Source organism: Caloenas nicobarica, chromosome Z, assembly GCF_036013445.1.
Source record: "Caloenas nicobarica isolate bCalNic1 chromosome Z, bCalNic1.hap1, whole genome shotgun sequence".
NCBI classification, from domain to species: Eukaryota; Metazoa; Chordata; class Aves; order Columbiformes; family Columbidae; genus Caloenas; species Caloenas nicobarica.
Window position 1 is genome coordinate 68,479,687 of NC_088284.1, and position 122,738 is coordinate 68,602,424.

At 42.8% G+C, this 122,738-nt stretch overlaps 1 protein-coding gene across 1 annotated transcript; it reads left to right on the forward strand.

Moving 5' to 3' along the window:
- The first annotated feature begins 10,887 nt into the window (after positions 1-10,887).
- On the forward strand, positions 10,888-112,069 carry DGKQ (diacylglycerol kinase theta). The gene is made up of 23 exons (XM_065657292.1): positions 10,888-11,144; positions 37,083-37,162; positions 49,483-49,582; positions 54,974-55,059; positions 55,776-55,901; positions 57,293-57,446; positions 61,444-61,512; positions 72,536-72,636; positions 74,157-74,380; positions 75,213-75,303; positions 79,065-79,119; positions 79,718-79,779; positions 80,036-80,186; positions 81,031-81,069; positions 82,708-82,823; positions 90,096-90,247; positions 91,648-91,796; positions 92,369-92,550; positions 93,999-94,099; positions 99,543-99,689; positions 101,276-101,387; positions 104,294-104,446; positions 105,598-112,069. The coding sequence occupies exons 1-23, from the start codon at positions 10,940-10,942 to the stop codon at positions 105,694-105,696; spliced, it is 2,754 nt and encodes a 917-aa protein (XP_065513364.1). The 5' UTR covers positions 10,888-10,939; the 3' UTR covers positions 105,697-112,069.
- The last annotated feature ends 10,669 nt before the right edge of the window (positions 112,070-122,738 follow it).

Here is a 122,738-nt window from a genome sequence, read left to right on the forward strand (position 1 = left end):
TGAGTCCCAACAAATCCCAAGGGCCTGCAATGGCACTGTCTGGGGATTGAAGTATTTTTGGAGTCCGACTTATAGAAATACCCAAGCTGAACTGATTTTCTCATCAGCTGAGCAGGGCTCATGGAAGGGGAAGAGGCCGACATGGAGCATGGGAGTCCACCACAGCCAGAGCTATTGCCAGGGACAGCATCCTGGGCCAATGCAGTGGTTTGTAAGGAAACTCCTGGGCTGAAAGCCAGGGGTTAGTTTTGGTGTTCTCTGAGGGAAAGCCAGGCTGGACTTCAGTGCTTAGACTTTCTTGGTGCCAGTGATCTGTGGTGGGATGCTGTTGGGTTCATGGCTTTTCTGTCCTGTAACCAGCCTTGCACTGACTGGCACCTGGGGCTGGGCAGACGAGCTCTTGGCTTCTCTCCCAGGGATTGCTTCCAGGTTCATCGTGACTTTGGTGCTAGGGGTGCTGGTGCCTGTCCCTGTGCTGTGATGCACAGGTGCAGGACCCCTGTTAGCATAGCTGTGGACTGCATTTTGATGTTTGGTCTCATTTCCTTTGGCCCTTAGGGAATTTAAAGACATGTCCCACTGCCAGGGTAAGTGCCACTGCCACTTTGCCTTCCCTGCTTGACCCTCCAGGGTGTCACGCTGCTGCCGGAGACACTGGCTGCACTGCACAACTTGAAAGTCTCTATTATATATCCACATCCACCTGCTGGTCCTGTCCAGGTCTGTCACAGAGCATGCAAGCAGGTTTTAAATTGTTTTACTTGCAGCATAGATTGGAAAATTAAAACTCTTCCCTAAATCTTGAGCTGAGTTACACATTGTAAAGTTTTGTCTGCATAACCAGGTGTTACAGCAGGTCAGCAGCCCTACTGGGAGAAAGCATTAGCACTGGAGCTGGATCTAGGTTGCCCCCACACTGAACTCCAGAGACCCCTCCTATCCTGCATTATTGAATGAAATAAACACCTACAAAATCAGTTCTTGTATCTTTCCATTAATCAGCCCAGGACTGTGCTAAGCAGAGCCCATTTTCGTTACAGACTTACTCTATTATAGAGTAGAAGAAATGTAATGGTAACCAGAGGGAGCAAACAGGGACTTTGCATGTAACAGGCCAGTTTTTTGTTGTTCACAGGCAGAGACAGGCTTCTGCTCCTGCATGTGTTCCCCCTATTATGGAGCACACTGAGTCAGTGGCTCCTGGTCAGGGGGTGTTTGCTCGTGTTCAGCTGGACCAGAGGACAGCAGCTATCAGGCTGGTGATGGGGTCTGGCCTTTAGCACAGCAGTAGCATAGGAGGGGACACCGAGGTGGCATGGAAATACTTTAGGAGATGGTGAGGGACAGGTGGAGACAGGATGACAGCATGTCCCTCAGCACCAGCCCAAATGCAGTTCCACGGGGAGGATGGGGGCCCTCTGGGTGTGGGGTAATAAGGAGTGCCTGGTGCCTCTCCCCAGGTCCCAGGGGTGTCACGGTTGAGACGGACAAACGACATAGACCAAGTTCTTCCAGGATGAAAGTAGTAGATGCCATTTATTGCCACAAGTGCCTTTTTATACAGTTTTACCAATTCAAGTGTCTCTTCACTATCGGTTACAAGTTACAGCAGTAACATCTCATTGGCTAATTTTGCTATAATCAATGTTACTCTTCTACTCCCTTCTCTCTACGTGTGCATCCCTTGTCTCTCACGGGTACACCTTAATATCTCCGGATACTCCTTTACTCCCATCTTTCTCACGGGTAGGCCTTAATATCTTCAAGGCTGATCTCTGTTCCCATGCTCTCCATCAGGGAACCCACGGACCCACCGTAGTCCCCCACACAGGGGTGACACCGGCTTCACCTGCGTAGGTCAAGGTCTGGCTGAGGTGCAGGGCTGCCTGGTGCGGAGGCGATGGGAGAAGGCCAGCACACCATGTTGCATCAGGGAGGATAAGCAGAAGACACTTGTGCAAAGGCAAGAGCAGTAGCCCTGCGCTGCTGTGACGTGGGTACCCACTCTGACTGAGAGAACATCACTTTGGATCAGGCATCACCCACAAGCAGTCCTGACCGACATCAGCCCTTGAGAATTGTGCTAGGCCATTATCTGCTCAGGAACCAAGGAGCCCAGGCCACATCTCCCCAGGAGCTAATGGTACCAGCCTGAGCTGGGACTAGGCAAAACTACAACCGCTATGGGTGCACTCCTGCACGTACATCAAGGCGGGTTTGACTATGAGGCAATGGTGCTGCAGACATCTGTAGCCCCCCGAGCCCACCAAGCTCTCCTGTGCAGCAGCAGCCTGCATGGTGGTGACCTCCCTTTGAGCAGAGACCCTCTCCGGGTGACTCCTTGAGGCTGAGACACCCCTTATCTGGCATCTGGTATCTATAATGAGGTAAGGGACATTTTACATTAAGTCTGAGAGTATATCGTATGCTAGTGACATTTATCTATCCAGCTGTAGCTTAATTATTAGAAGCGTAGTAAGTGGTAGAGTGTTCTTTGGCAGGAAGTTATTTGTACTAAAATGTAAAAGCTGGAAATAAGATATTAAAAGTTAAATATCAGTGTATTTGGAGGACAAATGGCTTGCCTATCATATCGTCATATTTCCTAGCTGACTGGACATAAAGCTTAAACCTCTAGACCTTGCTATGTTGTTACACAGATTTTTTTTCCTTTCGGCTCTGATATGGCTTATTATTTACATGTCTCAGGTTTGATACCAGAACCAGAGAAGCTCCTGAGATAGCACGAAGTGTAAATGCTAAAATGTGGTGTGAGTTGTGCAGTTATATCTGCCTGTGATATGTGTAACTCCTTTTTTATTAAACAATTACTAGTGCTGACTATAACGATTTTATACAAATGAAGCTGTATTAATTGATGTTCTCTCTGTAGGTTTTTTCCCACAGGATATGGATGTACTTAAACTGAAGCACTTTCTTCTGGTCCAAGTCTCTGTACCCATGTGTGGAGTGGTGTTTTTTATATAAAAAAATTAATATGCAATATGTGATTTATTTCCTGGAGTTCAAGAGGATAGACATTTTAATTTCCCTCTTGTTTTTGTTTTTCTTTTTTTAAGCTTGTGTAGTCTAATGTGTTCTTTATTACAAACTTTATCTGAAAAGGCATAATTTCTTAAACTGGCTATATAAAGAATCAAATCAAATATTGAAAGACAATATCAGCTATATTACCACATAACGTGAAACTGACCCAGAACTTCGTGTTGGTGTTCCATATCTGAGCTTTTGCCTCTCTTACTCAGGGGCAGTTGTTGGTGCTTTTAACCAACAAGTCTGCACTTGCTTGATTTCCAATGTGATCAGCACAATTGTTTTAAAGATTCCCACCCCTGAACTACACTGTAGAGATAGTATACAGCAAAAAGAAAACTAATTAAATCCTAGCTACTTACTATTATCTTTTTTTGTAGTGTAGGTATAAGAAGTTGCATTTCTCTTTTGCTTTCCACTGCAAGCCACAGAGTGCACAAATGTGGGCCAATATTTTCCTTGTCTCTTCAGTTGTGAGATTTTTGCAATAAAAGTGGTATCCCATTTAAATCAACACCAGGATTTTTTTTTTGTTCAGACATCACCAACTTAAACTATGGAGAGATGAAAAAGCTACAAATCTGAATCTTCTCTTGCCCAGAAAGCTGATACTTTATCAGCCATTCCTACCAGATTATCCTTCAGTTTCCAAATCCTGATAAGCCTGTTTAAACCAAACCAAACCCCCACAGCTTGCCCTTCCTACTGGCTTCCGACAGTAAGACACATTAAAAGCCCTGCCTGTGTTTTAAATTCTTCATTCTTAGAAACCATTGTTTATTTAAAATTTTCCTTTTCTAGCTCCACCTATACTTCATGCCATGGCTCTCTTTCAGTGCCTAGTGGTACAGAAAGAAATTCAGAAACTAGAAGTCAACAATACAGAAGATCCAGCTAAGCTCAGAAAGGCTTTTGCTCACAACTCAGCTGTGAGGTGGAACACCATTAGATTTCACGTCTCAGCAAAATGTAAAGAAAACTTTATATGGAAACAGAAATGTACCAAGCTGATCTGGTGTTTGGGAAGCTAATGGCTCCCACTCCTGTTCTGTGAGCGGCAGAAGGTGTTTGGAGCTCTCCAAGAACCCAGGAAATTGGAAGGCCAGGAGAGTACATTTTTTCAAGAAGCTCCTCCTGCCTGTTTTAGGCTGCCACATTTGGTCCCACTGCTTCAGTAAGAGCCTCAATCAAAAGAAGGACTGCCAGTCTTGACTCTCTTCACTGTCAAACCTGCCTCACAGGATCATAGAGCCCAGAGGAGACCAGCAAGCCTCTGTGGGGTCACCTACCCACCCACCACTCAAAGCTGGTTACTCAAGGCCATGTCCAGTTGGGGTCTGAGTATCTCCAAGGATGGAGAGTCCACAGCCTCTCTGGACAGCCTGTTCCAGTGTTTGACTACAGTTAGAGTAAAAAAGAAAAAGAAAAAGAAGAAGAAGAAGAAGAAGAAAAAGAAGAAGAAGAAGAAGAAGAAAAAGAAGAAGAAGAAGAAAAAGAAAAAGAAAAAGAAAAAGAAGAAGAAAAAGAAAAAGAAAAAGAAAAAGAAAAAGAAGAAAAAGAAAAAGAAAAAGAAAAAGAAAAAGAAAAAGAAAAAGAAGAAGAAGAAGAAAAAGAAAAAGAAAAAGAAAAAGAAAAAGAAGAAGAAGAAGAAAAAGAAAAAGAAGAAGAAGAAGAAAAACAAAAAGAAGAAGAAAAAGAAAAAGAAGAAGAAAAAGAAAAAGAAAAAATTTATATGTAAATGGAATTTTCTCTATTTCAGTTCATGCTCATTGCTTCTCATCTTTTCACTGGGCACCACTGAGAAAACCATGGCCACATCTGCTTTCCACCTTCTACTCCCATATTAATACACTTTTCTAAAATCCTCCCTGGGTCTGGATATGACCTGATTATTGTCATTTTTTTGCAGCTTGCTTGCAAACAAATTGCTTCCCGAAAGAGTTGAGTAACTTGATTGCATCATACTGAGTGTCAAGAAAGCACTGATATGATTTACTCTATTACTTAAATGATAAAAATATGATGTGATATTGAGAACACATAAAATTCATCTGATCCTGTACATAAACTGAGGGTAGTGTACCAGAACTTGCACTTCTCAGTTGTATCAAAGGCTTTCTATCTGTCACAGTATGTTCTCTCCCTAGATACAGAGAGTACAAGAAGGTTACAAAAGGTTCAGAAGATACAAGGTGTAAAGCTTGCTCAATTTACAGAATACACCTCTACCAAACCAGGAAACTTGTAAAAATGAGGATTTTCTTATATTGCCTGCCCTAGAATTGTATTATTCACATTTAATGAGGTTATAGCATAACAAGTACTGCAAAATGTTTCTCTTGGTATAAAACTGAGAAACTGATTTTTTCAGAGGCATTACATTTTGACCCTTTTCTACTAATCCTGTCAAAGCATAGAAAATGTATGCTTTTAGAATTTTGCCTGTTGTCATCTCTGTGGCATTTCTGTATTAAAAAAAAATAGAAAAGAGACGTGTATCTCAGAAGTGGTAGTTTGTTCCATTTTTCAATTATTAGTCTGTATAGCAACAATTCCTGCATGAACAAAACCTCCCTATTTACTGCAGCTTGGAGATTTACACAAATCTTTTGGAACATTCCAGAGACACAATACATATCTTATCATTTTACATATACATATATATAGTATATATAAAGACTGGAGGAGCCACTGAGCAATATTTAACAAAGGCAATTCTTTGATCTCTGTCAGCTCTAGATTTTATGATTGAAGCATAAAGGTAGAAATTAGTTCTTCACTTATTCATGGGTATCTGTAGCCTATGCTAGAGTACATGGGAATATTGGTTCTGAATCAAAGGACTCCTGGAATTCCACAAAATCTTCTAAACTGGAAATGCTCCAGGATATTTATCCATGAAAATATAGGATTTTTTAGCATTTATCAGGATGTTCAAGGCCAGGTTGGATGGGGCTCTGAGCAATCTGATCTAGTTGAAGATGTCCCTGCTCATTGCAGGGAGGATGGACTAGACGACCTTTGAAGGTCCCTTCCAACCCAGGCTATTTCATGATTCTATGTTTTTTCCCCATAATGTACTTTGACTGTTGATGACATTGGATTATCTGAAACAAGTTCCAAAGCAGACCTGAATACAAAGTTGACTATTCACTACAGTTTCTGGAGGATGATCCCCCTCACATAGGCTGACCCAGGTAACCTAGCACAGCTTTACTGCAGTTATGCTGTCAGCCAAGAGCAGACTGCTGCTTAAAATGCATGATAATTCTGTCCCAGCAGAGCTGTCAGAGGCAAACATTGCCAGGCTTGACATAAATCTGTTCCAGCTTCACATCACTAGGACTGTGACTACGACTGTGACTCTGACCAGTAGCAGCCCTTTTGCGTGCTTTGCTGTGATCCAGCCACCTCAAACTGTTTCTTTAGTCTGGCTGGTTTTCTGGTTTGACACTTCTGAAATAGATAGCTGCTTTCATCCTTTTATTCTTTTTAGCTGCACAGCTTCCTGCTATTGTTGGAACGCAGACAGTTATGCTAGTTGCAGGTAACTCCATTCTCTTTGGCTCTCACAAACTGCTGTTTCTTCTTCAGAAAGACTTAACTATTCTTTTTTTGTTCCTAAAGATCAGCATATGCCCTCCTTATAAAGAACACCTTGATAGCTTAAAAAAAAGAAAAAAAAAAGAAAAAAATTTAAAAAAGATAAAAGATAAAAGGGTAAAAAGAAAAGAAAAAAAAGCTGGAATTGCTTCCAGCTATCTTACCATTTTTTCTGGTTTTGGTTGAGTATCCTGAGGGCAGACATAAGGCAGTAGAAACCTTGTAGTTAAGATGACCACGTCCGAGGCAGGAACTGATATCAAATCCCTCTTGTGAGCTATCACATATATGAATGTGACAGCTCTGGTAATAATTCTTTACCTCACTCTTTTCCACTGTATAGGGCTGCATCCCTGCTATACACGTGAAATATGAAGGATGGCTCATCTGCAGCTGCTGCCACATTCCGTGGCTGCTGGCAGCACAGGTGGCGGCAGACTCGGCTGAAGACAATCATCAGATGGTTTAGGTTGTTTTGACTGGTTAGACTGGTCGTTCAGAAATAAAGAAGGTACGGTAAAGACAAGAAGTATAGGTCACACATGTCTATGTGTTACAGCATATAAATACGTATCTGGGGAGTCACATACTTAAAAATAGCCAAAATCTCACATGTTCATTTACACCTTAGCAATAAAAACGACCATTCCACATCTAACTTCTAGTAAGGAAACCCTGTGACTACCCTGCACTTGCAGATAATACAGTAATGTATCTGAATTAATTGAATGCATTTTCACATTTCTGTAAAAGGATGTATTGATTACTTCCTCAGGCTTGAAATGGGGCCAAATTCTGGTACACTTGTAAGGCAGTTCAGTATATTTCCCCAATCATAGGAAATATTTGTTCACATGAGCTTCAGCTTTCCAACTCTTGGGTCTCTGTCTCATGAGAGGGGAAAGACTATTAGATCCATACAAAAGAAAGGCAGTTCAAGAGGACAGTCTATGTGGAAAAGAAAGGCAGGACAGGCCAATGGAACAGGTGAGGCAAGATGCTTTGTAGGTATAAAAGTTATTGAGTAAAAGCAAGAGAAAAAGTCTCTATAGCTAGGTGACAGTATGACATGGGCTAAGCAGATGGGGAAGGGGCTTCCTCTCATGGACAAGAAGGAATGTCACAAACAACAAATCTGGCAAACAGAACTGAACTCCATCTAAAAAAACACTGGCAATTCTAATCTAATTGCAACTTTTGTCATGATATAGTCAAACTCAGCTTGTTTGAAAGCACTGTGATAGACTATGTGGGAGCTGAGGCAAGCAGACAGCATGGCAAACAGGCTGCTTCTGTTGGTCTCCGTTTCCCTTTCTCTCTGTTTAACAGGAATTTAAATGTACCTATAGTCTCTCTGAATTCAGGTGTCATCTTGAATGTCTGCACTCTCAGCTGGTGCACACAGAGATAAAACTCAAGGAACTATGTCAGCTCATACCAGCTGACGACATAGCCAGATCTCTAAGAGATTTGTGTGTGTATGTGTATTAAGGTCCATTCACATTTGAAATGACTGAACGTAATATCTTAAATCATAGGATCATGGGATAATTCAGGTTGGAAGTGACCTCAGGAGGTCACTGAGTCTAATTTTCCTTCTCAAAGCCATGTCACCCATGAGGGTCAGATCAGGTTGGCCATGGCTTATCCAGTCATGCCTTAAAAACTTACAAGGATGGAGATGGCATAAGCTCTTCAGGTAACCTGCTCCTTTGCTTGGCTGCCTTTAGAGTGAAAAGGTTTCTCCCGACACCAATCCTGAACAGCTTGTTTGAAGTTCTGCCCTTTGTCTCTTGTCAAGGCAGCAGGCACCACTTGCTGCACCTTCTTGAAAACCTCTGTGTCAGTACTGGGGGGACGCTATGAGGTCCCCCTGAAGGTACCTTTTCTTCAGGCTTCTTCACCATCCCTCAGCCTCTCCTTGCAGGGTAAGTGCTCCAGAGCTTGACCAACCCGGTGGCCCTCCACTACACTTGCTCCAGTTTGTCAATGTGTATTGAGTACTGGAAGCCACAACTGGATGCAATACTCTAATGAGTGCTGAGGAGACAGGGATAATCCGCTCTCAGCCTAGTGGCTGTGCTCCTGTACAGCCCAGGATGCTGTTGGCCCCAGTTGTTGCCTGGGTGCACAGCTGGCTCCCATTAGCTCCTTGTCAACCATGACGCCCAGGACCTTTTCCACAGTGCTGCCGCCCTGCCTATCTGCTCATTTCTCCTGCCAGTCCAGGTCCCTCTGGGTGGCACTGTAATGACTGTTCCCCCCAGCTTGGTGTCATGTGCTAACCTGATGATACTGCTCTCCATCACCTTCTCCATGTTGTTGAAAAAAGCGCTAAATGCAACAGGTCCCAGGAGAGACCCCTGAGGTTCTCCTCCCATGACTGGCCTTCAGGCAGAGTTCAAGTTTGACCCATTAACTGCTACCTGCTAAGCGCAACTATCCAACCAGTTTTTTACCCATCTAGTTGTCCACTTGATCTGGACCATAATATTCCAGCTTGAATACAAGACTGTTGTGGGAGACCATGTCATTAACCTTGCTGAAGTCAAGTTCCACTGGTCTGCCCTCTTATACAGATCTACCCATTTTGTCATGGAAGGCAATTAGTTTGGTCAGGCATCACTGGCCCTTGTAAAATCCATATTGGCTGTTCGTAGTCATCATCTTCTCCTCCATGTGCCCAGAAATGCGTTCCAAGAGGCCTTGCCTATGATCTTCATAGAGACCAAAGCAAGGCTGAGTTTGTGGAGGACGGGACCTGTCATCAAGGGCTTTGGCTCATTCACTGTATTCAGCGGGCACACATCTTCACGGGAGAGTTTCAGGCTGCTTCCCTCTTCCCCACCTTCTTGTATATTCGGGACTCCATAAAGCTCTATAGCGTCTTAGGTATGTGTTCTAAATCATGTTTGTAGGAGCAATTAGAAATACTTCAAAGCTTTTGTATCTACCTGCTTACTCTTTCTCCAACCATATAAAGACATGCCATGCTTTGTTTAGTCTCTAAATGATTTTTATTGTTTCTCTTTGAACTAGTCGAATCCTTCTTGCTTGTGATAATAGATGTGTTCATATTAACAGCACAGAAGGGAGATGTCAAGTAAGACTAGTAGAAATTAGAAGATGCTAAGACATTTTAGAAGGACTTCAGTGTTGGTCTACAGGACAACAGGATAATTTATTAAACCCTTCACCAAAATACAAACAAATCAGAGTCAAGGATGAAAGCCTATACCACCATTTTATTGTCTCTCATGGCTTAATGAAGGTACCTGGATGTTGTTTCAAACACCTCGGGTGCAGATTCTTATTTAACATGAAGGACCCAATCAGACAAGTGGAGATGTGGACAATATACATCTATATGCAGAAAATTGTAAGACACAGCCTCCTTTCTTCTCCCAGTCTACTCCAGCCACCGCACTTTGCCTAATGCAATAATGGTTGAAAAAACAGGCATTTCAGATGCAGAGGGGGAGACTAGCAACATGGATACATCCCAGTGTGTAAATGTTTTCAAAACTAGTCACAAGAAGGCGAAGTGAACACAAAGGACAAAAAATACGTTATAGAGGAGAGAAATTGCTAGGCAGATCCCTAAATCTTTTCCCATAAAGGCAGAGATGTTGAGAATAGAAGGCAAAATCTAGAGTGAACCACCTTTTTCTCCCAGTGCATCATCAGAAAACTTCTTGAGATGGAGCTTTGTGCGCTCCGAACTCGCATGAGGCTAGGGTAGCGGAACCACCCGCTTCAGGGTCACGGTAAGAAACCAGAAGTCTTTTCAGGCTTCACAGCTTTAAGCTGCACACTGAACCGCTGCCAGCGCCTGATGAGACCTTCTCACAGACCGGCCTTTCCTCCCGGCCCCAACCTTTCTTCTTGGCGGCTTCATCACGGCCGCGATGCGGCGGAGGGCCGCTGGAGCACGCCCGCCCCTCGGCTGCGCGTTCACCCCGGTGATGCTCACAGCCGCACGGCCGCAGGGCAGCCCGCTTCCCAACACCCTTCCCGCTGCGCCTCCGGCGCCCGCTCGGCAGCCGGCGGGAGCGGGGCCGCCCAGCGCAAGCCGAGACCCCGCCAGCACCGCCCGCAACGGGGCAGCCGGCGGGGCGGCCCCTCAGCCGGCAGGGGGCAGCGCGGCGCCGCCCCGCGAGGCCCCGCCCGGGCGGCCCCGCCCCCGCCCGCCCCGCGCCGCCGCCGCCGCCGCCGCCGCCACCGCCGCCTCGGGCGGAAGCGAGGGCGAGCGGCGGCCGGGGCTGCGCCGCGGGGAGCGGGCATGGCGGACGCGGCGCGCTCGCTGCGTGGCGGCAGCCCGGCCTCCAGCCCGGTGCTGGGCGGGCGGGGCCGCACCGCGCTGGCGGCGGCGGCCGGGGGGAGCAGCCCGCCGGGCCACAGCTTCCGCAGGGTGACCCTCACCAAGCCCACCTTCTGCCACTACTGCACCGACTTCATCTGGGGGCTGGCCGGCTACCAGTGCGAGGGTAAGGGGGCGGCAGGGACGGACGGACGGACGGAGGGGGCGGGCAGCCGGCCGGGCGCCCAGCGGGCTGGGGCGGGTGCGGGTCGTGCGGGACCTGCTGGGGGCGGCCGCCGCGTCCTGGGCGGGATGGGCGGCGGGCGGGGAAGAGCGGCTGAAAATTGTGCAAATAAAAATAACAACATTCCATTAATAAAAATTCCGGTAGTAGAAATCATCGTAGAATTACAGAATCGCCTCGGTTGGAAGAGTCTCTCAAGATCATCGAGTCCCGCCGTAACCGAGCTCTAGCACCATGTCCCTAAGAACCTCATCTGCATGTCTCTTAAACTCCTACGTCCTACTAAAAAAAAATCTAACAGTAGTAAAATAAAAATTCTAGTGATAATAATACATTCTAAAAATAAAACTGTAAAAGTACGGTACTAAAAATTCTATTAATAACAGATTTTAATAATTATAACAACAGTATGACTAAATATTCTACTATTAATAACAAATTCTAATAAATTCTAACCATAATAATAATTCTAACTATAATAATTCTAATAATAAATGATAGTAAATTACAATAAGAATTATGATTCTGGTAACAGTAATGGGATTTCTAACAAGAATAGTAAAAAATCGGAGGTGTGGCACTGCCTGCTCCTGACACAGGTGTTTGCTGTGATCCATGGCTGCCCATCCCAGGATGGATCTCTGTGAGCACTGCCTACCCCGGCTGGTCAGTCGCCTGCAGTGGAGCCGTCCCATGGATGCCATGATTTGCCAAAATGCCCGCTGTAGCGGAGAAGCCCACAACCCGTGTGGAGTTTGAACCTTTAAACCTGGTCTGATGCCGGGGTGGGGAGAAGGAATTGCTGGATCTCCTTGCTGACCCTGTGGCAGTGGAGGTTCCTGGAGGCGACAAAATTGTGGCTTGTTCTGATGCAGCGAAACCGAATGAAGTCGTGGGGAAAGAGCAGTTCTCGATGTCCCACTTCAGAAATAGCTCCCCAAAAAGGCCAGAACAACACCTCAATGTCATCTTGAGCATGTGCAGCCCACCTGGCTTGGGTTGCATCTCCAAGTCACGTCTGGAGGAGCTGGGCTGTACAAGAGCCTCATTGTTCGGGTGGTATCAGACAAGGCTGTGGGTGCAGTGCTTCAAGTAGCTCCTGCCTTTTGTCATCTCTGTGGGTGAAGAGGGTGTGTGATTAAGTTGGGTGAAAGTCATGTTCCTGTGTGGTTCAAAAAAAGACTTGCAAGAATGATTTTATATTTGCTTAAAACTTTGCTGAGTGTTGTGTCCGTTGTTCTGTCTGCGTAGGCAGTGACTTTCTGCTACAGCAAAAAAAAAAAACTCGAGTGAAAATTCCTTAAGTTGTGAAAATGCACAAAGCTAGTCTTTTATAGTCTTTTATTAGATCACCGCCTTGAAAGTCACAGAAGTGGACATTCAGGTGCGAGTTTTGTTACTTGAAGAGCTGAGTGGCTTTGATATGTTAACAGATAAGAAAATGCGAGAGGCCAGGATGTCTCACTTTTTTTTTTTTTTTCCATTCACATACTATGTACATAAACATAGTGCATAGCTGTAACTTGAATTTAGGGTCTTTTCCTAGCTTGAAAACTGCGCTGGCAGTTTGTGGTCTGGAATTGTTTTTCCCCTTTGGCTTTTTAGGCTGAGTTTTGGGTAAGGATCGTTAGCATCACTGTCTAACGACCGTGTGTGCTAATGAGCCACTTGCAAGCTATCCTGTTAAGATACCTCTCTTAAACCTCTGAAACCTCCATCCCAAACAAGTAGTGTGTGTGAGGGGTAATGAGAGAGAGAAAAATGCTCTTCATTAGCTGTAACGTTCCCTGCTCAGAGTGGGGGGAAAACCATGTAATGTCACCTGGCACCTCAGTGTTTCCTTTGGGTGAAGAACTGACTTTTTTTGTTCCTTAGTCTGTTTTCAACCAGCTATATTCAGTGTTGTGTTTGTCTTTTCCAACAACTTACTGCTAAACAACAAATTTCAAAAATACCTGATAGGTCGTTTGCTGATGGTGGCTGCTTTTGATAGCCATGCATACACCCTTGTACCTTGTTGCATAGCTTGGCAGCTCATTCTTTCCGAGTTACTTAGTATAATAAATGCTGATATGATTTCTTGAATGAACTTTTAAGTAAATTCCGTTTAATACCTAGCTGCTTGTCACATGTGCTTTAACTAATGGAGTTTGATCATTGTTCTTTAGAAAGTAATAAAAGGGTGATCTCTAGGAGTGCCAGGCTGGTTAAAAATTAAAAAAAAAACCCAAACCCCAAACCACCCAGCTTTTAGTGAAAAAAGTGTGTGCAGTAGACAGGAAGAACTTGGTAGCTAATCCTTTGTCTTCAAAGTCTTCAGAGACTAGGATTGCATGTGTAATTGCAGCTGACCTGCTGTTGTCTTTGTTGGGATTTATTTTGATAAACCACCTACAGGTTTCGAAGTCAAGCCATTGAGTGTCCCTTTTCTAGGTGAATTTGCAATGATTTCTGTTGCAAATCTGTGGGTTCAAGGTGTTCAGTCTCCTGATGCTGTTTGTGTTGATGTTCCCTGAAGCTGGTCTTGATCAAAACAGAAAGGTTCTAAACTTTGCAGGGAACCGAGCACGCCGATGACAAGACTCCATCAGTTCATGAAAGGAGGAAAGGAAAGAAACAACTTTCTGCCTGTCGTTATTTAAGTAGCCTAAATGACCTGGATTTGAGTTTTAATTGTGATTGCGCTTTTGACCTTTGGATAATGGTGTCTTGTGTATGCGAATGATCAGGTCTGTGGAGTTTTACAGTAAACTTATCAACTACTCAGCAGACTGACACATGCCCACGTGGCTTACCTGGCTGTGTAGCAAAACCACAAGAAAGTATAATGAATTCTTATACATTTCTGGCAGTGCAGGCCAACATAAGTGGTCCTTCCATTTTCTTCACACGGACTCTGAAAAATGCATAGAAGAGATGCTCCGATGCTCTCTGTACAAGGCACAAAGTGCCCTGGATCTAATCCCTCTGTTTGGAAGTCGGATACTGCTTCCCTCTCCGGTTCAGGGCTACTACTGCTGTTTCTGGCACTTTGTCCAGGACAGGGGGTTCTCCTGGGGACAATTGCAGCTCTTTTGCTACATTTGCAAGGTATTTTTGTGAGTGCAATTTTTCAGGGAAGGCAGTAGTCTTTCTATGTGGATTAGTTGGGTCTGAAGATGCCACCTTATGAAGCTTTTGTGCACGTAATCTCAATCAGTCAGGCTTGCAGCTGCGGTTTATTTTTTCTTTCTCCCCCCGCTCCCCCTCACTGCCCCGCAAATTTGTTTTCCATAAACCCTTTGTAAATGACTCTTTATTTTTCTTAACACTTTACTCTTTGTAGCTCTCACTTCCTTTGATAAGTGTGTGTGTGAAAGCATAAGTGATGTTTAGATTGTAACGTGAACAAAGACTCTCTTGTATTGCTCTTGCTTTGCAAAGCTTGGTCATTTTAGTTTTGAGTGGGTTTAAATTTCCTCAGGCTTGGCAAGGAAGAGTCAGTGTAAGTGTCTGGATTTCTGTGCATGTGTATGCGCACCTTAAAAATGAGAAATATTAAATATTTGAAGTCTGTGTAAGAAATAAAGTTGAGTTCTTATTAGTAGTGCACGGAGGAACCAATTTCATACACTAAAAAATAGCAGATATTTTAATTTGAAGTTTGAGATTTATTTTAGCTACCAATAAATACATTTCTTTTCACAGTGCCTTTTTTTTTAAAGTCTTTTATGAAAAATGTAGGAAGAATTGTGAATCTGTACATTTTGGGAGCTACAAAGATTTCCAGTGCTATAACTCTTTCTAATGTGAACTTGGTTTGGTTTATTTTAGCCAAAGGTAAAATGTGGGGAATTTAAGTAGTGAGCAAGTTGATTAGCAATTTTAACACAATTGTTTAGCTATTTTTAGGTGGTTTATATTTATTTATTTATTTATTTATCTTTCATTATAGCACTTACTAAAAGCTACTGTCAGGGGACTTTTTGACATGTTCTATTTCTATTTCTACTAGGGAAATGTCATTTGAACAGGTAGGGTACTTGTTTTGACATGAGGGCACTAAGTCAAATAATACTTTGGGAAATATCATCCTTCTTTTCTGGTGTGGTGGTTTTGTGTTCTGTGTTTTTGGTAGGGTTTTGTGGGGAGGGGGGAGGGTGGTTGTTGTGTGTGTTTGTTGTTTGGTTTGGTTTGGGGTTTTGGGGCTTTTTTTAAGGCTTTGTATTCTAAGGAGAACCTCCAAACTTATTCCAAGACACAGACATCCTTGTCTCTTCTAATTTGGTTTAGATATTGGCTGACAACACTGCAGCTTTTCCAGAATAAAATGTACGTGGTGAACTGGAGTGATGTTTATGCCATAAATCTCCGATTTAAAGAAGACAGCCATGAAGCTGCTGTGATTCATACAGGCGTGTCCCAGACACAGGCAAGCTGTGTTGTGCCCTGTTGGTACAGGAGACCCTGGAGATGTTCAGACAGCATCTCTGATGGGAATGCACATTCTGGACATGTTTTGAATGGGGTCCACTCCATTTAGACTCTTCTAAGTAATTGGATCGAGATAGGGAAGGTGTGTTTTAGTTTAAAGTTGGGAGTTTGACCAACAGGGAGTTTGTAGGGATTTGAAAATGGTATCAGGGAATAAAGCAATAATGAACGATCCCCTTGAACTCTCATCCTCTCTGGTGAGTTTGGTTGTTGGCACAGGCAGCTGGAACTTCCTTGACCCTGCTGGTTCTCTTCAGCTCGGTGTTGAAGGAAGGGGATGATGTATCAGATTCCCCAGAAAGTCTTCATGCTTGCCATTCAGAAATAAAAAAAATTCTTCCTTCTTCTGACGAGCTTGTCTTGCTTTTGCTGCATTTTGAACTAAAAAATAAAAGCTGCAAAAAGGTAAAACCGCAGTGAAATCTTGCTTGTATCCCATGATCAGTTTGTGTTTTCTAGACTCGCTCACTTTATTCTTTAGTGGCTTCCTTGTCAGAGGCGAGGCCTTTCCATGCAACAATAAGATGTTTGATGTTGAGATGCGATGTGCGTTTGTGGTTGAGGTGTTGTTGAGTGGATGTCACTTAGATTTAAAACTTAGATTGAGCTATGTGTCTCTGAATCTATCTTGGTAACAAACACAAAGACTGTCAAAAAAGAAAAAAAGAAAAAAAAAAACCAACCCAGAAACAAATAAAGCCCCACTCCCCAGAAGAAAACCTGACATAGAAGCTTAGCTCAGTTCTGGCCAAGCTGAAGCATGTTGGGAGAAATGTTTGGAGGATTGACTGACACACTGAAAGATGCACCTTACTAACTGGTCTGGATTTGGAGGATAATTCATTTTGTACTGGAGAATTTATGCTTTTCCTTGTCTCCCTCTGACAGTGCTTCAGAGGATAATGTCATTGTCACCATCAGTGATGCAGAGGAAAGGACAGGGACCGTTGCGAGGATGCACACAGCTTTTGTAGCTGGAAGCTATATTTTGTGTTGATAGTGTTATCCCAGATTTCAGTCCAGAAACTCAATTATGTAGGAAATAACTTACTACAGAAAGTACTAAAGCCAGTAATCCAATACCAGGCTTTGCACAGCACTTTCGTATCTCATCTGTGTTACCACCTCAGCCTGACTTGGTGATAAATAACAAAAGCAACAAAGAAGGTGTGCATCAATCCATCATGGTCTGGAGCGGCTGCAGCTGGCTCTCTGCAGGTTTCCTTTCCAGATGATCTTTCATCTCATATTGCTTAGACTTAGTATAGTCACATGTTACTCAGCCATCTTCTAGTCTAATACCTTCGATTCTTCCCATCTCACAGTGAAATTTTTCTGTCTTCCTCTGGTAAGTTTCCTGTGGATCGTAGTTCTTGCAGTGCTTTGCTAAGGGTTTGAAAAGCCTTTTATTCTTCCTTTTATTCTTTCTCATGGTTGTGTAGGAGATAAATGGCTGACTGGTTATTTCTTTCTGAGAAACAAAGGACATTGAACTCTAAGGCTTTCACCGTAAACCACTTTCTAAGCACTGTACTGAGACATTTAACAATGTTTTCTTTAAAACTGCGCTTGCCTGTTCCTATTTTCTGTGATGTTTGCATACAGTAGCTGTGTGTTTCCCCTTGGTTCAGGTTTGACTTCTTTTTGGGAACAAGTACATTTTGGTAACACCTCGCCATTCTCTAGGGGTGGTCTGCATTCTGTCTTCATAGATGTAGAAGTTTGTGTTAAAATAGTATATAGCACATCTTACTCAGAAATGCATCTCTCTGTGGATGATTACTCTGTCCTCCTTCAGTCTTAGTCATCACCAGTTTTTTTTAGTAGTGATGTTACTTTTATTTCAATAAAATACCTGATACCTTTAGACAGTATCACAGGGTTTTCCATGTGAAAGAAAAAAAAAATTAGCCCATCACTTTGCATGGACAATTGCTTTATAACAAGGGACGTGTCATGTACAATGGGCATTTATTACCCAAGTGTAGATTGTGATCTCAAGGTGGGCTCTCCTGCTTATAGCACCATGGAGGGTTACATGCAAGGTTTTTAGTTTTCATTCGCCTCTTGGCAGTTGATAACGGATGTTTCTGTTGATTCCCCCCCCTCCCGTCTTGTTCAGAATTCCAAGTCCAGGGATAAGGAATTTTGCTGCATTGTTTCCAGTGGGTTCTCTTTGGGAAGGGTCCGTGTTGCTTGTCTGATTTCTCCTCTTTGATGGCATGCTCTTTATAACTCATCTGTAATGTTGTTTTTCTGCTTACTATCCCATAGAAACCTGGTTTCCATGTTGATTTTGGAGCTCTCTTCTCAGGTGGCAGCTTTGAATTATCTTTGAATCAGGCTGTCCCTGGATGACCTTTGCTTTTTGGTTATGTCGCTGGTTTCTTCCAGAGTTGTTTGTAACACTGCATTAATCAGCTCATCTGTCTTCTTTCTGGGCTACTTGTTGCTCATTAGGACCATCCTGAGCTGGCTCAGAAAAATCCCCTCGGTGGAATTGCTTTTGCAATACCTATTGAAATCAGGTGACTGAGTTACGTTCATCTATTTAATTTGACTCAGCTCCAATGGGGAAAGAACTGGATGTATGTATAGCATATGGGCCTTTCTAAATGGTAAAATAATGTGTGCTGATCACCTCCTGTTCATTTTTTTTCCCTAGCCTTTTTGTTTAATAGCACCTTTCAGTTTTGAGAGAAGGCTGTCAGGAAACACTTCCAAGCAGAGAGCAAAAACTAACATTTGTGTATCACAATGTGATAAAGAACTAAGTGGAAGCGTGCTTCTTTTTTTCTAAATGTGCCAGCACAGTATTCTTCCTTTTAAACCATATTATTGCCTACTTTTGTCTCACTTGTGGAAGCTTGTTATTCAATAGAGTACAGTCAACCTCTAATTTCACTTCCTCTTTTTATTTAAATATTTTATTCGCTTGGCTCTGGAAGAATGTGGGTGTGTGCACATGTGTATATATATTACTTAGTGGATTTGGTGGTTTAGTGGATGAGGGAAAGGCTGTGGATATTGTGTACTTAGACTTCGGTAAAGCCTTTGACACTGTATCCCATGGCATTCTCCTGGAGAAGCTGGCAGCTCATGGCCTGGATGGGTGTGCTCTGCGAGGGATAAAGAACTGGCTGGATGGCCGGGCCCAAGGAGTTGTGGTGAACGGAGCCAAATCCAGTTGGTGGCCAGTCATGAATGGTGTTCCCCAGGGCTCAGTGTTGGGGCCAGTTCTGGTTAATCTCTTTATTAATGATCTGGATGAGGGGATTGAGTGCACCCTTAGTAAGTTTGCAGATGACACAAGTTGGGTGGGAGTGTTGATCTGCTGGAGGGTAGGAAGGCCATACAGAGGGATCTGGACCGGCTGGGTCATTGGGCTGAGGCCAGTTGTATGAGGTTCAACAAGGCCAAGTTTGGGGTCCTGCACTTGGGTCACAACAACCCCAGGCAGCGCCACAGGCTCAGGGAAGAGTGGCTGGAAACTGCCTGGAGGAAAAGGATCTGGGGGTGCTGGTTGACAGCAGCTGAACATGAGCCAGCAGTGTGCCCAGGTGGCCAAAAAGGCCAACAGCAGCCTGGCTTGTATCAGGAACACTGTGGTCAGCAGGACTAGAGAAATGATCATCCCCCTGTACCTGGCACTGCTGAGGCCCCACCTTGAGTCCTGTGTTCAGTTTTGGGCCCCTCACTACAAGAAAGACATTGAGGTGCTGGAGAGAGTTCAGAGAAGGGCAATGAAGCTGGTGAGGGGCCTGGAGCACAAGTCTGATGAGGAGCGGCTGAGGGAGCTGGGGCTGTTTGGCCTGGAGAAAAGGAGGCTGAGGGGAGACCTTGTCGCTGTCTGCAGCTACCTGAAAGGAGCTTGTAGCGTGGAGGGGGTTGGTCTCTTCTTCCAACTGGCAAGTGATGAGTTGAGAGGAAATGGCCTCAAGTTGTGCCAAGGGAGGTTTAGATTGGATATTAGGAAAAATTTGTTCACAAAAAGGGCTGTCAAGTATTGGAATGGGCTGCCCAGGGAGGTGATGGAGTCACCATCCTTGCAGGTGTTTAAAAGGCATTTAGATGAGGTTCTTAGGGACATGGTTTAGTGCCAGAGTTGGGTTATCGTTGGACTTGATGATGTCGAGAGTCTCTTGCAACCAAAATTATTCTATGATTCTATATTCATACATATATATTCGCATATATATATGTGAAGAACACATGCATTTGTATTTTTATATAAGTTTGTTGCTTTTTCTCTGCTTTAAATTGAAGATACGTTATTTATTTGGAAGTATATGTAGGATTATGACTGTAATATGCTGATATTGCTCACCTGCTTGGCTTCTTTTTAAATACCACTTGTATGATACAAGTTCCATGCCACTTGCCATGTAAACATAATATTGTTTTAGATCTAAAGCAACTAGAGGTGAGAATAAAAACTACGGTGTTTGACCACAATTTAATGTGTCCACAGAGGTTTTACATACAGAAGACTGCTAGAGACATTCCAAATACTTTCTAAATAGGTGTGTTTGGGCGAAATTGAATAATTCGAACTTCCGGTGTTAAAATAGGAGCAGTGACTTGTTCTGCAATGTAATATTAGATTACAGTGGCTAGGAAACAGGACTTCCAGTTTTAATGCAAGAATATGCAGCAAAAAAAATCTCTGTTCCTCATTTCATTTCTTTCTCTTCAGCAGAATGTGTCACATTTTAATGTTTTGGTTTCTTATGATGTAATTCAGGAAATGAGTCTGCCCTTTTTCTGCAGTACTTTCCCTACAGCGTGTGGAGATAAGAACTGGTACACCTTGTTAGCCAGTGAGCGTAGGAGCGCTCCATAACCAGTTCTATTAGTGTTTCAGACAAAAATACTTTGGCAGAGCTGAAATCATTGCGTGGTTGGGAGCTTCAAAAGAAGGCAGAAGAATACAAGGAAATTACTAAGATTCCTCTGAGCATGAAGAGGGCATGAGGGAAGGATCTGAGCATAAAGTGGAAAGGCTAGTCCTGTTTGAGACTGTGGATGCTCTCTTTCAGAATCAAAAATGCCTCTTGGGGGTTGAAAGATTTTCTTCAGGATATAGTTAGGATGCCAGAATGCGTGTAAATCATTGCACATACAAATTTTCATGGGAAACTCATCAGGACTACCAGTCCTGAAATGTACGTGTTATAGAAAGGAGCCCTTGGACTTGAAACAAAGTTATGGGCTCAGTAGCATGACCTAAGAAAAACTGCTTTTTCATGTTAAACCTCTTCTTGAAATAGTATTGATACAGGGGATTGGAAAAGCTAATTTCAGACTTCTTGGATATTCACAAATATTTAGAGTGTTTGAAAGTCTCAAGACACTTCTTCCAGTTGATGCACAAATTTCGGGTGGCCATGGATGCCGTTGGGTGTGCTGGTGGCATGGTACCTCGCTGGGACGGTCGTGCCTGGCAGGTGTACACGTGAGCTGCGTGCAGTGTGTCTGCCCTTGCTGCCGGGCAGTTGTCATGGGTGGTCATGGCTGCTCTTCCAGAAGCGATCACAACCCCTTTATCCCAGAAAGGGTTGCAACTCGAGGAAAACGGCACTTGCAGTTTATGTTTGATGCTCCAACTCTCTGTCTGGATGCTGGGGAGACTTAACTCTGTAAATAGAAGCTGCTGACTGAGAAATGGAGCATGTGACCCAAAATGAGGAGGTGTGAAAGCAGAGACATAACCTTAAAACCAAAAATAAGTGAAAAGATTTCTGTTTTGGTTTCTGTGCCATTGACTTATTTGCCCGTAGTTCCTCTTGTGAAGAGGAGAAGTTAACTGCTGCCACATGTTCCCAACAGCACCTGAGACTATCAGGCCTCCACAGCTGAATCTTTTTTCAGAAATAGACCGAAGCAGGAGGTAAAAATACCATAATGTTAAAACTATGCTTCATAACAGCCAAGTATCATCATGTCCATCCTGGTTTTGACCTCTTTTATTCTGTTCCTCTTCTCTTTGCCCCAGAAGAGCTCCTGTCTGGCAAGTGCTTTGGGATTTCTTAGAAGCTATTGTATTTTTCATTCGACCACTTTTTCTTCAGGAACAGCAAATAGATTATTTAAAAATTAGATCCTCCTCCCCTTCTTTTTCCCAAGTCTGGAAAGATAATGGAGATGGATTATACTTATTCAGTACTTTTGCTCAATATAACATTTTTTCTAGGTATGGTCTAATGGGAAGCCTTCAGAGCCTTTCAGCATGCGTTGGTAATTCGTGTGTATAAATTAATATCTGATTATCTTACATAGTATATTAAGAGCAAGTGCTACAAGAATTTGCCTTGCTAGTCAGGTTGATTAAATAAAACACACTAAACAAGAACAAACCAAAATAAACAAAACCTTGAGATCATTTGGTCTGTGTTTAGGAAAAATGTATAGTTTCTCAGGAGTAGATTTTGAATTTTACTGTTTTGTTAACGGAGCTGTTGTATCTTGGAAGTTCTGGTGTACTCATAAGTGGTGTATATAACTTGACACCACAAGCTTCTGTTCTCTAGATGTAAAAGCTCATCTTTTATGAATTATGTATAATCTTATGTGACGGAGACTGTTCCTTAAATTCAAGATGGTTGTAGTCCTGATTCTCATAACTGACTAAAGCCTAAGTGGTAGAATTGAAATTCTCACTCATTCTTAACAGGTATCTTTTTTAAATGCTTGAAATTCATAATAAAATTAAGAATTAGCACCTTCAGTTTGCTAGCTTTTCTGGAAATAGTGCCTTGCGAGTGATTTATTTTCCTCTGATTCATCACTGTATGAATCATTTGCCTTTAGTTTCCTGACTCTGTCAATATTCTCGTAGCAACCACGTTGAGGAAAATACTGAATATACTTGCGTAGCTAGCACAGGGCCCTGTTTCTTTGCTTTTTTGCCTTTCCCGCCCCCCCCCCCCTCTCTTTTCAGCTCTCTTTTTCACTCAAATCCTATAGTTAGTTGCCTGTCTGTGGTGCAGCTTGGAAATGAAGCCCTATAGGAATGAGAGATAGAGGTTGCCATAACAACTGGGATGTTTTCATTGTTTTTTTTTTTCCTTTGCTCATTTTGTGGTGGTAGGAAGCGTTGAGATGCCCTTGATAATGCCGAGATTACCCCAGTTAAAAGAGGAGGAACACTTATCTTGGGGTTATATATATCAATAATTTGGCCTACATTTTAATTGCACTCATCATTTCTTTTAGAATTACAACTGCGCTTTGGAGGTAGGTGGGTCCAATTGTGGCTAAGATTAGCAGTTGTTTTTATTCTAGTCTCTTCAGGATTTTTCATTCTGTCTCTGTGTTCTCTGTTAAGTTTTTAAGAGGCAAGGTGGAAGGAAGCACACTTCCTAGGGCCTGCAACCCTCCTGCTTACATCACTGAGCAGAGGAGACTCGTTTTACATAAAATACTGCCTGTCTCTACTTCCTTGGTCCATTCAAAGGCTTATGTATGTTTTAGAGGGAATTCTTGGGTTTTTCTCCCCTAGAGCACTGAGCAAACTCATTGAAGCTCTCGGTGTGCAGGATGCATTTGCAGTGTACCTTGTTGTGTCCTGGTGATACGCCCATAGGAGCAGGATTACATTATTCTGCTGTGAATGCCGTAGTGTTGAGAATGTCTCTAAATCTTTGAGTACTGTGAGGAATTCCAGGCAAATGTGTCAGCCTCACGGTTTTCTGCCAAAATGCCGACATGGCTTATGGAGTCCTGCTGTGCATTAAATTCTGCTATGATCTGCCCTGTTTGTTTAAGTGTAACTCAAGTTCTTCTTTTTCAAAGCTAAAGATTTTCAGCTTTTGTTTCCCTTTTAGAAGTGGGGAGGCATTTTGGCTTGAATATGTCTAAAATTGAAGAAGTGTTAACCGGACTGATTTTTGTAGGAGACATCTGTGTTGTCCACCTGGGTTTTCAGAAACTAGTTATTGAAGTGTGACATTGACATTGTGGTGCGTGAGGTTATGTGTCCTATATGGGGCAACCAGTGGTAGTGATGCAGGAGGACACGTATGTGAGGGCTGGAAACCTGCAGCATTATGTCAGTTCCCTGAGTGTGATGAAGTTTTAGTTATAAGGATGCTTGCAGTAAATGTCAAGTTGTTTTGGTGGATTTTCCCTAAATTTGAGGGTTGGGTCAGACTGCCTTGTGGTTTTTGTTGTGTTATTCTGTTCTGAATACTGTAAGCTATAGCTCTTTGTTTTGACCAGTAGCTGTGAGTCAGCTGGAGAGTGCTGATAAACAATTGACAAAGTTTCTCTTTGTAAAGGATCCCCCTGAAAGCAGCGAGCTGGAGAAGCTGTTGCAGACAACAGCTGTGGGGAGTTAAGTACCATGTCTTTGGGTTTCGTGACACTGGTGTGCATCTCCTGCAGTAGGTGGTTCTGTGGTACAGCTGGGTCTTCCTTGTCACTCTCCTGTTCTTAAACATTACATGTTTCTCTCACCCTGCTGTTCCATTTCACTTACAGATGCTGCAGACCTGTACCTCTCTGCTCTAGCTGCTGTTTTTTATCTGTGGTTCAGTTGATGGCATGGCAATGTGCAGCAGAAGGCAAAAGAGGCTCGGACTTAAGGCAGAGCCAGAGGAAAAGACTGATGTTTAAATGGTCTTCAAGAGTCTTGTCTGTAGTGGTATCTGGTACTTTATTATCTTCTTACCATTGTGGCATTTTGCTGAAATTTTGAGTTGGGTGTCATTGGTAGACCTGTCTTCTCCCTTCAGGGGTGTTAGGAGCTGTAGCCTTTCATTGCAGGCACAGTGCGAGTGATCAGAAGTTTTTGTCAGGCTTCATGCTGGTTTGACCCTTTCTAGCTGTGTAAAGGCTGCAGTCTGGAAGATGTGGCAAAAAGCCATGACTATTACATGGGCTGGCATCTGGTTTGTACGAGCAACCTTCATCCTCTAGCCTGTACAAAAGAGCTACTGGAGTGCTTAATTGTTTGCCCTCAGACAGACAGATTTCTGTGGTTCAGAGACGACTTCTTTTCAGGATCTCTGTCTTCAGCATCACTGAGTACCACTGCTAGCCCCCTAAAATGGGGAGCCTGTGGTTCCTCCTCACTGGAAGGAGAGTCACAGCCATCCCAAAGGTCTGTGGCTACTGCGTGAGTGCAACTTCCCAGTAATGCGTTACCATGCTAGAATCATGCAGTGGAAAGGCAAATTCAGTGGTCAGAGGGCAAAAGCTGTGTCCTCCAGGCTTGCTATGCAACTCCATGTTGTGAGTGGGCTGCTTGTCCTCTGAAGGATCTTTCATAGAATTCAAGTATTCGTTATTCAGGAAGAGACTGCACGATGTCCTCAGACAAATGGTGTGAACTGTGGGGTTGTCATGTCCAAGAGGAGTTGGACTCGATGATCCTTTTTGGGTCCCTTCCAACTCGGGACATTCTATGATTCTATGAAACCAGTACCCATCAGCAGGGCTGCTCTCAATCCCTTCATCCCCCAGCCTGTATTGCTACCAGGGATTACCCTGACCCAGGTGCAGGACCTTGCACTTGGCCTTGTTGAACCTCATGAGGTTTGCATGGGCCCACTTTCTGGGCTTGTCCGTGTCCCTCTGGATGGCATCCTGTCCCTCAGGCATGTCAACTGCACTGCTCAGCTTGGTGTCATCCACAAGCTTGCTGAGGGTGCACTCAATCCCACTTTGTCACTGACAACATTAAACAGTGCTGGTGCCAGTATGGTCTCAGAGCTATTCTTCAGAACATGAATCTTCCTTAGAATTACAAAATATTTTCTTCTTCCAGATGCAAAGCCTGAGAATGCTGCAAATTCAGCAATTGAGAGAAAAGTCTTGACATTTATCCAAACAAATGACTCTGGCAATTCAGAGGTCTCGCATGATTTGCTCCTGAGAAGATGCTGGCTGGAAGGAAGAGATAAGGACCTTCCTGAGCCCAAGTGATGAGGGAGGCACTGGGCTTTTCATCCCTCTTGCATCTGCAAACCAAAACTCATTCCAAGCAGAAAGATAGAAAAGTAGTAACAACTCTGCTCAGCTGATGTCAAATGTTCATGTTATAGTTTAGACAGTGTATTATTTCTGTGCCACATATATAGACTGTCAAAATAATTTATACAAACGTATTTACTACTTTGGGCATGAATCTTAGTATGTCCCAGAAGTAATTGTAATGAAAGTATGTAGGTGACACATTAATCTTTACAGAAAACCGGGCAGCCAGTGACCATAAGAGCTCAGCTAGTCTGTCCTTCTGTGTTCCTGACAATTGTCAGCCAAGCCTGCTGTGAAAAACCGCCCAGGAGAGACAACCCACAGCCTCTCAGCACAGCTGACTCTATGTCCTCCAAAGTCCTTACAGTTAGCAGCCTGGTGCATGATGTCCAGACCTCCCTTATTACAACTCATGTCCAGCATGTCTCGCCCTGTGTACTAAAGCAATGAAGAACTGTTTATTTTCCTTTCTCTTTGCAGCTATTTCTGCAGGTAGATACCTTAGCAAAGCAAGGTGCTGGTTATTTTAGCAGGTAAAAGAGGTTTATTTTGGGCACTTACTTACAGCAGAACAGAAAGGACAGTGAATAACACATAAAGTGGCAAGTCTTGCCTAGTCTTTCAAGGAATGTTCTCACTCCTTCCCTCACCAAAAAAAAAAAAAAAAAGGCAAAAGCGTTCAGCAAGTGAATAAACAGCTCTTTTTTTAAGAGCACTCACAATCATTGCTGGAATATGTGTAAACAAGATATTCTCTTATTACCCCTCTTGTTGAAGAAGGGGATACAAACATTTGTTCAGTCCAGCCATTTCCCCTGGGTTACTCTGAAATGCAGGAGGGCCCCTTGCCTTCTGGTGGATCCCCAAACCAAACCGCTTTAGTCCAAGACCTGGAAGGGTTTCCAGAACTCATGTTTTGTTTGCCAGCATTTGTAAAGATGCTTCCACCTCGGTTCTGCCAGGGCTCGCAGTCATGAAAGAGCAGCACTGGTTTATGAAGAGGCTGGTTATCAGCACTTGGGGAAGGAAGATTGGTACAGAAGAGCTGAACATGGAAGAATTGACTTGCTCAAATTAGTTTAGTAAAAGTACACCCATGCACACAGTGGCAAGGATGCCCAGTGCAGGTGGCGTAGCTGCTGCAGCATATGTAAAAGATGGAAGGAGGAAGGACAACTTCTTATAGATGGACAGAGCAAAACAAACAAGAAATGTACCCAAGCCAGGGAGCAAACCGAAGCTTCAAAGCTGTTATGCAAGAAAACAATAACAGTCTCTACTTTCCAAATAATGAATCAGTGGAACTTAAAGGGCATATCAGCACCAATTCAGCCAAGTCAGTCTAACTCTATCAAAACAAAGTTTTATTTTGGTCAAAACTAAGTAGGTTATTTCCTCCTCTCTTCCTGCCCTTCCGTAGCATGCGCCTGACATGACAAATGCCAAAATACAGGCTTAATCCTACAGTGCCTTTGCCCTTTAGGGGCTTTTTCACACACTTCTGAAGTTGTCCTGTGTCCTGCAAGCAGGCTATTTTGCTCAGCAGGATTGCCTCTGTGTTCACTGCAGAGATCCATTGATAATTAGTAGACAATAGCTTTGAGGAAATGTCCACAGGCTAAGTAGTTGTAGATTGGAGGAAACAACTTTTTTTTAAAAAAAAAAAACCTCAATGTTTTAAAATTATTGTATTGGTGTTACCAGACTGTTTATGCAGACAGGCCCATTCACGCTGATGGAGGAGATGCTATTTTAATGAGTAACTTAAAAGCAACGCTCTCTTTCCACTGGAAATTAGTGAGACTTAACTTTTTCACTGGAGAGTTGTGGGACCTAAGTTTTACATTTGTTACACAGCTTTGAGCTCCTTTTCCGTTGTAGCAGCTTGCCAACACAGACACATTTAGCTTTTTTGTTTAGGACTATGACTACAGGCCAGCCTGAATACTGTGACTATTCTCTGAAAGGAATGCTGGACGCCCTACATGGACCTTGCCAGCTTATTTCCCAATTCAGCAGAAACATGCAAAGACCTGTATGCAATATTGGTGTGCTCTCTCAGACAAAAACACAACCTGGTTTAAGTCTGGAAGCCTGTTGTGCAATGCTTGCTAAATATCACCAGCAAAGCTCTCACTGGAAGCTTGGGACTTCCCAGAACATTTCAAAAAATGGCTAGACAGGAATGGAAAAATCTCTGAAAGGTTTAAGAAGTCAGGCATTAAAACCAGCCTCCTCTCTCACTGCAGTGAGAAACATTCATTCTTTGCTTGTCTTACAGTTAAATGAGACCATGTTGTGGATCCTCTTCCTTTGAAAATGCGGAAGAAATGAGAAACCTGTTATGGTTTTCTAAATATTTACTGAGCATCCTTATAGATGACTTGTGCTTGCCAGGTCCTTTCTCTCTCCAGGACCCTCTGGTCTTGCCAACTAAGTAGCCGTACCTGCCTCTGCTTCAAATGGAGATACCAGCATGTACCCTGTCTGATAAAAATGAAGTTTCACCCCCATATAGTGTGGATTGTGTTGTACTTTGTATTTCCAAAATAGTCTACATGAAAGCAAACTTTATTTATTGGTATAGATATCCAAAAGAAATGTTTTTGTAACATCTGAGCTCTGTAATTTCAAGGCAGCACATTTGAATTCCTATTCATTTGTATTTCAGATGTGCTGTTAGTAAATAACATAGCGGCAAGTCAAGTGGAAACAAGACAAGCTACTGAATAATGAAACAGTCAAATGAGCTCAGTGATATACTTGAACTGTCAATCATGAAAGCACTAATTTGTTTATAGTAAGTTTACTTGAATGGTGGTAGCCTTACAAAGCCCACAGGCTACCCTAAGGAACCCTCGCTCTCTCATTAGTAAGGCTGTAAATATTCTGAAATCTAACAACAGACTGTCTTGTTTCTCCACCTTCCCTGGTACAGGAAGCCCAGTACTGACAAATGAACTAACAGAACTTCACGTGTCAGAAAAGCATTTCCTGAATTCTGCGAAGCAGGTGAAGCTACAGCACCTACAGCTGGAGACATGACAGAGGCACCTGTGCCGTGTGATCAGTTCTACCAGGGCTTCATGCTCCGAGGAGCAAATAACAGCTGCACAAGCAAGCTATACCACAGTAGCAAAAGTAGCCATCTCCATTTGGTCAAGAGGCTTTTCTGGGTCATAACTATAGCCAGCAGAAAACCTTGACACCCTACTAGATGTGCCTGTACAAAGAAGAGGGGTCCACCGTCTCGACATGCTGCAGTCAGTTCTACTTCCATGCCACACAGTGTGGCAAATAAAAATATAGCCAGGCTGAACACAGGCTTCAATGAAACAAATTAGCTGGATGGTTGCATCCAGAGAGTGGTGGTCAACAGCTCAATGTCTGGCTGAAGATGAGTGACAAGTGGTGTCCTTCAAGCGTCCATACCTCTGATTCTGGGGAGAGGAAATACCTCTAATTGCAGAATAGGTTGCAATAATGGCTTTATGTAGCGCAAGCAAATTCAAATAGTTCTTGTTTTGGGTTATTGATGCCTTATATAAGTCGGTGACGTAGGGAACAAAGATTTGTAATAATCGTGTCTGTTCAAAAGAAATGTTTATGTTGCTAGAAGTACTGATGGATATCTTTTCTCATCACTGAACTTTACAGGAAGCCTGGGTATGTTTTTGAGGGTAAAATTTACCCTGAATTTGTTCTTTCATCTTGCCGAAAACAAGATGTATGTTAACTGATTTAATTTATAATCTGGTGTATTGACTTAAAGTAAAAGAATCTTGGCTTCTGTAAACTGTTGTGCTTTAGCAAGCTGAAAGGAGTTGTGCTGATTTACAGCCTGTGAGAGTCTGACCTTAACTCTTCAGAATACCTAGTTAGATGTACTGCACTCTTTAACAGTAATGTTTTCTACTGAAGTTAATGAAAATGAAAATTACTGAAAGTATTGAAAAGGGATTGAAAAATTCGCCCCGCTGGAGTGAATTATCCCTCTGGAGTAAATGGCACAAGCCATTATTCTTCCTGTAGTTCCTGTTTTGTTTGAAACATAGTCACGTTTGCTACGAGGCACAAAGCTTGAGGCTGCGCGGCATGTCCTTTGTGCTGCCCTGAGACTGCTGGTGAGCTTGACGGCTCCGATTTCTCGCCAAGGTGGTCTCTTGCACCAGGCATGTGGCAGTGTAAAAAGTGCCTGTGCTGTCACCTTCCCAAGGAGTCCACCTAACCCCAATGTTTCCCTGGAGAAACAGTCACAGAGTTGTAGTCCTGGTGCTCATCACCCTGGGTTTGCAGCCAGGAGATGAGACGAGCCGTTCTGGGATCCATCCACCAGCAATTCGGGCTCTGGCTGAAGTTACCACAAGGTACGCATCTGCGATCTTATACTTTTGCCACCTTTAAGGAGCCGGACTTTTTGTGTACCTCTTCAAACAATTGCTCCTCTCTTGGGACAATCAAACTTCGGGGCAATTGTGGCCTTTTGCCGTCTTCCCATGGCTCAGTCTGGAAATGTGAAGTGGGAAGCGTTAAGGGGCATGGTCCTGTGTTTTCAGATACGTACCCACCTTTGATGGGCAGAAAGTGTTGCTCTTGCAGTTGCTGGTATATGTACAGATGTAAAAAGAAAAAATTGATTACAGACAAGTTTTATGTGATGTGAAGGTTGTCCTGTGAAAAAGGAGAAGAGAGAATCTTGGGGTGTTGGGCCTTTATGATAAGCGTGTTAAGTTGCCATAAAGCTGGTGATTTGGAGAACATAACTGTGCTGCATTCATCTGGTCCTATTTCTAAATGTGTTTGATTTTTAAAATGAATACTTCAAATTTTTAAGCCTAAATTACACATGAGTATAGGGATGCATTCTAGTTCAAGGTAAGAGAAGTAAAGCTGCATTTTATATGCCTGATGAGGATTTTGTCCGTTTTTCTCCATCTATCGTGTTTCATCTTTCTTTAAAGATAACCTTTTGAAGGTTACGTATATTTGGATAGGTATCATCGGTAACACTTGTAGACACCTGTTGCTGGAGAAAAAAAGCTGCTCAATATTTAATCTGGTAGAAGCTTTTTTCCTGTTGTTTTGTCCTGTACAATTTCCATGCAATCAAGAAAATGTAGACAACAGTCCCCTGGCCACCCAGAGGGTGGTCTAGTGCCAGAGTGTGTTGCTAGCCATAACCACAGCCTTCTCTTTGTCTTGTTTTTTCTGAGCATCTTAGCAGAAGACAGATGTAACTAAGGGTACTCCAGAACTGAAAGTTGGCACTCACGATGTGTGAAATGCTAAAACAGAACCACACTGCCTGCAGGCCTGGGCTTGGGTGGCTGACAAAAGCGATAGAGGGAAGCAACAAACCTAAGCAAGGTTGCAGGTGGATTCGTGGCAGCAATGTCTCGGTAGGGTGTATGGTACTCAACTCTCGTTAACAGCCCACCACCCCCCCTGCAAAGGCTTGGAGTGAGCTGAGAGTTCACGTTGGACATCAGCTGCTGAGGATTGCAGAAGAACCTTTAACTGAATTAATTTTAATCTACTATTTTATTGCTTGAGGTTGATGAATGTAAAGTGATGTATATGAAGGGGGAAAAATACTCTTAAAAGCTGATGAGCCTCGAGTCAGCTTTTACAGATCAGGCAAGAAATAAAGGTAAAGTTGTAATGATGCATCTAGGGACATATGTGCTTCAGTGTGTAATTGTCAAAAAAAGGCAAATTGAATGTTAGATGTTATTAGGAAAGGAATGGGAAGGAATGGCACAAAAGTCACCTCTGTGCCATGATATAAACTCACACTATGCACGTACTGTCTGTAAGTGGTGCCTGAGCTGCTGGGGAGTCAATAGGAGTTCCATGCAGCATTAGACCTTTAAGAAGGCACTTTCTTTTTTTTTAACCTCCCCCTTGTAATTTTTTCATGTAATCTATGTAGATTTATAGGGCTTTTTGTAGAGGATTGTAGAGAATTTTTATTTATGTAGTTCTCCTACATGCATCAGGCCATCCAGTCCAGTAGACTCTCTGAAACAGGGACTTCTTTCAAGTCTTACATTTAACAAGATGCCCCAGAGATTACTGCTTTTCATTTGGTTTTATTTATATTCACATTAATGAGCTGAGTATGTTCTTTAATGCATTGCACTTAAGTTTTCCCAGAAATGACAAATGTATTGTGTACTGATAGCTGGGCAAACAATCTGAGTTACTAGGCTGTTCCTGGCTGAGCCAATGGTTTGTTTCAAAACCAAGAACAAGCCCTTTGGTCAACTAAGTCTTTCAGTGATCTGTAACCTTTGTTGAAAGATTAGAAGAAACTTTGGCAGGCATTTACTGGGAGTTATAATTCGTGCAGGTGAGCAAAATGCGAGTGAGTTACGGTACTCATAGATAACGCCAAATAAAATGAAACTGTTATTTGCCCAGTCATCCAGATGATACTGAGGAGTTGTGGTCTTGTCGCTTCATGTCAGGATATGAAGTTCTCCCAGCACTGACAGGCAGCTGGCCAAAACACCATGTTGTTTCTCAGGAGTTACTGAAGTTCGCTGTGTCTCTGCTCTGCACCAGAGCTTTATTGCAAGGTGTGCACAGAGTGCTCGGCTGCAGGAACTTGCCTTTGTCGTGGCTGCAGGTCTCTCTGAGAGTCCTCAGTGTAACCTGTGGCAATGAGAAGTGGGATGGCTCCTATGTTAGTGCCAGACCATGTCCTGCAAAACCCATGGGTCCTGGCACCCTGCAGGAGGGAATTCTTGGAAGAAGAAGAGTGTGTTAGTGCTGCTTGTAGTACTGGTGCGAGTCAATTGAGGTGTACGAACCAGAGGCAGAGGGGCAGATTGCGACTGGCAGGACAACAAATCCAGACAACACAGTGCAGGAGGAGGAATTGCAGTTTCCTTTGCAGCTGCTTTTGTTAAGCTCAAAACTGGTGCTCAAGGAAATGAGAGAATTGCTTTTGGGTTAAGAATGCGCATGTGAATAGGTCCATAGTGAGCTTTGTGTTAAACTGATCACACTCCAGGAGAGGATCAAACCCGTTTTGGGCTTTGTGTTGACATTCCTTGATCCTCCTTGGAGACCAGTTTGATATCTCTGCTTTTAAAAGTTTTAGTGAATGTCAAATTCGATTTATAAATACAGTTGTTAAAGTCAAAATATAACATGTTAAAATATAAATTTAAAAATAAATTTATGTTTGAAAAACAGCAAAACCGAATTATGGTGAGTATCTCCTCAAAGAGGAGAGAAAAGTAATTTTCAATACCTTCTAGGATTTTGCTCAGGACTGGGTGGTCTTTTCAAAAGTGGGAGAGGATTATGTGTTATATTTGGTATTTTGGAAGTGGTTCTCACACAGCCATTCATTACATGGGACACTGATACCTTGCTAAAGTCTGTACGGGACATAATACACCTTTTTCTTCTTCTCCTCACATTCGGGATCTGCTTTGAATTCTGTCTTAAGGACAGAGAGAAGGCAGCTTATATGGGAAAAGTGTGGCATATTGAAGGGCATAAATAGCCTTTGCTTTGCTATCAAGAGTTTTAGTGATGCCCAGCTTTTATCTCCTGCCTTCCTAGGAAGGGATGGAAAGAGATGTTTTCTGTTCCCTTGCAAGTGTGTGTTGGAGAGTTACTGGCTGTATGTTCACTGGGAGTTACCATACCTACGCATTGCCTTTTTCTTTAGTAAATCACCAAGTCAAACAAAATGTGATAGGGAAAGTGGCCCTGGGAAGTGAAGGCGTATGGGCAGAGACTGCTGTAGAGCCATGTCTCATGTTCAGTGTGGACGGGGAGATGTCCTGTGGTGCCTGATGGCCACCTGACTTCTTGCTGTGCATTGGGAATAATTATTTTTTCATATGAGTGGAGTCATTTGTTGTTGAGTAGAGGAGAGGAGCAAGGGAAAGTTGACAAATGTGGTTGCTGCTGTATGCCTGACGGTATGGTTGGGTGCTAAGAGAGACCACATGAAGTCCCCCAACCTGCAAGTAAACAATTTGGTGGATTCTGTCAATGTCTCTTGAAATCAGGTATACTCAGCTTCCCTTGATGATATATTGCTTCATGAAGCTTAGGCCTGGATATAGCACCTTGTATTCAAAGCCTGGTTTGAAGGTTGTAGGCACCGTTTCCTTCAAATATAGCTCAAGTGTTTGTCTCCCCATCCATGCTGTAAGATACTTTTGGCAGCGCTTAAAATGCTTAGAGGATGCACTGAGCGCTCCAGCCTTTCAGGTTGGACTGAAACCATCAGTTTTGTATACAGTATCTGAAAGCTGCAATTGAAATTGCTTTGTTTTGACTTAGACAATCCATAGATGTGTCTGCTGGTAGTTTGTCACTGAATTTGGATATATGGAGAAATCCTCTTCCTATGAATAGGACAGCCTGTCCTTTTTCCTTTAAATGCTTTTTCCTCAAAATTTTCCATTTAACCTGAATCTTCATGCAGTATCTTCTAGCATGGTTTTCATGGTGAAAGATCACCGCTTAAAAACATCAAACCTCTTCTGCTGTTGGAAGTCTGGGCTTAATTACATCACCTCTCTAGGACTATTGATACCAATTTAGGATTTCCCCCCGAAAATATTGTCCATGCCTCAGTTTGGCTTGCTGCCATTTTTTTTCTTTCTTTCTTTGGGGAATGTGGAAAATAAAAACAAAATCAGAGTTAACTCACCCCCTGATGAATTTTGTGGGACAAAAAGGAAAAAGACAGGTAGCCAAAGCGCATACTTCTTGGTGAATTTGAGGCCTGTGACAAGCAGAGGGAGGGGTGTGTGATGTTTCCTGAAAAATGCGTGGAAGTCTTCCACAGAGAATGTTACTAACTCTATCTGGACACCATTGATCTCCTGCCATTTTTCGCCTGATATTCCTTAATTTGATTCTGTGCAAATGCTTAAATCTTTCCCTTGAAATTTTAGGAAATTCATTATTTTACGTGTTATCTTTTTCTGTATGTACTCAGTCAAACGAGTAAAACCTTTATGCACCTTCCTATTTTACTCCTTGTCTGAAGCCTTCGTTTATCTTTTCATTCTACTACTTGTCTGAAGTTCCTCATTTGAATTCTTCTTTAGTATATTTTTCTGTGCCGTGTGATGTTTCCTCAGCAGAACCATGAGAGACTGTCTTTATGCAGGACCACGTTTTGTTGCTTCTGTCACCACAAAGAGAAAATTGAGTGGTATTGTGTAATAACTTGAGCTGTCTGAATAAATGGAGACTATCTCTCAAGGTCCATGCCCATGGAAGGAGCCTCAATTCTATGAGCTGGTTCAGAGCTGCCTTGTCTGAATTCCCTGAGGTGTCTGTGTTGGGCTTGATTAACTTATGTATTGTGTGTGCACTTAAAATAAGGCTGGTAGCCACTTGGAGATACTGGTCTTGCAGACTTCAGTTGTCTGCTGCTTCTAGCAGATGGTGAAATTTCTGGGAACAGTCTGCAGCGCCTTGCTCTCTTCTTTCATTTCTAGTCTGCCCACTTCTGAACCAGAAAAATGAGGGAAAACAGTGCCATTTCACAGAATTTCATTAGTCACTGATGCTTTCTCCTGAACCACCTATCACTCCTTTATGAAGTTCTTGAAGGCCATCTGTTTGTGTTTGAAGCTTCTTATTGTCACCTTCTGTGGGCTGGAGCCATGGGAACCTAAAACTGTCAGTAGGAATGTTGCGGAGACCTAAGGAGAGAGTAGGTTACATCCATCTACATCCATCTTGTGATAATGTGCATAAGTGTTATAAGAATTCACCAGTTCACTCTGTGGGGTCGTACCTTTTCTCTGGAGCAGAAGATGCATCTTTCCTCTGCCTGGACAATTGCTTTGTTCTCTTTGGTCTCCTCTGTTCATGGGCTGTGTGCTCCTTCCTCCATAGTGACCACCTCTAAATGTGTTGGGTATCTGTGTTTTCAGCTCTGATAATCTGCTTTATCATTCCTTTATTGACTGTTTCCACCCTTTATCTGCCCCATTTATTCAGGAATGCTGTCAAGCCAAAAGATGCACCTAACACTTCATAGCACCCAGCAGAAGGTTTGGATCTGCTCTGTTGCTCCTTTCTTTCATCAGTAATCACTCCGTGTTCAACTGTGGATGACGAATAACACGTTTGTACACAGAAGTGACTTGCAGTGCTGGTTCTTTTTCTGACTTGCAGACTAATGAAAAACAAACATCTGCCTGCTGTTCACATTAAGATGAGCAGCAATGTGAAAGGGGTCATAAAGCAAAGATTACGTTGCGTGGACTGGCAGTAAGCTGGATGGAGAAGTGGACTTGGATTTTAATGCTTGAGTTGGCATGGGAGGAGCAGCGGTGTGAAATCAGAAGTCAATGAACTGGGGACAGGGAAGGAGAGGAAAAATGTCTCCTTCTGATGACACTAGCACATATGATTGGCAACAGCAGTGGGCTGCAGATGGGAAACTTGAAGCTCGTGGGATTTTTTTCGGCTGCGGGTGAAACTTAGGAAGTGGTACAGTGTGCTTCTGAAAAGCAGGGATGTGCAAAAGCCTCCGGTGAACAGCAGCAGCTGCCTCTGGCAAGTGATACTCTGCCCAGGCGCTGGGAGAGGTCTGTGCTTCCACATGGGAGGTCAGGGCCGCAGCATCTGTGTGAGGCTTCACGCTTCAACAGGTACAGAATAGTTCTGAAAGAATGAGGACTCTAATGCCATAGCGGCTTGGCTTATTAGTTCCTAATTAATGCGAGGTGATGGGAACGAAATAAAGAATCCCTTGTTTTCTTTGCACAGCTTAACGTGATGTAAATCCATGGTAAGAAGCTGTGGAAAATATCACCCCCATGAGAAATTATTTTTTCAAACACCGTCTTGCTTGAAAGTACACTTTGTGGAGCTTGGGTGGCATTCTAAACCTGTTGCTTCCACAGTAAAAGAAATAATTAGTTGGTCTTGATTTTCAAAGCTGCATGCAACGGGTGACCTTTAATCCATTTCATCCATTAAGCTCGCTGTGTAACAATACTATATTTTTTCCTATTTATTCCTGTAACATGCACCAGCTTGTAAGAGAATTCACTTTCAAACAAGTCCAACTGCTTTGGCTACATGGAAGAGCTATTTTGGACTTTAGGCTGTCCAAAAGCTCTTGATATTTAAGAGCTCATTTGGGTGCTTATGGAAAGAGAGGGTGGCAGGGCATGACTAGCTTTAGGCCTGTAATGCATTGGGATAAACTCTCCTTCCTTTTCCATTGCTGGCATCTTAGTAACAAAACAAACTGGAGTTCATACACTGCAAGAAGTGTGACAGTTGTGTACGTACTCAAACCTAGGGGATAGCAAATGCGTTTAAAAATATGTGTTCCTAATTGTATTTGACTACATATGATTTTTTGCTTATTTTTCACAAAGTCTATTTGTGAAGACTTGCTCAACGGTTCTTATTTTATTTCCGTAGTTTGCAACTTCATGTCTCATGAAAAGTGCCTCAAGAATGTCAAGATACCATGCTCATGTATTGCTCCCAGCCTTGTAAGGGTGAGTAAGCACACATGACTTTGTCTCTTTCTTGGGGTAATAGCACAAATTTATCACTAATGAACACGGTGTAGTGCAGTGGTGGCTTGTTAGTACCATAATGCTTAAATCGATTGTGTGAGTCATTGCTGAGGCTTTTATAGCTGCTCAAAGGCAAAGTTGCATTTCCTTCAAAAAGTCCCTGCTATGGGTGGCTGTGGATAGTCTGGCTTTGAAGAGCAGTTATTTGCATTCTTTAGATATTACTAGATGTTCTTACTTGCGTGTCACTACCTGGGAATCTCGCAATAATGGGCTGTGGTGACTGATTGATATCAGTGCTCTCTGAAGACCTTACTGTGTGTCATACTAAAGAACTCTGTACACCACCAAACTTTTACAGCAATTAGATCTTACTGGGAAAATGCTAAAGCTTCTCTGCCTAGCAAAAGGACTATGTTTGGCTTCTATCGATTGCTGCATCTTAAGAATTTGCTTGTTTATTGTGTCCAGAGAATAAAGTCATTGTATTAAAAGCATAGAATTTCAAAGCCAAAAAATCAGAGGGCAGGACTTCAGTTGATTATAATAATTCAAATGTATTTATTTTGGTTATTAATAAAGTACTAGCTTTCAGATGCCTTGTGACTTTTTCTCTTACAAGGCTTCATGCTTAAGAGAGAGCTTTTGAAGACTGCAAAAGATTAATCAATTTTAAAGAAGATCATAGGATGCAACTAAGGTATTATAAAGCTAAATTGAGGTGAAAACTAAGTGTATTATCCACCTGGGAAAGGGTGACAGAAAAGGGAAAAAAAGGAAGAAGCAGATGAGAAACTTAATAGGGTAAAACACTACAAATACCTTAAGGAGCCGTATGCAAAAGTCAAATGAGACATGGCTGTAGAATCATCATCATGTGCATTACAGTCCTCGCTGACTAAAAGCGTGTTTATGGGGACATGTTGTGTGGACCTGTGAAGGGGAGCTGATTCCCTTCTATATATCTTTAAAAGCTTTACATGTTCCTTTATGTTGTGGAAACTTATGCAGAGGGTCAGAGAGGAAAGCTTAAAACAGTATGTAACTCAAGTTACAGGAACTGCATAGAGTGGCATTAGCCACTCATTCTTCTTAAATTTGCTTTATCTAGATGATAATGCTGTTGGGCTTGGCTTTGCCACACACTTCCTCTTCCCCACGTACCCTTCATCTTGAGAGGTGAACTTAGGTGGCAGAAAAGTGTCTGATGCATGGAAATTTGTCAATGAAATAGGAAGAAATATTGCTCTAAGTCTTAGAACCCACAGTAAAGGGACATGTAGTTAGAAAGAAATGCTATTATTAACACAGCATCTACTGCGGTTTCGGTACTCTGAGAGTCAGTCATGGGAAAAGGAACGATGAGTCAGATGATACAGGTATCTTTGCAAGGGCCTTTGAGGAGGATGGTATGTATCCAACTGGGACACACTGATTTCATTCAGACTGTCAGAATTGTAAATATTTGTGACTGCTTCTTTGTATGTTTGCTCTAAATTGAAATCATTGTTCAAAATAGTGTTTGTTCCTTTGCTTTTGCATTGTAAAAATCCTGCATTTAAACTTACTAATGTTTCCACTTGCATTAGTTGTGGATGTTAGTTTAGTTTTTTCTTCTTTTGCCAGTTCCCATTCTCTACCTGCCTCAACATGTGAATTTTATCTAATTGTTTATCGTTTACACATTAAATCTAACCTTGCTGTGGAGTAGAATTTATTCTATCTGGGTGTTGTTCTCAGCCCTCAAGGCTGTTTGCAGTTCAGCGTTGCTGTATTTAGCTGCAAAGAGTCTTCTGCATTATCTGTGTTGAGCTATAATGATTATGTTTTGAAAATACTGGATCGTGCTGTTCTTTCTGGACAGTCTTGTCCTGCTTGACATGGTCATCCAAACTGCATTAATTCTGGTCTGCTGTGCAAGTGAAGTCTGCCATATGGGAGACTTCATTTTGCATTCAGGCTCTGTCCAAGTAAATATTGAACTTGGCATTTGCTTAAAAACATAACAGAGCAAGAAATAAATGATAATCGTTTATAGAATGTGTGGAAAGTTTATTTTCTTAATCTCCCCGCTCTCCTTTCAGATTATTTAAATGTATCTCTTTGTGAAAAGGTCTGACGTAGGAGGGAACACTGGTGAGATTTTTTTTCTGATAGTTCCTTGTACTATGTCAATATTCAGTGTGTTACAGAGATTAGATTTTTTTTTTAATCATCTGGAGAAGATGGCAGTTGTTAAACCTCATTGGAGTGTGTCATTTGATACTAAGTCAAACTGTCAGAGAATATTTTTTTTAGCAGATGTTTCATGGAAACTTTTATTCCTGAGAGTAGGGTTTATTTCCCAGGGTCAAGTAAAGGCCCACGGACTCACAAGTGTGCCATAACTGTATCCAGCCTCAGGTCATTCTTGATGAGTTCACTCTTAAGGCTGCCCTAAGCATTTTTGTTTTGCACTGTTGTTAGTCATTGTCACCTGCATTTAGTATTCCAGATTGGATCCAGGTCATGTTTCAAAGCAGGTTGACATGGATCTGTCTCCTGAACAAGTTGATGTTTCAGTGGTTTGCAGGGGCTGTGATTTATTTCGCTGGTGAGGTCATGGCAACTTTTCCAGATTCAAATCGTCTCTCCCCTACATTCACATGAGTATTTGCCTACACAGAATCACAACCCTGGACTTCAGTAGGGCCAACTTTGGCCTTTTCAAGCAGTTGCTAGGGGAAATCCTGTGGGCAAGGGTAAAGGGGCCTAAGATAGTTGGTTAGCATTCAGGGACTGCTTCTTCCAAGCTCAAGATCAGAGCATGCCAACATGTAGGAAGTCAAGGAAGGGAGCCAGGAGACCTGCGTGGTTAAACAGGGAACTGCTGGGCAAGCTCAAGTGGAAGAGGAGAGTTTACAGATCATGGAAGGAGGGGCCGGCCACTTGGGAAGAATATAAGGCTGTTGTTAGAGGATGTAGAGAGGCAGCTAGGAAAGCTAAGGCCTCCTTAGAGTTAAACCTGCCAAGAGGGGTCAAAGACAACAGAAAGAGCTTCTTCAAATACATGGCAGATAAAACTAACACCAGAGGCAATGTAGGCCCACTGATGAATGGGGTGGGTGCCCTGGTGACAGAAGATCCAGAGAAGGCAGAGTTACTGAATGCCTTCTTTGTCTCTGTCTACTCTGCCAGAGGCTGTCCTGAGGAGCCCCGTACCCCTGAGGCCCCAGAAGAAGGCAGGGCAGTGGAGGAGTTTGCCTCAGTTGATGAGGACTGGGTTAGGGACCAGTTAAGCAATCTGGGCATCCAAAAATCCATGGGTCCAGATGGGATGCACCTGCGGGTGCTGAGGGAGCTGGCTGAAGTCATTGCTGGACCGCTCTCCATCATCTTTGCCAAGTCTTGGGAAATGAGAGAGGTGCCTGAGGACTGGAGGAAAGCAAATGTCACTCTGGTATTCAAAAAGGGCCAGAAGGAGGACCCGGGTAACTATAGACCGGTCAGCCTCACCTCCATCCCTGTGAAGGTGATGGAACACCTTATCCTTGGTGCCATCTCATGGCATTTCAAGGATAAGAGGGTCATTAGGGGCAGTCAACATGGCTTCACCAAGGGGAAGTCATGCTTGACCAACCTCATAGCCTTTTATGAGGACATAGCCAGGTGGATAGATGATGGCAAAGCAGTGGATGTGTTCTATCTTGATTTTAGTAAAGCATTTGACACAGTCTCCCACAGCATCCTCACAGCTAAACAGAGGAAGTGTGGACTGGATGATCGGGTAGTGAGGTGGACTGTGAACTGCTGAAGGAAAGAAGCCAGAGAGTCGTGGTCAATGGGACAGAGTCTGGTTGGAGGCCTGTACCTAGAGGAGTGCCTCAAGGGTCGGTACTGGGACCAGCATTATTCAATACATTCTTCAACAACTGGGATGAGGGAATTGAGTGCACTGTCAGCAAGTTTGCTGATGACACCAAACTGGGAGGAGTGGCTGACACGCCAGAAGGCTGTGCTGCCATCCAGCGAGATCTGGACAGGCTGGAGAGTTGGGCAGGGAGAAATTTAATGTAACAAGGGCAAGTGTAGAAGTCTTGCATCTGGGCAGGAACAACCGCAGGTTCCAGTATAAGTTGGGGAACGACCTGTTAGAGAGCAGTGTAGGGGAAAGGGACCTGGGGGTCCTGGTGGACAGCAGGATGACCATGAGCCAGCACTGTGCCCTTGTGGCCAAGAAGGCCAATGGCATCCTGGGGTGTATTAGAAGAGGGGTGGTTAGTAGGTCGAGAGAGGTTCTCCTCCCCCTCTACTCTGCCCTGGTGAGACCTCATCTGGAATATTGTGTCCAGTTCTGGGCCCCTCAGTTCCAGAAGGACAGGGAACTGCTGGAGAGAGTCCAGCGCAGGGCAACAAAGATAAGGGAGATGCTCCACTCCATCATGAGGAAAGGCTGAGGGAGCTGGGTCTCTTTAGCTTGGAGGAGACTGAGGGGTGACCTCATTAATGTTTATAAATATAGAAAGGTTGAGTGTCACAAGGATGGAGCCAGGCTCTTCTCAGTGACAACCAATGATAGGACAAGGGGTAATGGTTGCAAACTGGAACACAGGAGGGTCCGCTTAAATATGAGAAGAAACTTCTTCTCAGTGAGGGTGCCAGAGCACTGGAACAGGCTGCCCAGGGAGGTTGTGGAGTCTCCTTCTCTGGAGACATTCAAAACCCACCTGGACACCTTCCTGTGTAACCTCATCTGGGTGTTCCTGCTCTGGCGGGGGGATTGGACTAGATGATCTTTTGAGGTCCCTTCCAATCCCTCACATTCTGTGATTCTGTGAGATGTAGTTGAAGATGTCCCTGCTCATTGCAGGCTGGACTAAGTGGCCTTTAAAAGCCCCTTCCAACCCAAACCATTCTATGTGTAAAAAGTAAAAACCAAACAAAAAACCAACACCAAACCAAAACAACCAAACAAAATTTTTAAAAAGGCAAAAACCCCTATCCTCAAAACACCCAACACCCAAAAAAACCCAGAATAACAGTAAAAACAAAACCTCTGTGGCTGTGAAATGTGAAGTTTTATTTTCTCTTGTTAGGTTGGAAGTAAAGCTGTATTACAAGTTTTTACCTCTTAGATTTGCCACAAAAATGTGTCTGTGTTTTCTACATAACTGTTATTTCAAAACTAAATGGCAGTGAGAGTATATTAAAAGTGGTTTTAGTGAAGTTAGGTATTTACTGTGCTTGTTTTTCCTTGTTTTGTTGGTGCATTGCTGTAATGGTTTGTAAACATTTCCACTACCAGAAGGGTCAAGAGGCTGCTCATGAAACTTCCTTGTGTGCTTTTGTGCTTTAAGCCAGGTTGTCTAGAATGAAAAAATGCTGGTTTAGGTCATCAGCTTCTCCTGAAGCTTTCTGTGCTAAAAATAAAACTTGGCTTTGTAGCTCAGAGGGTGGGTAGCTGTTGCTGTGACAGTGAATGGAAAGGTTGTGGTGCTTGCAGAGGTCTCTGCTCAGGCAAGCAGATGTTGCCCGTGCCTGCTGACTTGAGTCTCTTCCTCTGGTTGCCAAGATTCAGCCATGTGCAAGTGGTTATTTTGGCCAGTTCCTCATGAACTGTTAAAGGAGAGAGGAAAAAAGGATACCCAGGTTAGCTTAAGTCCATCTAACCCCACTTCTGATTATCTGTTCTGTATTAGACACTTCATACTTTGTATACAGAAAAGCAGCATCTCTTTTTTTTTTCTGCAGCTGAAGGACTTCTATACTGGAACACAACCTCTTTTCTATTTACCTTCTCTCCCTCCCTCTGTTCCCTGCCCACAAAGCAATGGGAAGCTCCAACAAAGTGCGAGACAAAGACCTTCAAGGTCTGGTCATTACTTCACTTGCCTTGGAATAATAAATCCCCCAATCTTATTCAGCCATCAGAAATGTCTGGTGGATTTTTGTGTGGCTGCCTCAGAGAATTAGCTTTTAAGGAATGCTGTTGCAAATGGCTCATAGACATTTTAACAAATGGGAAAGAGCTTGGCAAGCTGGGAAGGAGAATTTGATGTGGTTGGATTGAGTGGGAGTTCTGGAGAGTAGAGGGGAAAAAGTCAGAATCCAAATTTGGAAGATCATTTTTTGGTGGTAGTTGCAGGTGTTGGAGGTTTTATATCAACATGGGTTAAAAAATGCTGCATGAATGCTTGTTGAACTTTTACTGCTTCTCCCAGCAGACTGTCATAGAAGGTGGGATGAAATGCAGTGTTTGTGAATAAGCTGTTTGTCATATTATTGTTATATCTCATCCTCAAATTACTGTATATTTGGCATGCATCAACCAAGGGACTTTTTAAATGCTTAATATTTTTTCCTCTTTTATATTATATATTATAAAATCAAGTTTGGGAAAGTTCTTTCTTCTCTCTCTTCTTCTCCTTTTATTTGTCCATGATGAAGAGGCTTTGCTGGTCTGAGGGCTTTTTCAGAGGGTGTCCTAACAATGATTGAACCTCAAGCTGATCTTTTTAGCAGTCCATGTTGTGATAGTACAAGGGGTAATGGTTTTAGGATAAAAGAAGGTATATTTAGGCTAGACATGAGGAAGAAATGTTTTAGTATAAGGGTGGGGAAACACTGGCCCAGGTTGCCCAGAGAGGTGGTAGATGCCCCATCCCTGGAGACATTCCAGGCCAGGCTGGATGGGGCTCTGAGCAACCTGATCTAGTTGAAGATGTCCCTGCTCACTGCAGGGGGGTTGGACTAGATGACCTTTGAAGGTACCTTTCAACCCACATTATTCTATGATTCTGTGATTTTTACCTGGGCACTTGCTGGATAGCACTGACCACTTTTCACTGAGAAGGTCCATCTCTACTTCTTCAACACTCGACTCATGCCTAAATTGTTTCAGCAAGGCAGTTGCTTGGAGTGTAGCAGCCACATGGCATAAATTAGAAGCCAAATGAGGTATGAAATTGCTTGCTGGTAGTCTTGGCACTGCACTGAAGTTTCCTTCTTTTTCTTCCCAAAGTGACATTCCCTTTAACCCTGAGGTTGAAGGGACGGGCTGGCAGCACCCAGCTCATAAACTCAAGAGAGCTAATTATGCTCTATTGAAACTTGATGCACGCTGCCTGGTAACCTGCGAACTCCCAGGTGAGCCTTGTAGCTGTATCAATGACTCTTCAGGTTCAGAATGTCACTGTGTTTGTTTCTTTAAATTCTTAATCTTCATCTTGATAAAAGGAGGTGGACATTGACTTCCTCTGTGGCAATAAAAGAAAATGACTGTCTTTTGCATATCTTTTTCTCTTTCCAGTACAAAAAGTGCTAGTCCAAGCAACTCTTAATTGCAGTGGAAAGCTCTTAGAAGTTTCATTTCCTAGTAGAAGTATCATATATTCCTGATTTGAAATGGTGTGGAATTCACTGTACAGTTCCCATCACAAAAGGTCCTTGAAAGCTTGTAGATGAGGTCTAATGTCCTGTCACAGAGAACTGTAGGATGGAGAAAAAAATTTCTGGGTATGGTGAGGTTGCATATGTAAGTGTGCCTTATTCCCTTGCGTTAGCCCCAGTTAAAATTTTGATAACTAAGTATTTGATTTTCTCATTTCTCCTGCCCTGTGATATGTTGAGACACCATTTTACTTTATATTCTTATCTGATTTCAGAAAGTCCATATGGAAGGTGTACTTAAAGTTACATTTTAACACGAACTGATTTATCAAGTGCTCAGAGGATTTGGATACAACTGAAAAAGAATTGGCAGCCATTGTCCCTGAAAGGAAAAAGTAGAAATAGAGTGCATTCAAGTGCATGCAGTAAATTAAAGTTGCAGAAATCTTTTGCTGCTAAAGCAGAGAGGTTTCAGGTAAATGAAAGGGATCTTTGTGATTACTGACTAACAAGTAAGTACTTGAAAATATGTCAATACTGGGAAAAGTTGGATCACAAATCTGGTAGCTTCTCGCAGAAGGGGTGTGGTCTACATGCTTAATTAACCTGGACAGGATAATCATGAGATGTGATCACCATATTTACCTCTCTGGAGCAAAGGTTTTGATGTCAGAGTGAACCCTAGGAGCATTAGATAAGGAAATACTTTTATACTGGAAACCTCAGAATCCATAGAAGATGTTCTTGTTTCAGAAGTACCATTTTAATTTGTATCGGCAATGGTTTGGTTTTTGGTTTTATGTTGACAGTCTTCGTGAAAGGTCCCGTGTGACTCCCCTTGTGGGCACTTCATGAAGATGGTTGCTTCCAGGCTGGTTGTACTTATCCTTAAAACACCACAGTGTTTTCGTATTGAAAACTAGTGACCTTAAGTTAAATTCCTTTTGCTCAGCCTTTGGAGGCTATTGTGAGAATGCTTATGTGCTCATTTCTGTCTACGCTTTCCTACTTAGAAACTGATCAGCCCTTGCTACTGCAGCTCCTGCAGCCCTGCTTGTTCAGACTCTCTGGTGTGTTTTACAAAGTCCTGCGAGTCTCTCTGATGTGATGGGGAAGGAGATGCACGGGCAACATAATAATGAGACACAGGCCTAGGAAAAGTTTTTAGTAGGCTGTTCTTTTTTAAGACTGCTCAAGACAGCAGCTCTCACTCTGGCATTTGGTATATCTGTATTTCTGGCATTCATCTTTGAGCCTGAAAGTCTTTGGCTCGGGATTCTGGCTAAAAACTTTCTTCGGCCTGAGCTGGTAGAAAAGTGGCTGCAGCTGGGTGAAGAACAGGCCTTGCTGGAGCTGTATTTTTCCCTGCTGAGGTTTCCAGAAGGCTGCAGACCAGTAAGACTTGACCTGACCTTGCTCTGTCCATGAACCAGGGGGTTTGGGTGGCACCTGGGCTGCTTTATACATAGTGATTCCACCTCGGTGGAAGAGCGCTTAAATTCATTATCTGGTGTTGACCACATGCGTGATACCCTGTAGCATTTCAGGATGAGGGACAATTTAAAAACAATTTTGTTTAAAACAGTTCTGCCCTTTCTTTTTCCTCCAAAGTTTGGATGTTAAGAGCATTTTGTTGCTATTCTCTCTGTGTGATGCGGAACTGATGTGCACTTGCACAGATTGCACTGGAGGGGTTAGAATCTAAGTTTTAGGTTTCTGTTGGGTCAAATGTTGTTATAGGCTGATATGAACTTTTCCAGAAGTATGCTACATTCTGTAATGCTTTGGATTTCTTAACAGATGGCAGGAAACAAAACAGGAACTAGGAGTATCTTGCCCATGAGTGCAAAGTCATTCTGGAGCTTATGCAGGAGTGTTACCACTACAACTTTCTGTCGATGGGCTTCTGATCAATACTGTAAGGGCACTTAGATGTCATTTAATGCTATTACTAGCAGAAATTTTCTGTATTTTTCTGCGGAAATTGACTTCAGTGGTTTCCATCAAGTAATTTAAGTAGTTGTATGGAAAAGCGCTTTTAAACTCTCATCAATTATTAACTTTTTGTAGGCCATGTTATGTGTCTGTACTTTGCTGTACTTTTAGAGGTAGATATAAATTAAAGAATAATACGTAACATTTGATATTCTGACGTGCTACGTCACTGGCTTTCCCGGTCTGAGTTTTGATTTTTTTTTTAAAATGTATTGGGTGCTTGGGACTTGTTCAGCAAAAAAAGAAATGTAGGGAGCTGCTGGGAGAAACAAGATATGGTTGTTGAGTTCATTATGTTGTACTTGCTCTTTTACCTTTTCTCTTTTTTCATCTTATTCCCATCCCATTTCCCACCAGGCTCTGCAGTGTGTTTGTACCTGTTACTTCTAAAGCAAGTTAGAAAGTCCTGTCATAATAAACAAAGTTTCTTTGGCTTGTTTCAGAAAGGAAGATGTTGAAGGAGCACTTTTTTTTTTTTACTTTTTTTTCCTCCTTCCCCTCTCACCCTCCAACACTTTCAATCAGCAAACGATTCCCTTCTTTTTGGCAGTGACTTGAGACTTCAGAGTATTGTCACCGGGGCCTGAGCAATTGCAAAATTTAGACTTGGTCTCCTTCCCTTGAGTCTTCTGTATAAGTACAGTCAGACCTTGAATAAGTTTGACTGCTGTCAAAGTCCTTTCTCACAGTATTTCCCGAAAGAAACACTCTTTTCCACAGAACTCTACTTTCATCCTTTGATCTATGGAGTGTCCTTTTCTTCTTTGTCATGCCTTTCTGTGCCAGTAGTGAAAACCCTGCATTTCTCTGCCAGGTGTAAGATAAAACAGAAGGAGTCATGTCCAGAGAAAGAAAAGCTGTCTGTGTTTCACACCTGGTTGCCGAGGGAATCGGATGCTCACGCGGGGTGTCCAGAGCAGGTTGTTCACCACTCCAGAGCTGAAGAAGATCTCCTCTGCATCTCATCTCAAGGGGACAGCTCTGCTGTGCCTGGGGCTCTGGCAGTGCTGGGACAGAGAGATGGCTTGAAGGTGACAATTGAAACCTGGAAACAGGTTGGGATCTGCAGAAAAGCTTTCCTGAAAAAAAACCCACCGGGGCTTTCCAGTACTCCTCGCAATTGCTGTGTCTGGCTGGGACAGTGCTTACGTAGGCGTTCTCGCTGTCACTTTCTCCACTTGAACTCATTGTGTAGGATGAATTTAGGGCAAGTGGCCTTGTCCTACCAAGCTGGATTAGACTTTTCTTTTTGGAGCAGTTAAAGTGAGAAAACAGCTCTGACACTTCCAGAATAGCTGAGCCAGGTAACTGCTATGTGAACTGTACAGGGAGCTTTGTTTTTTCTTTTCACCTGAAGTAGCATAAAAGCTCAAGAAAAGTGGGCATGTATTATTAGCCTTGAACTTAATCTGAGATAGTTTGATTAAAGTTCCCCAGGCTCTCCAGGACTTTTTTCTCCCAAGGATGTGTATTCTTTTTATAAACATACATTATATGACTAGAGTATTCTGATTTTAAAAAAATAAAAAATGCCAGCCAACCATGAACTTTGTGTCAGTTAGAGCTGGAGGGGTACAGGGAATGAAATTTCTGTTTGGATTGATGAGCCTGGGAGACAGACCCCAAAGCATGGTTTGTCTGTGTTTTTAAATCCCAAATTTGTACATAAAGTTCAAATTTGAAGCTTTAGGAGGCAAGCAAGTTTTGTAGCGTATCATGTTGGAGGTACTGATATGAAATGCTTTTGGTAGTCAGGCTGGCAGCCCAGCGTGGTGGAGAGCCTGAGGTCTGGCCGGGCTGTTTCCAGGTCAGCCAGGGACCAAGGATTCCTCTGGACAGCACAGTCTGCTGGGGCAGCCAGCTGGTGACTCTGCTTGACTGGTCAACTGCTGTGCCCAATCTTGTTCACATCTGATAACGCAGGCGTATTTTGTACCTCTCTTCTTCCTTTAACTCTGGAGGAACCACATACTTTGCAGTTTGGGGGTTGGTGATTTTTCTTGATTGAACTTCCAGAAATATTCCTCTCTCCTTGCATTACATCTGGCAAAACTTCATCTGACTTACTGCATAGCACGTGCTCGAAGTATGGGATTGTTCAATGCAACTGTCCACACGCTTCCAGAAGCTTCCCACACTGGTGGGAATTAGACCTTTATAACTGGAAGTGACTTTCTGGGTCATCAAATTCTGTGTTGCCAGGAAAACCCTAATATAAAAGGAGAAAAATTCAAATCCTGCTCAATAACTTCAGAGGATTGTTTACTAGTACAACTGGGAGGAAAATAAGCTGTCTGTGACTATATTTTAACTCATTATTTCAGCTCTTTACTGGGGATGATTAATTTCATTTCACACTGAAATAACAATTTGTCATCCTTTACTAGAAATATATTTTATTTTGTCATGCAAGAACCAGGAGATAAATCTGATATGTTTGTCATATCAAGAAAGGCATGTGAGATGTGTAATACTAAATACCTAAGTCACAGCGAACTTTATGGAAGTCATTTGATTCTAGAGTTTTCAAGATGCAGTTGTGCTTCTTCCTTATGATGTTAATGTCAGTTTAACAAAAGTGTGCATCTTGTAGGAAGAGTGGTCTCCGGAACAAGTATAAAGCTCAAGTATGTTTCTTATTCTTCATTTTTCATCTTTTCGTCTGTTATTCTTTTGGTACTGTCATTGCCAGTCTTCATTATTAATCACCAAACAAGGAAAAAACTCTTACCTTTTTACGATAAGTGGATAGTATAATAGAAATACATTTGCTAAAACAGTTATTGCAGCTATTGAGGAGAGGATATTTGTTCTCAGGCTTAGTTAGGCTTGTGTTGTGTATAGTCCCGTCTTGCATGATAAAGCAGTTTTGGTGAATTGTAACTGGCACTTTGAAAGTTGTGGCTGATGATGTCTTATGCATTTTTCATTGGCAGGTTCCAGTTGCACACTGTTTTGGGCCTCCAGGACATTACAAAAGAAAGTTTTGCACTGTGTGCAGAAAGTCACTAGAGTCACCTGCCTTTCGATGTGAAGGTAAAAAAACCCTACTTGTATTCATGTTTCCAAAGCCTCTCCTTTTCTACAAAAGAATGGAATATAACTTGTCTGTGTTACTGGTCTCAGATATCTGTTGCTTATAATAGCCATGAGGTGCATTCAATGGAAAGATATTTCACAATATTATTTGAAAATATTATTTGTCAAAATAGTACTGCTCTGAGTGTTCAGACACGGATTCTCTGAAAAAAACCAGTTATTAGAGAAATCACTCAAACACCAGAACTGTTATCTGAAATATATGTTGGCATGAGTAGGTGACTGATTTTGATATGGGGCAACTCCTTAATTCTCCCTTGTCTCTCCTGTCTTGAATGTCTAGTAGTTGTTGCTCAGTTGATGTTGTGAGGTTGAATAGAATTTAATATTTTAAAGGAATATCACCTGTGAACTGCTTAAAAAAAAGATCCTGCTGATAGAAGAACCAATTCTGTAGGGATTTGAGATGCTTTCAAAATTGCTGTTATGCTGAAAATAATGTCTTATTTAATATGGTCACCTCTGTGTATGTGTAGGGGAAACATTTCTTCTTGATCAAGGCATTTAGTGTGGGCTGGATGAACGCACAGTGAGATGGATCATAAACTGACTGGATGGCAGAGCTCAGAGGGTTGTGATCAATGGTGCAGAGTCTGGTTGGAGGCCTGTAGTTAGTGGGGTTCCCCAGGGGTAAGTGGTAGGTCCAGACCTGGATGAAGAGACTAAGTGCACCCTCAGCAAGTTTGCTGATGATACCAAACTGGGAGGAAGGGCTGACACACCAGAAGGCTGTGCTGCCATTCAGCGGGACCTGGACAGGCTGGAAGACTCGTCAGAGAAGAACCTGATGAAGTTCAACGAGGGCAAGTGTAGGGTCCTGCACCTGGGGAGGAATAACCCCAGGCACCAGTACAGGTTGGGGGTGGACCTAGTGGAAAGCAGCACTGCAGAGAAGGACTTGGGAGTTCTGGTCGACAACAGGTTGACCATGAATCAACAATGTGCCATTGTGGCCAAGAAGGCCAACAGTATCCTGGGGTGCATTAAGAAGAGTGTGACCAGCAGGCTGGGGGAGGTTTTCCTCCCGACTCTGCTCTGCCCTGGTGAGGCCTAATCTGGAGTATTGCATCCAGTTCTGGGCTCCCCAGTTTAAGAAGGACAAGGAATTACTGGAGGGAGTCCAGCAGCGGGCTGTTAAAATGATTAGGGGCCTAGAGCGCCTTTCTTATGAAGAGAGGCTGAGGGAGTTCAGTCAGTTCAGCCTGGAGAAGAGAAGCTGCGAGGTGATCTCATCAATGTTTATAAATATCTCAGGGGTGGGTGTCAAGAGATGGGACCAGACCCTTTTCAGTGGTGCCCAGCGACAGGATGAGGGGCAGCGGGCACAGACTGAAGCACAGGAGGTTCTATCGGAATATGAGGAGAAACTTCTTTACCTTGAGGGTGCCAGAGCCTGGACCAGGCTGCCCAGGGAGGTTGTGGAGTCTCCTTCTCTGGAGACATTCAAACCCACCTGGACACATTCCTGTGTGACCTGCTCTGGTGAACCTGCTTTAGCAGGTGGGTTGGACTAGATGATCTCCAGAGGTCCCTTCCAACCCCAGCCATTCCGTGATTCTGCGATTTAGACTTATAATGGTGCAGTGGTTTTGTTTCTGCGTTTGTCTGGTGAGTTACATAGCAAATCTAAACTATGTTCTTCTGACTGGTGGGAATCTTATCACTTAATACAGTTACCATGTGAGTTGGATGATTTGGTGGAATGGTCAAAGAGCTACAGATACCATGGAGTCTTTTCTGATGATCTGTCTTAAGCTTCAGAACTTGCGTGGCATGAGATAAACAGAGAATTTGAAAAGAAAATTTTCACTAGCTGTGGCCTCTTAACCCTTGAAAATAACTTTAGTTTGGTGATCTATTTTTGTTAAAGCTTCCTAAATTTTGCTTTCATATTCTTACTCTTTTAATTCTACTGTATTAACATTGTACCTATTTTAAGGGAATATTTATTTTTTCAGACCTTTCTATTTAAGTGTTCTTAAACAAGAAATGTGTGAAATTGCATGTTATATTTAGGTATTACAAGTGCCTGGACATTTTTTTTTTCTGGTTTAGTGAAGGTTCTGAATTTCATTCCTTGCACGGATTAAACAGTTTTCTTGCTTTGTGTGGTGTGACTTGTTTACTGTCTGTTTTCTGAATACCAATAAGTCTGCAACTTGTTTCTCTGATACTTTTCCAAACCGCAGCTTAAAAAGGGTAGTTGAGGTTCATAAAATGCACAAGATTCTTTCTTGACTCTTCAAAAATACTTCCAGAATTTGTTTTAGAAGTCAGCTTTTTTAAGCTGTAGAGCTTTTAAATCCAGATGGAGATGTTGGATTTTCTTCTTTCTTTTTTTTTTTTTCCTTACTTCTAATTACTTCACTTAATAGTACAAGTCTACTGATGGTTATGATGTTCTCATCTGATATTGGAATTTAAAGAACTTTTCCTGGAATATTTACCGTAATTAAGATTGAAAAGAAGGTTAAGATGAAGTTAGTTGCCTTTTCTGAGCAAATGATTGACATAATTGATATACTTTTAAAATAACTTAAATAACTTAGTTTGGACTCTTCATATCTTATAATAAAATAAATTTTATTGAAAGGAAATCGAAAATTTTCAGACACGTACTAAACACTGTGGGTGCGTAGTGGGGCCTCTGTTCTCAGAAATGAGCGTGCATGTATATAAACTCCTGGTGAAATAAGTACATACACTTAATTAGCAAAAATGATAATATTTGGACTCAAGATTCTGCTGACAATTACTCATTCCTTTGGGTAGCTATTTTTGCTGTAGAATTCCAACAGTTGAACCTGGACTCAGGATGGTGGGAGTTGCTCTCCCTTTTCTTTCCAAGAAGAAGGGCTGGAAAGAAAAAAAGAAGAAAGGTAGTAACCCAAACATTTTTTCAGTGTTGGATCACTTATGGAAGTTTCTTATTAAGCATCAACCATGAGCAGCAGATTTTACTGGGGAGGAAGGCAGTTAATCTTTTAAATGTTATTCTATCAGGTTTATGCACCTGAAATTAACCAGCTTGGCTTTCGGCAATTAGGAAATCACAGCACTTGCATGACTAGCTTGAACAGAGAACTGTCATTCTGAGTTAAAGAATTGTGTAGATTATGGAAGGGCTGAAAAAGATGAAAGTTCTTTTTGTAGGCTCTCTGATCTTTTACATACTAAAAACTTAATCTTTCCTATCAGCAGGATAACTGTCTTAAGGGTTAAGTCCTGTGACACTCCCACCCTTGACATGCACACGTTTTCATATTAATTCTGAGTTGAGGCTGGTTTTAGAAGCAGCAGATGTGAATTAAACCAGGGGAAAAACTCTTGTGTTCTTACAAAGTATAGCAAAGGGCAGTGTGTGCCCCTCTTAGCAAAACTAACAATAAAAACCCTGATGCTTTTGTTAATTCCTTGAAGCCAAAATTTGGTCTACAGAAACTTTTACCATTAGCAAGGGTATGACTCAAAGCATCTAGTTTGCCTGGTAGCTAAATTGGCAAAACTAAAATATTCCTCCCATGTCTGTGAATATGGAGAAATATGAGCGGAGGAGGGACCATGTCACACCTCATGTAAAAATTATTGAGCTCAGGGGAGACACGCAGTATGGGGACCTGTACGTGAGAGCTTCTGGTTGACTTAGCCCTGGTAAAGGAGGCTTCACTTTACTGTGGTGGTAGATCGTGGTCTTCTAGGGGATTAGAATAAGACAGAGTTAGTGCTGATTGCCTTTCTAGAGCCCAGAGAGAGATTTCAAAATAAGATATTATTCTCTATGTAATTTAATATTGTTTTCAAGGTACTTTTCAATAATGTGGCTAATGTGCAGTTGCCACCTTCCAACCTTTGGGTTACAGTCTTTAGATTTCAGTGGTGTGCTTGGAGCATTAACCTGTGTGAGCAGAACAGGGAAAAAAAAAATAGAATTTGACACTTGCTTCTTACTTTCATTTACATGACAAAAAATCGGATGCCTTCCCAGGGTACTTGTATACACACATCTTTAAAAAGCAGCTAGAGGAGGATCTTTTTCATACATCTCTGCCTAGGAGGTCCATAGAGAACTTTCCTAACTCTTGCCATAATGAAGCTGCGCATTCAGATCTTATAGTTGTTTGCTTGGGTTTTTTTAAAATGACTGATCCTTTGCAGTGTAACATTTTAGCTGTTGTGTTTGGTGGTGGTTTGTTTGTTTGTTTTTATAGTCTCTTTTCTTTCACATCTGATACTTCAAGTCAGCTTTTAATAATAAAGATACCTTAACCAAAACCAAACTTGACTAAAACTTTATAGGCTTCACTAAAACTTCTTCCAGTTACAGTATCTAACAGCTATTTTGGAAGACAACGTTAAGCTTACTTAAAAGACTGTGCTGAAAAGTTTATTACTTTCCTTTTCCTGACGATGAAGTGGTGATTTACCATACGCAGACACAGCTTGGAGAAATCTCTGAGATTAACATACCAGTTTATTCTGGTCAGGTTTAAAATCAAACCCATTGACGTCTGACAACGAAAAGGGTTTATTTCCTGAGTAAAACACGCTTTCTGGCTGTTGGAGTCTCCCCGAGAATGACGTCATCCAGTCATTTTGCATGTTCTGATGTCAGTGTGTGTGTCATTCCCTTTCCCAAACACCAGCGAGCCTGTGCGCGCGGCGTGGGTCAGCAGCTGACCCCAGCGAGCGAGACGGGGCCCCGGCAGTGACCCCTGCCTGGCTGGGGCTGGGGACCCGAACCGCCTCATCTCTTTTGTCCCTCTGCTAGCAGGGGTGGAGAGGCAGGCTGTCCAGCAGAAAAGCATCTGGAAAAGGGTTTGTAAAGGGGATGGAGTGTTTTTCCAGGAGGACCATTACTTTACAGATTTGGTGATGTTTGGATGCAGGAGAACTTTGTTAATGCTACTAACATTCGACTTGTTTTGGATTTGATTAAATCAAAGTAGACTTCAGTCACGATTACACTGGAGTAGGCAGGGGTTCCCGTGGAACTGTGAGGCAGAGCTGTAATAAGCCGAACGGTTGGTACAAATTTAACTTCCTGTATTGGAGGAAATATGGCAAGTGCTTATGAGCAAAATTAGCTCAGCCTTTCCTTGTACTTGCTGCATCAGTGTAACACAAAGGAAATGGAGCAACGCACAGGACAGTGCTGATAAACTTCTTTTATTGCCTATCTTTGCTAATCAGAGAAGAGCATGGAGAACAGAAACTACGGTGCGAAAAGGTAGTGGAGGAGTATTGGAGGGGCGAAGGGAGAGGGGGAGGGAGGACCTGCAAAAAAATGAGGGTTTCCAGCTTAAAGTTTTCTTGTTTTCCTGCTTTTAGTTTGTGAGCTACATGTGCACACAGACTGTATCCCGTTTGCTTGCAGTGACTGCCGGCAGTGCCACCAGGATGGGCACCAGGACCAGGTAAGTGCGGATGCCTCTGCAGCAGAAAATCATCACATGTTTTTGGTGTAGAAACATGGGCTGGAGGAGGAGGAAGAATTTTGGCCTTTTCTTTTGCATGCTGCCAATTATCAAAGCACTTTTGTTGCTTATGAACAGGCAAAGGAAACGTGTGGCTTTGGAATGTGTCACGGATAGCAAGATGAACCGAAATTCTAACATATTGAACATTATTGAAACTGTGCTGAAAAGTCTGTGCAGTTTATACATCATCCTCATTAAAAAGGAAAAAGAAATCAAGCATCTTATCTAAAAATTTGCATTGCAGAAGCTGACATGGAAGTCTGGTTTTTTCTATATGTTGAGCTGTTGGCTGCATTGCATCCCTGGCAAACATTATCATGTTCCTCAGGCTTCCTGCAGCCTGTCTGAGGCAAGACAGCCAGCTTCCCACTGTAAAATACATGCATAATACTGACCTTTCAGGATTTTTTTTTTTTTGGAAGAATATTGGTTTGGGTGGACCATGAAGAAAAAGCACTATGCGATAATTTTTTTGATAGTTTGTTAAACTTCTTTCAGTGAAATGTAAGATTGTTCAGGTTCATATTCATAGTGAGAAAATACTAATGCCCTAGTCTGTGCCTCAGAGCTGTTTCAATTGCTCATTCTCAAGTTAGGTGAAGATGCTTCTGTATCTGTTTTGTGTAACACCAAGTCTTGATCTGTTCCCTTAGGACACTTACCACCATCACTGGAGGGAGGGAAACCTTTCTTCAAGTGCTCGTTGTGAAGTTTGCAAAAAAACCTGTGGCTCTTCTGAGGTGCTGTCTGGCATGAGATGTGAATGGTGTGGCATCCTGGTATGTTGTGGCGTTGCATATATTTGTGGGAACAATGTATGTATATGTGTACACATACCTATTTAAACACTTTATATAAATATACTTTATTTGTGCACTTTATAAATATACTTTATATATGCTTTATAAATACAATTAATTTATACACTTATTTATATAAATATATATGTATTTATGAGACAGATGGAAAATCTGATTTTTTAAATCCTCCCCCATTAGTCATTGAAGTGAGCAATTCTCAAAAAAACAGTTAAACTTTATATAAATCCAGTTGAATTAAAAATTAACAGGGACTAATCACTTTAGATTTCTGCTTAGAAGCCTGCCGTTACTTTTTCTGTGTGTAATCAGAATTTCTTTCAAATCACATGAATTCTGCAAGGTCAAAGACTTAGCATTCTAATATACTTATTCCTCTTTCGGTGTAGAATATGTCTTAACCTGTGTGGTTGGCTGGGTTTTTTTAAGCTGTTGATATCGGTTTCTGTGTTTTTCCATTCACGTGATGTGTGTCTGATTCCTGTGCAACATGATGATTCCCTTCAATAATCCTCATGACAGCCACAGCTTTGCACATACACACGTTCTGCTGTGTAGATAACAATTGATCCATCCACATAATGCTACATCTTATTGAAATATGGAAGTGCAAAGTAGCACCAGATGGGGTAGGAACTGAGAAGTATGTGTTACAAATCATTCATTTGCCACTTAATGCAAGATGAGGTACTTTATGTAATAATTATTCAGTATTTTGGGTATGATTTGGATTTTTTTTTGTTAATATTATGGGGGCTGTATTTTTAATCTGAGGTGGGAGGGGCTATCTTTGAGCAGAGTCTAACAAATGTAACTTGCTATATGGCCACACATGCAAAGGTTTGTTTGTTCAATAATGGCAGATCTCACATGAGTATGAAGGCAGAAACTAGCCAGTCATGTTTTGCAGTAAAACTCCAAACAGTGTGATCTTTGAATCTGCAAGAGAGAACAGCTATTTAAGAGGATATTGCTATTTTCAGTCTATTCCGTATAACATGCCTACCTTCCCACCTCCCCCAGTAAATATCTGTATGGAAGATCCAGCGTTGGAGAACAAAACTTTAAACTTCTCCACATAGCTGTATAAAAACCCTTAGTTTTTAATAGGGTAAGTTTGTAGTACTTAGAGTTTCTTCCTGTTAAGAATTGCCATTTTTGGTTATATAAAAATTGAATGGAGCAAATGAAAATCTAGGGTGACAAATGGGTCACTCATTTAATGAAGTGATTTGCAGAAAGTCTATATATGTCCTAGCCTGCATTTTCCAATTCCAGCGCGTTTTTTGTTATAAACATTTTTTTTTTCCTTTGCGGTTCACAAAGTCCTTAATTGATACTTCTATTTATAGGCTCATGCTGCTTGCTACATAATCGTCACACCAGAATGTACTTTTGGAAGACTAAGGAATATGATTCTTCCTCCAAGCTGTGTGCAATTATTTTCTCGCAACTTCAGCAAACTGCATTGTTTTCGAATATCAGAAAATTTGCAAACAGAATCAGGTAAAAACTTCAAAGTTGAATGCAACTAATTGATGAGCATGTTTAGCCTAGTGTTGTAATTCACTGAAGCATATGATTGCTAGTTTTCACTGGCTTTAGTGGCAATACTTTAACTTCTTGCTATTTCTGGGACAGGGTAGAGGTTTTTAAATGCACACCGTGAGCAAAATGCTGAAAGTTCTGTGTACTGGTGCAGGGCAATTTGAAAACTGTTCTTTAAACAGCAAGCATGCAGAAAGTGCAAAGCTAAAATTAAAAAATTTGCTTAGCAGATTAGTGTTACCACTACTACAAACACTTGTTGATATACTTGTTGGTTTTTATTTGTCATATCATGCATACAGATATTTTTATTTGCCTCTTTGATTTAGCCTCTGCCCTTTTCAGATTTCCCTGCTGAAAGGAAATCATGCATTTAGCAGGGTAATGTTCTGCTGCCATCTAGAGTGCATGTTTGTTTAAGAGCTCTTTAGGAACAAGAGGATTTTTTTTAAGCTGCTGAAGTATTTTCTAATTTATATTTTGATTAATATGTTCTTGTGAAGCCTTTATTTTGGTGGTTGAATACAATAAGAAAGCAAATAAAAGGTAGGCAAAACGTAGGTTGTGGAGGTTAAAAATTTGCAACTGCACTTTTCTCAATCTGACAGGTTCTTGAACTTTCTGCTTTGACCAGGTAGGTCGGTTTTTGGTGACGGTGTTTGGTCACTAGCAGGAGACACACGTTCTCTTGTGCAGAAGCCGTAGCAGGAGTCCTGCTACTGCATAAGCTGCATGACCCGAAGTCTAAATAACCTGTATACACCAGAGTGACTTACGAAAGTGTGAAGGAGAGAGGAGCAGTTATGTTGCTTTTGTTGGCGGGCAAGTTTTTTTTAGTGAGTTATTTTTCTTTTTAATGAATTTGGTTTTTGGTGGGGGAAGGTGAAGTACAGCACATACTTGAAAATCATGGAGCATTTAATCATCCAACATAAGAAATACCAGAAATTAACAATCTGGATGAGCTTGGTTTTGCTGAAAGACTCATTATGAACCTTGATCCAGGTCTGTTGTTAGGTATTCTACAAGTGTCCCAAAGGCTTAACAGAAGATGAAGTTGTATTATTATTAACAGAAGTTAATCACAAACCTTTAAAATATCCTCTTCAGTTGTGACTTTTCTGGTGTTAACTAAGTTTGTCTTTTAAACAGTGTTGTGTTCTTTTAATATGTCAGACTTAAACTTTTTCCTTTTTTAATTTCTAAATCACCTCTAAGTTGAACACAGAGCACCTTGAGTGAAAGAATTCAATGTTGTACCTGTACCTTCTAGTCTCTTCCTTCATTATTTTTCATGATGGAGGAGAAGGTTTTCCATTTCAGGACTTAGGCTACATGCTTAGTGTATGAGTTTGTGTTATACATATTGAGGGTTTTTAAATTAATAATATTTTTGCATTCCCTTTTTCAAAATGAATGTCTTGTACTTTGAATTGAGATAATGCAGTGCAGATCAGTCTTTATCTGGTGGGTAGAAACAAACGCACGGGGAGGGGGAAATACTCGGTAACTTAATTTGGACCATTTCCAGTGCCTTAATGTGATATGAAAAATATAGAAGAAACCACATTCGGAAAGCCAGAATGTGCATTTGTAGTGCTCAGCTTGCATGTACCTAGATAAAATACGGCGACGCTCTGAAAAATCTCTTTTCTAGCACCAGATCTTTTTTTCTGGTGGTCTGTGAGAATTCCTGGTCCCCGTCACGTGGTGGGCAGTGTCCTCCTGTGATGGGGGGCTGCTGACACCCAGGGGAGCAGGGGCTGAGCCATGGGGATGCTCCCTTTTCCTCCTGCTGCCGTTTCCAGGCGTACTTCTGAACCCGACAGCTGTCCCCCGCACTTGGCATCTTTTTTTCATGGTCAATGGGCCACAACTGTGGCTCAGCACAAGGCATTGAGAATAATATTTGCAGTGCGGTACCTGCCTTGCGCTCTGCTGTGCATAAGGCGTTTTGTTCTGTTTTTCCTTAGCTAGTGAGGGTACATGACACTCGTTTTAGCAGCCAGGTCCCTGATGTTCAGGTACAAGTCTGGTGCCTCTATGAATGGCTACTTGTTACACCGTTCACATCCTATTGAGTCTTGCTTTAAGACGCGTTTCTGGAGTTTTGCCGCTCTTAGTTGTCTGCTGGAGATCAGCTGTCTGCAGGTTGGTGCCAAAGGCACCAAATACTGTTGCTAAACAGGTCTTTCCCCCTGCCTGGATTCTGCCTTAAACTAATTCTCACATCATCCTGCATCCAGGGAGCTCAGCACTCTGGCCTGGTTGTCCTTCTCATTACCCATGTTCACAGAACACACCTGCATTTTCTTCCAAAAACACACTAGCCTCTGGTATGTGCTGAAAGTTACCAAAGACATGTCACAGGTGCAGCAGCTCCCTGACGCTCTTCAGGATGTGTTTGGAGCTCCTCTGACCATGGAGCAGCTCGGGACAGCTGCCCTGGGATTTTTCGCTGCTTTTCCAGGGGGAGGCATAGGCTCTGGTTGGTATATCTTGTTCAGGACTGTGTGTACATTAGGGTTATTTCAGCTTTGTTGGAGGATAATTAGCACTTCTGTCCTCACTTCTGTGGAATGTGTTGTGCAGGCATCTAAACTTAGAAAAAGGGGAGGGTTGGGAGCAATTAGGAATTATTTCATTTCTTGTTGTTGTATTTACTTATTACTCTTTTAATTTGATTTTGTCTGAAGTGAAATTCAAGAAGGCATTCAGCTTCCATTTATTTCAGAGTGTTTAAAGACCACGTTGTCTAAATTCCTCTCCAGTTTGAAACTTAATCTGTTCATCTGACAATTATAACAAGCAAGGTATTTCAACCCTTCTTTTATATTTTGAAAAACCCAGCTCAGAAACATTAGTGTTGGTCTTTCTTCTAGTCAGTTGAAGCATTACCTGAATATTTATCAAGTTACCTGGTCTCCAGTTTAGGACTCGTGCTGATTACCCTTCTTGACATGCTGTAATTCTGATTCTTGGATGGTCCTCCTGCGTTAGGATTCTGACTTCCCTAGTTACTCTCTTGTTGTGAAAATCTGTCTCAACTGATTTTATTTTTTGTGCTTTGATTTCCTGCTTTCTCCCCCAGCTGCAAGGCATAGATTTTATAAAGGTGTTGCCTGGTTTGTATCTTTTGGGAGCTTTGTCTGCATCCCAATCTGGGAGTTTCAATGGGTAGGAGTATGAAAACTGTTATATGATCAGCACACTGGGTTGGCTCACGTTGCACGCTGCTGCTGCCCTTAGAGATAAAAAAATCTATCACGTTTGGATTTGCACCAGTCTTCCTGTATGGACCTGAGAGTGAGGAATGAGAATGCAGCCAGCGTGTTGTCTTCACAGGAGCAAACATAACTGTTAGTAGCTGTTATTTTAATCTTTTCTAAGTATTTGGTGTGTGATTTTACAGGCTGTTTTATTATCTGACTTGTTAGCTCCTAGCTTTTATTGGTAGCGATGAGCTGCTGTCAAAGTCCTCTTCTGGAGCACAGTAATTTCTTTGTCTTTGAGTGTCAGCAAATCTATTTTTCACTTATGGAAATTATTTATATAATACCTGTACTTCTAACTGGAAAGCTGTTACTGCAATTCCTGGACTAATTAGGTGATTTAAAACTTAATGGAAACCATATGTACTTTGGTTGTAGGCAAACATCACAGCTTAAGCAAAGGATGGAATGCAGTCGTTGCAATACTAAAGCTAATAGTAGAAGGACTTCAGGTATGCCTTCACTATAGTTACATGACAATGCAAGTTGGGGTTTTTTTTAGTGCTGGTTTTATAATACCGATTATTATAACAAAATAGGCCAAAGAAGAAAGAGTACTTTTCTGACTGCATTCTTTTGTGTTAGCTTCCTTGATGGAAACCATCCGTGAATGACAGCCACTTTTTTTTTTCCCTAGTTTGAATTAATAAGAGTCTTTTCTTAAAATGTTTCTGTTTTCACAGATGAAGATGATGATGTTGATGGGTCAACACAGGGACCAGCAAAAGATGTCCAAATTTCAACAGATTCAAGTAAGCAGAATTTTAGTAAGTGGTGAATAATCACCCATTCCAGTCTTTATTTTTATAGTCTTGCTTTGCCTTATGAAAAAATATTGAGTGGCTATTTTACTAATGCTAGATATCGATTTGAGGTACAAAGTGTTGGTCCAACACATATATTAATGATCTGACAAGTATCTGCTCTCTATTTTCCACTGATAGATTGGCATAAGTGACAATCTGTTCATTATCCTGTCAAACAGATAATTTCTCTCAGCTTGGTAATCAAAAAAGAAAGCAAGGTATTAACACTTTGTAGATAAGCAAACAATTTAAAAGGCAGACAGCAAGTCTTTTCAAAGGCTTTTTCTTTTAAGGTGGCTGGATCCAAATCTGACTGAAAACACTACGTGATTTTTTTTTTTTTTCCCCAGCTTGGGCATGTTGTAGAAAAGTGTATTTATTCCTATGCATCACGATTGAGATAAGGCTTATTGCTTCTTACGTGGTTAGATTTCTTATGCTTGTGGAGTTTTCTGGGGCTGGTCTTAGCCAAAGTCTTGCTTTTCAGAAGATGAAACCAACCACAGTTTCAGGGCATCTCACTCCTTATATCCGTATTAGTAACTAGAGAAACATGGTACTTGTTACCATGGTGCTTGCTGCATGGATTGTTGTAAAAAATGAAATTCCTGATCAATAAATTTTTTTTTCCTTTTTTTTTTTTTTAAATAGACTATAGTTCTTACAAAATTAATAGGATAATTGTGCAAATGCTGTTTGGAATTTTAAAAAAATCCAGATCTGTAAGTAATTAACTCAGTTATGGAAGTGATCTCAAGCACGCTTTTATTTCACTACTTAAAATTTGAAGCTGATGTCTCTTTATGACTGTGAGTTATGATCCACCACCATGCTGCCTCATTATGGGACCAGGCTCTGACTAACTGCAGTTTTATCTAAAGAAACTTTCACTTTTTCCAGTGTTTTAAGTGACATACGTGGTTGAGTGTCCAGACTTCCATACTTCAGCAGCTATGGCTATTTCCCTGGCAAATTATATATCCAGATACTTCAGCTGGATTGGTTGAATGTACTGGTACAGAACAGTTCGGCTTTAGACAGCCTTCCCCGAAGAATGAAAAAAGTTATGGAATTTTGGGGCAGGATACAAACTTTCATATGTCCTTTGTCCATATACAGTGTCTATCTGTGGACTGGAGAAAGCAGCAGTAGATGGTACGTGTTCAAGGCTCACGTGCAGAATTGTCAATTGTGTTTTAAATAGAACAGTGGCATTAAAACAAATTGCTTCCCCATAATGCATTTTTACAAAACAGAAGTGAATGTGGAGCCCGGTTACTTTGCTATGATTTAGAAAGCTCAATAGGTAGGGAGTGATTCTAATGCCTCTTTAAAAACAAAGTATTTACAAAAAAAAAAAAGTTTGAAAGCTTTGGTTTAATGATATTTGGGATCAGGGATCTCCAGATCTGGTAACCCAGTAGAGGTGAAGCTGCTGCAGCATCTTACGCCCTCTGTGGCTGAGCAGGATGAAGGTCTGGTGGTGGGAATGTGTGTGTCTATACATACACATATTCTGATACATAAATATGTTTATATATACCTGTATGCGTGGCTTTGTGCTTCTCTGACAAAATTATAGGGGTTCACCTGGCAGCCGCTGTGCTTCTGTGTCTCTGTGTGTGTGGGAACTCATAACCTGTCAAATTATATACGGCAGAGGCATGGTTATAGTGTGCTGGACCTCTTCTAAGCATCTCTAGGTAATCTCATTTCTGTGATACGAGTCAAGAGTGAGCTGCTCATTAGCTTCTGTGTGTTGACTCAGTAGCTCTGCCACATCTTTTGGGATGTTACTGTGCTCTCCCTCAGGAGTGTATGAACAGAATTACAAGCCAGAATATGGTGCCTTTTCTTAATTCCAGCTCTCCATAGTTTAGAGTTGCACATTTTTTAAAACAATGAAAACAAGTCAGAACAAATTGAATAATATTGACTTTTAAAGACATGCTTTTCCATAGGAAAGAAGTCAGTAGGAAAGGATGCAAAATCTGTAGATTAATATTGGAAGGAAATTTGAATTAGTGGTTTGCACTCCCTTTTGTTTCTTTGCTATTGTAGTAGGGTTTTTGAGTGAAGTGTAGAGTTAGAAGATGAAAATCTTAATTTGGGGAGTTTAAATATATTAAGTCAACAATGTAATTTAGCCTATGGAAATACTGAAGCCAGATGCATAAAGTGACCTTAAAAGCAACCTTACACTTTCTGAGATGATAGCTTTAACAGACTTACAGAGTAGGTTTGGAACAGGACTGTAAATCCTTGTGCCTGAGAACATGAGCCAGCTTCTAAGGACTTGTCTACACAGTGAAAAATTAACTTGAGGAGAATTGAATGTTAAAGGAATAGTAGGATAAACTTTGTACGGATGCTCTTATTAGTGTAGGTAGTTGCGTTGCCTGGAGAATGAGGTGAGCCCCACAGTCCATTTTCATACTAAAATAATTCTTGGTCGTTGTGGGAATATATAAGCGATAAAACTGTTCAGTATTGACAGACCTTAGCTGGGGATGGAGGTACAGAGAGGGATTAAAAGTGCTCCTTAGGGGCGCCTCTCAGGAGTGTGCATTGCCTGTCCTTTCTGAGATGCAATGCTGGACTAGGTTTCAACCAGCACAGATTATTCGTGTTTTCCTGGAGACAGAATTCATTGGTCTTGGCTAAGACGCAACCACAGATGTAATCTGTCAAGCTTGAGAAGTCAAAGGCAAACTTTTGAAAATAATTCCTTTTATTTCATGGTAATAAGAAGACTTAGCAGAGCTGGGGGGAAAAAAAAAAGGTTGATTTGTTGTATGCATGCAACAAATGAACCCCAGAGGAGCTATCTCAGTAATTCTTGAAAAAAAAATGAGTTAAGAGTTCTTACTTGTGTGTCAGTCTGCAGGGAACTGGGAACATGAAAACACGTTAGATTCTGCCTAATTGCTTGCCAGGAATTGATAAAAGCTGAGGGTACTTGACTACTGTATAGTGAGGCCTACGCAGCTTTTTTTTTATTTTAAAGCTTATCCATTATTGACAGTGGTTGAGGGATGTTGCTTCTCCATGTCCTCAACTTCTTTACTCACAAAAGCTTCTCTTCAGTGGCGCTTCAGGAGATGCTCATTTACAAGTTAAATTGCTGTACCTGGTGTCATGCTGAGAGTGCTTTTTCCCCCAAGACAATTTGCTTCACCTGCATTTGAAGATATTTTGAAAAAAATAGGGTTATGCTTAACCTTGTTGGGTGAACTAGTGGTTTAAGTGCTAGAAGAGGTTGTATAGTTCCTTTTCTTGGGTGAATTGCCTGTAACTACTGGGAAAAGAAAAATGGATGTTATGAAAAATCATGTTACTTTTCTTTTGCTTCACTTTCCCCCTTGTGCACGTCTTCCTTTCCTCTCCTTCCCTCAACCCCCTTCATCTGCCTTTTCTGACACTTGATATTGCCCAGTATTGTTCTCGCTTCTTACCAAGTTGTGTTTTGTGCTTTTCCCCAGCTTGTTTCCCCCAGTTTCCCTCTTTTCCTAAGTGCAAAATTTACTCCCCAGTGTTGCTGCCCCTTTGGCTTGATTCCCTTTCAGTCTGCCTGTTCCTCTCTTGCTCCCTGAATCTCTTCACCTCTCATCCTTTATGTCTCTTACAAGTTGGGGTCTATTTCAGGGAAGGCGAGCACGTTTTTTTAACTGCCTCGTGAAAATGTAAAGTGGTTTTATGGAAAATCTCTTCAAGAAGAAAGATTGAAAAAAAAAAAAAATCCTGTAGTTCTGTAGCATCATTGCTGGAAGACTATGGAGATAAAGTCACAAATGTTATTAGCTAGTGTTAATTTATTCCCTTCCTTAGGGGTCCTTATGACAAAGCTTATCAGATTAAAATTTAATCATAGATACTTAAGAATGACATGGGCATCCATGCTTTTGGGTTGTTTCTGTGCTTATCCATTCTCTTTGCTTTAACATCCTGGTAGTCTTGGTGCTTGGGTACAGTTTTCCATAGCAGCCCGCTGGAAGCATGTACAGACACTTTTCAGGAGGTGTATTGAGGGTTCGACAGAATTTCTGTCCATGTGCATGTGGAACCCATTTGTCACACAGGGACATGTGAAGAGTGATGGGCATGGTCCCGACCTGAAGGGCCCTCTGCCCCATGCGGGTCTCTCAGCATTCACTGGCTGCATGTGAACTGTCCGCTGCTGCGTCTGCCCATCTTCTGCAGGACAAAATGCCACCGTCAAGAGAAAACCCTCTGAAGGAGGTTTTAGAGGAGGCTGAGGAGAGCAATGGGGGCTGCGGTGCTGTCAGCAAACCTACTTTTCACAGCATGTCCTTCCACAGCCCCTATTTTGCCAGGCAGTGCTCTGCTCGGGTAGCTGTTCACCTGCCAAGTAAGCGAGATAAAGTGTTCTTGTACTAGATAGACCCAAATTGTTGGCTTAGCGCTTGCTTATGTCTTGTCCGAAACCTGCTGACAGTGTGGAGAAGACCTTCCCTGTAATTCTGCAAGCAGGAACATACTGGAAGAAGCAGAGACAGTATGTGTGGATTTGAGGGATTTTTTTTCCCTAAAGATACTTAGGAAAATGTTCCACCTTCATAAAAAGGGTCATTGCATTCTGCTAGAAGTGCTTACAGATGACTAAGCATGTAACATGTTCCTTTGAAACAGGACTTCAATGGGTTTGAAGCCCTAAAGCTAGAGGGAGAAGGAGGTGAAAGCAGATCAAGTGGTGATACATATGGCAGATGCTTGGAGAAGCTCTAAAAACCATTCTAAAGGAGAAGGGTGCAGAGTTGGCAACCAGTGTGGGACGGTGGCTACTAACACAGCTTTGTGCTTCAAAACCGTCTTGGAACTAGAGGAATTTGAGGTGCTCATGGAAATAAGTTCAGAGAAGTGACACCTGCAGATGGCTCTTCTGGAAGAGGAACAGCTGGAGAAAGGAAGAATCTGGAATTCTGAAGGACTCTCTTCAAGACCAAAACTAGAAAAAACATGAAACTCTTACCTACTTCATTACTGCCTTTTAGGTTGTGAATGGTGATACTGAAATAAACCAAAATTTGCCAGTCCACACTGTTGTAATTTGAAGTAGCAGTAACTAGAGAAGCAGAGCAGAAAGCACGTGGATACCACAAGTTTTGTTGGGAAGAATGGTTCTTGATAAGTGATGTTGCTAGAATTTAGTCTTTTAAGAGTAAATTCAACCAATATATTTGGTATAGACCTCTAGCTTTCTCCAGCGGCAGAAACATTCAGGACTACATCATTTTGCTGTCTCTGCCACAGGACACCCCCAAGTCTTTTCAGAAGCTGTGTCTCGTCTGTGGGGATTTGGAAGTCAAAGGATGTGAACTTTGGACTCATCAAATGCCGTTTATCCTTTTCCCAGGAAAACTTGATATCTTAGCCTCCAAAGTCAAATTCCAGAGTTTGGTAAATTATGCCTGGAGTTGACCTTTTTGTAGTTGTTTTCCCCTGGAAAAGCATGAGCATGAAGAACCGGGTTTTTTTTCAACTCTGTATTCCAGGATAAGGAAAAAAGTAATGTGTTTTTCAGGAGAAAGTCCTGATACTGTTTAGTCTGATCCAGCAGGAAAAGATAAAAGACATTTGGCAGTGAAGTGTTGATATTATAAAACAGGCAGTAACTCCTTTAAATACCAAATTTTTTTATGTTCCTCTGTTGCATATTAGCAAGACTTTTTTATACTAAGTAGTGGTATGTAGACTTCACTTCTGTAATTGCATAATTTTCTAATATTTAAAAATTGGAACAAGAGGGAGAAAGAGCTTTATCCAACTTTACAAGTGATTATAGTTGAGCTTCTTTCCAAGGCTAGTCAGACAAATCGGTCTGACATAGGACATCTCTTTAATGTTGTGGATGTACACTTGAATTAGTTGGGAAGTGTTTTTCTGGCTGATTAGTTGTGGCCAAATAAGTAGCTGTTTGTTCTTTGTTAATGTGTCAGTCATGGAGGCACACCAAAACCAAGACAGACAGGTAGCAAACTCGAACTTTTTCCTAACCAAAATCGTTCAGCAGGAAAACCAGCTAAAACAAAGTTTGTTCAAATCATTCAGCACTCCAACAACGTTAGACTCTGCAAGTTCAGGGTAGCGGTTGGGGTTTAATCACTATATGGTCAACACAGGCTCGGGGGGTGCCCAACAATTTTGGAATGATGACTCACAACGCGTGTCCACCCACTCACAACATGAGGACTTTCAAGGGTAACCCAGCAAATACACTCACCAATAAGGCGAGGGTTCTCAAGGATGATCCAGAATATATAATCGCTTGCCAACAGGGCAAGGGCTCTCAAGGGTGACCCAGAAGGTATGATCACTCACCAAGAACATGAGGGCACTCGGTTCTCGAAGTTTCCTTGAGGGGTGTCCCAGCCTAAGGAGAGAGTCCCCAGCTGCAGACCCGCTGCTCTGAGGAGGACTGACTCAAAAGGCATCTCCAGCGAGGCTCCATTTATAACCTAGGTCGAGTCTGCTCTCTGGTCATATATGGTCAGTGGTCTAGAAACTTCTCTTGATCGAGGTGTTTCATTAGCTAAGCTCCCTGTCTTTCCTGTCCCCCAGGTGTACGTGGCCATGATCACTGCACCTGAGGGGGGCACGTGATGGTCAGCACTCCATCAAGATGTATGTGTGACCAGAGTCACCACGCGGGGTCCATCGATCCTGCCCAAGAAGGCTGAGGTGTTTCTGGTGTTGTAGAAGGCTGGGCAGGAAGCACACCTGCCACAGTGTCCCCAGAAGCTCGCATTTGAGAAAGCCATCTTTCATCAGGGTGCAGTAAAAGTGACCTCTGTGAGGAATACAGTGACAAAATTAAACATGATTTTTCACTGGTAAATTGAGCTTGTTTTGTATGACACATAACCAGATTACCTTAAGGAAAGCAGGACTGAGCATACTGTGTGTTTAACTAAGGAATGTACTTGAGCTTAGGACATTACTACTGATCTGTAGATCTAAACTCCTCCTTGCAAACTAGTTTATTTTAAGAGTCAAGACAACTTTTTGCAACATTTGGCTGGTCATAAGAAGTGCCGAGCTCGTTTAAAATTCTCCAGTTAAAATTGCTAGGGATTGATTCTCTTGGGCCAGTTAGTGTCTTAACAAGAGCAGAATACAAAGGCAGTTAGAATGAAAACAAGTACTAAAACTTGGATGAATGTTTTTATACTCAGATGATTGTCTACCCTCTGAATTGCTAGAGAACACAGTACAAATTTTGAGAATGTTACAGAAGTTGATACTCAGAACATTGGCTATGCTGTCAAAAAACAGTGTTTGCTGTTTTTTCTCAATTTGTGCTAGCCCTAAAGAAGGTCCCCCAGGACACAGTGTGTCTTTGGATTAAAATTTGTCTGTGCTAAAGTCACTCTGACAGAAATCTCCTTCTAAAATAATTCACTTTTTCTGACATGAATCCAGCAGGGTTTAAAGGAGCAGATCACTTTCTGACATGTGCTATAGTCTCAATGCAAAGGCAATAGAGTTTCAATGATACTTTAGAAGTGAGAGTTGATAATATCTAAAATGTTCCTTGTATCGTGACTGAAAAAAAAAAAGACAACAGACACAACTGCTAAGTTGATAGTTGGAAAACTGAGAAGCCAAATCCACCTGGTAATACTACTTTTCGTATTTTAAAAAATAGTTGAAAAGCCCCAGTGTATCGTATCATATATCCCAAGCTTAGTTCTCCAGTACAATAATTTACTCTCCATTGCTGTATAGAGTGTACATTGTGTGAGGAAATCATGTGATTATTTTTCCTAGACAGATATTGTAAAAGATTTCAGCTAACTAGTCTCAAAAGAATGATTGAGGAATAGCCATACAGAAAATAAGAAATTAGAGCTGTGCATCTGTTCTTCTGGACAGGAGCCAGAAGGAGACCCGCAAAATCAGGAGACTAAAGATCTGTCGCATTGTAGATGCCGCTTGGAAAGGCAGTAATTTTTGCTTCTTCAATTTGACTTGGATGTAGCATTTTAGTTCTTTTGCTTTCTGCTTAAACCCTTTGTGCTTTCACATCAATGTCCAAGTGGAAGCCAGTAACAAGTGATGTCCCTCAAGGGTCCATACTGGGACTGGTGCTATTTACTACCTTCATCTGTGACAGATAATGGGATTGAGTGAAACTTCGGCAAGTTTGCAGATGACCCTAAGCTGAGTGATGCAGTTGATGCACTAGAGGGAAGGAATGCCATCCAGAGAGACCTTGACAGGATTAAGGAGTGTGCCCATGCAAACCTCATGAAGTTCAGCAAGGTCAAGTGCAAGGTCCTGTGCCTGGGTCAGGGTAATCCCTGGTATCAACACAGGCTGGGGGATGAAGGGATTGAGAGCAGCCCTGCGGAGGAGGACTTGGGGGTACTGGTGGATGAAAAGCTGGACATGAGCCGGCAATGTGCAGTTGCAGCCCAGAAGTCCAGTCGTATCCTGGGCTGCATCAAAAGCAGCGTGGCTGGCAGGTCGAGGGAGGTGATTCTGCCCCTCTGCTCTGCTCTGGTGAGACCCCACCTGGAGTTCTGTGTCCAGCTCTGGAGCCCTCAGCACAGAAAGACATGGACCTGTTGGAGAGGGGCCAGAGGAGGCCATGAAAGTGATCAGAGGGCTGGAACAGCTCTGCTGTGAGGACAGGCTGAGAGAGTTGGAGTTGTTCAGCCTGGAGAACAGAAGGTTCTGGGGAGACCTTACTGAGGCCTTTCAAGTACTCAGAGGGGATTATATAAGAAAGATGGAGAGACTTTTTACCAGGGACTGTAGTGACAGGACAAGAGGCAACCATGTTAAACTGAAAGAAGGTAGAGTTAGTTTGGACATAAGAACTAAATTATCTATGATGAGGGTGGTGAGACAGCGGAGCAGGTTGCTCAGAGAAGTTGTGGATGCCCCGTCATTGGAAGTGTTCAAGGCCAGGCTGAATGTGGCTTTGAGCAACCTCATCTAGTGCAAAACATCTGTGTTCATGGCAGGGTGTTTGGACTAGGTGATTTTTGAAGGTCCCTTCCAACTCAAATTATTTGATGATCCTGTTACCTTATGTATTCTGTTAGTGTCTCTCTCTCTCTTTTTACAACTGTCCCTCATACAGGCTTCCCTTCACAGAGTCACGGCATTGCTGAGTTTGCAGGCAGTATGGAGATCATTGAGGCCAACCCCCTGCTCAAGCAAGGTCAATCAGAGCAGTTTGTTCAGGATTGTGTCCAATTCAGACATTTATAAGACCTCATCAGACTTGTTCTCCAAGCCGCTCACCAGCTTCATTGCCCTTCTCTGAACTCTCTCCAGCACCTCAGTGTCTTTCTTGTAATGAGGAGCACAGAACTGAACACAGCATTCAAGATGCGGCTCAACAGCACCAAGTACAAGGGGACGATCACTGCCCTTGTCCTGCTGGCCACACTATTCCTGATACAAGCCAGGATGCTGTTGGCCTTTTCGGCCACCAGGGCACACTGCTGTCACTGCAGCATTGAGACACTTGTTGATGCACATTTCTGCCTGGGATTCTCACTTGCTTTTTTCAGCCATCAGTTAGGAATAGTTTGGGTTTTTTACTCCTTCCGTTCCACCTCTTCTTTTTAATCCTTCTGTGACAATTGGTAGTTTGCTAATGTGGTTCTTCAAACCTAAACGCCAGTATTATTTGAGAGCAAAAGGCTTTCAGTACTTTCTGCTGTACTACAAAGTATTTCCAAGCTGTAAGAGAAAGATGGAAGTAGCCTCCAGCATGTGATGTATCTCTCCTTTACAGTGCGTATTAACAGACTGCATGATTAACCAGTTGTGTGATGTAGGTGGCTTTCAGTTAATACTTCTAACATTTCAAGCCTGCAAGTGATAGCTTCTAAGTGATTATATTACTTTATGATGAATGCAGGCATACAGATTTGTTATGAGATCAGAGTCTGTAACATTGTGCTGTACGAAGAGTGACTTTTGTTAACAGTTCAGTCTGACAATGGAATAAAAAAGGCAAATTCTGTCCATGAAGGATAGTCATGTATGTTGTAAAGCATGGGCTCTCTGGGGAGTACATTAAAGAACCTGCAAATCTGAACACCCTGTCAGGTCTCTTCGTAAAGATCTGATCAGGAAAGGACACGAGGTCTCTCTTGTTGGAGTCTCTTTTTTGGTCTGGACTGATTAACTTGATTTCTTTCCATAGATGGTAAGGACACGTATACTGGACTGATAATATTCATTTGTTCTCAAAACCTCTCAAAAACTGCCTGTTCTATGGGAATTTGGTTGCACTTTGCTATTGCTCTTAAAATAGTCACTTAAATAAGAGGGAAACTTTATCATACAGTGGACTGTGCCAGACTGAGTCATAACTCATCTTTGTGAAAGGTGAACCTGAAATCCTTAACTCCTCACCCTTTCACAGATGTCCGTGCAACAACCGGTGCTCCACGATTTCAGCATGGATTTGGTAAGGCTTTAGTCAAACACAGCAAAGGGTTGTAGTTCATTTGCTGTACCTTTGTTCTTGTAGTTTTTCTGCTGTTCCTGTGTTTTCTCCTGTTGTCTGTACAGTTACCCAGCTACTTTAAGGACTTTCTTTGGAAGGACACTCTCAGAACTGGCAGTGCCTGGGGAGTTGTTCTGAAGGTGATGGCACTCTGTCCCAGTTTTCATGTTGAAATTGCCTGTAACAAATGCAGTCTTGAATGGTGAAGGTGAAGAAGTCATAACTTAAGCTGTATAGTTATTTATAATAGTTATATCAAAAGCCAGGATAAAACTATGATTACTTGAAATACTCTTTCCAAGTACCCATTTTAAATGAACATTAACAAAACAAAAATATTCGGCCTCAAAACTTGTGATGAAGAAATGCTTCAGTGTTTAAAAACAAGTTTTTAATAGTCCATTGTACACTTCCTATTCAGGTAGCCTTATGATTTGAGGGGTGTGTTATTGAAATAAAATAATTGTTTTCATTCAGGTAAACAAACATTAAAGATATTTGATGGGAATGATGCAGTGAAACGCAATCAATTTCGACTGATTTCAGTTCCAAGGATTGCAAAAAATGAAGAAGTTGTGGTAAGATACCCGGTGAAGGTCAATATTCTAGTGTGATAAAGGTGCATATTATTATATATTACAATAGTCAAAAGCTAACAGTCTTACAAGTGTAACTCACGAAGAACAAAATCTGTAAATGCGCTATAATATTACAGTGTGATTTGATTTCTTGGTGTAGTGCTCTTATTTTAGAGCACCTGAAGAAATGGTTGTGTGTCTATCTATGGCATAATGGGGACCACAGCATATCACAGACTAAGCAGCCATTCTTCTTCCCCGTGTGACATTGAAGTCTGATTTTTACAGGTGTGAGCAATACTGGATTATCGGCTCCTTAGACCTTGCTCCTCTTCTGTAGTGTTCAGTGGTTTTACGTTTATCCTGGACAGCCACCACTATTGCACTTGAGTTAATCAGCTTTGCAGACTGAAGCGTGCCATAGTTACCTCCATTCCTTGGCTGTGAAAGTAATGAATTATCGGTTGCATAGTGGCTACTCCCTGGCTTTTCCAGTGCTCCATCTGGGGTGGAAACATGGCTCAGTACTAAATCAAATGTTCTGTACAGATCTGAATTTACTGGGCTGGACAGAGACCCTGTGCTGTGCAGAAAAAAAAAAACCTAGAAGGGGTATGGGGTGCTGCACAGTAAAACTGAGCAGTGAAGACTCAGAGTCCTAAAGGACTTGGCACAGGAGCCTGCAGAATCTGTTACATCAGAATTTTGACCACTCAGACCTACAGCTCATTTAAGATTTTTATCTTGATATTGTGCTCAAAGTCAACAGGAGTTTTTAAAGTGATCTGTAGTGTTCTGCATGTTATGCATATTTTCAAGGAAAATTTTGTACAGTGCTGAAAACACTTTTATTTAGGAGTGCTACTTACCTTTCAACCACATTTTATCAGGCTGCTGCTTATAATACCAGGGCAGACCAATATCAGTTGTCATGACTTACTGGGCTGTATTCACTGCAGCATTTGTGTTAGCAGAGATGCTGCGGGCACAGGCCAGTAATGGATGTAAAATTCCTGTGACTGCTTGCACCTTGCCAGGACAGCCCTTACCTTTTCACAGGTGTGTGGGTTTAGGCAGTGTTGTGGCTGAAACGTTCACTAATTTTCAGTGTGACTATAGTGGAAGAAGGTTGAATATGCAGACCTGAGCACAATCAAGTGCAATTTACTGTTTTCCTCATGGACTAAGTTTTGCATGCAATGAGGTTAGCTTTACTGTTGCTGAATTTTTACATTTGATCTATGGAGTTTAAATGGCTGTCACTTGACAAAAATACTGTGGGCTGTGTTCAAATCTGTTACTATCTCGAGCTTTCTTCATGTATCTTCCACTAAAATTTGTTTTCAAAACTTCGCTTTTGTTTTGGGGTTTTTTTGCCATTGCTATTTGTCCACTGTTCTGCGCTTAAAATGTGCCTTAAAAGTTGATTCCGTAAGTAAGGTGTTTACAAATGTCTATGGCTATACAGGTATTCACACCATCTTTTCAAGAAAATGTTAATTTATCTTGCTGTGTCGTAGGAGGCTGCTCTGAGGGCATACTACATCAATGATGACCAGCACGAGTATGAGCTCCAGACCTTCACGCAGCAGGCGCTGCTGTCTGATGATGTTATCAACAGAAATGATGCTGCAGAGGACAGCAACTTGGGCTCGGTATTCAGAGAATCTGTCCCTGAAGCTTGGATCATCAGAGCCAAACCAAAGGATGAGGAAGTGATCAGAATTTATCCTGCCTGGCTGAAGTGAGTGTTTTCCTCCTTTATCACAAGGTTATTCTGCTTGGCTGCATTTGTACTCTGTAGTCTAGCCCAGTGTGTTTCAGTCATTGAAGCTGCACAGGTATAATATAACAGAGGATGTAGCTTCTTCTGTGTTTCAGGATTCTTCTGTTTATTTTTCTGAATGAGTAATACACATATTATTCATTCCGTGCCTGGAAATGTGCTCCTGGGTTTCTTTAATGCATTGAACATATTATGCAATTTGTGCCGTTCTATTAATGTGCGTTTGGCCAAGAAGATGCACCTTTACATTAACTGCATCTGTAAACAAATGATGACACGCATGTCACTTGAAAACTTGATTTTTTTTTTTTTTTAATAAGTATTAATTAGGAAGAATTCAGTGTAACTTCTGATGCTTGAATAGGAGGAAAAAAAACAAAGAAAAAAATCTGTTCCATATAACAGTGAGACAATATATGTTTTAAGCATATTTAGCAGTGGAAACAAGACTGGCTGGTGACCTATTTATTTCTTGTGAGCAGTGGAATAAAATTTAAATCTTTGTTCATTTTACTAATGTAACTACATTGTCAAATTTTATGAAAGATCCGAAGGTAATTCTCTGCAAAGAAACTAATTTGCAGTGCTACAATCATAATGACAAGTTCCTTGAGATTAAAGTCTTTGCTTGTCTGTGGGGTTAATACTGCATCTGCCATGAGCATCAGTGGACAACTTTCTTCAACTAATGCAAATTTCTGCCTACCCCCATAGGAAATATGCCACTTAGGTAAAAAGGACACACACAGGATAGGTCAGGTCCTAAAATAAGTATTTCTTTTCTCTCTAGGGTGGGAATGGCATACGTTTCTCTACGAGTAAATAAGAGTAGCACTACGCAGACTGTGATCGAAGAAGTGCTTCCATTACTTGGAAGGCAGGTAAATGAAAGATCATAAGCATGTCCATATACCACCTGAGTGACCCTGAAGTGGAGTGTGTAGGTTCTTCTCTTTAGAAAAATTACAATCAGTCGATTTGTGGCTGATGCGAATCTTGCTAATATTTGGTGGATGATCTCCTGTGACTGATAAGATGCTCAAAACCTTCTGCAGTCTTGATGGTAGACCTGGTTACTCTGTGCTGGAAGTTACTATCAGTCTTGTTGAGTCAAGCAGATTTGCTGGCAAGAACACAATAATTCTTGACATGCAGTATATTTTTTCTGGCTGTTTATGTCTTGAGATATTTAAAATACACTTGTTTGTAACTACAGTGCTTATCTTACCTTGCTGGGAAACTGGCAGTCACTGTTAGGGTGATGGTGCTTGTCTCCTACTTCTTTGCTCTGCTCTGCAAAGGAAATGACAGCATATCTCAAGTTGGAAGGTCCACATAAGGATCATGGAGTCCAGCTCTCTGCTCCTCACAGGACTACCTGGAACTAAACCCTGTGACTAAGAGTGTTGTCCAGACTCTCGTTGAACTGTGACAGGCTTGCTGCTGTCATGACTTCCCTGGGGAGCTGGTTCCAGTGATCAACCACCCTCTCAGTGAAGAACCTTCTCCTGATGTCCAGTCTGAGCTTCCTCTGATGCAGCTTCATCCCATCTCTTCTGGTCACCAGACAGAGGAGATCAGCACCTCTCCTTCCACTGTCCCCCATGAAGAAGCTGTAGACTGTTATGAGGTCACTCCTCAGCCTTCTCTTCTCCAAGCTGAACAAACCAAATGACCTCAACCACTTCACATAAGTCTTGCCCTCAAGGCCTTTCACCATCTTGGCCACCCTCCTCTGGACACAGTCTAGTAGTCTGATGTCCTTCTTATGTCGAGGCACTCAGAGCAGCACACAGGACTTGAGGTGGGGCCACAGCGGTGCAGACTAGGGTGGGACATCCACCTCCCTTGACCAGCTGGCAATCCTTTATATACCCCAGGACACAGGTGGCCCTTTTGTCTGCCAGGGCACATTGTTGCCTCGTATTCAATTTGCTATCAACCCAAACCTCCAGATCTCTTTCTGTGGGGCTGCTCTCCAGCCTTTCACACACCAGTTTGTATTTACCCATCCCAGCTGGATAATCTGGCACTTGCTCTTTTTAAATTTCATATGGTCGGTGATTGACGAGCTCTCTAGCCTATCCAGATTTCTCTGTAAGGCCTCTCTACTCTTGCAGGAGTCCACAGTACCTCCTAGTTCATTATCATCATCAGATTTACTTAATGTGCATTCTATTCCTGCATCCTGATCATTTCTAAAAACATTAAAGAGCACTGGCCCTAAAACTGAGCTCTGGGGAACCTCCAGTGGTGACTGACTGCCAGCCTGATGAAACCCTATTTACTGTAAACCTTTGAGCCCGACCCATCAGCCAGTTGCTCATCCAATGTGTTATGGACATGTCTAGCTCTGTGCTGGACATTTTATCCAGAAGGATACAGTGAAAAACAGTATCAAAAGCTTTGCTAAAATCCAAAACCACCACATCCACTCTGCCTTCCCGTGATCAACTAGATGGGTGACCTTGTCGTAAAAGGAAGTTAAGTTGGTTAAGCAGGACTTTCCCCTCATGCAGCTGTGCTGGCTGGGACCAATGACTGTGTTGTCTCTGAAGTGTTTTTCAGTAACTTCCAGAATAACCTCCATAATTTTACCAAGCACTGAAGTGAGACTGACAAGCCTGTAATTAACGGGGTCTTCCTTCCTACCCTTCTTGAAAACTGGGACCTCTCCAGACTCCCAGGACGGTTGAAAAATAATGGAAAGAGGTCCTGCAACAACATCAGCCAGGTCCTTCAGTACCCTGGCGGGGAATCCCATTGGGTCCCATAGGCTCGCGCACATCTAGCTGGAGTAACCAGTCTTGAACAAATTCAGAGTTGCCTGGGAGTTTATCATCCCCCCAGTCACAGTCTTCCAGCACAAGGCTCCAGGGGTCCCAGGGCCCATCACTGGTGGTGAAGACAGAGGTGAAGGCGGCATTAAATGTGTCTGCTCTATGTCCCTGTTCGTAAGGTGACAGCTCATCAAGTAAAGACCAATGTTACCTCTGATCCTTCTTTTGCTCTTCATGTATTTTAAAAAGCCCTTTTTGTTGTCCCTCACAGTACAGGCATGCTTGAACTCAAGCTTTGGCCACACGAATTTTCTCCCTACAGTGGTGAACAGCTTCTCGGTAGTCCTCAAGGACTACAAGGAAGGACTGAAGGCTGAACAGCACCCACGTTCTTTACCATCTGCTTTCCTTCCCACCTCATCGGAAATGATTAGATACATCTTGTAGGCTTGAGGATGCACATGTTTTCCTTGGAAGATGATCTGTTTTCATTCTGCCCGTCTTTCTTACAGTTGGTGCCAGGATAGCATGACTTTTAGGAAACGTGTTAGTAGAATTTGTAAGTGTGCCAAGGCACTGGCAGTCTCACTCAGGCTCACAGCCGTGAAGCTGTTAACAGACACATTTCATTCAGCAGCTGGGACTGTGAGCACACCAGCAGATGGGCACACTTCCACGGCTCCAGGGAACTGCCATGGTCACAGAGGGTGACCACTGCCTTTTGTGCTCATTGACAGGTGCACGGGTGGCTAGCTGTTTGCAGTAGGTGATAATGGTAGATCTCTGTCTAGCTGTACACAGCTATGTAGTCCTTGTGGCTCCTTTTGCACCATAGGGTGATTCTAGGATTTGGTTTCAATCCTTTTCCTCAAGTGCTGTGGACTTTTTAACAAAACTTGGACAATATTGTCTGAGGTCTTGTCTCATCTGTAAGAAGCAACCGTCAACCAGGATAGTCAGCTACTCTGCGAAAAATCTTCACATCTCTCTATTTGGGAAGCTACTTTTATGTTGTAAGAGATTTAATTCACTGGCTCAGTTGCAATTTCTCTGATGTTGGTGGTTTTCTCCTTTTTCTGTACGAAGATCCACTTGCAGGAAATCTCTTTTTAATATCCAGAATTTCCCTGTGCTGAAGAACCTATCCAAGACACTCACCAAATTTCAGGCCAAGCAGATGTAGGCAGTTGAGGGTTTTAACATCCTTGTTCATGACATGTAAAACAAGATAATTTGTCCCCTCGAGTCTCAAGGCCAAAAATTAAGAAACTTACTCAATCCTGAGTGTCACTTGTTTCCAGGGTTGCAGTAATCCTAGTAAATGGTTCAATTCTTGGCTGTGCCAGCATTTCCTGTCCGGCTGTGAGGGACTCGGATGTTCTCTGGCAGTATAGTTTGGAAAAGGGACTGTGGCACGTGTGTAGAGGGTTTCATTCCGTCAGTGGTGGTGGGGTGTCCCAGGAGATGGGGCTTTTGCTAAGCCTGGTTCCTGGGCCGTCTTCTCAAAGAGCAGCTTCACTCCCAGTCCTGCACACTTTCTCTGGAAAGACACTCCAGAAATATCCTAGTTGAGCTGCTGGTCACTGAAGGGAGATGGAGTTAGCCATGCTTTACAGCTGCCCCTTCACCATGGAGCTGCGAGGATGACAATGTAATTAAGGGCACGGGAGCCTGATGCCCTGTGTGAGAGGTTGAGTGTGTAGAATGAAGATTATTCCTAGCTCGGAAGGAGTGGGTTAGGGTTGATTTAAAAAATATTTAATTGCTCTGTGTGTGCAGTGTATAACATAAATCTAATATAAACATCTGGCAAAATTATATTTTATTCAGAAGCTACATTTACACATTGTATCTTTTGTCAGAGGGAGTGTCTCCGGAATTTCAAATTGGTGGAAGTGCTTATGGGCAGTAAGCAAGGTAAGTAGGAGCATTGGCCAAAAGCACATCTGTAACTGATCTTCTAGCTTTCTTTTTTTTTCCCCTTTTAACGCAGTCACAATTAATTTTTTACAATAGATGCCTTCACAAATGAAACTTCACCATCATGTTGGAATGCTTCATCAGAAGCGATGTTGGTTCTTTACAACCTAGCTTTAGCTATAAGTTTTTACAGTTGTTTTAATATTTTAATAACATGAAGAAGTTTGTTATTACTGTAGTTGTCAGGGATTTTTTTTAAAGTCTTTTTTAAAGTCCAGGATAGTTTTAAAGTCTTCTGTCAGATAGCTTGTTGCCAAGGTACAGCTTGTCTTTTGAGTGGCTTCAAACTGTTTCTGCCTTTTTTAAAGGAGGGTGGTGTTTAAGAACTGTGAACAAAATCAAACTGTTCAAAGCAGCTATGTGTTTTTTCTGTGGGATAATGAGTAGTCCAGGTCTGTGTGCTCCTTAATGTTTATGTCAGTGGTATGCAAAGTTGTGAATTTTCCCTAAAATTTTTTGTATTGTTTTTGTTTAATTGAGCCTGATAATAACTTACAGTGCTTTCAAACATGATTAATGTTTTTGCTGTCTCTAGTTCAGCGCATGGTCTTGGACAATCAGGAACTGATTCTTAACAGACTCAAGGACATAAGAAAGGTAAATCTGAAAAAGAAATATGATCTTTTTTTAAAGCAAGTTGGGAGTCCCCTTTCTTACAGAAAAAGTAAGTCATCAGTTGCCCCTTCAGCTGCCTGATCTGTAAAGAATTGAAGTGCTCAGACTGAAGTTTGTTTCTCTTCACACTTCTCTAGGCATAGGGGACTCGATTGCTAAGTTCAGAACTAGTTGGGGTTTTGTTTCACGATACCTTTTCGCCAAATGTCATGTCATTTATTTTTCTTTATTTTGGTAGACTTCAATACGTCAGATGAATCAAACAAGATTTTACATTGTGGAAAACAGTGAATCCATTGTACGAGTAAATTTATTTGTTGGTGGCCTTCCACCTCAGCTTTCCCCTGAAGAATACACAAATATTCTCAAGGATGAATTAGCTATCAAAAGTAAGTAGACAGGTGCATTTTGAGATATATTCACCTGTACAGAATAAAATGCAGTAGCATCTGTTGCTCCTTTTTTAAATGTTTTTCTTAATGTTTTATGACCTTATTTGAAAAACCAGTCTGCCTTGTACTCTCACAGGGGTTTTTTTAATTCATCTTAACATGTTCATGGTTGCATGAGAGATGTGAGCGGTCATTATTCACAGAATTATTATTACATTACTTGAGCTATATGGGACCATACAATTTTCTGTGTGTGTGAAAAAGCATCACTTTAGAAAGTGAACCAACATACCTTACACCATTCAAATGATGGCAGGACAGTTTAATTCCCTGTGCATGAATATTCCTCACCTCTGTTAACCTCTGACTTTTTTTGTGTGGGCTTTCCTCGGTGCAGATCACGATATCTGTGCCTGGTCACGGAGAAGTATGAGTAGTATGTGCACACACATATGGACAAGCACTCAGTGAAAAGAATTTATTTTTCTTTTTCAAATAAATGCAATTGGTTTTTTATAATACTCTTTTCAACTAGTGTGTTCCATAAACAGCGTCAGGAATGCGTCACACTTTTTGTTTCAGGAAACAAAGTATTTTTCCCAGTCTTTTCTGTAACTTTAAGAGGAATTGAACTTTAAATACCAGAAAAAATTCATAGTCACCTTGTATGAAAATCACTTTACCTTTTCTAACTTGCAAACTTAGGAAAGTGTTAGCTGAAGGTTCTCTCTATATTTGTGTAACTTTAAATATTTATATTTCTGTAACTTTAAAAAATATTTTAAATATTTACTCTAAATGTACCCAAGGTTTTATGTGTTTATATTTTTATCCTTTGCAGCAAATGTAGTATCCGTGAGACATGTTTATCAAGCACAAGGTAAGCATTACAATTTTTAGTCTTGCAAACTGTGTCTGTTTTCAAAACTGCAGCCTAATACTAGAGACTAAGCTCCGAGTATGCTAGTTTTACTGCGTAAACAAAATGCCCTTCGGATAAAATGTAACATGGATTTATGAAGAGCAGTGGATTAGTGTTACCTTATTAAAAAAAAAAGGTTAGCCTCATGCCTCGTGTAGCAGAAAGTGGTAATATCATGAAAATGAGTTTTGAAGTTGCACTTCAACTGAATAGTCTAACACCACTGAACTGTTAAAAACCCTTCAAGTGCTTTCTCTTTGTTTTGACTTCTAAAACACTGAAACTTGGTACTGCTTTTGAACTTGATGGGAATGTTTCAGTCACTGTTTCCTAGCACAGTGTTAAGTGTGGGGGATTCAGTGCCTGAAGTCTGAACAAAATCAGTATACTCGTCTCTGCATTCATCCTTTGAGCTGTTGCTTTGTGTTTGCTGCACGAATTTTATTTCAGCAAGGTCAGAGAAGCCATGAGGCTTCTGAGAGCTGGAGCAGCAGCAGCTCTGAGCAGCTTTAGTGGTCTGGTGGAGGTCTGCGTTTGGTAAAACTTAAAAGTGTAGGATCTTTCTTTTGTATATTTAGGTGTCCGTATCTGAGAGGTTTCACGTCCTTTGGCAGGCTTAACTTTCACCTGACTGCTAAATGAATCTCCCTCTAGGGTAGTTTTGAAGACTGATATGTGCTCCTTTTGTGTATTTGCAGTCTCCACATGGCTAGTTAATACCGACTTTTCATAAGGAAAGCCATACAGCTTTCAGATGTCCCCTCTCCTTTTCATATTTGCCAATGCAGAATAGTTGTTCTTGTGATATTCTTCTTGTCACAGCTTCATTTAACCAAGTTTACCTCCCTGTGTTTGTAGATGTTCCTGTGTGTATGTGATTTTTATTGTTCTTTGTGGTTTTTTTCACTCTCGGAGTGTTTTTATGTTTCTGATAACTTCCTGACTCACTTTTCATTGCAACCAGGTTATGTCACCAGTTTACATCTCACGTGCTGTCCATTATGCACTTTGATCTTGTCCTGACATGTTTTCCTCCTCATTAATTAGCGTACTTTAAACTTACTTGTCAGTATTTTGTTTTCTTTTATTTTTCCCATTTGCCTTCCCTTCTTCCCCATACAGGACCTAAGCCAATATAAAGATTTTGATGATTCTCAAACCAAATCTTTGCTCGTACTAATTGTTATTGAGATATTGTCAGTGAATGGAACTACTGGATTTTTAATAATGAGATACAAAATGAAACCTGATACCTTTGTCATTTTTATATTATGAGAACAGCGTGTTATTTATGACAGAAGTAGGGAAATAGGCCCTACTTCTGAAGCCCAAAGGAAGTCTTTAAACATGTATCTGTTCTGTGCTGCAGTTCTTGTCCACAAACTGCTCTGCTTCAACAAAAATCTGGGGTATGAAGGAAGGCTTAAAAACCAAAACAGCCCAATTCACTGAAAACCAACAACCACAAGTGTTGCAGAGTAACTTTTACTGAATAATGTCCTGAGTAAACTGAGTAAACTTTTGTTGTGATATGATTATACTGATTTCCTAATAATAATAGAAAATATAAAAAATAGTTCTGATGCCTCTTTACAGGTGCTGTTGTACTCGAAATTTCATGCTTTTCTGAAGCTGAAAGGATATATATGCTAGTTAAAGATACAACTGTCAATGACAAGCCTCTGAATGCTGTGGTGATTCCTGAAGTTATGGTAAGAGATGGGTTTGAGTCTAAAGTATGTCTTTAAAAGAAAAACAACTACCTGAAGACTTTTTCTGGAAGTGAATCATAGAATCATAAAATACCAGGTTGAAAGGGACCTCAGAGGATCATCTGGTCCAACCTTTCTTGGCAAAAGCACTGTCTAGACAAGATGGCCCAGCACCCTGTCCAGCTGAATCTTTAAAGTGTCCAGTGTTGGGGAATCCACAACTTCCCTGGAGAGATTTTTCCAGTGGCTGATTTTTCTCGTCATGAAAAATTTCGCTCTTGTATCTGACCGGAATCTCCTCAGGAGTGACTTGTACTCATTGCCCCCCATCCTTCCATGTGACTCTTTGTGAAAAGGGAGTCTCCATCTTCTTTGTAACCATCCTTTAAATACTGGAATGTGGCGATAAGGTCTTCCCTATGCCTTCTTTTCTCAAGCCTGAACAAGCCAAATTCTCTCAACCTTTCCTCATATGGCAGCTTCCCAGTTCTTTGATTATCTTTGTGGCCATTTGGAGCCATATGATGAGCATCTGTAAGTAGTGTGGTGAAAAAAAATACTTGAAGGCCTGTACTTCGTGTATACAAAATTCCTCTGTGAGTTAAGTGACTTGTCCTGTTACTATTGAGTTGTCAGGAATAACTATACAGGGGAGTAAAACAAAAGGTTATTTTCTTCTTTGTTTCCTTCAATGATCAAAAAGTTAGGTGGGGTTTTAGTTGATGTGTCTTAAAATACTTACAAAAACTTTGTTTTGGAGACTGAATGTGTTTCCTTGCTAACCATGAGGTAAAGTACTACTGCTAATCTTCACATTTACATTATCTTCACTTCCCCCATTGTGTAGCAGGAAGAGTTTGGCCGTGTTTAAATGCTGCTTTGTGGATTTCAGAGGAAAACAGTCTTTTGAGAGACTTAGTGCAACATCCTTTCTCAAATTTAGGCTTGATTCTAATTTGTTAATTTTTGTGGTTACAAATCACTTTCCTCTGAATCAGTTGGTTTAGTAATAGGTTTCATGTTAACAAAGCAGATTCAGGGTGAAAAGAGGGAAATGGTTCACTCAGCAAAGTGATCTTTAACCAAGATGATGTAGGTTCTGTCCAAAAGAGAGTGTAGCAGTAATTACTGTCCCCTGAGGCACTGTGTAATCTTGCAGTTTCTGTCTTGTGGAGTTGCATTATGGCAAGTGAAATGAGGGTCTTCGTGTGACTTCTTTTAACTTCACAGAAGGCTGAAAACTTAAAAATATAGAAAACTAGTGGAAACTGTGAAACACCTCTAGATGGAAGTGCCTCAAGTTCAATAGCCATAGTTGCACTTACATGCCTGCTTTTACATTTCAAAGAGTCCTCTGCTCGTCAAAGTTCTCTGAAGGCAGAATTATTTTTGTATGAGCAGAGTGGACTAGTGGCAGTGCTTACTTGAAAATGGCGAGATTAAAAACTATCTCCCCTCCAAAAAAAGTGAGAGTCTTGTTCTTCTGCATGCATAGCCATTGTATTTTGTGAGATCCTTAGAAACCAAGGTCCCCCCGCGTCTGAACGAGGTTTCAGAGTTTCTGTTATCAGAAACAGAAGGCAGTGTGAAGATGGAACTTCTTTTGGATGCTTGTTTTCAGTGGGTTTTAGCCAAATGCATTATGAGCTTAAATGTGGTGCACAGCCTGTGAAGTGGAACATACTCCCCTCTGTTGATTACATGTGTCTGGTTTTCTGACACTAGATACATCTGAAGTGAACTTCTTGATGCCAGGAAAATACAGATAATGCTAATCTGTTATCTGGTGCAAGGTATTTTTTAGAAACTCCAGTTCAGGGGATTGCTAGACGTGGATTTCTAATATGTAAGAAGGAGAGAGGGGCTGTACACGTGCACATACATCTTGTTTCCATTGCAGCACGTATTATATATATTGGGTCATCTCACTGATATGAGCCAAGAGTTAACCTAAATAATATTTGAGGGGTTGGTCATATGTGCTTTGGCCACCCAGCTTACACTGTTTACTAATTACTGAGGCTAAACTAATGAGTGATTCTTGACCCTACTTTGGGTAGCAATTGGACTAGATGACCTCCTGAGGTATTTTCCAATCTAGATTATCCTTTTATGTTACGATACTGCTAGCCTTTGTTTATACTTCATATAAGTGATCATTTAAATACAGCGCCAGGAAATACTTATACAAGCACTGAGAACAATGTTAAGTTTATACTGTGTTTGACATTCCTGTTGTGGGTGAAATACAAAGAAATTGGGAATGAAAGACTAATGTGTAGTCTCAGAAGAAGAATGAGTGATAAAACAAAGGCCACAGTGTTTTGGCTAATGAATGATTTTTCCAAATTGCTTCTTAAATAAAAACAAACAAAACAAACAACGCTTCTTGAAATTCAGTAAAACCACAGAACTAAATTGGTAATTGGCATCTACTCTGTGTTTTGGTAGTCCTTCATTTTCCCAAGGTGAGATTCACCTACTCTGTGTTTGATACACCTTCTAAGAGGAGGCCCAGTTCTAGTCTGGTGTGTTTAGGTCTGCCAGAAGTCATTCATCCTCTTATCATTACTGAAAAGTTTGAATGCAGAATCAGTTTGTACTAACTGCTAATTAGAAAGTCAAGCAATTAGTGTGACCAGATGCATTGATCTGTTCTGCTGTTTCATGATCTCGGGCCTTTAAGAATTTAATCAGAATCTTCCTCGTTTCACAATATGCGAATAAATAAAAGTGCTGTCTTTGAACTGTGAAAAAAATGCAGCCTCTTACACAGCTGCTCTGCTGCTGTGTGTAAGGACTTGCAGGGGTGGTTTGGTCCCACTCTTTAGGTGCACATCAAGACATGGCAGGACTGGATCTTTTAATTGAAAGCTGGTTTACCAGAATTCCTTGAGCAGTACTGGCAAGCAAGGAAATCATCAGAGATTTGTATGAGGCCAATATCAGCGCAAAAGTGACAAGCTTTTGTGGCTTCATCACTAAAGCCACTCGCCAGACAAGTGCTCTCTGATGTACTGTATGTCAGTTCCTTAAGAACTGTAGAAAAAGACGTGGGAGTTTCTCAAATGGGTGAAACTTTCCATTTCATTCATTCCACTAATTCCTTACACAAATGTGTCCGACATAAAAGCATGATAGTTTAGTGACTCCCTTAGCCAAAACACTGTGAAAGGTTACTTTCCACCCTTTGTCTGCTGCCACAATTCCCTAAAAAGTAAAAGAAAAGGCTCAAGCTGCTGCTGCGTTGATGCAGCTGCTGCTCCGGTTGCACTGAGACACTTTGCACACCATTCCTCATCAGATGCAATGACTCCTTTCTGGCCGGGGTGCAGGAGGGTTGTGCTTGGGGCATCCTGAGTCCTTGCGTGTGGGAGATGCTGCACACAGCTTGTTTGCAAATGTCATATTTTGCTTCTCGCTTAGAGATTCCTGCAGTTCCTGGAGACAGCCCACCACTCTGGAAGATGCCCCATGGTTGTCGTGCTGGCAGGCTTGTGGCACAGAACACCTTGTTCTGCTTCGTTGTGAGATGTGATCATGGAGTACAGTCCACAGAAAGGGGATTATTGTGGGTAATAAGTATTTTACCCCAGCCTGAAGCCTCACTGTGCTAATCTTGACAAATTAAGCAATTCACAGTGACCGTCAGAGTGTCCGAATCACATGGTCTCCTTCAGCTGTCTCTAAGAAACGAGCAATAAATTCCTTCCTGAACAGCAGCCAACACAAAACCCCTCTGCAGATTTCACTGCTGGAGCAGAGCACCGAAGCCAGGGCTGAAGGGGGGAGTCCTCAGGCTGTGAGTCACCATCCCCTTCTGCCCAGTAACAAATTCGCTCCTACATCCCCGCTGGGGCTTTATTAAGGGATGAAAAAAAATTCCGCAGCCCAAGAGTGCTGCTGTTATGGCCATCTGTAATGGTAACGGAGCGTCTACTTTTCCTAAAGCAGTGCACCAGCCTTGCTCTGCTGTGCAAACAGTCACAGACTTTTTAACCCCTACTGAAAAATAGTTGTTTTCTTAGAAGGTTGCCTTTATTTAGGGATTTAGCAGCGTTTCTTACTCGTATGAGCTTAATGAAGAGTGGTGATGAGAAGCAAGTTCACTGTAAGGCTAGGCAGTTTCTAGGATACTTCTGCTCATTCTACATAGGTGTGTTTACTCCTAAATAAGTATAGCTAGGGATTTACATTATAAGATACTTGAACAAGGATGGTTTTGTGTGGTAGGACTGCTCAGTTCACACTGCATACAGATATTTTCTTAGCTCCAGGCATTCTCTGTGCAGCTGCTTGTTAGTAGCATTCAGGGTAAATGTTTTGCCTTTTTCGTTGTTGTTGTTCGATATTGACACTTGACAATTAGGAAGTCTAGATGGTGGTTCTGTAGAAACAATAAATAAATATTTACAACAATATATATTTACTTGGGTAAGATCTCAGCTGGCTTTCCAAAACACAGCTGTGCTTTTGAATGCCTTGGAGCTTACCACATCTCAAAAATCAGTGTGATTCCCTGAAGTTCCTTGTGAATTATTTTAGTTATTTGGTTTTAAATGCAGCGTGTTAGAACTTGCCCGTAAAAGCAACTAATATAAAACATGTGTTCTACATGTCACTTCTGAACGTCCAAAACCAGTATTTTTAGAAACTGGTTTCCTGAAGAGAAGGTAATCAAATGCTCTTGTCCACATTTAAGTAAAGTATTTGTTTGACTGTATGTTGGGCTAGTGTCTTTTGTCTTATTCTTTTTTGAAAAAGTTTTTGTTTACTGTGAGCTTCAGAACTGATTTTTTTTTTTTCTGTGTATTATCCCCTTACTCCCCTCTTTTTAAACCCTGAAAATTTCTGTGCATTGGACCAAGCCTGAGGTTTCAGATAGCCTGTATTGTTCAGAAAGTTGAGGTAGTAAAAGAGTGTTGGAGCAGTGGGAAGCGGTTGGCAGGGGAGGGAGGGCAGCTGGAACAGGGAGCGCTGGGAGGGAATAGTTTTCCCTGTTACCCCCCCGGTGCACGGTGTTTCCTTTCAGAGCTGCTCTGACTTTAATGGCTTGTGGGATTTTCAAAGGACTTTTCACAATGGGTTATGGTAGATAATGGTGCAGGAACTAATGGGCTAATGGGAAGGGCTTTACTTCTGGAAGAGCGAGAGCTCTGCTTACTATTTTTGCTAACGCCTGTGATGGCTCAAGGGAAGGAAATCTACTTCTCGTGTTGCGATGTGTGGATCCTTGAGCTGTTGACCTTACAACTCAAGAAGTCCTTCCGTTTTGTGACAGTGGCATGTATTGTTTTCCTTAGACTTCCTTTGCTGGCTACAAATATCCGTTCCGTGTGCTTAGTAGAAATACATTACCCTTGTTGTGTGTTGGCTGCATTTTAAATAATTGATTCTCCTTTTCCAATAAAGCCTGAATATGCAGGCAAGAGGTGTTCTGACCTAGCAGTCTTCACAGTGTAGCATGTAGATGGTTCCTCTGGAGAAAGCTGTGTGGACAGCTTTGCAGCCTGTGTCTTGCCAACCTCATTGTTTTGCCAGCAGTGAAACCTTTGCCATAAAACAAAGTTTTGAGGCTCTTCTGGCTCTTTGTCAGCCAAAATAGACCTTGTTTGGCTGGTTTTTTTTTTTTGGAGAAAACATACATATTTTCAAACTGAATATCTCTGGAAGAATCTAAAGGATGAGGAAGGAAGGGGCAAGAGGAGAAGTGTGTTCCTGCTCCACCAACCTTATACCTGCTGAAGTGTTCTTCTTCCCAGTGCGTTTTCTGGTTGTATCTGTGGGTCACACTGGATAGCAGAGAGCATTTCCCATGCAGGCAGTGACACAGAGGAGAAGGATTTTTATGTGTTTGCGGGTATCTTCACACATCTGGCAGACTGTGACGTGCAGAGGATTAGCACCCAGCCCTTTTAGGAAAGCAAAATTTGAGGAAGTATCTCAAATACTGGGAAGCCTCAAAACAATTGTTTGTTTTCAAGCATCCGCATCAGCTCACAGGTAGACGTTGGTCTGGGGTATCACGACAGTTTGCCTCCCTACGAAGTTATTCATTAATTTGTCCTGATTGCTTCGTTCTTCACCTTCGTTCACGCTCTCTGATGTCACTCTCTTTCTCTCTGGGTGCTGTCTCCTCCCCTCTGGAGCTGCTGGTGTCTCTCTGCATGTTTGCACGCTGCGGTCATGCTGCTGCCTCACCTCCCCCTGAATCACTCTTGTCTAAATTGACTTATATTTAGCACTGTTGTTCTGTTCCCTGAGTCCATCCTGTCAGCTGCGTGACAAATTGCTGTTCCCTGAATGCCGTCCAATTTGTAAATACAAATTACCACAGCTTAGGGACTGCAGCAAACGTTTCTGTTTTGAAGTGCACTCATTGAAATGCCCGATGGACTTTTCTGGTGTGTACCTGCCCCACGGCCTGGTGAAAGGTGTGCTGGTGTTTTCTGATCTTTCTAGAACCATTTACAAATTGTTTGACAGAATGATTTATGGGCTGGCTGGATGAAAACCAGTCCCAAGGTGGGGGCTTCTGGTGGCTGGAAGCTTTGACCTCTGGTGAGGCTGCAGGTACCATTCTGGTGCAGTCCATGGAGAACCTCGGGAAATCCCCCCCGCTATGTGCAGTGTCTCCCTCTGGAGCGGTTTTTGGATGGGTACGGGGCTCCCCGGCAGCACAGCCGTGCTTTGAGAGCCCTTGCCCCAACAGCTCCAGCAGAGGTCCGAGCATTAGGTATGTAAGGTACTGACACCAAATCTTCCTGATTAAAAATTTTAAATACATATTTTTAAAAGAAGCTTTCAGCCTCATATTTCATGGGGAGGGGCACACCAGTGTCTGCCCCAAACACCTTTGTTGTGAAATGTTTTGTCCTTGTAAATTAACATATAACCTAAGACGACCACGAAAAGACAAATGTTTCAGTTGTTTTTGGGAGAAGCTGTCTATGCAAGGCAAGTGTTTGAGTTGTGCGTGGCTGGCAGGTACTTTCTCCCTCACACTGTTCTTCGGCATAGATTGTTTACTGAAAACGTGTAGGAAGGACTACTTATAGTGCTGGGCCTAGTGGTTTAAGGAAACTTCAGTTCCCAGTAAAACAAGATCAGCAACTAACCCGCCTGTTGTCTGGACATTCGGTATTTTTATTTATCCAATCTGGATTTTTTTGCTAAGCATCAAGGAAGCATCAGGAAATACTTCCAAGATGCAGTAGCGTGTCTCCTACCTAACCATGGTTTTGGCTTATCCTTTTTCTTGTCTTCTTTCAGGCTTCCAAGATACCACAGAACTGCTGCCCACTTCTTGTATTTGTGAATCCAAAAAGTGGTGGTCTGAAGGGTCGGGATCTGCTGTACAGTTTTAGAAAGCTGCTAAACCCACATCAGGTCTTCGAACTCACCAATGGTGGCCCACTGCCTGGGTAAGTCATCATATTTTAAAAATTATTCTATGTATATTGTTTTGTTATGTTTTGAAAGCATGGATCAGATTCACTTGTTATGAAAGTATAAATTGCTTCTCTTCTGTGCCTAAAGACCAGAGCAGTGGATCACTCCTTCTGACGGGTTCTCACTGTGAGAACAGATTTAAACTTTGAGATTCTCTAAAGAAAAGGGAATAAGAGTAGTTCCTGATGTATATGCTTGTATCAGGTCTAATGGAGTCCCGTCCTGGGAAAGTTACATGCAGTTTTCAATAACACAGATTTAACAATTATTAAAAATAAAAAGATTTTATAATCGAATGGGGATGGGAAGAGAAATGTCACATTGCCCAACGAGGGCTCATTTTTGCTTTTATTTCCTCTGATGTTTCATGGGAACTAACAGGAAAGTATAATAAAATTTTCTGTCTTGAAACTTGGCCACAATTGCAGAATTAACAGGGCCTGCCTGGTCACAGCTGCGACATCTCTAAGCACAAGGAACAGAACATGATGTGCTTTTAGGGAGGCAGGAATCCATTACTTGATTCAATCAACATTGCTTTGTTACCAGCTTCATAAAATTGAAAGTGATGGTTGTAGCCTACTCAGAATAGCCTCATTCCTTCAGAACTTCTGTAACGAAGACCTGTCATGACAAGCTCTTAAAAGCAAAAGCTTTCATGGGAGAAACGTAGCTTGTGCAGGAGGCAGGAAGAACAAGCTGCACAAACTAAGTTTTTTGTCAGAACTGCATGACTGTTGTCTTTCTAATGCAGTTCAAGCTGCGACCTCAGTAATTCTTTCATTTTGTTTTGTCCATGGAATCCTTCTGTAGATTTATGGCAAAGTACTTCCACTTGTTCATTCCTCCTTGTGCAGTGGGAAATAAAAATTCCTTTGCAGGCTATCTTGGTATGTAGGATGAAAAGCCACAAAAGGTAAGAGCGACCAGGAAAATAGTACTATGAAGAAGAAAAGGTACTATGAGTCCTATGACAAAGTAAAGAACAAACAAAAAAAACAACAAGAAAACCAACAACAACAAAACCACACATCACTAATCAACATCTCTACTAGGTTTTAGAGAGTTATAGATGTTCACATTGAAATGATGAAAAGTTAGATTTCTGTGTCTTTGGTGAAAAAGGACGTGATTAAGAATTTAGCTGTGCAGAATCTTGGAAGAATGTGCTTTTCACTCTTTATAAACAGCTTTATCTAAAAGTTCCTGGTTTTCCATTCATTTTATTGAAGTTGATCCAGAAACTGATGGTAAAGGGGAAGAAAAAAACCCAATAATAATGTGTTATCCTAAATAGCATATTAAGAGTCTGTGCTTTTCCTGTACTACGTTGTAACATTTCTTTTCCCCTTTGCCTTGTTTCCCGATGAAGGTTTCACACATTCTCTCAAGTCCCCTCGTTCCGAGTGCTGGTGTGCGGAGGGGACGGCACCGTGGGCTGGGTCCTTGGTGCGCTGGAGGAGATCAGGCACAAGCTGGTGTGCTCAGAGCCCTCAGTTGCCATCTTACCTTTAGGAACAGGTGAGAATCACAGTAAGCACCGTTCTTCTGAGGGCAGAAGGCCTCCCAGGTTTATTTTTATTTATCCAGCCAGTGAACATCTCAGTTTTGCGGTACAGGTGCCATGACTCAGTATGCAATATCAGCTTTTCAAGGAAATGTCAGTCATGCTTTCTGAAGGGAAAACAAGCAGCAGGGGTGTCGGTACAGTTATGTCTGAGTAGGCCAGAGCTGGAGAAGGCAAACTGTTCTCCTCCTGACAACCACCGGTGCATCAACCATTGCTGTAAAACGGTGAACTCAGCTGCTCCCTGACTTCTCAACTCCTTAACTGTTTTTTCCATCACTTTTTGTGAAAACATTTCAGATGAGACAGCGTATATGTATGTGATACTGAGCACATGTGCAGCCACAACAATCCCGAAACATTTTTTTCTGCTTGTTAACTTTTCAGTCCAGTGTAACTACTTCCGTGATTTCTTTGGAGCACCTTAATGCGATTTGATTTGTAGAACAGGGCTGATGTACTTTATGATGTTTTAAGCTAACTTAAGAAATGCAGTCATACTTTGGCGTTCTTCATTGTTGTTCAGGTAATGACTTAGGGAGGGTTTTGCGCTGGGGAGCTGGCTACAGTGGGGAGGACCCCTACTCGATTTTGGTTTCCGTGGATGAGGCAGACGATGTTCTCATGGATCGCTGGACTATCCTTTTGGATGCAGAAGAGCCAGTTGAAGGCGCAGAGAATGGCATTGCAGAACCCGAGCCTCCAAAGGTGAGCTGAGCACCGGTTGGGTCTGATTCTTAGGAACCGTTGTTTGAGTGAAAAATCAGGAGACAGATATTAATGTAGTTTAATCTTTTATTGCTTACCCATCTTTGAGCTTGGGCCTTACTGAGCTGCTCCTTAGGGAACACAGCATATGTCTGGATCTAATGCTTCAGTTTTGGTAGGACTGGTTGGCTGCAGAACACACTTTGTAGCTGCTTGGCAAAAACTATCTGATAGAGGATTAATCAAAATATTCGAGTGGCAATGGTGTACCTATTTGCTTCACTTGGGAAGAAATTTATTTATCGAATAAGAAAAGCTTTTTGAAGGAATGCCAAATACTTTCAGAACACTGGTAAAACTGGACGGCCAACCAAAAAACACTGCCCCCCCCACCTCCAAAAAAAAGTACTCTCATTTTTAGCAGTTTAAAAAATAGCTATGAGTTGCTGGCCTTTACAGGCAGTAAATCCTTCTGTCATCTTCCTGCCATTGCATGTCTATATATGTGGCATCTGTTTTATTTTGGCAACCGTTTTATTTTTTTGGAGTGGAAGTCCTTGTCCCTTGGTTTGTATTACTTGTTTCTGTTTAGGAAAAATAAAAGATGTTGGTTGTAGATGTTGACTTCAGAACTTTATGTGAATCCTGGTTCTGTTTATCTTCCGACAAAGAAATTGGAAAAGGGAGTGTCAAAAAGAAAAGTAGGGAATTGTAATAATAGTGGCAGTTATCTAAGATTTTAGTCAAGTCGCTGGAAAATCCCAGGCATTATCTGTCACTTGGAGGTTTTAAGTTGCTCAGGTTACAGATGTTTTTCACTTGTTGAAGACAGGGGTTGGTTTGCCCTGAGTGCCTAATCTGCTTTTTTAAGGTAAAGGGTGTGAGAGCCAAGGACTAGGATAGAAAAGCTGTGGAACGAACTGGTATGCAAAGGAAGAATTAATTGCAGAAATGGTTGAAATCTGTAGAAACTCAAGACTGGCATATAGGGAGCTATTTAAAATGCATCTGAGTAGGTGAAGTCAGTCACCTTCCAAAGTAGGGAAGAGGGTCTTCCCAGACATGTCATGATAAACCCATGGCTGATGCCAAAAATAATAATGGAGTAAGTGTTCAGCAGCTTGTATAGTTATTGCATAGAATCACTTTGAGAACTTGGGTTGGTTTTATTTCTGCATTGTTTTTATTTCTGCCTTATTATGCTTGTTACTTGCAATTAAGATTAAATTTTGAAGTTTCTGATACTTTGGAAATAATGACTACACATGTCAACAATTGTCCATACAGCTTTATTTTTAGTGCAGTGTTTCTGGAAAATGTTTTCCGGAATCTGTCAAGATGCAAATGACTTGGAGGGATCATCTGCAAAGCTTAATTTTGTTGAAAAACTTTGGAATCTCTTCATTTAGAAACATAAGGAGGAAATAATACAATTTTTTTTTTGTCAGATTGTACAGATGAACAATTACTGTGGTCTTGGCATTGATGCAGAGTTGAGCTTGGACTTTCATCATGCCAGAGAAGAAGAACCAGGGAAATTTAATAGCAGGTAATCCTGGGGAAACCAGGGCTGAGGGGCAAACTCTGCGATGTTGCATAACTTCCAGCTTACGCTGTGACTGATGGACTTGAAATGCTACAGGTGTCCACAAACAATATTGCTCGAGGCAGAGCTGGCACAGGGGGAAATTAAGTTACCCATGAACTCGTAGACACAGAATTCAGGGTTTTTGTTTGGTTTTTTTTGGTTTTTTTTTTTTCATTTGTTTGGTTTGGTTTAGTTTGGTTTTTTTCCTTTACCGAGAGAGAGCACCAAAGCCATTTTGGAAGCTCTATCATTATCATTCAACATACTTATTTGCCAATAACTGCAATGTTGAGTTCAGTGAAATTTTGAGGTAGTGGAGATGTCTTATTCAAAGCCTTTATCCAGGGGGAGGGCAGGGCTGCTATGTGAACAATAAACACACTGTTCAGAACTTCTTTGTACGTTTCCCACCCTTCCTTAGTGCTGTGGTAGCACCTGCATGCTGGTAACCAGGATGAGAAAAGATCTCTGTATCTCAAGTGAGACTGTGTGATTAAAAAGGTGTGGAGAGAGACCTTCCTCCTTTCTGGCATGTAGATTAATCAATAATGGTGCTTTTTCTTCCTCCCATAATCACTTAAATTGATGAGAAAAAGAAATCACATTTGTGCAATTAATCAGTAATTCCTTGTAGAAACAGTTTTTATCTGCTTTCCCTTATGTTTGTGAGTAAATGTCCTCTAAATTGTTCCTCAGTAGCCAGAGAGAATTACGGCCAGTTACAACTATGCAGTATTCAAATCCTAACTATCAAAAATATTGTCTGACTGGTTATGAGTGTAATGATATGTAATCCCACCCATCTTGCAGTGTTGTGTTTGTCATTACAGGCATTGCTCCTGTGTTTTGCTTAAAAAATTAGTAATATAGGATACCGTTTGTGGTACATAAGTTACTGCTATGCACAGGTTTACATTTTCAGTCCACTGTATTAAAAACATCATAGGTAGTAAAATCAGGCAATAAGTTTGCATACAGCGCTGCCTGTTCTAGTGTATAAAACTGTTCCAGATTTACTTGTGAAATTAATATAATGTAAGAGTTACGTTCATTTTCTTTTAAAATATACTACTCTGACTTTGCAAAAGCTGTGGCACTTTAAATATGTGTCCTTTTCTTATTGCCACTGTATGTAAGGGTTATACTATTTTAAAAATTATTTTCAGTAAATTAACTAAGAAGAGTGGCAATTTAATGCCAGGTGCAACAGCTGCTGGCATGTGAACTGGCTGCTCCTGAGTGCAGAACAGGAAGTTTCAGCTGTGGCTACAGAAGTTGCAGGTGGTCCTTGGAAGGACAGTGAGCTTGAGAGTTCTTCTGAACCAAGACCTTAAGCTGGTGAAATGTCCCACGCGGTGAGTCCCTTTACTCGCTCAGGACTCCATACCTGTGGCTGGCAGCTCACAGTGCAGTGGTGACTGGATTCCCACAGGGAATTTAGTACTGAATTTGCATCGCAGGGCAGTAGAAATAATGTATGTTAGGGCAGTGACGGTTTTTACATTGTTGAGTGCCAAGCTATGTGAGGTTTTTTCACACCATAAAACTTAAGGATCAAGGCGTCTGCCTTCATTCCCCTGTTCCCACAGGATCACAGAATCACAGAATGTTAGGGGATTGGAAGGGACCTCAAAAGATCATCTAGTCCAATCCCCCCGCCGGAGCAGGAACACCTAGGTCAGGTTACACAGGAAGGTGTCCAGGCGGGTTTTGAATGTCTCCAGAGAAGGAGACTCCACAACCTCCCTGGGCAGCCTGTTCCAGTGTTCTGTCACCCTCACTGAGAAGAAGTTTCCTCTCGAATTTAAATGGAACCTCCTGTGTTCCAGTTTGAACCCATTGCCCATTGTCCTATCATTGGTTGTCACTGAGAAGAGCCTGGCTCCATCCTTGTGACACTCAACCTTTCTATATTTATAAACATTAATGAGGTCACCCCTCAGTCTCCTCTTCTCCAAGCTAAAGAGACCCAGCTCCCTCAGCCTTTCCTCATAAGGGAGATGCTCCACTCCCTTAATCATCTTTGTTGCCCTGCGCTGGACTCTCTCCAGCAGTTCCCTGTCCTTCTTGAACTGAGGCGCCCAGAACTGGACACAATATTCCAGATGAGATCCCTCCAGAGCAGAGTAGAGGGCGAGGAGAACCTCTCTCGACCTACTAACCACCCCCCTTCTAATCCACCCCAGGATGCCACTGGCCTTCCTGGCCACAAGGGCACAGTGCTGGCTCATGGTCATCCTGCTGTCCACCAGGACCCCCAGGTTCCTTTCCCCTACACTGCTCTCCAACAGGTCTTTTGGATGCTGGAGCAGTCTTCAGCGTTGTCTGTTACTGAAGAGACCACATCTTGTTTGTGCTATCCAAAGCTGGCAGGAGGCTGCTGTGATAGGCAGCAATTTACAGCAAGTTTAGAATTGTTTTACAAAGATACACAGCTGTTCTCTCTCTCGATGGGGGGAAGTTTTGAAAGTATCGGTTGTGGGATTTAAAATACTACAACAGCTACTAACTATTTTTTTGCTTCTTGGGCCCTCTGTATGTGAACCTGGTAAAAGTTCTTTCCCAGTCAGTAAGATCACCCTAGTAAAAGCGCCTGAACAGATACTAATTATTGGTCAGAGCTCTTAGCTTCTGCAGTGGAGGTTTCCCACCCAGCGGTGGGCTTGTTGAATTGCAGAACTAGATGTAAGGCAATCATTTTGTTTTGCTTGATAGCTTTCCATGCTGTGTGCGCTGCGGTTCTGAGGGGTTTGCTTCTGAGATATGTTACCTAGCCGTTTATTAGTGCTCATGGGAAATCGCAGTTCATTTTAAAAGGCCTGTCACACAGACTTCTTATCCATCACCTTCAAAAAAGAGTTTCCCAAACCTGCCCTTCTGGGTGTGCAGCAGTTGGCAAGAGCTCTGAAGACACTGACTTTCTGCATTAGCTTACTTCACCTCTTGTGGGGACTGGCTTCTTTATTTTGTTTTCATGAAAGCCTGGAGAGCGGTTACTGATGCTCTTTCTTCCTCGGGCCACCAGAGGTGCTTGCTGCTCAGGCAACCACAGAGATGATTGAACTGGTTGCGTAAATTGACGCTGTGGTGCCTCCCTGAGTCTATGGAGACTTGTTTGTGGGACTTTTTAAGAGTAAAGGTTGTTTTTCAGTTTGCTCTATCAAGGATAAATACAGCATTGCAATACTTTAAAAAAAAAAGTTTACTTTCATAACCCATGAAACTGATCATATATGGGATCACTTTCTAACTTCATCTATTCTCAGATACACAGCTAAGCTGAAGAATGAGTCCAACCTTCTGAACGTCCCTCGTGAAGGGTGTATGTAGCTTTATGGGTGTAGCCATCAGGTAGTGTGTGAATGTTGGCTCTACTTGTAGTGTGTCTTTTGTAGAAAAACAAATCAAAGGGTGATTCCTGAGCTGTGTAGGTCAAGTCCCCGAACTCATCTGAGTAGTAGGATGTTACTTCAATACCTGTACTCTAGAGAGCCTTCCACATAATTCTGGGATGACATAGTGATGCAAGTGTCACAGCCAAGCAGATGCAAGGGCTCACTGGCTGCATGGGGACGGGTGACCTGCAAGTGACACCCTGCCCACCTCTCTCATCCCCATCAGTGTCATTTACAGCGGGGACTGCAGTGAGTCTCACCTAGTGCAAACCTCACTTTCCTTCACCACAAGTAAGGTGTTTGAGACTGCTCCAAGGACTACTTCCTCCTTCCCACCTTGCTAATTAACTGTGGTGAAACTACTGTCTGCAAAATGTATCTAACCAGGCGTTTGCCTTAGGAGATACTTAATTATTCTACCCAAGTTGGCAAGCTAGTGTGTCAACTGTGTGGCTTCTGCTAACAGTAGACTGGCAGCTTCCACTGGCACTTTCTCCCCGAATCACGTCCCACATGTGGATGTGCACAGATGGGTGGTGATTCTCTCTAGCAGTGGATGTGCAGAGATCACCTTTCCAAGCTTGGTTGGCCGTTATACTCATAAAACCTTTTGGACACCTTCAAAACCATTGGGTAGGAACTGGCGTGGTAGCGTCACAGAAATCGGTTCATTCATTCTTATTTGGTCTCCATGTCCTAATAAGATACATGAATGGAACAGAATATGTATGCAAGAATGGAGCGGTGGGGTGAAATCTCTGACATTTACCCTTGGTTGCACATCACGGGGTTCTGTATCCAATCTCTCTGGATCCTGTGGGCCTGCGTGGTCCATAAGTGCTTCCTAGAAGTCATGTAATTCAGTACTGTGTCTGTAGTTGTGGTGCTGTGTCATGTTCTTTCAGTTTCTGCTGGCTTCCTTCTACATTTAACAAAAAATAATACTTCTCGGGGATATTTAAAGTATTGTGTTTCCTACCAATATTCTGTTATTTTTCAGTTGTATCCAAATCTGACAAAACATGTCTTAGCATAGACACATCTTATTGTCTGAAGTAGAGGCACACGTTAAGCATATGTTAAATGATGTTACATCAGGTATCTTTAATTGGGTGCTGTTTAAAACTGTTAGTATATAGGGTTAATCATTCCCATTGTAGTAAATTAAGAGCACTGAACAGTGTCTGTCTGAAGAGCTGACTATAACTCACATGCTAAACTTGTCTTCCCCACTTAAATGTCTACAGCATTTAGACATAATGCTAGAGAGATTTTGCAGAATTGGATTCCAATGACATCCATGTGCTAGTCAGGTCAAATAATGGAAATTTATGCTTTTTATTTTAAGGTTGCCCTGAAGGCCATGTATCCAAAGGGTTTCCATCACTGAAGAAAATAGTGTTTAAGTCACAAGTGTTTATGCTATTCTTAAAATATTTTGACATTTCTGGGGATGCCATAAAATCTTCCTCATCTTTTTTAACTCTAAAATTAGAGATGTTAGAGCTCTGTCACAGGTTAACATTACTAAGCATGTTTTAAGTTTCTACAGCTGAGTGTATTTCAAATGAATTAGCAATTGTAAAGACTTGCAAAGGTTTTTGTGCCTTAATTATTATAGCACTGCATGAGAAAACATTTTAAAATGTTTCACGAAGACTCCTAGCTCTTAGTTAAAAACCAAACAACTGTATTTCAGCCCAGAAGTTTGCCTTTCAAAGAGGCATTGCATTCAGGCGTTGCTTTAAGAAGGGATGGTTTTTCTGTAGTAAAATTTCACAGATCTCCACATGCTTTGACAGCACAGATCATCCTTTCAGTAAAAGTTATATGAAGTAGCAGTTTGTGGCTTATGCTTTGCTTTTGCATAAAGCTAGAAGAATTTTGAGAGGGTTTTAATGGAAAACCTCTTTTTAGCATACCTGCTAGAGGATGGTACTGGTGTATGTATGAGAAAGTGCTGTGCTGGGCCTTAATCTTTTAGTTACAGGATGCTTGTCTGCTCTTAGGTTTCACAACAAAGGAGTTTACGTGAAAGTTGGGCTGCAGAAGATAAGTCATACCAGAAATCTTCACAAAGACATAAAGCTTCAAGTGGACCAGCACGAGGTGGAGTTACCAAGCATAGAAGGACTCATTTTCATTAATATACCCAGGTAAAAAGGAGAGGAAAGATCCTGTACAAATGCATGTCTGGCTGTATGAATGGAAATGCTGCTTGGTATTTGAGCACAAAATGTTAAATGGTTAGATAAAACACTAAGTAGGTGGTTGTTCCTGGATATTTCTGATTATTGCCTGACTTGCTAGCTTTGCCATGGTGCCTCAGGAGCTAGCTATTCATACTGTTTTGACATAGTTTTTCTGATTCTTTTGAAGTCATGGTCTCACTCCACATAAAGATGGCACTATGTTGTTTTGCCTGTGCAAACCCCCATCCATTTGCTATTTCTTCTGTGTCCTAACAGTAATTTGGAATGATTTTGTCACCAAAGGCCTTCAGACTTCTTTTGGAGCAGTTTTCTAGTAAAACATGACTATTTAGGCATGGTTGTAGGCCTGTGGCTTCTGTCCACTACCATTTTACCCCTCCCCCAAGCTATTTGAATGGTCCACTGGATTTCCCCATGACTTGTAGTAGGATGATCAGCTTGCACACCCTTTCTGGCATGCTAGAGACCAAGTGCCTAAGCAGTCCCTGCAGTGAAGGACAGCCACGATTACACCGTCAAGCGCTGTCCACATCCTACTGCCAGCTGGTCGGTGTGTGCGGAGTCGGTGATGCTCCCTGGGTAGCTGTGGAAACCCCACAGTTCAGGCACCTTTTCTGGGGTTGTGGGGGCTGCCCTGGCAGCTGCAGGGAACTGGAGTTACTGCTGTGGAAGAAAGGAAGGCAGATCTGTGGGAAATCTGGCTGCCTTTGATGGGCTGCTGGTAGAGGCAGGTTTTGTGCTTGCACAAAACTGGCAGATAATTAGTGCTGCCATACTACTTTTTTCAAGTACACCCTTACCTCAAAGTACCTGTTATCTGTTTCAGCTTTTTATTCAAATATATGTTTACATGTGCCCACATGTATGTGCACTTGCACATACACACAAGTATGCATTGCACATGAGAGCTGTGGAGAAAAAAGTCATGATTAGTGCTGAGCAGTCAATACACTGAAACATTGAGTGATTTGAGTAAGGAGGGTCAATACTGCACAAAATGCAACATGGTGTTAAATTGTTTCAGAGGACTGAAGTGCAGGAATACCTGCTCAACTACAGGTGGGTTTGGCCAAGTACAAAAATAAAAACTTGATACTTGTTTTAGCTTTGGTTTCTCTTCAGTAGCTTCTATGAATATTGTTAAGACCAGTAAGATCTGTGTCAAGTTCTTCAGCCTTGGAAGTTAAGGGTTAGTGTACCTGTAACCTGTAACTGTAACCAGCAAACTGAAACTCTTTGGAGTTACTTTCTTCTTACCTACTCTTTTTCTTTCAAATGGAAACTACTTACTTCACTCCCATTTTCACTCCTAAAATATCTGTTCAGAAGTCTTCCAGATTTTAGGAAAGCCCTTCCTGCTTTTGTGTTGCAGGAAAGCAGTTTTGTCTCTTCCAGCTGTTGGGGAGCAGAGTGTCCAGCTTTTCAAGTCCGATGAAGCTGCCACCACTCGCAGGGTTTGAGGCAGGGAGCTCTGGGTTCCTGTGGCAGGTGGGTCCGTGGGTGGTGACCGTGGTGTGTTCTTTACGCAGCTGGGGGTCCGGAGCCGATCTCTGGGGGTCTGAGAGCGATAACCGCTTTGAGAAGCCGCGCATCGACGACGGCCTGCTGGAAGTTGTGGGTGTGACTGGCGTCGTTCACATGGTAAGCTGGTGTCCCAGTAAGAACAGAGCATTCCAAGTGCATAATCATAAAAGGAATGCATTTATGTTAAGGTTATACCATTGTTTATTCAGATACTTGGTGCATCACGCAGAAATGGTTACAGACCAGCGCTGGCTGTCTGTGAACAACGCGTTGGGGTGTCGGGAGTTCCGCTGCAGCTGGCAGGCCTGTCCAGGGACTGCAGGGCCTTCTGGTTGCCTGTTTATTGGCCTGCTCTGAGGATCCATACTTAGGTGTCAGACTGCAGCAGATGGAATGGAAACTGACGAGACCTGTGGCTGGATCAGAACAAGTAATAGGAGTGTGAAGAACTTGGTAAAAGTGCGTGGCGAAATGCTTCATGATTTAAGTAGGCTTTGAACCAAGGCCAGAAACATACGTGTTTACATGTATATTAAATACATATATATGAAAAGGAATGCACTAACTTTCTCATAACAGGTAACATGTTGTCAAAACCAAACAGTTCATGGTATGAAAACAAGATTTTATTTTAACATTACAAAAACACCCGCTCTTCACTTAGTGTATTTGCAAAAAATCTTGTCATACCTTACCACAGCCAGGGCAAAGATTCCTTCTAGACACGTGGCTTTGTAATTACCTGCCACAGGCTTTCCAACACCTGTCTCTGAGGATCTGATGCTAGCTGCTCTTGATCTGAATGCTACATGAAGCAGGTGGTATGCCAGTTCTGCAAAGAATATTATGACTCAATTTCTGCAACTTTAGTTCTTCTGTGTATTACCTATTTTTACAATGGCCTGCTGTTACCAACATGGTCCTGTGGGATGGTAGGTTATGTTTGTCTTTTCTTCATATTTCTTTCACTATCTTAAGAAATCTGCGTGTGAAAAAGTGTATGTGGTCAGGTTACTAGAGACAACTAATCCATACAACCACCAAAAATGGAAGGTGAGTGCTTCAGATTGTTTGTGCAGCTTGACCTTTGGTGTTGGCAGATTTACAGTTTTGTAATTAGATCTTTTTAAGGAAGACAAATATACAACATTCCTTGACTTCAGTAAAGCATTTGACACAGTCTCCCACAGCATCCTTGCTGCTAAACAGAGGAAGTGTGGTCTGGATGATCGGGTAGTGAGGTGGACTGTGAACTGCTGAAGGAAAGAAGCCAGAGAGTCGTGGTCAATGGGCCAGAGTCTGTTTGGAGGCCTGAATCTAGTGGAGTGCCTCAAGGGTCAGTTCTGGGACCAATACTATTCAATATATTCATCAATGACTTCGATGAGGGACTAGAGTGTACTGCCAGCAAGTTTGCTGATGACACCAAGCTGGGAGGAGTGGCTGATACACCAGAAGGCTGTGCTGCCATCCAGCGAGACCTAGACAGGCTGGAGAGTTTGGCAGGGAGAAATTTAATTAAATATAACAAGGGCAAGTGCAGAGTCTTGCATCTGGGTAGAAACAACCGCAGGTTCCAGTATAGGTTGGGGAATGACCTATTAGAGAGCAGTGTAGGGGAAAGGGACCTGGGGGTCCTGGTGGACAGCAGGATGACCATGAGCCAGCACTGTGCCCTTGTGGCCAAGAAGGCCAATGGGCATCCTGGGGTGGATTAGAAGGGAGGTGATTAGTAGGTCGAGAGAGGTTCTCCTTCCCCTCTACTCTGCCCTGGTGAGACCTCATCTGGAATATTGTGTCCAGTTCTGGGCCCCTCAGTTCCAGAAGGGCAGGGAACTGCTGGAGAGAGTCCAGCGCAGAGCCACAAAGATGATGAAGGGAGTGGAGCATCTCCCTTATGAGGAAGGGCTGAGGGAGCTGGGTCTCTTTAGCCTGTTGGAGAGGAGACTGAGGGGTGACCTCATTAATGTTTAGAAATACGTAAAGGGTGAGTGTCACGAGGATGGAGCCAGGCTCTTCTCAGTGACAACCAATGGTAAGACAAGGAGTAATGGTTGCAAACTGGAATACAAGAGGTTCCACTTAAATTTGAGAAGAAACTTCTTCTCAGTGAGGGTGACAGAACACTGGAACAGGCTGCCCAGGGGCATTGTGGAGTCTCCTTCTCTGGAGACATTCAAAACCCGCCTGGACGCCTTCCTGTGTAACCTCACCTAGGTGTTCCTGCTGCGGCGGAGGGATTGGACTAGATGATCTTTTGAGGTCCCTTCCAATCCCTAACATTCTGTGATTAGAAGAAGTGGTTTGGTAGAGATCCTTAAAATATTTTTGAAGTTTGAAGCAACAAGGAGTGTACCCATTGCTTTGGAATATGAATGTTACTAAACCTGTGCTCTGGTTTTGTCATCTTATGTTAAGGTTTTTACTCCCATGTTTGGTGTCTGTACACATTCCCCAAGAGAATGTTGCAGCAGAAAAGTTCACTCTGCTTCACTTTGTACAGTTAACGCTCAGCCATTAGTTGTAGTTGAGTATATATATATGCTATTGATTATATATATAATCTCTATATGTATATAGATATATATCTATATGGAGTTGAGTTTGGGAAAACTCTCCCTTTTAGTAAAGTGCTTTTATACTTTTGAGTTCCACATGTGCTGAAGTCTGTGTGTATATTTACGTGTTTTGAAAATGTGTTTACTAGGCTATGGTGGGGGAAGTGTAAAAGCAAATAAGACCTTTGTTGAGCGCATGCTCCCTGGCCAACCCGAGCAAACAAATTACCTCAGTGCTTCCAGCAGCCTGTGCAGGGGTATCTGAGTTCTTCATGCACTAACTTAAATAATTAATGCTGTGTCAGTAAAGGCATCTTATCCAGATTATGCCTAAATGGTTCTTTTTACCTGAAACTTAAAATGTCAGGTGAGGATAAAATTCTATCCACCCAGTTTAAGTGCAGCTGATATTTGTGCATCTTGTTGGTTGCGATGATTGATATTCTGGCTTGTACTTCCTAACAGGGTCAAGTCCAAGGTGGTTTTCGGTCAGGAATCCGCATAGCCCAAGGCTCATATTTTCGTGTAACGCTCCTAAAGCCAATTCCAGTTCAAGTTGATGGAGAGCCCTGGATTCAGGCCCCTGGCCAGATTATTATTTCTGCTGCGGGACCAAAGGTACTGGCTGTAGGTTTGTCTTAGCATGTTGACTTTGTTTCATCAGTGGATATTATGATATTTTCTTGCTCATCTGTTATGTTCTGATGGTTAACTTTAAAGAAACTGGTTGGCATGGTGTGGTAACTGTTGGATAAATACACAGCAGTTTCTACAGAGGATGGTTTGATGGCCCTCTCTACTGCCTCAGATGTGGCTTGTGTTTAAAAACAGCAGTCCCTGAGGTTCAGCCTAGTGACTTAACTTTTTCCCCTGTATTGAGACCTCCAGGCAGTGTTGCTTGTCCCGGAGCAGATCACGGTTATGAGGGCCATGGCAGAACTGCGGTGTGCGGGGTAGGAAGCAGTCTGCTGGCAGTGCTACAGGAGGGAGGGTCTGTCAGAGACCAGCAAAGGAGAAAACTGAATAATGGAGGAGGAGGGTCTGAGAAAATACTTTGGAGTAAATGATGTCTGTTTTTCCTTGGTATCTCAATGTATATGTAGATGGAAAAATGCATCAGCTACCTAAGAATTTAACTTCTTTGTTCACACTGAAGTTGTGAAATAAACATTTTGCAGTAGTTGACTCTGGTGCGCACCAGTCTACACATTTGTCTGCTACCTTAAGGATGTTTTTTTAACTCACAGAAATTTGTTGCTACAGGGAATGTTGGAGAATATGTAGCCCCACCAGGAGGGCTACCAGAACAATGGCCCTTGCAGAGGAAAAATGGGTGAAAAAGAGGCTCATACCTCAAAAATTTTGGAATATGTTAAACTTTGTTCTTTTCCTGAGAGAAGGGTGGGAAAAGAAAAAGAGAGAGCAAACCTAACTTGTCCTTCCAGTGACAAATATTTCTATCTTTCTATCAGGTTAGTGACTAATAGCATTATCTGTATATTATGTGTATGTGTGTACATGAGTGTGTATGCACACACATACATATCTTTATACATCTATATACACATACATACATGTGTATATATGTTTATGTAAAAAAAAAACCCCAGTTAATACTGTAGCTTTATAAGGGTAGGTGCTTCAGATAGTTGTGTACTTCTGCTGCAGTTCCAATATTTTACTCATTTACTAGTTAGTTGCCTTAGATCTGCTTATAGGTGACTACAGATACTTGAATACTCACTTTCTTTTAAAACATTCCATTATAGGTCCACATGTTGAAAAAATCCAAGCAGAAACAGAAAAAAACTGGAAGCCTGAAAGAGATGAGAGTGGATAGCATGTCAGTCTCTGAAGGAGGACGCTAAGTGAAGACCTGCGCTCAGCAGCAATGCAACACAACCACTGTAGATACCAAGATAGTTCAGTAAAACCAAGTGCAGACAGCTGGTGAAGAGGGTTATGAGTGTGCCTTTCATTACATTTTGATAGTACTGGGTTCTACTTCATTTTTCAAAGATAGTGCCTCATTGCTGCAAATAACTATTACGTACCACTTGTCTCCTCCGAAATGTTTACTTTGGGTTACTTTTCCATAAGCCATTTTCCAGTTTTCCCTGTATATAGAAACTGAGGCCAAACAGAGATTCCAAAATGCTGAGATTCCTGCATCTACTTTCTCAAAGACTCTTCTCCTCCTCCCAGCTTTTTTTTAAAGAAAATAATTCTGTAGATAAATTTTGGGGCATTGTTCCGTAAGTGAAAATGTGTTCCTTTAAATTACTGCTCACAGTAGCCTACCAACCAAAAAAAGGCAAAGACATGAGCTGCTGAGAACTCCTTAGACCAGTCCAAATAGCATGACTGAAACAGTACTACTGTAAAGAGAAAAAGAGAAAACACAGGAGAGGTTATTTCTATAAAAGGAGCCCTGTGCACTGGGAAGAGAGAAAGTACTAGAACAGCTGAGTCAAAATATTTCAGAGAGTTTACTTCAACAGTATTTGGACAGTATGAATGAAGGGGAAACAGCTTGTAGAGCAGGTTGTCAACTGCAGCTTAGTTTCTCCTGTATTATTCAGGAAAAGCCTGTTTCAAAAGGTGTTTGAATTTCAGCAGCTACCACTCTAACATAAAAAGGGAACAAGAATACCTGAGGCAGTATTACATTATACTGATTATTTTCTGTCATTGAAACCATTATCTTTGACACCAGCCTTTTCTTCTTAACTTCTGCTGTTTAATTTTCATTAATTTGTCACAGTTGGATTGTAATTTAACAGCGTGCTCAAAGACTAAAAGAATAATCACTGATTACAGTAAGAGAAGTACCGTTTAGTGTTCACCTAAGTAAATTAGCACAGTCGTGTTAGAGCTGAACTGAAGTGCAGTGTAGCTTCCCTGAGGAGCCTTAGGAGGTATTGAAGCCTGTAGTGTGCATGTAACATGCTGTAGGCTTCAGATAACTGGGAATGCGATAGCACCACCGTGTGAACTACAACTTATCTTTTTATTCAACACGCAAACTAGACTCATACTATTAAGGAGACAGTGTGTGGATAGTACCGAGCTAAAATCCTTGTCTCCTGATCATTAAATGCAAGTTTGTCTCCATTTCAGAACCCAGGTATGAAGGATCAGCTGGAGCTCCTCTGGCATCCCGGTACCAGCATTACAAGTAGGAAGGGTGAAGTGATGTATTTCAGGGTGTGCCCCTCAGGATGGAGCTCACAAATTAGAGAGGAAATCTGAAATAGATTGCTGCTTGTATTGTCCAGAAAGCCAGAGAAACTGCTTTGTGTCCTTGGGGCAGCAGAAAGAATGCATGGTCTGCTTTCCAATTGCTGACTCAGTAATGGAGAGCAAAACTTGACTTTTTGTTACAGAAAACATGCGTAAGCTTTAAGACTGACCACCTTCTACAGCCCAAGTAAATAAACCTGTCTTACTGTTTTTCCAGACATATATCACCCTGCAGCTGACAGTGTTTCATGTTCTTGGCTCATTAATGGCTTGGCTGTCTCTCCCTGTTGCTCAGTATCTGTTATCTGAAATAATATGAAACTCCCAGGCCCCAGTATTTTAATCAGAGGGCCCCTTACTGTGAGATATCGTTCCAAGGGCATTTTCCATCCCTGGAACTCTGCAGGAGCCTGTCTCAGGGTAGTGCTGCAATAGCACGGTGACACAGCTATGACTGTGTTCTCCTCTCAACTGCTGGAGGGGATCCTGGTGGAGGACAGATAGGCTTGGAGTTTTCTTTTTTCTTTCCCTTTTCTTTTTGTTTCCAGAAACGAACTCCCACATGTTGTCTGGGTAGATGAGTGTCACACTGGAATGAAAATGTATCTTAAGAAAAACACACTTGGCATTTAAGGTCTCTCTTATTAAGTCCTTCTTAGTGTGTTTTGAAGAGAAAACAGGTTCCTTGGTAGTTGAGTTAGGAAAGCTCCTGTAAAGCTTTTAAAAGAAGGAACTCACCATTTAACCCTTCTATTAAGATGTTCCGGTTTCTGGTAGTATATTATTTTTTTTTCTGACATTTTCATCACACATGGTATCTGAGAAGGCTTAGTATTGTCTTCCATAGTATGTAAGACTTCCTTGAAGAGAGGAGATAACTCTTTGCAGTTAAGACAAAACATTCTGACTTAGCCTTTACATTTAACAAAACAATGCAGTATAATTTACATGATAGTGGGCAGATAAATGATTCTCTGAGTCTTTGAGTAACACTGCCTGAGAACCTAGCGGTCACAGCCAAGTGCTTTAATGCGATAACAAGTGTAGGGGAAGAGGCTCGGTTCTGTCTAGACAGGTGTTAACATCAGGGACACAGGACACAGGGACGGTAATCTAGAGAGGGAGGAAACGCAGGCTCATTGCTATCCTGAGCACACTCGTCATCCTCTCTCCACTGCCCTGCCTTTTTACCCTGCCTACAAACGACGGCAGGCGCAGGTAGCACAGCGAGCATCCCCGCAGCTCCACTGCTGAGACATGCTCCTGACCTTTCACTAGTGTCCCACGAGGCTTTGCCAGCATGGGGGAGAGAAGAGTCCTGAAAATCAGGGTGCATTTCACATACCCCACTATTGCAGACATGAGAAGGTGGTCAGTTGGTTAAAATCCATTTGGATGGGTGAACACATTACCTCTGTCTTCAGTTAGGAGAAGTGAAATTCAAAAGCTCATCCCTGAGACACAGGTGCTACTTCAGAAGATTTGCTGCTTTTTCCCCCATAGCTTTTACACTTGATTTGTATAGTTTAAATTGCTGATGTTTTCATTGTATTGATCGAAACAGTTATTTTGCCAAAAACTTCTTGTTTATTTATGTGTGTGTGTGTACACGTATGTGTATACATACATATGCACACAACCTTTAAAAACAGTCTATATTGTGTTTCCGTTCACAGTGCCTACTTGTACAGGTTTTGCTGTGTTACAACATTTTGACAGCACTCACTTCTGGATCTTTGTCTCACCAGTTTTGGACAGGACACAGAGCTTGCATGTGTTCCTAGTGGACATGTGCTTTCCAACAAGACATGATGGCAATATAGCGAAAGCACAACTGTGTTTAGAGTACAGTCTCTGCACATGTACAGTTTGAGCTCTTCTTGCTGTTTTTAGATTTTAGTCAAGTCTGTGCGTCTAAAATCAACAGCAATGGCTATTGTAGCATTTTAAAATCTAGAAGAAGCTGTAGCATAGTCCACTGCAACACTTCAATAAGGAGCAAAACTAAATGAACTGTTATAGACAATTTTTCATTAATCTTCACAGTTACCCTCTTCCAAGTATTGTACAGATGGCATTTCTTTAAAAAGCAAATAATGTACTTGTTTTGAATATCAGCTGTTTGGAATTGCTAAGCATTTACGCGTGCACATGACTCTGCGGCACAGTCATTATCAAATGCAGCATCATTTTGTGGGAGGAGAAGGTAAGATGAGCTGTTGTGACACTTACAGATGTATATTGAACACACAATATGTTCAGCTGCACAGGTATTTCAGTCTGCACTCTACCTATTCTTACAGCCTTCATACTAATTGCACATTTCCTGCCTTCCTGCCCTTTGGGCCCAGCCTTTATACTGAAACTGGTAACAAAGGCAAGAGTATGTGGTGATGAATATGCGTGGCGAGCAGGGGAACTGAGATCCTGCTCTAGAACACTGCTCTGGCTATTGGGCTTAGACTGTTCATTAATCTCTGCTTCAGCCGTTTAACATCTGTGCAGCAAAGACTCAGCAGCTGCTGAACTACCTTGGATTCACGGTGACAGTGTTGCGTCATTTTCAGGCTTTGATCTTGTATGCACCAGTGCGTGTATCACTTCATATACTTTTTGCACTTATCACAAAATGCAGGTTAGATAGGCTTAGGTTGTGGCAAAATTGCAGTGTTTGTACTCTTTTTGTAAATATGGGGATGATTCTACAGATACAAAGATGCACTTTCAGGTAACGATAAAACAAGTTTGTAAAATGCAATTGTTTAGGAGTTCCTCTGACTGCAGCATTCCTTAATCTCCATCCATCTCTAGTACTGTGTTCTTGAAAGCCTGCTTGGGAATGAAAGATGGTATCTTCCTCCCATTGCAGTATGTATTTATAGCTGACATTCGTATATATTTTTAAACAATTACAAATTGGCTGCTAAGATTTAGGTTTATTAGACTGATTTTATAATGCATAAAAATAATGTTAAAGTTTTATTTATAATGTCAACATTTACTGATTTGACACTTGGCTTGTAGGAGAGATCCAACTCAAAGCCTTCATTCCTTTTGCTATTTAATGGTTTGGTTTTTGTTGGGGTTTTTTTGGTTTGTATTTTTTTTTCTACGGTGTGGCCATTGTATGTATGGAATGCAGTGAAATGAATGCAAATTACTAACCTTAATCTGCAATTAGACCAGGAGTTTCAATGTTTACAGGACAGTGACTATTGATTGTAAACCCATACATGTCAGGTGAAACAGTGCACTCTTTCCATGCTTTGGAAGCATTGTTTCTGCTTTCTGTGTCAATTAATGAAATAGCTGCCTTTTGGTTTAGATTCCTGGTTATGTCCCTTTGGAGAGATTTAAATGTGGGTGATGACTTTTCTGCCGTGGTCTCATAGGACAGAATTTCTACTGATACAAGTGTTGTATTCAACATGTTTTCTGAAAGATTGACTTTATTTTTTGTGAAGGTAATTTATGAGAATGTTTTATAAGCAGACCAGTGTTGGTGAAAAAGTTGGTCTGAAGTCTTGAAATACATGTGTGTAGATATTAAAGATGTATCCCAAACCAAAGTATTTTTTAATAGGACACTGTTACTACTGATAGTAGTTATTCCTCTGAGCTCTCCTAGCAACACACCCATTTAACATGTCACTGTGCACAGCTCAAGTGTCATTTGGGAGACGACTTTGATTCCAGAAGATGTGGCTTCATGTATATTGTGCGTATCCCATAGTACACCTCTGGCAGCAACTTCTAATACAAAATCAGCTGTAGAAGGCAGAATTTTTCCCTCGTACAAATTACTGTCAGTTAAAGATCAGAGAGCCTGCCCTTGCGCCTGAGTGCAGGAATGTTCCAAGTCTGGTGACTGACGGGCTCTTACAGTCCCCTCTGCTGTCCACAGGGTGAGTCCCGTGTCAGTCCTTCTGCTTTCTGAAGGAAGGAAGGTGCAAATCAACATGCCTGTGTCAAGCAGTTAACAGCTTGCCTCGCCATGGCATCCCTTTGTGCTGCTGATCTTGCCAAATTGGGTAGCAAGAGGTGCTTGAAGAATTACTGAGTATTTATTGTGTAATTTTAGGTGCTTATAAAGCCTTCACTGCTATTTTAAAGCAAAATTTTGGGGATCTGTAGCATAGCAATAGTTGTATAACTCCAGCTTTCTGAACATGCTAAAAGCAAGTTATCCTTGTCATAGTTTAATTAGCAATGGTGTAGATAATAGCAATCAATACCTTGAAGCTGCAAGTTCCGATTATTGGAAGGGAGCAACTCCACTTTGAATGCAAAGCATCACACAGTTTATAATTCACTATAGATTTCCATGTCCCTCTTACTTACGGACCATCTGTGATGTTTTAACTCTTCTCAAACTATTGCTTTACTGTTGCTTGAATAACTACGTTTTTCACCTCTGGTTATTTAAATCATCCAACATCAAGCAGTTTTATGAAATGCTAATTTAATATCAAAATACTTTAAGATGTCTTACAGCATTTCTTGTGAATGTTCTAATACATTGGTAAGGAATCATCTTGGCCCCACAAGCTAAGGTAAGCTGACTATTGAACAGCTTAGTTATTGTCTAATGTTTATTCTTTGTGCATCTGCCTAATAATTCTCAGAATAAAAGCCTAAATACAAGCATTGAAGTGGTTGAAAACTGTTTCCACATTGTGTGCCTCAAACCAGTAATGAATTTTCACACATTTACTTGTGGATTGGTCTCAGAAACAGGCTTCTAATAATGTGACTTGTTTCTCAATGTCCGCCTTGCAAATCACTATGCTGTGGTAACTTGTCTACAAGTAACATACCTAGTGTACTAACTGGTTTAAAAAAAAGGTAATTTATAAAAGATGGACTTTTATTATTTAAACATCTGTTTGTCCTTGGGTTATGTTCTTAGAACAATTCTGTATATATTTTGCAATATGTGTTTTGTGTTTGATTGGATTGTACATTTTGCACTTATTTGACATTCTGTATTCTAAGTATTATTTACAAGTTTCAGAGTTCTATAACTAGAATTTGTCTGTGAAAAATACAACATCTCTTCTACCCTGCATGTTTGTGGAGTAGTCATGCTTTAAAAAAATAATGAAATACACTTCTGCAGAGAAAAGTGTAATTTGTTTCAGCTAGGCACTACTTTTATAGGTATTGTGTAGCCTTGCTGCTTGAGATGGGGTCACGCTTCATGAGAAGGTGGCTGTGTTGCAGCAGTGTTATTTCATAGGTTTTAGTTTCTAGGATGACACCTATGCACTTTAAGTTTGAGCCCTGCAACATTCAAGCACTTTTAGAACCCTTATTTCTGTGGGTAGCACTTACTCTAACTGGTAAAATATTTCTGTGATAGCACCATAGTGTGTTAAGCACTTTCGTGAGTTACTTCAATGATGATCCAGATTTTCCAAGATGTTTTTTTACAAATGCTTGCTCTATTTGCACTCCTTAGCAAACACATGACCTGGTGTTTTCAGGCTGTGGAGAACAGGCCCATGCGTAGCCCCATTGTACTTGGCTTGGGTGAGCAGTGGTTGACCTGGCCTGCACAACCCAAGGGCCAGACCCCATAGACCTTGGCCTGGAGGGAGTCAGCTGGGGCAAGAGGAAGGGTTGTCCAGGGAGCAGAACCCAGCTGGAAACTGCCCCACTGTGGGCAGACAGCCCACCCCTCCCTGGAGGCCAAGACCCATCGGCTCCTGGCCTGCTTCATGGTTGATGGGATCCATCAGCTTGATCCATTTAGGATGTCCCTGCTGCAGTAACCCTTCCCCTGGCATGGAGTGATGGTTTCTCCCCACTCTGTTCAACGATTGCAGAACAGGGGAGAGCTTGTTTTAGCCCTAGCATCTCAGGGTGAACCTTACTGTTCCTTGCTGAGCTGCAAATCAGCTCCTCTGAAACACCTACAACCACATTTTTAAAACATATATAGAAAAACCTCAGTTCAGGACTACTATTCTGGGAAAAAAGGAGAAGCAAACAAAATATTTACCTTCATGTAGAGGGGAAAAAACAAAACCAAGAAAAAACAACCAACCCACAAAACACCCAAATCTGAAGTGTTCATGGTTTAACCATGCTTTATGCTGACTAGCTTGCCTTAAAAATGGAAGAAAAATTGCCCTGTGTTAACTGGGGAAAGTGAAGTAGCGTTTTCTGCTTACTCTTTCTCCAGGTCCTAGTGGTGGTGTGGCACACTAAACCAAACTGCTCTTCACATAGTGTGTGCTTCTTTTCAACCTTCACACGTTGCAACCTAGCACATATTTCAAATATCCAGTTACAGAAGCCAGCCAGGCTGTCTGGTGGCTAAAACACATGTACCTGGAGGACATGGGAAATCTCCGTGGGTGCTGAAGGTGGTGAAGTCTTTTCAAATGCTGCCTGCTAACTTAACATGCGGCCCTTGTAATAAGAGTGGGGTCAGGGTGGGTGTCAGAAAACACACCCAGAAAAACTGCACACAGACGGCACCTCACCCGAGACTGGAAAATGGAGCAGAGACAGGCTCTGTCACCTTCAGGGCTTCCCTCGGCCAATCTGTGCTGCGAATGCTCTGCCACTCTCACAGGCTGCTGGCAGCGCTGCTGGAACAGTGGCCCTGAGTCTGCGCCGGCCACCTGTGAGCCTGGTGTGAGCCCAGGATTTCTGGGGATGCTGCTCACACCCCTGCTCATTTGGGCACTGCTTTGAGGTCAGACCTCCCAGCTCAAAGTGGCTTTCCCTCCTGCAATTCTCAAAGCACAAGCAACTACAGCAGCTCTGGGGACACAAAACATGCTCAGCAGCAAGGACATCAGCCGTGGATGGATCTTGCCAGTCCTGTTTCAAACTGCCCACGTTTAAGCAAATTAATCCAGTCACACAGGCCACTACACAACCTTGCACCTAAGGTCTTGCTCCCACATCTCTCTGTTACAACAGGACAGCTTGGCATTCTCTCCTCTGCTGCAGCAGCCTCCTCTACAAAACATGAAGCAGAGGTGCTAGCAGCCATCTCCTACAACTCTCAGTCTCATATACCACAGTCCCTGCACAAATGTCTGCACCCTGATATTTCCTGTCCCAACACAAGTTCTGGGTGCTGAGGGGGCTGTCTGACAGTCTCCACAGATCTGCAACAAAGGTGTGGAAACAGACCTCACCTAGGGGATGCCAGAGCTGAAGAGCCTCCATCAGCCCCGTTGTAGGAGAGGAGACTGCTTCAGTCGACCAGGAGACACGGGTTTTTTTCTGCACTCTTTCACCTCAGCTTCCCAACTTTTGACTCCTGCTGGTACCTCCATCCTCCTCCTAAACCCTCATGCGCCATCCCCTTCCCGTGACTCCTTGTTACTCCTGTGTTGCTCCTCTGTACAATGGCTTGCCATATTTGCTCTTCTCTAGAAACAGTTTTTCAGGCTTTTTTGGGTTATAAGTGGACATTGTGTGTATTTTTTTCAGTCTCTTTAAATTTGTAACTGTGGTGTCAGCAGCTCTGGTCATAAACTTTAAACCATAGCCTGCTAAAACCTGTCCAAAGTCTCAGTCATATCTGCCTGTTAGAGGGAGCTGCTTCATTTTCTGTTAATTATAAATATCCTCCCAAGAGCCTGACAGTTTTTATCCTGAGTGTTGGCACAAAACAAAGCAGTGCCATTAAAGTATCACATTAGTAAAACAGGGGCCTTAGATCTGGCAACTCTTTTTTTATACACAAACAAGGCCATTTGCTGCTGGGCACAGCTTTATGATTTTGCTGTCTAGTTAACCGTACTTGCTGTTCAACTGGAGGTTGCTGCCCTCTTGCTTTCTGATGGAGGATAGCAAAACCCAGCGACTGCATGTGCTACTGCTGCGGGTTAAAAATTATTGTAAGAGAAACTGTGTGCTGTAGTTATGCAAAGATGCTTGTGGTATAACTGGTTTTTTGTGTAGGAAAAAAGCTTGTTCTATTTTTTCTAAAGTCATCTTCCTCTGAAATTATCATCAGTTTGGGGATGAAAAAAAGGCAGTAAGGTAGGGTGTTGAGAGCACAGTTTCTGAGGCTGCTCTCCCAGTGTCTACAGAGGTTTCTTTGATGGTCCCTCCGCTGTCTTCTCCATGTTGGCTTCTCCATCCCCACCACGAGGTGTTTCCCAGATACCCAGTGCCTGTGCTGGGAGCAGCAGTTGTGCCATGACATGCTGCAGCATCAAGAGCACGTCCTGGACTTCTGATCACACTCCAAGAAGAAAGTGGGTGCTAGGGCTGCACCTCGGTGGAAACAGAAAGATGAGCCTTGTCCCGCAGTAGTGTCCTCAAATGCTCCTGCCTTGTCCTGCCCCTGCCAAGACTGTTGCTGCTGAAGAGTTTGTCACCAGTGGGTCTTGCTGAGTCCCGTTGGGCAGCAAGGCGGTCCAACCCCAGAGCAGCATGCGGTGCTGCTGGGAGGAGCAGCAGCAAGGTGTGGGGTGCTACTCTGCAGGTGCCATTCCCCGCTGGAGGGGGACATGCCTTTAGGGGAAGCATTGGCAAGCTGTGCGCTGGGGGTGGCCCACGTCTCCCCAGTAGCCCCACAGAAGAAGGGCACAGGGACCTAATCCCCTATGGGGGAAATGTTGGCACGAGGAGTTTGGCACTCTGAAACCTGCCTGCAAAGGGACACAGGACAGCCCAAGGCGCAGCCCAGCAGCCAGCCGCCATGGTGCTGCGCTTGGGGTAGGCTGGGGGAACCGTGTCTCGCAGTGCCAGCGGGGCCAGGCCCCACAGCGCCCAGCACAGGGAGGTCACGGCATTTCACACCATGAGGGCCAAGTCCCAGCGCTCAGCAGTGGGGAGCAAAGCCCAGCACTGCTCCAGGGCCAGGTTCTGGTGTGCCAACAGTGGGGACGGGCTTGGTAGCAAAGGTCTGCTTGCCTTTGAGAGCAGGACTCGTAGCTCTCCTACTCAAGTAGGAGCTTGCAATTCAGATCCCACCACAGCTAAAGGCCAGGCCCTGTGGCACTGTGCACAGGGGTGTGGTGGTGGACAGTGATGGCACGACCTCAAGACAGACACCATGGGCCTCAGCTTGGAGGGAAGTGAGGAGCAAAGACCTCAACAGTCCGAGGGTCAGGCCCGTGGGTGCACAGGCATGGGGAAGCTGGTGGAGCAGGGTCTGCGTGGTCTGAGGACTTGGTCCCACAGTGCTTGGCTCAAGAGGGGGTTAAGGTGGAAAGTCCTGCAGAACAAATATCTCCTGCACGGCTGGACAGCTTGGCCTTTCTGTTGTCTGCACAGCAGCCTCCTCAACAAGACAGAGCACAGAACTGGTGACATGATTCTCCACCGCAGCTCTACCCAGCTCACTCAGGAGCAGAAGAACAGGGTCAGCTCAGTCCACACTCATGTTGTTGGAAGCTGGGATGCACACAGAGGCCCATCTCAAGGCTCCTCGCTCCTGCTGGGGCCCCAGCCTCACTCCCCTCACCTGCCCCACGCAGCACAGCTCTCCTCCCTGGCCTCTACCCCCAAACCCTCCACTACTCACACGGCCACTGCCAGCTCCTGCGGCTTCCTCGCTGCTCCTAACACTGCTCTCCTCTCACCCATCTCAGCTTCACAGCTGTGGGCTCCTGCTGCCATCACCACCTGCCTCTTCACTCCCCCAGATTTCTGCCTGGGCGCAGCCACACAGCTGCTGCTACAACCACAGCCCCACTGCCCACGGACACCAGGAGTGTCTCCTGCCCTCAAGAGGAGCCTTGCCCCAGAGCAAAGCCCCAGCAGATCCACCCAGCAGCCCCAAGGCTGTCTCCCCAGCCCTGGGGCACCTGCCCGCTCCACCAGCACCAGCACACCAGGGAACTTCCCAAAAGCACAACCAGCAGGGCAGTGCCATTGCAAAGGGCACTTTGCCAGCAGCAGGATGGTTACAAGACAGCGCTACCAGCCATCGGTGCAAGGCTGCACTCGCAGGCACAAAAGCTGAAGCGGCTGCTGCTCTCACCAGCGCTCTGAGCGCATCCTCACCTCCCCTCTGGCACACACGCCTGACGCACATGGGACTCATGCAGGTGACCGGGGCTGCAGGTGCCTGTTTTCTGTGGGTTATTCCAGAAAGAGCAGGCTCCGGGGCAGGATTAAGCCATCGCTCTGCTCCATGCCGCTTCACAGCTATGCCGCCGCGGAAGCCGCAGCCGCTGCCATCTCCCTTCAATGCCAGGCTGACTGCTAAGCCAGCCCAGTGACCTGCAGAGGATTACCACCACAATCACAGCTCCAGCGGACTGAGCGCAGCCACAATGAGGGAACAGCAAACGCTTTCTCCCCACCATCAGCTGATGGCCCAGGGCGGCTGAAAACAACACAGAAAGAGAAGTGATGGGGCAGCAGATGGGTAAGCCACCTGGATTAGAGAGGCTCAAAGGTGGCTGAAAACCAGCACATACCGCTAACCCAGCAAAACTGCAGCTCTGGCCCTCATCTCACTTCACCCAAACACGGTGGGGCAGCTGCTGGGGCTGAGCACGTTGAGAAGAGCCACAAACACTGATGCTGCAACAGAGAAGTCAGGCGAGAGGTAAAGAGCAGCCGCCTGCAGACAGTCATGGCCCTGAACATGCAGCATTGCCTGTCACCTCCACACAAACCTCCTTCTGCTTCTTATTGCACTGGCCACAGCAGCTCCCACCTGGGTCCAGGAAGCAGCAACCTCACCACACAGCCTTGGTGTGGCAGCTTTGGCCAGATTTGGCCCCACTGGGGAACAGTGTGGTTTCTCATTCCCACCCCAGAGGTCCACCATCTCACTTTGTAACACTGCCTTGCATCCTTCCATCACAAACCAACACAATACACTCCTCAGGGTGACAACCTCAGAGAGGTTCATAGCTGTCAGGCATGTCCTAACCTCTCCATACCACCTCTTAGGTGCTCCCCTGACAGGTTAATGCTTTTTCTGAAGCCAGGCAAAGGGGAGGGTCTGAATCTGCCTTTTACATTTGTTTAATTAAATTTTATTCACATTTAATTTTTTGTTCCATTAGCTGTTAATAAAGACAAGTTTGTCCACTTTATACCTTTGCATTTACAGTTATAAATATTTAATGCACGTGCCTCTATAATTATATATATAATTAATTCATCTATGTATAAATCAAAATGCGTATTAATAGACTCCTTTATACATATATTTCTAGCTACGTACATATTGTATGCATTGTATATAAATGTATGTATTTTTATATCTGAACACTTCCTGGTACAAAGGAAGCAGGGGTTGTGACACTGAACAGAATGGCAGCTCCCACCCACAAAATGGTGGCAGAAACCTGCCAGCAAGGGCTCCTGCCAGGGATGGCAGGGCAGCGCAGGAGCTGGTCTCAAAGCGGGGTCAGAACTACCTGAAACCCTCCCACCCCCCTCAGCTCACAACCCAGCACCAGCCCTGCTCTCAAAACCTGTGCTGCACGCAGGGTCGAGTTCCAACACTGAGCGCGCTTGTGTGCGTGAACACCTTGTCTTCACCCCCCAGCAACTAATGCAGAACACGAGCAGAGTCAGTGGTTCCATTTTTAGGGGAAATTGCCCTGGGCAACACACCAAGTCCAAAAGGAAGACAAATCCCAACCCTCAGCACGTGGCAGATGCTGCGCCACACGTTTCAGCCTGCGCACAGGCACTAACACCGTCTCTACCATCCCACATCCAAGCTCACGACGGCCCAACTCAGGTGCCGGGCAAGGACAAACAGCATCACGTCCTGTTCTTCACTGTTCCTCAAACCGTTCTACTTCATGCACACGCAGCACCTCACGAACCTGACCGTGTCTCTGTGTGTGCACACATATATTTACACACAGGTGCCCCCACACACCTACACCTATACACACAGCGCTGCACAGACATGTCTTTACACGCGCCTGGTTCCTTACCCCAGCAACTCCTGCCCTTGGGGACCCGTGTGTTTCACGGATTGCTCTGGAACAACCTCTAACACAGCCACCTTCACCACAGCCCCTGCTCAGCTATGGGCCAAAGAGGTCCTGTGCCCAGGAGTCGAAGCACGCATTGAACACATGCATTTCAAACCTCCAGACAGCAATGGGCAGCAGCCACGCTGGGCATTCAGATCCTTCCCTCCTCCTTTTAGAGACTTAGGGGCTGGTGAACAGAACTTCACAGTATGCCTCCCAAAGAGTGAGAGGACGTGGCGGTCACCTGCCACAAGAAAAAGACCCAGGAAGTCCTTATCTCTTCAACTCATTCATTGTGGGAACATCACGTGTTGGACAAATGTGTAAGTCTCAACTTGTTATTAAAGCTTCAATCATAAAAAGCATGCAGTGTCCTCTTCTGCACCTGCCTGTCCGTTGCTCCATGCTGAGATGGTCAGGGAATCTCACAAACACTGCAGCAGCATGGGAAGTTGGGCAACTAGCACAGCACTGCCACTGACAGCAGTTTTCGATACCTGCGCTGCAGTAGGTGCAGTTTTCAGTCCTGTGTGCTCCTGAAGTCCAAGGGAAATTCTTAATGTATATTACGAGAGGCTACATAAGCGCTATTTTAATGCTAAATGTTTGCTGTTTGTCCAACAGCCATGGTGGGCTTAGGGGGCTGGGAGAAGCAGCTTCTCACACAGCTGTGTCAAGTACCTTTCCCATAGCAGAAACTTCCTCTCAGGCCTGATGCTGGTGGTGTACCTGATTACCAAGGCACATAAGGTCAGTGTTGTGAAACTCGTTTGTCTGGCTTTTTGTCTCACAGTCCCGGAAACGCAAGTGTGCAAGAGACTTTGCCTTGGGTGAACACGTCCATTCACCTGCTCAGATTGGCAGAGGGCCAGCAGCCACCTTTGCAAACCAAACCCTACCTTAACCTCTGTGCATTTATTGACTTTTCGGTGTGTTTACTGAGAATGTGCAAGCCTTTTAAAATTCTGGGCAAATACAGAACCACCTGTGTAATAAGGGCCCAATATTACTCAACACGGTGAGATCTCCCCCAGGCTTCCACTGCTTTTCAGCTGCCTAAAAAGGGCTAAGGAACACAGTGAGGGTAACCAAATTATTCTAGGCAGGTACTGGTCTCTGTCTGCTCCGCATATAAGGCTCAGTCTGTAGCAAGCCGTGCTGCATAACCTTGCACAAACAGATGGGTGCCCAGAGATCAGTATAGTGAGAGAGCTCATGAAGCTGTCCCTTCCCTAACTCTCCCAGCTGCCAGACCACATTTCAGACCAGGTTGAAGGCAAGCCGTCCCAGCTCTGTGGCTCACTCACCAGCAGCTGAGAAATGTCCAGGGCAAGATTCTGGAACTGCCTCTCAGGTTTTCAGGTTTGCATGCTGCAAGCATCCTCAGCAGTCTGCCCAGGTTACGCTCCATCTCGTGGTCATCTCACAGCAAGGCATTCGGAACAGGTGGTGAAAGTGTTAAGCTTCTGCTCCGTGCCCAGGGCTTCACTACCATCACCGTGCAGACAGGCCCTGAAGGAACAGAAAAGCATTATTTCACATTTAAGAAACACAACGCTTTCGCTAAGATTTTGTTTGGACTTCAGGACCGAGTTGCACTAAACATATATAGAGAGCGTCTTGACTGGACAGATTAAAGGTAGAGTTGAGCTGCACCCTGCAGATACCTAGTTCAGGCCAATTCCTATCCACGGACATTTTGAGGAGCGCATGAGAAAGAAGTTTTTGGGGTGCAAGACCTCCCACCGTCTGGGGAAACAAGGAAATGGCTGCTCCCTCACTCTCTCCTGCACATGGGCCTCTGTGTCTTTTCTGTCCCTGGCCTTGTACCCTGAGTGTCCAACACCCACCAGTGTGTTCCCTGACTCTCACCGTCTGGCCCTGCTTTGGCCACTGTTTCTTCCAGATTAGTAGTTTCTATCTTTGTTCCTTCAGGTGCTCTTGCTGCAGTCCTTCTGCAGCATTGGAACTTGCTGGCCTCTCACAAGTTTCAAAGCCTTTTCGGCTTTTTTGTGGCTTGCTAGCGAGCGTCCTGACACCCTCCTCTGCCCTTTCATTTGGCTCCTCTGCCCGCTCGTCTCTGGTTTCTGACCATCTTGCTGGCACTACAGGTTTGATCCCCTGCTCCTTCCCAGCGCTGGAGTTAGAACCACCTCTTGCCATGGTGTGAACAAGCCTTGGAGCTGCTTGCCTTCCTCCTCCTGGGCGGCTGAGGGCTCCAGGCACACACTGCCTGCTCCTGCAGGAGCGGAGAAGGTTTGGCTGCAGGCCCTGGCACAGGTCCTAGGCATCCATGCTGCATGAGGACTGGGAAAAGATGGTAAGTTAATGGGGGAGCTGCCCGGTGCGACCCACAAAGCAGCAGCTGTATGTCCCCAGCAGCGGCCTGGCCGTGAGGGTTGTATCTCCTTATCTCCATCAGGACAGTGAGCTTCAGGAGAGTTGGCAGCATCTCGCCAGCATCAAAGAGGCGCTCAGTTCCCGCTGTGGTCACAGGGCTGCGGCTGGTTCAAGGACCCCTTGGCTACCGACCACACAGACACAGGGAAGGAATGCTCTGAGGAGGCAGGAAGAGGCTCCATGTCCTTGAGGCTTACGGGACAATAACGCAGCGACTGACCACAACTGTTGCAAAATAAGCCAAACATTTCAACATCGGAACAAATCAGAGGATGCCTGTTTCAGACAGACTGGCTGAACCAGCTAAGCGTGAAGAGCCGTTGTAGAACCGTCTGTCTCCAACTTGAGAGAAATGCAGAGTACAGGCATACAGTAAGAAGAGATGGGACACAGACTTCACATTGCAGACCCCACAGCAATAAACTCAAGCAGACCAGGATAGGGGGTGTAAATGTGGCCATCCCAACGGTAAGTACAAAAATGTCAAAAGGAGTGAACAAAGTACATGCCGCATATCCCTTCCTGGCAACTGGGGACAGCCAGCGTTGCGAAAATCAGCATGTTTTAGAGACCGGTAACGAGATTCACAGCTATATTGTGATTCCACAGTACATTGGAAATCCAGTAGTTTGTGAGACATAATATGTATTTACACAGTTAACTGCTCTGTCACTCTGCTAAATTGAAAACACTTGTAAATGCAAACAGCCTCGAACGACTAAACTTTGTGCTAAACATTTGACCCTCCATGTGTGGAGATCTGAAAAAGCCTGGTCAGAGGACACCGGACTCGGGAGGGAGGCAGCCTCTGGCGGCTGTCACGGTTGTGCCAGAAGAAGGCTGTCACCATAGCTCGGTGGTAACCATGGGCAGCCCCCTCCGCAGGCGCACCCCATCTGAGGTTCGGCGTCGCGGCCACGTGTGTGGAACACTGGACAACACAAGCAGAGACAAGGCTGTGGGTTCTGGCCGTTTCGAGCTCGCGGCATTGCCGGAGGTGCCCGTGCAGACCCGAAACCCGTGTTGCTCAGCAGCTGCCCGGGCACAGCCCTGCCCAGGGCGGGGTGATGCCCAAACACCCGCCAGTCTCCAGACCCTCCTGGATGCAGGGTGCCCCTGTGCAGCGGTTCTGTACAGGTGCCAACAGAGACATCCAAACGTAGAACTAAATTCGGTGAATTTTTCAGCACGTAGAAATCGACGCAGCTAATCGGATTAATTCAAAAGCTGCGTTCTCTGCGGGGGAGACACGCTTAACTGTCCTTCCTCGGTCCCTCCGTCAAGAAGGCGACCTGAGCAGCTGCCTTGCAGCAGGACCGAGGCTTCACCCGCCGTGT

Bases quoted from the DNA above. Each gene is read 5' to 3' on its own strand.
- DGKQ (XM_065657292.1), top strand. From the start codon at position 10,940: ATGGCGGACGCGGCGCGCTCGCTGCGTGGCGGCAGCCCGGCCTCCAGC. The intron at 55,060-55,775 runs GTAAGTGCGGAT...CTGTTCCCTTAG, and splicing joins AGGATGGGCACCAGGACCAG to GACACTTACCACCATCACTG. The intron at 75,304-79,064 runs GTAAATGAAAGA...ATCTTTTGTCAG, and splicing joins TTCCATTACTTGGAAGGCAG to AGGGAGTGTCTCCGGAATTT.